This window comes from Emydura macquarii, unplaced genomic scaffold (assembly GCF_026122565.2).
Source record: "Emydura macquarii macquarii isolate MOO-44397 ecotype Brisbane River unplaced genomic scaffold, CSIRO-AGI_Emac_v2 contig_2676, whole genome shotgun sequence".
Classification (NCBI taxonomy): domain Eukaryota; kingdom Metazoa; phylum Chordata; order Testudines; family Chelidae; genus Emydura; species Emydura macquarii.
In genome coordinates, this window is record NW_027132813.1 from 8,470,671 (window position 1) to 8,614,849 (window position 144,179).

At 44.2% G+C, this 144,179-nt stretch overlaps 2 protein-coding genes and 2 long non-coding RNA genes across 4 annotated transcripts; 1 reads left to right on the forward strand and 3 right to left on the reverse strand.

Moving 5' to 3' along the window:
* Nucleotides 1-585: 585 nt before the first annotated feature.
* On the reverse strand, nucleotides 586-9,596 carry LOC137164183 (uncharacterized). Its single transcript, XR_010922962.1, has 4 exons — nucleotides 8,330-9,596; nucleotides 3,788-3,871; nucleotides 2,014-2,174; nucleotides 586-812 (listed from the first exon to the last, which is right to left on the reverse strand). It is a non-coding gene; the product is annotated as an uncharacterized lncRNA (long non-coding RNA).
* A 6,124-nt stretch (nucleotides 9,597-15,720) lies between these two features.
* Nucleotides 15,721-47,541, reverse strand: LOC137164185 (calpain-14-like). The gene is made up of 21 exons (XM_067564821.1): nucleotides 47,305-47,541; nucleotides 45,393-45,462; nucleotides 44,172-44,290; nucleotides 43,438-43,574; nucleotides 42,783-42,957; nucleotides 42,137-42,202; nucleotides 39,280-39,365; nucleotides 37,260-37,334; nucleotides 33,661-33,824; nucleotides 32,781-32,944; nucleotides 31,643-31,654; nucleotides 29,484-29,689; nucleotides 28,767-28,803; nucleotides 28,169-28,231; nucleotides 26,447-26,504; nucleotides 23,383-23,447; nucleotides 22,922-22,990; nucleotides 21,459-21,537; nucleotides 19,362-19,478; nucleotides 18,653-18,708; nucleotides 15,721-17,891 (listed from the first exon to the last, which is right to left on the reverse strand). Exons 1-21 carry the CDS (start codon nucleotides 47,539-47,541, stop codon nucleotides 17,865-17,867), a joined length of 2,082 nt encoding a protein of 693 aa, XP_067420922.1. The 3' UTR covers nucleotides 15,721-17,864.
* A 6,417-nt stretch (nucleotides 47,542-53,958) lies between these two features.
* Nucleotides 53,959-66,902, reverse strand: LOC137164487 (uncharacterized). Its single transcript, XR_010923050.1, has 4 exons — nucleotides 66,712-66,902; nucleotides 63,029-63,161; nucleotides 54,504-54,607; nucleotides 53,959-54,066 (listed from the first exon to the last, which is right to left on the reverse strand). It is a non-coding gene; the product is annotated as an uncharacterized lncRNA (long non-coding RNA).
* A 1,653-nt stretch (nucleotides 66,903-68,555) lies between these two features.
* On the forward strand, nucleotides 68,556-105,914 carry EHD3 (EH domain containing 3). Its single transcript, XM_067564822.1, has 6 exons — nucleotides 68,556-69,429; nucleotides 76,361-76,537; nucleotides 82,220-82,317; nucleotides 97,924-98,336; nucleotides 101,266-101,430; nucleotides 103,925-105,914. Exons 1-6 carry the CDS (start codon nucleotides 69,203-69,205, stop codon nucleotides 104,450-104,452), a joined length of 1,608 nt encoding a protein of 535 aa, XP_067420923.1. The 5' UTR covers nucleotides 68,556-69,202; the 3' UTR covers nucleotides 104,453-105,914.
* The last annotated feature ends 38,265 nt before the right edge of the window (nucleotides 105,915-144,179 follow it).

Genomic DNA, 144,179 nt, shown 5'->3' on the forward strand with positions numbered 1-144,179 from the left:
TAAGTCACCTTCCATTAAAAAAAAAAAAGATACAAATTCAGTATCTAAATCCCCTAGATTTAGACACTTTGAAAAAAGTCTCAAGCCTGCTTCTAACCACAGCCACATCGAAGCTTAAAAGACCTCTTCATCAAGGGCTGCAGATGAAGGCACTGAAATCTCCAGCACAGTTGACTGGCTCTGCTGCAGGTATTGCACAAAAGACTGCTTCATTTCAGGAAGCCTCAAAGTTGATGCCTAGATATTCTGCTGATTGGTATAAAATGACAAAAACATGTGCCAGAAAGTTAAGATTCACCCTTTGCAGTGTCTTTGTAATGCAATGCGAATACATTTCTCTTTGTTCCTAGCAGTCAGTTTGTTTTAGTCCTTCCAGAAGGTAGCGCCTATGTAGAGCGATGAATTCTTCAAGTATGTATCCCCAAGGAGAAATCACAAAAACAATTACTTCTACTTATGAGCTAGCAGACTGAGTTTATAGAAAGTTTTCAGTACCTTTTCTATTGTCAGGCTAACTAAACTCTAGCTTGCCTCACAGCTGCAGCCTCAATTGGAGAATCAAATTCGATGCATTAAAGTACTTTATTTTCCACCAGAACTGTCACATCATTACTGCACATCATATGTTAGCATTAAATGCATCAAAGATGGAAATGGAAGAATTCCTGTGGGCTTTTCTTCACTATTATTGGGATTGAACTGCAAATAGATTTTTTCCACTAACTATTGAGGATCTTCTTTAATTAAAATCACGAACATTCTTCTCTGGCAAGTTTTCCTTGATGACATCTCCAGTTAATTAAAGGTTTAAGCTGTGAGGAGATACTAGGCATTAAAAAATAAAATAAAGAGGAAAGCTTCTTTAGAGTGATAGTTAATTGAAGATCTCCTCAAGCAACATGAGCTGTTCCACACAAAAGGAATGAGGAGGATTAGGACTCACCTCAAGGGTTAATTAACTGAATTGGCTAATAGCCCTGGAAGCTGCATTCTTGATTTCATTCTAATTCACACAGAACTAATTAAGAACTTGATATAGGAATTCCTCCACTGTAGAGGATTGTGCATGGACTTCCACTCTGGAAGACCTTTATAAGGGGTATCAGTGGCTCTTAAGTTGTCTAAAAGAGCTATTATAAATCCTGTTTGCACCAAGGGAGAGGGGCCAAAAAAAAAAAAAAAAAAAGAGTCCTTGATGATATACTAATGTTTCCCATCTTTAGCATTTGCAGTCCAATTACTGATGTGTATGTAGTGCCTTTCACTCACATATCCCCCCTTGCTGTAACACTGCTTAGCCAGAAGTAGACCAGATACCGGCATTTTTACCAGTGTCATTTAACCCTTTTTCAGTTAGGTCTCAGTGTTATGGTGATAAAAATGCTAATTATCAGTCTACTCTAGCATTCCCACCTAGGCTGGCATTGCTGGAGCTGCACAAGTGCTAAAGCAATGGGAGGAAACTAAAGAAAAAACTCAGTTTAAAGATCACAATGCAACTGGGGATGTTTTAAGACGTGGAAGAAGTCATCCAGCAGAGTACATCCTCCACATCTAACTGCATTAAAGTCAGTCATATGTGGGGTTTAAATTAGTGGCGGTCTCTCTTTGCCTATTGCCTTACTGACCCAAGATGTGATTGGAACCAATAACCAGGTCCAGATGCCTAACCTCTTTTGACTGGATGATTTTTTCCACAGTAAGCAATAGTCAGGTGAAGCAAAACACACAGCCTCAGAGCAATTTCTTGCCTAGAAGGACGTCAAAAGCAGCTTGCAGAGCAGAGGTCAAGGTTGGCAAATGCTCAGGTGAGTGCTGGGTTGGGCTATGGCAAAACTTAACTCTGAGTCAGGGCAACCACCAGTGGAGTAAGGCCACTCAAGGCAGCCAGGAAGTTACCAGCACTTAAGCAGGGAAAAACGTGAATGGCATCTTTTTCCCCCCTTTAGGGGCCAAGATATAGCTATCGATTTACCTGCAGCAGAATTAGCTGCTTATATCAAAACTACTCACTCAGTGCCTGGTGCTGATCACGTCTCACTTTCACTGACTTCAGTGTGGGAGCTTAGCATCACACCGGAGCAGGCCTCTGAGAAGCCTTGTGTCTTAATTCCAGGTCAGACCAATGGAAGTAGCCAGCAGCACGGGTGGACAACAATGAGTGTGTAATATGCCTACAAGACAGCGCAAGTATATTCTGTTATGTTTACCATGGGGAATGCCCTGCTGACAGTTCCCAACCGATATTTCATGTGCAAGGCATAAATATGGTAGTGAATCGGTCACCACTAACACCACACCTGTCATTAGGCTGCACTCTATGGTCACTGTCAGTGGTGTCCAGTTCTCTGATCCTCATGCTCCAGAAGGCCACTTGAGCTAAAGGAGTATCTTTTTTTAACTATTAGCAATACAGAGTTTTGAGTTCCAGAGGGGTAGCCTTGTTAGTCTGTATACAGCAAGAACAACGAGAGTTCTGTAGCACTTTAAAGACTAACACATTTAATTTCTGCAGGCATAAGCTTTTGTGGGCTGCAACCCACTTCGTCAGATTTGTCAGCTTATGCCTACAGAAATTAAATTTGTTAGTTAGTCCTTAAAGTGCTGCAGAACTCTCCTTGTTTTTACAGTTTATGATGCAGTTGAGCAGTTCTGATTCTATCCAGTAGAGGGCAGTGATATGCATATAACCCAACAGTGCATGAACAACCTTCATTAGAGCGGATTCAGATTTCAGATCAAATGCTTTTCCTGATCTGAATGCATAAGTTTATCAGTCTGTTATCTGGCTGCATGATTGTGTCCCTTTGCCACATTCAGTAATAGAGTCACACTTCAGATAGGTGAAATTCAGATAGGAGAATACAACATTTTGCTTGTTTGTTTGTTTTTTTCCCCAAGATTTTATCTTGAACTGAGTGTTCTCTCTATCACTTTTAAAGCTTCTACTCCGCATGCAGATGCTGAGCAGTGTTTGGAGCCCAGTCTCCACAGGACTATATTTGGCCTGATGCCAATGAGCATTCAGGCTTCAATTAAGCTACACATTGCCAGCTATGTTTACACCTCTTTTTTGTGGCCAGGACAGTTTTCACAATTGGACACAAGGCTTTGGCCCATACCTTCCTCCTGGAAAAGCCTGCATCCATAACCTGACAAAAAAAAAGCTTAAGAGAGCGTATGACAAAGCACCTTAAAAGAGAACTAATGTTAGAAATTAAGTTAAGCAAACATAGGAAGAGATTCATCTCCCTACTCCTGAAAGAGAGATCAAATAGCAAGCTAGGCAGCTTTCAGACAACTGTCTGCTCAGAAAAAGCTCTTAGTCAATTTCATAGTGTAGCTAGGGCTGTGTAACTACAGTTGTTTAATAAGCTGGGGAGAGCGGGAAGGGGGCACACAGCAACAAACAGTGCGCTCTTGCTTGGGAGCAAATGATGTTTTCTAGGGCTAACTCATGGCTTTGTAAGTTACTGAGAAGGATTCAGTCCCATCCCCATAGTTTGGGCTTTGCCTGGGTTAGAACATGGATAGGTCCAATACACTAGGTGCAGAGCTGAAATGTATAAACTGTCATTATTTGCGCTCAAGAACTTCTAGTTATAGGAAACATACATGACCCCAGTTTAAACCAGCTCCATTGTTCAAAAATAATTACCCTTTGATGGACTGACACTACATAGCACATAAACTTCAACAAGGCATTTTGTTTCTTAGATGAAAAATTCATGAGAATAACCACTCATCTGATACAATCAAAGCTGTGGAAATGTAAAATGTGACCTACCGTCTGATCACACCACTTTTCTTTCTCAAAGCATCAGCTTCAAAATGCTAGCAACTGACATCGATAACCCAACTACTCAGCTCCCTGAAAGACATACACACAAGCAAGAGGTGATTGTGATCAAAAGAGAAGGTTAGTCAGGAGGTGTCAGTCTGTCCCCTGTGCCTCTCTGAGTCACACCCATTTTACTTTCGTGGCATAAACAAGTGTTTACTTCTGCAGAGCCATAATAGCTATGGTAGAACAAGTTGGATTATATTCTGGCTCATGCATGGTCATGAGAACTGACAGCTAAAATCTGATTGCAGGGTCATTACTACAGATTGTCTAAGAGGCAGAAACATAGCTTAATTTTCAAATCCCAGGCTAAGCTGTCAAGGCTACTAGTTAAGAGAAAGAGAATTCTCTTTCAACTTGTCAATTGTGCAAGTTTGATCTGGAGTCACTGAGCAAAAATAAAATTTAGAAACCCAACAGTGTCATTTTTAATTAAAACCCATAAAAACTTCAATAATCATAAAAGCACTTCAATAATATATACAGAACTGTTAGAACTTGTTAGTCCCAGAGGTTGCTTTTTTAACCAGAAAGATCAACAGATACAAATAAAGCAGGTAAAGACAGGCAATCAGCATTCTAGCAGGTCTGAAATAAAGCCCATCAGGACACTGTAATAATTTCCACTGAATAAGCAATTAAACAAACAATGATAAGAGACAAGGAGGATTTCCAGGTAGAATCAAGCAGAAGTGGATTGTACTTAATTGCACTGGGAGGATTTTGCTCTAGCTCACAAGATATGTTCCAGCCAAAGGGGATTGCCCCATTTAGGAGGGAATGTTTCATAAGAATATATATATGAGATATACAGAGGAAACCATTCCAAAATGTTGTTTTCTGATCTCCTTGCAGTAACGAGCACACAGGCAGATGATGCATATGCATGATAGCATAATTAAGAACGGTAAAACCTGGAAGGTTTTCAAACTCCATGGCAATTACCAAGTTGAAAAAAATATTAAAATAACCTTCCTTTGGTGTAGGGCTATTATTCAAAGTGTCTTCATTGGATCTTGTGCTAACTATAAACAGCAGGGTAGGAAACAGGAGAAGGTTGCCTTCAGTTAACAGCAAATACAGTCACTGGGAGGAGGAGAAAATGCTGCCAGCCTGCTGCTCTTGCACGGACATCACAAATCCCCCACAGATCCTTTATCAGAACAAAAACAAGAGGCGTAGGGAGCCCGTGAGTCTCAGCTTAGGCTCCCCTGATGTTCCTTGGGCCTCTTGAACTAAATGTTCATGGACACAGCTACCCTGGGTAAACAGATTCGGTAAATAGATGTGGTAATTAAACTGAATATTATTCTCAGAAGAACAGCAGTAGGGAAGATGATTTGCATAAGAAATGTGAATTATTCATGTAAATGAATGTGTTATTTGTTTATAGAAACAGATTAAGATTTGTCTAAAGACCTAGAACTAAGCTATAGGTAAGAGTTAGTAAGTAGACAATGCCTGATGCACGTCAAAGTGCTTGTGTGCATTTATCTAATTAATCCGTGTGTGTGTGTGTGTGTGTCTGTGTCTACACTGTGTTTCATTTGGATCTTGCTCATTATGGAGGGGGTAAAGATTCCCCATCTTTAATGGGACAGTCAGCTGTGTAGTAGAAGCTTAATTTTGGCTGCCACCAAAAATGCTTGTTTAAAATTAAAAAAAAAAAAATTAAAAAAAAAGTCTTTTCAGCTTCCAGGTTCAGCCAACATAGGTGAGTGCCAGGACAAGTCAGAAGAGTTGTTTCTGGGATACAGAAATTTGAAATCATGTATGGAAAAGTCTGGGTTTTTTAAAGCACACACACAAGAATGGTTTGGCTAACAGGCTAGCTTCACTTCTAAGCCAGAACTCTGCCCAAACACAGAGCTTTGGGGTGGGGAGGGAATGTAAAGGAGTTGCATATACTTGCTGATTTTCAGGGCTGACCTCAGCCCTGAGTCAACTAAGCAGCCCAGCAGCTGCTCTAAGCTGTGCCACTGATGTTGGGACCACCTGATGGAAGGTCTGACACCATACTCCCTCCCTGACCCTCATCTTCAGTATACCTTCTTCACAGATGCTTGATGTGACCTTGGACACTCATGTCAACAGGCACTTCTCCTCTGACAACTCTACTGGGCGTTTGCAGCCAGCTAACTGCTTTGTACCAGCTGAGCAGTGCAAAGGAGCTGTAGCGCAGTAGAGAATCTGGCCCCCCAAAATGTGTGGCAATGAAAGGTTTCAGGAAGGCTGCAGCTATCGCTTTGAACAGTTTTCGCACAATTCAAGCAGGAGGAGACCAGACTAGGTCCATTAACACAGTTACAACACGTTAGCCAATTTTTAAAGACAGACAACAAGTAGTTCCATAGGACCCGTCCTTTTTCATTGCTGACTGCTCAACACTAAAGCAATGAACTTCAGGCAAATAACTTTACTTGAGAGAAGTTATATATTTACAAATTTAACTCTGTCATTAAATCCAGCACCGACATACCCAGGACATGCTCCATTAAGGTAAGACTACAAAAAAACAAAAACAAACACAGAAGCTGGAAGTATGGAAATGCAGGTTTAGAGTGCCACCCAACCTTCATTCTGCTCCATAACCCAGTCACCTTATGAGACCTCCAGTTTTACCCTCTTATATAGGGTGACCAGATAGCAAGTGTGAAAAATCAGGATGCGGATTTGGGAGTAATAGGCAACTATATAAGACAAAGCCCTAAATACTGGGACTGTCCCTTTAAAAATCAGGACATCTGGTCATCCTATTCTTATACCAGAATTGGATTTGGCTCACTGAGTCTGGCCACCAGAGGGGGCTCTTCTTATTGACTAAATCATGCAGGGCCAGATCCTCAGATGGCATAGGTTGTCATACAGATCTGTCCCCACAGTCTGCCCATCAGGGCATGGAATATTTTAGGACAGAAGGTTCTTTGTATATTTTACATCATGAAAGTCTTAATCTACTAGCTTCCTACCTTCGGGTATGATCAACCAGTGAAAATCCTCCTTGTAATTCAGTATCCTGGAACTCTGATGGATGGAGTTACTATGAACTAAGACGGAACTTTAATTCTTCAACCTGCTTGTGCAGTTTCAGTTAAGGTCAGTGGAGTTACACTTTGTTTCATGTATCGTGTGCTGGATAATAAGGATAAACTAAACTAGTTCTAGCATTCCAGCCGGACTTCATAGTGCCTCCTCCCTCTTCCCAGACTCTTCCCTCCTGCAACCTGTGAGCCTCTCTCCAAGTTCCATGCAGATTGTTAGAGTCTTAACAGAAGTCCTTGGGTATTTTTCCAGTTCACCCTTATGCTCTTAAATACTTAAGCAGGAGTACTACAGATGCTCAGCCTCCCCTCTGAATTACTGCCGTGACTCAAAACTATGTTTTTTTCTCTCCAGGTTAGTTCAACTTTTTCAAAAAACTAATGGTCCCTACTGCTACACTCAGCAGTTTGTTCCCTGCAGCACATGAATTATTTTCTGTGTAAATTTAGCCTCTCAAATTCTTTACATGCTTAGCAGTTCCTGAGTTTGATATAAGGTCCCTTTCTTCATGTATTTGATGCAATTAGAGCTGTGCAAAACTCAGCAATTTCAATTGTCAGAGGGGTCATCCACGTTACAAAATGCTGACCCAGATTTCAGAGGCAATGCTGTTCAATGCTGCTCAGATCTGGGGGTTTTGGTTCAGTGGTGCACACAGATGGCGAGGTGGAAATGAAAGTGTTGCCAACCTCAAATATTAAAAACTCTGGGGTCAGGCCCCAAAATTCATGAGTTTTTAGAAAAAAAATCTCACTGTTTTTAAGCCCAAAAGCTCTAGGTTCTTTTTGTTTGCCTTTTGGTTTTAAGAGAAGACCCCAAATATCACAAAACTCTCGATAAAATTGGAAGAGTTGGCAACAGTGAGGCTGACCCACTCGGGGCCACCCCTGACCATCCAGATTAGCGTACCTGATTGGGGTTGACCCTTGTGGGGAGGCCATGCTGCTTTGCCATCCACACCAAGGAAAGTCCCCAGAGACAAAGGCAGGGGAGGGGAGGAGGGCTCATGTCTGTCTAGGTGCCCAGCGCTTCCAGCAGGGCAAAAAGCCAACAGTTAGGGGGCTGGTCTGTAGCCAGGCAGTTCCTTGAGGAGGCTATGAGCTCTTGGCCCTCAAGCAGGGAGGGGCAGGCAGGTAAGCAGTCTATGTCCCCAGGCAGGGCTCCAATACAGTCTTGGGCTTGTAGGCAAAAGGGGTCAAGCATCAGCAAGGCTTTATAGGCCGGGGTGAGGCGACCACCACAGGGTTGGGGTGGCAAGGGAGACACAGGCCCTCCCAACTCCACTGCACCCCAGCCCAGGGCCTCACAGTGGCAGAGCATTCTGCCACTGGGTCAGCCGGGCTCCAGCTGCAACGCGCCAACTGGTGCTCAGGCACAAGCACAGTCGCACTGTGAGTGGCTATCCCTGGGCTACTTCCTCCACCCCCGATACAATGTACCCACCTCTAAGGGTTCTCAGCAGCCTCATCAGGGTACGTCACCAGTGACGGTCCCAGTACCTCCTCGGCATCAGGGAAAGTGGGTCAGGTGAGTTTTCAGTTCAGCCAGCATCCTCATCAGGCTCCCACTGCAGCAGCAGGCCTGAGCTGGCTTTCTCCTCCAGCAGCTCTCTCCTGACTGAGATGCAGGGCCTTGCTTTTATACTTCCTCTTCCTAGCCCGTCTCGGTTCGTCCAGCGGATGGGTTGTGCCATACCTGGGCCTGCCCACCATGTGGCATGGGTTGGTCCCTTGGCATGGGCCTCAGAGGGAGGTGATGCTGCTTCGCTACAATAAGGTAATAGTCTATAGCTGTTCATTTAGAAGCAATGAGCAGCACACAGTGGGGTGGAGCTTAACACATGCTGAGAAAAGCAAGTAACCTCCCACTTTAAAGGTGACCTACTAACATGATTTGTGACTCTTTAATGGTGTCTACAGAAAGCCTGGAAGGTTAAGAAGAGTGGGAAACAGTGTGGTTTAATTTTAGAGTTCTTAAGTGACAAGCATCAGCTGCCCCTCTCCATGGTTTTTCCACAGGATTTCCTGTAGGATATCTGAGGAGACACAACATGAGGTCTCCCACTTGAAGGGAAGTGGGTGTTGTATCTTTGGAAAAATCATGTCTCCAGAGTGTTCATAAGACATTGATGTTTACTAGATGTTAACAAAAACAAACATTTTAAGTAGTCTGACTGAGGAGTCCTTTACCCCATTAATTTACTCTGCATAGGTCTAGATAAAATGGTGGTTAAAGAAATTAAAGCACCCATTGGGGTCTTTTCTATGCTGCCACTCCAACTGCCGGCACATCATCGGCAATTGCAACAATGGAAAAATGTAAGGGGAATAGGCTAGTGTGGACACAGCTTTAGAGCCTGCTAGACTAAGCAAGCAAGGCCTGAATTTCTACTGTTAAGAAAATTAAGACTTTTTTTCTGGCGTGAGGAGAGCGGAGGAGAAGTAGATAAAAAGGACACAAGCTCAATTGTCTCCCATTTCTTTTTGAGTCACCTTTAAACTCCCTTCAACCACAATCCAAAGGAAAAGCACCATCAGAGTTTTCTTCACACAAAGTCAATGCAAACTGATCAGAAATTTCTAATCTCCACTGTCTCACTCACTGGTTTCAACTCCTGAGCCATGGTCTCAGGGCCTTCTCAACTTCCTTACTTCTTCCATTCCCCAACAGCTACTTTATACCAATTGGTGTCCTACAAAAAGGAGAAAAATTCTGCATCTTCCCAAGAAAGGTTAGGGGAGGGAGAACCCCCCTCTTTATTTTGTGAAGCCTTAATGAGCATCACCTGGAAACATCTTCCTCCATAATTGGCAGCTCAGCTGGGATGGGGAGAAGCGTCTCCTTATTTCTTTCTGCATGTGATTAACCTCTTCATGCCTGTCTTGCTGGGGAGGTATGTATTCTCATTACAAGCCCATTATAAAGCTAGGGACCATTTGCAAAAAATAGATCTACATCTAGATTCAGCTTCAGGCCCTCCCTCTCCCCCTTCTCAAAGACTGGGGTTGCGTTTTTGGTTATGGTTTGGACTGATTTTTATTTTGGAAAACCTCATTGTGGGTGGAGGCATTAGTTCTTGTGGGTTTGTGTTAGACTGGGGTTGCAAATTTTGTGTTGGATTGGGGTTGCAATTTTGTTTTTGTTAGACTGGGGTTTGTGTTAGACTGAGGTTGCAAATTTTCAGTCAAAATGGCATTTTCATTAAGTGAATTTTCTCATTAAAAATGTCTCCCAGGGGAAAACCTCTTTTTTCCCCACAAACTCTGCTTTTTACCCCTGGAATGCTGCTTTCAAGGACCCCCCCCCCAATCCCATCTCAGGTAAGGCTGCCAAGTTTTACATAGTTTCAAGATCACATTGTTACCCCCTAAATCCCTTTGGGGATCTGAGCCTACATGACTTGGCTGCAGGTCACTAGTAACAGAGCCCAGGTCTCCTCAATCCCAAGGCAGCACACTATCCATTAGGCAAGACTGCCTGCCAGGTCAGTTTCAGCTTCAGAATGATGGCTCCAATCATTTTGTTACAGGGCTGTCATACAGCTCTGGCCCCTTGGTCTGTAAGCGGCTGACCATTCATGAGGGAACAGACCGACCTCAGAATCACTGCAGTGAAAAGTCACTTAAACCCACCCTCCCATCTGTTGCTGAGGACGGCTTGGCTTGATCAAAGGATCTGCCTCACTGTCTGTAAGTTATGTAATCAGGGGACTTTGGTCTTCAACACCATCCATCTGAGACATTTTACCATCAGTCAACAGAAATCTAAATTAAAATCCAAACAGGTAGCTTCTGCCCACCTCGGGGAGCTACAGCTACCCAAGTGCTCAGCCTGGGCAGTCCTAGGCCTTGTTTTGTATTCCAAGTGGCACTTATCTCTGGTGTTGCTTTGCTGGGCATAGTCAGGCTGTATTCTATAGGTTTTTTTCCTTCAGCTGTGGAATGTCAGCTTCTTTCATTACACAGCTGATCAGAGAAAAAACAAGATTTGCCCAGAATGGCGTGGAATGTGAAGGAGACATTCGTTTCCCTGAATAGGTGGTGTAACAAATCAATCCTGACTGCGCTGATAAATTGAACTTCCATCTTGGTGAGGCTCCTTTGCAGGTGAAATCCAGCGTAAGACACAGCAGGAAGCCGAGACAAAGAGAAACATCGTTTTTAGCATCTCATTTCGTGAAAAGCTGCTCACTGGGAAAAACCTTTCCCTTCCCCCCCCCCCTCCTTTTGTGTCACAACAGCTCAGAAATGTAATAAGCTCTGCCTACCAATCTGTGTGCGCAGCTGGGTGGAGGGGCAGTACCTGATACCCACCGAACAAGGGTTAATTTAAGATGAGCAAACTTTGCCTCACCCCATGTTTAGATGAGGGATCAGAAACTGGATGCCTGGGATAAATGGGACGTCTACATTGAACACTCCCTAGGGCAGCATGTAGAGTACATACCCACATAGCCCGCGCCCCCCCCAGCATGGGTATAATTAGCAATGTAGACAGTGAGGTACTGCTTAGATGAGTTAAGCCACATCTGAACCCTAGGGTATGTACCTTACACAGTTCTCTACACACCCAAGCTGTGCCTCCCACTGCTACAGTAATATTTTTAGCAGTGTAATATCCTGCTGCCTCCCCACTGCTGAAGCTTTTCCCTGCCACAGGGAAAGGCTCTGGCAGCATCCATGTAGGACCAGCATCCCTGCTGCCTGAGCCGTCCCCACTGCCAGAGCTTTTCATTGCCATGTGTAACTAGACACCACAGTGTGGACACAGCCTGCTTTTCACAACGCCCACATGCCCCTCACCAGAGATGAACCTAGAGAGAGGGGAGCATGCCTATAGGAAAGCAGGGTTCATAACAGTGTGATAAACTCAAAGGTGGGAAAGCTTTCTGTTACCGAAAGAAAGAATGAGCCTGTTGTTAATGCACTGAACTGGGACTCAAGAGAGTTGGGTTCAATTGCAGGCTCTCTACAGGCTTCCTGGGTGAGTTTGAGCAAGTTGCTTAATCTCCCCGAGTCTCAGTTACCCAGCGGTAAAATGAGACTAATAATAATTAATACTTCTTTTCTCCCACCCTTTGTCTATCTCGACTGTAAGCTCTCTGGGGCAGGGACTGTGTCCAGTGCCTAGCCCAATAGGGTCCTGATCTCAGTCAGGCTCTAGGAGATACTCTAGTATAAATAGAGTGGGTGACTCTAAAAGGGTGACTCCATTTTTTTGCTTCTCGTAACTTGTTTTGATTTCAGGTTCTAAACATTATCCCTTGTGGGAAACCTCCCTCCCCGACACACAGACACTACGGCCCACATCTCTGCTAATTGCATCTGTGTTTCATTCAGGGGCAGTCAGTGCAGCAGTATGAAGCTTAGGAAGAAAAGAGCCATCCTATAAGCAGCGAGATTCTCTCTGCTGAGTTCCTAATGGGCATGTGCCCATGCACACACCATTGGCAGATTTAGCAGGAAGGCCAAGGATAGAGGGGGTTGTGGCAGGGAGTAAGCATCCAACCACTTCCTTCAGCTCAGCCCTGGAGTGCTTTATGAGAGAAGTAGGGCTTGGCCTTTATCTACAGCGGTGACTGCCATTCAGGACCAACCTGAACAGAATTCAACCTGGTGACCCCCAGAAGTGAAATGAGGCCCAGCATTGCCATTGTGATTTTATTATAAATCTTGTGCTATTGGGTGTTTTTCCTACAGCCTCATCTTCTGAGGTCATTTTATGAGCGAATTTCAACTTTCAGTTTTAAAACAAAGGAAGTTTCATTGTGGAGGATATCTTGGACATGTGACCCAACCACAAAAGGACCCAACCTTTACTATTTATAAAATCTCATGATTTTAAGCCAGTCATGATTTTGAGGGACTTGACCCTTACTTTTAAATGCTTGGGTTTGGCAATATTGTATTCCGTATCCCATCACCAGTCTCGATGCACCTCACAGCTGACTTTTCCTAATCTGTAAAAGGATACCTTATACCTGTTCATTTTTCATGTCCCTCCATCCAGATGTATTTCCTAAGGGAAACACTTTCTTGGGCTCTCATAGGTCTTTGGTTGTGTTTGCAGACTGGCAGGCTTCCCTATAAGGATGGGGCACCATCTAGTGGTGCTTTGTGTAATTCATGGAGATACTGTTACTATTATTAGTTACGAATGAAAAATCTTCTAATGAAGAAAGCCTGTATTCTGCGCCTCAGTCTGTCACTGTGTTTGAATCTCATTGTCAATGCGCATGTACACTGTGCTGGTGTTGTACCTGATAACTGACTGCATGCATATGTCTTCCATGTAGGATCTTAAAGTGCTTTTAAGAAAGGTGGATGAGTTGTTATCCTCATTTTACAGATGGGGAAATTGACACCCAGAGAAGAGAAGTAACTAGCCCAAAGTTACACAGCGAGTCAACAGTAATCAGGAAAAGGACACAGGTCTGCAGCTCCCCAATCCCGTGCAGTAAGCATTAGCAATCAAACCGAGAACCGTCAATTCGTCTTATGTATCTGACTAAAAGTGTTCAGTGTCTGAAGGCTCTTTGGTGGTGTCATGGTATGTACAGACCCCATGTTGCCTCGGCACCTACAGGGTAAGAAAATTGCTTGCCCAGCTGAGGCTGATTGGGGACCTCAAACCATCTGTAAAGATAAAGGGCTTCAAGGAAGAAGGGCAGGTTGGCCACCAGAGAGAGGAGCTCCCTTCACCAGATTGACAAGGAGCTTCTAGGGAAGTTAGCCTTCCAGAGAGGGAGAACTAGAATGAGAATCTAGGGAAAACCTACAGAGGAGGTAAGCTAGGGAGCAGCAAGGCACTGGTTGTAGCTGCTCAAACAGCCTCCCTGAGTTGGAAATCAGTGGAGTGGGCAGCCATGGGGTTTCCCCATCACCACCAACAGAACGCATAGTAAGAGACTTAGGAAAAGTGTCTACCCTGCGCTAGAGCTATGGGACTTCTGACTATTATGGTGAAAGGGCGGTGACTGATTAGGACCCAGCTGGAGAGCTGCCATTATAACAAGAAATTGGTAGACACGGAACTCAATGACTGATGGGAGAAATGGACTCAGACTCACTGTAGCACCCCACATAACTCCCAGAGGGTGCTAGTGAGTGAAGGCTGCCTCAGACAGGTGGCTTAGCACTCTGACTTAATTTGAACTGATAGTAGGAATTGCCAGACTGGATCAGACGAGGGGTACATCTACTCCAGTAGCCAGTCTCCAACAAAGGACAATGATGATTGCAAGAAACTCTACAGTAACTTATAATGGGATAATTTAATTCTCTTGGGCCCTAAAGCAGAAGGCTTTATAGCCTGTCCACAGTTTGTTTAATTTTTTAAAAAATTCTTGCTATTGAATTCTGTGTTTTGTTGTCATACTTATAAATATCTAACCCTTTTTTGAATTCTACTGTGATACCTCAGTAATACCTTGTGGCAATGAGTTCCACCAGCTAAATATGTGTAGTGTAAAAATGTAAACTTATTTGTCAGTTTCATGTAATGTCTCCTTGCTCTTGTACTCAAAAAGGACACTGCTATTCACCTTCTCTACACCGTCCACTATCTTGTATACCTGTCCCTTGTTCATCTCCTCTGTAAAGTAAACCATTCCAATCTTTTCATCAAAGATTCCATATCCCCACTACTAATCCTCTGAGGCATCCAGTCTGATTTCCGCTCCTTCTTACCCATCTGCTATAGCAATGCCACCCATTGCAAAGCTCAGTGTCTCTGTAAACGCTGGTGGTTAGAAATGAATGCATCCTTCAGAATCCTTCTATATCATTTTCCATGATGCACATTGTAAATGAGGAGTAACAGATCTTCATAATTACCCAGGAAATGTTACTCTGTGAGAGACATAAAAGCTTTACAGTATCTGAGCATGCACCATTGCCAAAACATTTTATTGTGATCCAGATAATGTCCTTTGAATTGTACACATTTTGATATAATTCCAGTAAAACATTCTTTACAATTGTGTAAGAGCAAGTCACATAGCTCAGTGCAGTTTATTGTTGGAAATGCTAGTGATTTATGGCACAGATGAATACTGTTCTTTTTCTGGATCAAATAATCAATAGCAAAATAATCTCCCTGCAATTACACTGCTCAGCAGTAAATAGGGAGAAAATAAACATGTATAAAATTATATAACAATCATACCACTGTACAACATAACCTTGCTACCTCCATTTGGAAATAGGTCCCGCATCCCAATTTTAAGTATAACCCATGTGAGAGGCTATTCAAACCATGCCCAGCAGTTAATTCTATTTTTGGCAAACTCCCCCAGCTATAAATGATTCTTATTCTCCCTGATCACACTTTGTGTGACAAACCCTGCATGGGCTGACAGGTCTTCCTCATCTGTAATGTCAGGCCCCAATCTGCAATGAACTCCCTGCACTTTTGCGGAGTCCCACTGACATCAATGGGGAATCTGCATGTGGGCAGAGACCGTATGGGCAAAGTTTATGGCAAGATCAGGGCCCAGAATTCCTCAAATGTCCATCTGGTTCTTATGCCATTGGTATTACACATAGTAAATCAGTGAGCTTAATGGTAATTAAATCAGACTTGTTTTGTTTGCACTGTCCCAACATGTTCATCTGCAGGTCAGGAAAGAAGCTAGGGCCATTCCCTCCGTGTGGAAAGCCACATGCTTTATCACAGGATCTGCTAACAGAACCTTGGAGGGGGTTTCTGTGTCTGGAATCTGTGAACTGACAGCCATGCTTGGAAAGCCATGCCATTTTCTAGGCACTCCTAGCCCAGGGATGAGCACATGGCAGAGACCTGAACACTGGTATCTATCCATGTCGTAGCAGGCCACAGAGACAGATATGTTGTTTATTATAAATAGAATCAGATACAAAAAGTACAAAAATAAACATTTTAACAAAAATACTTAAAGTAACTGCACAAGAACAGACTAACTATAACGGTAGAAACAGAATGTAACTACCGGGGGACAAAGCATCATACTTTAACTAGTCCGGCTAATGAGCTCTGCCCAGTAAAGATTATCTGATGTATAAAGGATGGTATATTAAGGGCCAGTTCTACTCTCGTTACATATGTGGTGCTCCATGGACTTCACTGGGGTAATACACATGTAACCAAAATCCAAATTTGACTCAGTTTCTTCTATTATTACACACACAAAAACCTACATTAAAAAAAAGTTTGTGAGGCTGCCTGTGCAAATTTAATTTGGCCCCCTTGTGCATATGCATTATGATACAATCTTTACATGATCACATACCCAGTGCTTCACCACCACCACATTTCAGCTAGCAGAGCATCTGAGAGCAGGAGTATGTTCCAACTCTCTCTGTGGACCAGCATTAGAGGGGGATGGGACATTCTGCCAGTGAGTCTCTCAGCTATTTGCTTACAGCAGAGGAATACAAGACTCAGGAATCTCTGGCTCCATTCCAGGCTCTGGAGGGGAGTGTGCTTTAGTGGGCACAAACTCTTCTGTCCATTCCCCACAAGCATAACCCTTTTTGCCCATCTCTTCCAACCTGCTCCCATCCCAGTCCTGTGTCTTCTCTTACCCTGGTTCCTTGTCCCAATCACATTCTCTTCTCTTACCTTGTCCCTGTCTCTACTCCTCAGGCTTCTTATCCACCTCCCCGTCTCCTTGTTCAGACAGTCCTAGGCTCTCCTCTTCCAGTCCCCATCCCAGTTCTCCTTTCTTTGTTCCTCCCCAATCTGACTCTTTCCTTCTTCACCTGGCCTCCAGTCACCTCATGCCCATGTTCCCATCCCCGCTGGCTACCAGTCCCAAGATACCTCATCCAATAAGTTCCCATCCTGCCACTTTGCACAGCCAATCCAGGTCCTCCTCCCCAACTCCTAGTGCCAGTTTCCCTCTTCTTCCCTCGCCCCTGCCAGCCTTTAGTCCCCACTTTACAGTGGGCCAAATTCTGATCTCAAATACACACACAATTCCCACTATTTAGACAAGCAAGTGCAGAATTAGACCTCCCCTGTGCGTGTCCATGTCATCTATAACAAATGTTCAGGCTGCTCAATGCACGTGAATTCTTCTACTAAGTTGTAAAATACTGACAAACAATCCTTAGAATGCTATTACTGTACCAAACTGTCCTTCACTGTCCTTTCCAAGTCATCACCTGCCTTAATTTTACAAACACTGATGTCTCAGCCCTAAACAAACTACTAGGAGTGCTGATAATTGACTGGTATAATCAGCATAGATCCATTGACTTTAATTCCTACCAGCTGAGGATCTGGCCCTAAAGCTGAGACTTCAGCTTTCAAACTCATCGATCGTTTTCGGGGATTCTTTTTATACCTGGAGGGAGGAATAGGGAGGGAGGGACAAAAAACCAAGCTTGATCACATTTGCCTGGAGGGTTGTGGAATTTGAATGTGTTTGTGTCTTTAGATCATAAGCCGGGATGGTCTCTCTCCTATGTTTGTCCATTGCCCAGCACAGTGTGGCCTCAATCGTAACTGGACTCTACCATAATATACATATCTATTACTAATTATAATAGTGTCCAGCTACAATCAACCTTCAATGTATGGAAGAGCCTTATAGATTTAGAACACCTAATAAGGGACTTTTCAGCCTGGGAGCTTAGCTAGTTATAAGAACCACATGTCACAGCTTGCAGTCACCTGGTCCCTCAGTGAATCCATAACTATGTAGTCCCACTCTAACAGCTGATTCTCAGAGGTGTCTGAAATGATGTATTAAAAATAAAAACCAGTCTTTATTTCACCACGTATTGGATCTTTAGATCAAATCTGTCCATAGAAGTATTTCCTGAGACACATAAACCATCCTATTGGTTGATGTGGGATTGCTCACGTGAGTAAGGATTGCAGTATTGGCTCACAGTGTCCAGCAGGTACAACAAGTTAAAGGGAACAGCCCTCCATGTCCTGAGAGAGGCCAGTGTGTCTAGGTCCAACTCTGTCCTCCTCCACTACTTTGCTTTTAGGAATAGAGAGTCATCATCATCCACTGTAAAATAATGGGGAAAGTGGGTTGAACTGGCACATTCAATTGGACTTCAGTAACATTCCCATTGAGTAGGAGGGTTATGGGATCTCTCTCTGAGGCAACATAGTATGAGGACTTCACAGATGCTCCAATCCTGCTCACATTAGAGTCAATGGTGGCTTTACCATTGATTTCAGTGAGATCACAATTAGGCCCACAGAGCTGCAATTAAAATCTGTGCTCTTCAAATCCCAAAACACGTACCCTGTCCCAAGGGTGCAAGAGAAGCAGCTCCATTACTATCAGCAACCTATGAGCACTGGAGCATGTGTAGTATAGATTCCATCCAGTAGCAGATAGTGATGTGACTATACGCACACATCCAAGCCATTAACTACATTTTATATCCCCCATTAGCCCTCCAAAAAGTATGATCTCTTGCATTTTATTGCTGGGAAGATGATATTGTGGCAAATGCAAAGGTTTGGGACCCTTGGAGTTCTTGGCACTAATTTCTGTGTGACCATAGTTGCTCTGTGCCTGTTTCCCCCATATATAAAATGGGGATACCAACACTTCCCTAGCTCACAGGGGTGTTGTGAGGCTTGGTTAATGATGGTAGCATTTTAGAGTCACTATGCACGGGTGCAAATGACCATGCACAGCTGTATGGCAGTGGAGATTCAGGCCCTGTTGTTCTAATAAGCCTTTTACACAGCAGGCACAGAGGTCTGTAAGGCATGGAGCTATATTTCAGGGGATGGGCAAGTGCATGGCCTTACCTCAGATTCCTGGAGATATATCCCTTTGCCATCTTTAGTTAAGTTGCAAAAGGCCTCTGTGAAGAAAAAGAATGAGGAAAATTAATTTGATGGCCAACAGAGACAAGATCAATTCAAACTCACCAGCCCAGGAGTGAACTGAAATGTACAGCCTCTAGCAGATACAGGGGGACCCCACCACATCCAGTGTAGTTTAAAATGCCTGGGTGGTGCATATGGGACATTCTCCAGTGACATGTGGGGTGGAGGATGAGCTGTCTCATGCTGCTGTGATCATTTGAACCCCTGGGGTTTCAGGAGGTTTCCCTCTCCATTGCAGACCTGGCTGGGGCACATCACAGGTCTCCCTTTTTCCTATGTAACAGGGAACCTCTGTCGCTTATTCCCTTAACTCCTTGCATAAGCAAACATTACAGTTCCAGATACAAGACCTGCTCTCTCCACAGAACCAAACCTCTCCAGGTTGCCTGGTTTAGGAGTCTGGGAAAGGTGATGGGGAGAAGGTTAGAGGCTGAAGGCCTAGTTCCCCTCTATTCCACTCCATTGACTTCAGTGGAGTTACTCTTGCTTTACGCTAGTTTATATGAGAAGAGAACCAGGTCCCATATCTTGACCTTGCGGCCCAGGGGACTGAACCGAATGGCTTTGCAAGGGGCCCCAGACTTGCTCTGGAGTCCAGCATCAGTGACATGCTGAGTAACATCCATACCGCCCATGATCTCCACTCGCAGCATAAAGCAGACAAAGTTCTCAAAGCTGATTTTCAGGTCAGGGTTGCCGTATCTAATCGCCATCAAGTTACAGACTTCATTGTTGAGTGAAATTCCTATAAAACGGAAGAAAGAACAATAGGGCACCGAGCCACTGAGAGCATCACAGGATAACTACAAAACTAACGGGACTTTGCCCTTCCTCAGCACCTTGCATCTGAAGATCTCATAGTGCTTGATAGACATTAACTACGCCTCACAATGAGGGATCCACCTATACCGGGCCCCCAGATCCAAATGCCATCCCCAAAATTTGAGTGGTTCAAAATCTGGACCATCTCTGCTCACAACATCCATGGGAGGTAGGGCAAGTAATATAATGGGTTCCCTTTACCAACCACCACAATGCAGCCACCTCTGGGGTAAGTCACAGCAACTGTTTAACAGCAATATTACACAAGAAGGCTAACGGCATATTGGGCTGCATTAGTAGGAGCATTGCCAGCAGATCGAGGGAAGAGATTATTCAGCATTGGTGAGACTGCATTTGGAGTATTGTGTTCAGTTCTGGGGCCCCCACTACAAAAAGGATGTGGACAAGTTGGAAAGAGTCCAGCGGAGGGCAATGAAAATGATTAGGGGGCTGAAGCACAAGACTTATGAGGAGAGGCTGAGGGAACTGGGCTTGTTTAGTCTGCAGAAGAGAAGAATAAAGGGGGATTTGATAGCAGCCTTCAATTACTGGAAGGGGAGTTCCTGGGAGGCTGGAACTAGGCTGTTCTCAGTGGTGGCAGATGACAGAACAAGGAGCAACAGTCTCAAGTTGCAGTGGGGGAGATCTAGGTTGGATATTAGGAAAAACTTTGTCACTAGGAGGGTGGTGAAGCACTGGAATGAGTTACCTAGGGAGGTAGTGGAATCTCCATCCTTAGCGGTTTTTAAGGTATGGTTTGACAAAACCCTGGGTGGGATAATTTAATTGAGGTTGGTCCTGCTTTGAACAGGGGGTTGGAGTAGATGACCTCCTGAGGTCCCTTCCATCTCTAATATTCTATGATTCTAAGAGTTTAGGAAAAGAGGTGAAGAAGACTATCTGGCTGAAACTAGTGGGGTAAATTATCTCCACACCATTTTCAGGGTCTGGAAATCTCTCCAAGTCCATGTTCGTTTCTTTTTGTCTCACAAATAAATGTAGGTGAATTCACCTCAAATGTCTTTCAGTATTTGTGCCAGGAACACAAGCAAAGCAAAACGCTTATCATTTAATGGAAATAAGTGCAGTATCCGGATTTGGAGGTCCCCTTTCACGTCTTTATTATAGCTGCCATTTTGGATGTCACCAAGAAAAGTGACTTTAATGGAGCAGATAAAGGCAAACTGCCAATAAATCATCAGCATTTAAAAGCCCTGATCCTCTGAAGTCGATGTGGCACTGCCCTGATGTGGTGGTCCACCTGTGTGTTTCTCCTTGCGGGATCAGGGGCAAAGATCTTAAATTAATGAAATCTGAAACTGCTACTGCCTGTATGTGTGTCTAGCGGACTTACAGGGCCAGATCCTCAGCTGCTGTAAATCAGCGTGAGCTCCATTGACGTTGATGGAGCTGTACGGATTTGTACCAGCTCAGGATCTGGGCCACAAATATATAACCCGCCCCACACACATGCACAAAACCAACTGTTAAGGTGAAGTTAGTTATGACTCTGTGTGGAGATTGTATAGGTTCAACATAGGGCTTATATTGGAGAGTTAACTGTGTAGTGATTGCCTTCATACAACAGTAGAGACCTGTCAATGAGACGTGGATCTACAGTACTCGAAGCTGAAGTGAAACTTCACACTGCAAATCACTTTCAGAAGCCAAGCTCTGAGATTGTTGTGACACTGATAAAGTGTGCTTAACCTGGCTGCTGAAATAGTGGTTGGGAGAGCAGCTACAGAGAGTAATAGCTATGGTCAAGAAGCAATGTGTGTATGTGCATTGTCTGCCTCTCTTACTGGCATTTGGTACAGTCTTCTGGTTCTTTCCCAGTTCGGGGAATTTTCCAAGCTTTTATGAGGAAGTGGTTCCTTGCCAAAGTCGTCTGCCTGCTCACCTGTCTCCTGCACAGCTGCATGCAATTCCACTAAATCCAGGTTTCCTGATCTCTCAACATCTTTCTTCTGGAAAACTTCCTGTTTAAAAAAAATAATCAAATAAGTGAAAGAAACAAAAGTGATTCTGAGCATCTTAGAAAGGGAGATCTGATAGTAAGCAGCATTTACAAACAAACCCTACTTAGCTATGTGTGTGGATCATCAACGTGGAGGTGTCAAAACAATTTATTACTTATACTTAGTAGCAGTAGCTTAGGAAAACAGCTTTTTCCATCTGCTGGGGACACAGGAATCTCTATCAACTTCCTCTGCAAAGCAGCCACAGAGATGGAAGTTGTATCTGGAAACGTTAGAGGTCAAAACCCTCTCCTTATTTACAATCTGACTCCAGTGGGGTTTCACAGGGGGTACAGTCAGTGCAGAATGTGGTCCCAAGGAATCTGTTTGCAATGTATTGATGAAGCCCCTGCACAGGGTTCCCACATGCAAGAATACACCCTGACTGAAGTTTGCAAGGTCCAGAGTTCTGATCCCAGATGAACCAGTGACTCACTATGGGACCTTTCCCTATATCATTTGGGACTAGACCCACAAAGGGACTTGTGCATCACAATGCTTAACTTTTAGGAGCCTGGTTGCCTGGTGGAATTCACAGCCCTGAGTTAGACACCCTGGCTCCCTATATCAGTGCACAGGGAGAGTTACGGGATTCTCAGAAGCCAGTAAGCTGAGTGGAGAGTTGCCTAACCTAGCCAATAGAAAATGCTGGGAAGAGGAGTGAGGCTTACTCTGCCCCCAACAGTAGTCAGGTGCCTATATCTGCTCAAGATTCACAGCGATAAACCCTCTTCTGGAGCTGGATGCCTCAGTCCCTTTGTGGATCTAGCCCCTGACCTTCTTGTGCCTCAGTCACATAGACAGCAGGTAAATTGGGTTTTAAAAGACGAAATCTCAGTGAAAACAGATGCTCCACCAGAACTGACCTTTCCTGGTTATACACCATTTACAAAGGAGTGTCTCCACTCTCACTGGATCCTCTGTCACCTCTTAGAACTGCCCTGCTTAAGATTATGTATTTCACACAGTCATTGAATCATAGAAGAAGGTTGGAAGGGACCTCAGAAGGTCATCTAGTCTAACCCCCTGCTCAAAGCCCAACTAAATCATCCCAGCCAAAGTGGGCCTTAAAAATCTCTAAGGATGGAGATTCCACCACCTCCTTAGGTAACCCATTCCAGTGTTTCACCACCTTCCTAGTGAAAACATTTTTCCTAATATCCAACCTACACCTCCCCCACTGCAACTTGAGACTATTGCTCTTTGACCATTTCCCTGTGTATTTCCCATCCAGTTCACGTCTTCATAGCTACCCAGAGATTAGACTGGTTTCTTGGGATTTAACTGTTTCCCAGCCAAGACAGATTGAGAAGTATACAGGGAGGCAAGTAAAACATTTTTGTACCAGATAGAAAAGCAGCCTCTTCCACAGTATCCTGAATTCCTGAATACTCAGTGTGCCAGTGGCATTGAGCTTAGTGGAGGCGTTAAGGTTGACAGTATCTTGGTATAGTGGCAGAGATTCCAAAATTGAAAAGAAATCAGTCACTATAATTTTATACAGTGATGATGATGATGATGATTTTGGGATCTTCACCCCTTCACGATGGGCCTGCTCCTCCTGTTCCTGCTGAAATCAATGAGAGTTTTGCTACTGGTTTCAATAAGAGCAGAATCTGGCCATTTACAGAACAGCCCTGTTTCATCCTGACTGAACTGTTGTTACTGGGAGTTAGGAGATCAGTAAGCAGGGAAATGCCCCGGTGGTGTGGAAAATCACAGTGAGAGTCCCTCCCCCATGGAGAGTAAAGCTCAGGTCAGGTATTGGGTGAGTCAAATAAACATACAGCCTAAGCCAAAGGATACATCCAGCAGTGCCAGAATACCTCTGCAGGCATCCAGACTAAATCTCAGCCGAAAGTTCTGGAGATCTGAAAAAGAGGATTGTTCTGCTGAATCAATGAATATTACTTGGAAAAATAGACTTCAAAGACCTGAGGCTGTTGCCCTTAAAACTCAGTGGTTAAACTCCCACTTATTTCACTGGGGATAGGACTGGATCCCCCAAACCTTTTGTAACTCTAACCATCTGATTTACAAATTTCATCACTTATGATTCAACCTGGATAAGGTGAGGCTGTAAGACAGTGGGTCAGGTTCCACTTTCAGTTGCATGGGTGCAATTCCCATGGAAGCAAATGAGAGCTCCCTGCACCCATGTGATGAAGAGCAGAATATGACCCATTAACTCTAGCCATTACAGAAAATAGCAGTTAAAGAGCAACTCCAAATTGTAATCCCAGATAGGATTTACTGGGAGACCTTGAGCAGTCACATGACTCCTTGGGCCTAATTCAGCCATGGTGCAGCTTCACTAGCCACAGTGAAGCTACACCAAGGATGAACTGGAACTCTTGTGCTTAGTGTTTCTCTCTGTCTCTCTTACAGATAGAGAGCTGTCAAACGCACAAGCATAACTGAAAACCTAATTCTGAACCATACACGAATGTCATGAAAAGAAACAGAAAGAAACTAATCTTGTTGCAAACCATGATTATAATGGCCTGTAGACTTCCACAGAGCAGACACTATAATAACTCACAGATCCCTGCTCTACAGAAAGTGAAGATGTTGTAATCTCACTATAGCAGTGTTTATTGAATATGAATCATGCACTATAAAGTTTTGAAATGACTGTCTTCAAATTGATTGCCTATGAAGAGTAAAGACTTCACCTGGCTTGGTTAGTTTTCTTATAAATTTCACTACGCCCAGTGGGTCACTTTTGAAAAATACTGAAATAAAGATTGAAAATATAATTTTCATTTACCCTTGAGAAAATTAAAGAGACTTCCAAGCCTTCAGATGATATATCTACACAGAGAGAGGAGCAATGAAAGAGGCTGGTACTGGTAAAGCCCATTATTTAGAACAGATCAGGAATTTTTCAACAATGCATTCTATCATCTGCAAATGCCAATTTGTCAAACCAAACTTTTCATGGGAAAGGGTCAGTTTTGACAAATTTTTTTACTTAGAAAAATTTAGGAATTTTTTTTTAAATTGTCAAATCTTCTAATTTTGATATTTGTCTAAACAATAAATTCTGGTTTTCTGGTTTGAAGCAACTTTTGTCTTGAAATTTAAGCAATTATAATTAAAAGAAAGTCAAAATTGAAAAGAAATGTTTCAGCTAACCCAATCCAGTTTTTTTTTCCCCAAATTTTCAGTTCATGAAAATATTTGAGATTTCAACTTTTCATCCTCAATTTTGATGGAAAATTTTTTTGACGTCTCTAATATGTGTGGCACAGGAAAGCCATTTCGCACCCAGTTCCACTTATCCTCCCACATCTATCTCACTCTTTATCTGCATAAGTATAAAGGGACAATTGAAGGCTTTTACTCAGACAACTCATTGCCCAAAATTGTCAAACACTGTGTTTTTGTGTTGCAGACTGCTTGTTAATGGTGGCAGAACTGGGAGAAGGAAACTGGACCCATTATGGTCCCCACAAATTCAATGTCCCTTAAAATAGTTTGTCTTGAATGATATCCACCCCAGGTAAAATATATTCTGTGGCTGTGCAGTAAGGATATAGGACTATTAACAATGAAGGACCAAATTCTGGTCTTCAGTGGAGTTGCTCTGAATTACCACAGATGCTGAGTAGAATTGGGCCCTAACTGTTCTGAGGCCTAATCCAATGCTCACACAGCTCCTCTTAACGTTAACTACCGAGGCCTAAATGCTTCTCCAGTGCCATGTACCAAGTATGGGCAGATGCTTAGCCGATCAAGGAACTGCTGCATAGGGACTGTGGCAGGGAAAACATCAGTGAGGAGTAATAGAAGTTACTCAGGTACATCAAGGAAGAGAAAGGAACGCTTTGTGTGTATAACTGCCAATAGGTGAAGTTAACTCCATAACAATTCTAAAAGGGTTAGAATCCCAATTCATCATTGACACAGGCTGGCTGACCTTTAAAGGGCATCTGGGCTCAGATTAAGTATTCCCCTGCCCAACCCCACAGCCACAAGTTGATCCCGATCGGCTGGGGATCAGGTGGCTAACTTCAATTACCAGAGCCATCTGGGGAAGGGTTGAGTGAATTCCATAAAGATCTGGGAGAGCTGAGGTAGGGAGGAAGGTGGCAGGAGAGAGGGAGGTTACTGCCAGTGATTGACCCTGAAGGGAAAGGATAGTAGGGGAGTCACAGGCCTGGTAAAAGGCCACCCCCAGGCATATGGCCTAGAGGTAGTACTGGAATAAGGATCCACACTGTGGGGAAAAAGACTCCAGGGAAGAAGTCCTGAGAGTCAGCCACTCATGTAGGAGCTGGACCTCTAGGGAGAAAGTCTGGAGGGTCAGCACTCTATGAGTAAGTGGAGTGGAAGGGTAGGAGACTCCTTTCCTTTACATTTTCTTTGGATGACAGCTGTTGGCCAGGGCCACCCTGTGGGAAGGTGGGCCTATTGCAGGACTATTTTTTGGGACTAAGAGGGAAAAAGAGGCAGAGCAACTGCTGCAGTGGGCCACAAGGGGGCACTACCACAATAAGTAACAGAGATTTGGCCAAGGAGGTGGTATTCACATGTACGTTAGAATTCTAACGTACATGTGAATACCACCTCTTTGGCCAAATCTTTGTTACTAAATCATCCCAGCCTGGGCTTTGTCAAGCCGAGCCTTAAAAACCTGTAAGGATGGAGATTCCACCACCTCCTAGGTAACCCATTCCAGTATTTCACCATCCTCCTTGTGAAAAAGTTTTTCCTAATATCCAACCTTGACCTCCCCCACTGCAACTTGAGACCATTGCTCCTTGTTCTGTCATCTGCCACCATTGAGAACAGCCTGGCTCCATCCTCCCTGGAACCTCCCCTTTGGGTAGTTGAAGGCCACTATGAAATCCCCCCACTCACTTACTTGTCCAGACCACATTATTCAGGATCCTCTGGAGCTGGACAGCGTTTATTTCAGGATGCTAGGAGACAAATATTATTGTAATAAATTTCCCCTCCTCTGGATTTCCCAGCATTCCTGTCTTCACTATCTGCCTTTTCAACCCCAGTCCACCTCCCACAGAATACCATGGAAAGACACCCATTGGCTCTGGGGGTGTTAGATTAGGCCTTTTGATTGTAAAGGCACATTCTCATCTGGGTATAAATGGTCGAAGGTTTACAGAAGTTCATGCATTTACAGTTATTTATACCAGCTGAGAATATGGCCCATTATTTTCAAAAGACCCTCTTTATCTCTGTGTCAGTCAAGACGGTAAAAATTTTGGAAAATTTAAAAATGTTTCCACTTCAGAGTTTTCAAAACAGAAATAGTTTGTTTTACAAAATTTTTCATGGTTTCCAAAAACTGAATTTCTAGAAACTTTTAATTGCTGAAAAACTTCAGTTGCTGAAACCGACATCTTTCCAAACCACAAAGGGAAACCCCTTATGAGATACAGCTAGAATGAGTGTAGCAAGTATTTATGTGCACACTCATCCAGCTAAGGAGTCAGGGAAACCCCTCGTGACAACAATCAAAATTTTCACACTGGCAAACCAAAATAAAAACTAAAGACCTGAAAAAAAATCATGATTTTTTTCATGAAAAATAAAAACCCAAAAATTTTCAAACATGTTTCTAACCACAACTTTTGTTGGAACCAAAAAGTTTTTGTGGAAATTTTGCATTGTGAACATATGCTTGTTTTTTAATGTGCAAAAAAAAAATAAAAATAAAATAAAAAATGTGCAAAATTGTGCAAAAATTTTTTTGACCAGCCCTAATTCTCTCAGAGTTAAATAAGGTCTGATCTTCAGAAAAGCTGAACAGCTGAATCTCCAGCTGATATCAATGAGAACCGCCAGAACTCAGCACCTCTGAAAATCACATCTTTAATAACAATAATGAATAATAATCTGAAAGCATAAATATTGTTTCTCTATGAGCAAGACTATTGAACAGTTCATAGATTCTGAGACCCAAAGGGACCATTTTGGTCACCTAGTCTGACTTCCTGTATAACACAGGCCATAGAACTTCCCCAGACTAATTCCAAGAGCACAGCTTTTAGAAAAAAAATCCAATCTTGATTTTAAAATGGTCAGTGAGGGAGAATACAACACATTGCTAAACTGTTCCAATGGTTAGTTACTCTCATCGTTAAAACGTTACGCCTTAAATCCAGTCTGAATTTGTCTAGCTTCAACTTCCAGCCACTGACTGGATGGTGTTATAACTTTCTCTACTAGATTGAAGAGCCCATTATGAAATATTTGTTTCCTATGCAAATCAGATGCTGGGTATTTGCTAATACGTATGTTAACTTTCTGAGCACACCCAGTGTAAATTAGTGGCTTTCAGAAGCCGAAGCAGATTCACAGTGAGCTGAGTGCTTGTGAATTTAATGAAGAGTGCTTTTCTCTAACTGGCATGGTTCTTGACTGCTTACATTTTGCACAACTCCTCAAGGGGAGTTCATGCTGTACTCACACTGATCTTCTATGTTCCCCATCAGTTTTCAGCACGCTCCAGCTCCCAACTTCCCCAGTACGTTCAGCCTTTCTTTGCACATGTGCGCCTACTTTGGCAAAGCAAGTGGCTGACCTTGAGGAATTTCCTTTGGCAGTTCACATGTACACTTACTTGTTCAAAATGCTTATTGAAGAAATCCTCCCAAATCTTGCCTTCATGGTAATCTATTATTTCCTTTAGGGAACAAAAAAAGTCAACGTTACCTGAAGAAATGTATCCAACATACAATCACTTAGGACATTCTTCCTGAATTTCACTGCATTCCCTGTCCTGTCATCACAACTGCAATTACCTGCCCAGCTCCCATTGTAGTTTCAACTTGGACAGCACATAAGAAAAGAAGAGGGGGAGAAATACAAGAAAATAAAATGGAGACTCCCTAAGGCAGGGGGAAAAGAAGGAGTGAAGATCAATTGTGATGGGCTCACAAAAAAGAATGGTTTGCACAGCAGTTAAAGAACATAAGTGTTTGCGGGTTTGTCTGTCTTGCTCTGGACATTTATACCATGTTCACCTTCATGGTACAAGAGATTCTGTGTATAGAACAAGACATGGCGTCTCATTTTTAAAGTGCTGTAACATGAGGTCTCACATTCCAACACAATCCCCCCACATCACTGCCACAGAAGACCACTGCCACAGGAGAAAAGCCAAAGTCCTGATCTGAAAACACAGCCACCAACAGTCCACCTCCCTCATTCCAACTAACCTTGGAAAGGATGAAACTTGAATTTCCACCCATTTTGCTGAAAATGGAAAACAATGAGACTGTTAGGAGATGTCCTTGAAATGAGCTGTCTCCCTTATCACATGTGATTCCCCATCTGCCATCCAGAATGCCTTCCTCTACTTCCCATGCAGGGACTCCCATCTGCTCCCATACAGTTGCTGTGTCTACAGTAGGGTTTTTTCCTAGCATTGCGACTCCATTAGTGGAAGCAGAAGTGTCAATATGGCTCCAGGCAGCTGCTGGCATTTTAATCACTGTATCAGCAAACCCTGCTCAGAATAGGTCTCCAAGATGTGGTGGAAAGAAAGCCAGTGGATGCTAGCACTTTGTCTGCACTAGAGTGCTCACCATTGCTACCATCCAAGGAGCTGAACCAGTCATAGGAACAGGAAAAAATTTAAGGTGAAATATCCTAGTTTAGACAAGGCCAGTGTCCTGCCTCTCCCCATATAGCGTACACAGTGTTCTTAGTGCTCCTAGTTCAGTGCATTTGCCCTGTTGCACTTCTCTGGAAAGGGTAGGAAAAATACCATTATTTATGCTATGGAGCAGGTATTTATCCTAAGCTACAAGAGAGCTGCATCCAGCGCACTAGCAGACAGCACTGATGTATGACTCAGCCACCCCAATGAAAAGGCACAACTATTCCAGGAGCACCAAGAAACTGCTACAAACAAGGGAATGGCATCATCTCACCGAAGGACGTGTTTCCTGGAGAAGACCCTCAGGATGAACTCAGACTCCTGCTGAGGTTCCGCGGTGGAGGGGATGATGACATAGGTACCAGGCTGCAGCCGGAAATCCTGAGTCACTTCCCGCTCGTTCCGAAAGATGTGGCTTTGGTTGGCACAGGGGTTCCTGGCAAAGAATGCTGGAGGTAGCTTTTTGTTGCTGTCGTGGTACTGTCCAGGGAAGAAACAAAGGCAATTCCCATTGGTTTCAGATAAAAGTCATGTGGAGAACCCAGGGGGCAAGCTTAGAGAAAACCTGCTATAGCACCTCTAGTTTCAGTAAGCCAGAAGCAAAGGAGGCTTACTTTGGACAGGAGCAAAGGAGGCAGAAGCATTAGAGATCTAATTAGAGAGCTGAAAGATCAATCTCCTTCTCTGTCCTCCTCCCAGATTGTCCTTATGATATATTCTCATTGTCCAGTTTTAAAATGACCAAGCGATGGGGCTTCCACCCAAGTCCCTCTGGAGCCTATCAGATATCACCAGGAATAGTGGCACAGACCTTGCAGGGGCTTCTGCCACCTTTGCACCTTTCTTCTTAGGGGCTGCTGCAGAAGTCATTTTAGCCCCCAGCGAAAGTTATAACAGCCAGGAGCTGCTCTAAGATCCCGCTGCACTACCCAGAGCAGCACACAACTCCCTGTGTTGAGAGCTATGTCCACAGCTTGTCCCCTCATGCTCTCCAGCTCTGCCCCAGCATGCCCCATGCACCAGAGATACGGGGGGGGGGCCTCATACGGTCACCTATGGTGGTGGTCCTACACAGTGCCTGCACTAGGACCTTAGTGGGATGGGGGTGGGGAACCCCACCCTAAGGCTTTACTATAGCTTCCAGTCTTCCATGTTTATGTATCCCCGACATCCCACGTCCTACTCAAGGATGCAGAACTCTTTGCTCTTACAAATGATTTTTATTCTGCAGGCCAAAATACTGCAGCCTCCTTATATTGGCCATTCCTCACAGTGGCTCAGACATTTCACTCTCTTGCAGAATTACTGAGTTGCTATTCTTCTCCCTATGCCCATATTTCTCTCATGCTAATGCAGCAATCTCTCATCTAAGGGGGTGTGGGGCTGCCCCTTACCATGCATCATATATTAAATTCATAGCTTTTATGCCTCTGTCAATACCGTGATTCACTGTAGTTTCAATTCCAAAAACAGTCTCAGTTTTACATCTCTCAGTATTAATCTTGGTGTTCGATACAAACCTGAAATTGAGTCCCAGCCACCACCAGCCCTGATCTTCCAATTAGCATGGATGCAACGCAGACAGTGTTGCTGTGTTCAACTAATCCGTGTGCTAAGCCCATGTGTGCTAGCAAGTTTCATCACACTTGTATTCCTGATAGTGCCCTAAAATATCTAGTTTGGAAAGAGCCCATATCTGAGGCTACACAAGGTAATTAACATTGCAAACATGCGGTAGTGACTGTTCACTAAAGTTAGTTCTTTGCCAATCCAAATTCATGGGCACATGGATTTTGGAAGTGTGTTAAGTGGTTAGCAGGGTGGTAGGTGCAGACTTCCTAGAGAAAAGATCAGAGCTAGATCCTGCCCTGGCTTATATCCACTACAGCCCCTTTCAGATCAAGGAGTGTAAGTCAGGGCAAACTCAGTGCTCAGTTTTTAACTCTTAGCGCCCCAGCTCAGGTCCCAAAGTTCCACGAGAGGGGAAAAGGTAAGAACATCCAGTAAATGTTGGCAAAGCCCAGATGGTAGAAGACACCTGAACACTTTTCTGCAGGAGATTCCCAACAATGAGCTAGTAGGAGGGTGAGCTACCCTGAGACTCCTCAAACTAATGCTGGGGACCATCCCAGTCCTTCCTGATCCCGAGACTGAGAGGGTGGCATGCCACCTTTCCCTCTCCCTTGCCCAATTATTGCTCAGAGCACAGCTCAGATGCAGCCCAGGAGCAGAGCCATAATGCTGAATTGAGCTATGACCCTCCCGACGCGTCCTCTGTCATAGCTCTGTATTAACAGTCATTTCTTGTCATGCTTTGTATTAAGGCATTTAGAACTGTAGGTCGAGAAACAAAGGCACATGCAGCTCTAGAGACAGTGACATAGCATCTGCATTCCCCCATGTGATGCCAATGGAAGACAGTGAGGGACTTACCTCTGGGCCCATCTAAAGGGGAAGAAAGAGAGAGCATATGTCAGACAGAGTTCAGAGCCCTTTGGGTCACAGCTAACAGCAAATGTATTTTAACAACTGGAAGCCGCTCAGGAGATTCAGTGCGGCTCTTTAACTTAAAAAGCCTTGATTCCTCCATTTGAAAACCATTCCCAGGCCATTCACCGATACGTGGTGGCAACAAGACCCTCAGCACTTTCAACAGTCAGGAGGGAGTCTCCACAGAGAAGGGGGTGTCCTGCTAATATGGTCCACAGGTCTTTGGTGCTGCAGCTGGAGGTGCACGATGCCCCCGCAGGAGCTCTGAGAGGCTTTGTACCTGAATGAGGCACAGTGGCCCCAGTTTTCAGAACAGCTGAGCACCCATAAATCCAGCTGAAGTCAATGGGAGCTGGGGCTGTGCAGAATCTCTGATAATTAGGCTTCATGGCCCCCACAACCCCTGCAAACACAGAGGAATTGGAGCTGCAGGCCACCCCTTCCCAATGTGACGGTTGCCACATCAGGGATTGAACCCGGGACCTCCAGAACTAAAAAAAAAAAAAATCTGCACCAGCTTGAGCTAAACCTCACCAACAGTAGCTGTAATTGACTAAAATCTCCATGACTGGGGCATAGAGGGGGACCCTGTACCACTCATTCACCAGTGGATTACACAAGGCTGCAACATCACACCCAGAGTTAGCTCCCTGCCCCTTCCCATCTCTTTGGTGTGATTTTGCCATCATGGATGGTAGCCTGAGAAAGACTCTGTACCCAGTCCCTGCTCAGGAGGCTCCTCACTCTTCCCCCAGCCCTGGCACACGTATGCGCACAGGAGCTTCTCTACAGTCCTGCAGTCTGTCAAAGAATATGCAAACACAGATCATGTCCAGTGCTTGCTGAAAAGTTCAAGGGAAGCCATGTCTGAAGGGGCCCAAGCCCGCTGATTCAAGGAGAGATTCTTGGAGGAATAGGAGCCACATGCAGACAGAGAAGTGGGAACACAGAGCCCACTGGACTTTGTAGGATATGCAGCTTCAAGGATCTGCAGAGCTCTCACTTGGTTTGGAAGATTAGGAAGTTTCTCATGCTGGGCAGGGCAACCTAGTTATTCCACCGCAGATCAGATTCTACCCACCTTAAAGATGTAAAACCCTATTGAGAGGTGAGGTCTCCGGTTTCGGTGTTTGCTGCGGGGTTTCTGGATCAGGGACACCACCACACTGCAGGAACGCAGGGACCTTTTGCTGCCGTCACCCTGCAAAACTTCCAGCCAATACTGGGGATTCATCCAAAATGTGTCTAAGAAGCAAAACATTAAAACCTTTTTGCCACCTTTTCCATCATGCATTTTGTTGTTGCGCTTCCACGTGATATATGGCTTCAGGTTAAGTGGGGGAAGCAGCTTATTTGTAATCCCCAGAGCCTTAACCAAGATCAGAGCCCCATTGTCCTAGATGCTGCATGAACACACAGTAAGAGACAGGCCCTGCCATGGAAGACTTTGCAATCCCAAGAGGACAAAACAAAGGGTGAGGGGAAGGAAGAATTATTCCCCTTCTCCCCATTTTAGTGGGAACTGAAGCACAGAGGTACCCATTGCCAGTGGTGCGGCGGATCTACAGTTCTCATTGACACGAACTGGACTAATGGATGCTCAGCATCTCTGAAAAATCAAATCTAAAGCAGCTTGCCCAAAGTCACAGAGGAACGCTAAGTCAGGAATTGAACCTGCATCTTCCGAGTGCTATGGTGGGCTCATAATCACAAGATCATCCTCTCCTTCCTTAGGAAACAAGAAGATTTCTGTGGTAAAGGAGAACAAGCTGGCTCCCTTACCGTCATTTGCAGGCTTTCTAAGATTTTTAAAAGGTGTAGAATTTTGGTTAAGATAGTGTAAAATTGGGCTTTAGGTCTTGAACCAAACTTTAGTTTGCTTGAACAAATTCCTTTGGTTACTAATTATACAGAAAAGTCAAAATCCCGATCCCCTAAAGTGCCACCCAAGTACTGTTCACCTTTGTAGGGCCTCATCCTTCCACCTGCCGTGCTTCCTTTGACCCATCTCCCAATCTGCAGAGAATACATCCACTTCTTCCCATTTTCCTGGCTCATCAGGTCTGGAGTTAATTTACAGATCATCAGATCTACAAAGTGGGCCTTAAAATCTTGCAGAGACATCCTGTGAAAAGAGAGCCACAAGATGCTTAGTCAGCAGCCTAGTCTAGTCCATGTGGTTAAAAGGCACTGCCCCCATTCTGTGTTACATAAGGTAATCATTTTACTAGGTAGCAAATAAGTTAATATTTGCTCCAGTTGCAGCATGCAGCAATGGTGAATGCATGACTAAAGGACCAACAAAGGATAGCAGCAAGAAGAAATTACTATGAGAATGCAAGCAAAAGAATAGGTGTAATGAAACAGGTTGCAGCATTGCCACCTAATGGCAAAAAATATGTGGGAATGGGAAGCAGTTGAACTAAAGTGGGTAAGTGGGGAAGGGGGATACCAGGAAGGAGCAGAAGGAGGAGGGTGCAACATGGGAGGCCTCCGGAATTGCACTGAGAAAGGTATAAACTGTTCAGGAAGGACAGGCAGGGGCGAAAGGGTGGAGGAGTTGCACTGTATGTAAGAGAGCACTATGATTGCTCTGAGCTCCAGTATGAAACTGGAGATAAGTCAGTTGAGAGTCTCTGGGTTAAGTTTAGAAGCAAGAACAATAAGGGTGATGTCGTGGTGGGTGTCTGTTATAGACACCAGACCAGGAGAATGAGATGAGGCTTTCTTTAGTTAACTAGTGAAAGTTTCCAGTTCACAGGACCTGGTTCTCATGGGGGACTTCAATCATCCTGACATCTGCTGGGAGAGCAATACAGCAGAGCGCAGACAATCCAGGAAGTTTATGGAGAGTGTTGCAGACAACTTCCTGGTGCAAGTGCTGGAGCAACCAACTAGGGGCCATGTTCCTCTTGACCTGCTGCTCACAAACAGGGAAGATTTGGTAGGGGAAATAGAAGTGGGTGGCAATCTAGGCAGCAGTGAGCATGAGATGGTCGAGTTCAGGATCCTGACAAAAGGAAGAAAGGAGAACAGCAGGATACAGACCATGGACTTCAGAAAAGCAGACTTTGACTCCCTCAGGGAGCTGATGGGCAGGATCCCCTAGGAGGTTAATATGAGGGGGAAAGGAATCCAAGAGAGCTGGCTGTATTTTAAAGAAACCGTATTGAGGGCGCAGGAAGAAACCATCCTGATGTGCAGAAAGAATAACAAATATGACAGGCGATCAGCTTGACTTAACAAAGAAGTCTTTGGTGAGCTTAAACACAAAAAAGAAGCTTACAAGAAGTGGAAGCTTGGTCAGACGACTAGGGAGGATTATAAAAACACTGCTCAACCATACAGAAATGAAATCAGGAAGGCCAAAGCGCAACTGGAGTTGCAGCTAGCAAGGGACGTGAAAGGGAACAAGAAGGGTTTCTACAGGTATGTTACCAACAAGAGGAAGATTAGGAAAAGTGTGGGCCCTTTACAGAATGGGGGAGGCAACCTACAGACAGAGGATGTGAAGAAAGCTGAGGTACTCAATGCTTTTTTTGCTTCTGTCTTCACAGACAAGGTCAGCTCCCAGACTACTGCACTGGCAGCACAGAATGGGGAGGAGGTGAACATCCCTCAGTGCTGAAGGAACCGGTTCAGGACTATTTAGAACGATTGGATATACAAAATTCCATGGGGCCAGACACAATGCATGCAAGGGTGCTGAGGGAGTTGTCTGATGTGAGTCCAGAGTCAGTGGTTATTATCTTTGAAAGCTCGTGGCAATTGGGGGAGATCCCTGATGATTGGAAAAAGGCAAACATAGTGCCCATCTTCAAGAAATGGAAGAAAGAGGATCCAGGGAACTACAGACCGGTCAGCCTCACCTCAATCTCTGGAAAAATCATGGACCAGATCCTCAAGGAATCCATTTTAAGGTACTTGGAAGAGAGGAGGGTGATCAGGAACAGTCAACATGGATTCACCAAGGTAGTCATGCCTGAACAACTTGATTGCCTTCTATGAAGAGGTGACTGGCTCTGTGGATGTGGGGAAAGCGGTGGACGTGATATACCTTGACTTTAGCAAAACTTTTGATACAGTCTCCCACAGTATTCTTATCAGCAAGTTAAAGAAGTATGGGTTGGATGAATGAACTATAAAATGGATAGAGAGCTGGCTAGATCATCGGGCTCAACGGGTAGTGATCAATGACTCCATGTCTAGTTGGCAGCCAGTCACAAGCGGAGTGCCCCAGGGGTCAATCTTGGGGCTGGTTTTGTTCAACATCTTCATTAATGATCTGGAGGATGGGGTGGATTGCACCCTCAGCAAATTTGCAGATGATACTAAGCTAGAGGCAGTGGTAGATACCCTGGAAGTTGGGATAGGATACAGAGTGATCTAGACAAATTGGAGGATTGGGCCAAAAGAAATCTGATGAGGTTCAACAAGGACAAGTGCAGAATCCTCCACTTTGGATGAAAGAATCCCATGTACATCTACAGACTAGGGATCGACGGGCTAGGCAGCAGATCTGCAGAAAAGGACCTGGAGGTTACAGTGGATAAGAAGCTGGATATGAGTCAGCAGTGTGCCCTGGTTGCCAAGAAGGCTAATAGCATATTGGGCTGCATTAGTAGGAACAGTGCCAGCAGATCGAGGGAAGTGATTATCCCCCTCTATTTGGCGTTGGTGAGGCCACATTTGGAGTATTGTGTCCAGTTTTGGGCCCCCCACTACAAAAGGATGTGGACAAGTTGGAGAGAGTCCAGCGGAGGGCAATGAAAATGATTAGGGGCTGGAGCATAAGACTTATGAGGAGAGGCTGAGGAACTAGGTTTGTTTAGTCTGCAAATGAGAAGACTGAGGGGGGATTTGATGGCAGCCTTTAATTATCTGAAAGGGGGTTCCAGGGAGGATGGAGCTAGGCTGTTCTCAGTAGCAGTAGATGACAGAACAAGGAGCAATGGTCTCAAGTTGCAGTGGGGGAGGTCTAGGTTGGATATTAGGGAAAAGTTTTTCACTAGGAGGGTGGTGAAGCACTGGAATGGGTTACCTAGCGAGGTGGTGGAATCTCCATCCTTAGAGGTTTTTAAGCTATGGTTTGACAAAGCCCTGGCTGGGATGATTTAGCTGAGGTTAGTCGTGCTTTGAGCAGGGGGTTGGACTAGATGACCTCCTGAGGTCCTTTCCAGCCCTAATCTTCTATGATTCTATGATTGAAAAAGCTGTCTGCCTGACCAAAGCTTTGCCTGGGTTTGTCTTGAAAATAGGATGACAGACAAAGATTCTTCCTCTGCTCTTAAAAACACTCTTGACTTCACATAGAACAGGTGATGTAGGGTATCATATAGGCTGTTTCTCATATAGCTTTATCACTAGGTGGCAAGGTAGCAGCCACATCTAATTACACCCTTTGTTTTGTTAAAAAACAAAAGTTTCAGTTGTTATAAAGCATCATGCACACCTCATCTTAGCGAGCAGCAGAGAGACAGCAGGTTTAGCTTCAGCATTAGCTCTAGCTTTAGCGCTGGTTAAGGGAGAAGAGGAGGTCAGATGTTCACAGTTGCATTACCAGAATTCTCCATCATCCTGGTTTTTCCGCAGCAAAATCTTCTCCTTTGGACTGAGCAGCTCCCACTTCCCAGAGCTAGGGACAGGAACAAGGCAGTTGATTTTGAAGTCATGACTAACCAAATGCTCCAAATCTATCTTCAAATTCAAGAAGCTCTATACAGACCTTTGCTATAAGATCAGTTATTGCTGTAACAAATCTCTTCCCAAGCACGTCACGGTTAGCACTAGACTCTGTAGTGTGGACACTCAGAATAGCATGGCAAGAGTAGGGAGGGAACCTAAATCGCCCTAGTCCTAAAGCACAGGTTTGAGCTAAAGGAGAATCTCCATTAGCTGCTAGCCACAGAGGTCCTATGAAACACAGCTAAGCAGTTCTGATTTTCTCCTGTAGAGGGCAGTAATATTGGGCAGTACGAGGAAAGGCTAAGGGTTTTCCCATTCCATGAGAATTTTTGAGATTTTGAAATTTTTTCCTGTCTTGAAAGAATGAAATTTCAAAATCTCAAAAATTTTCACGAACTAAAAATGTAAAAAAAAAGATCAGATTAATCAAAATATTTGAATTCTATACTTTTGAAATGTTTTGTTTCAACTTTGGCTTTTACATTTTTAGTATATATATATTTTACTATAAATTCACTTAAATTTCTAAAGAAAAAGTCATTTTGATCTGAAAAATGGAACTTTTTCATTCTGAAAATCAAAAAATGGAACATTTCAACAATTTAAAAACTTTTTTTCATTTTTTTAAAATGTAAATTTCATCAAAACAGACCCTTTCCTGAAAACAGTTTTAGTTTCAATTAATCAGCATTTTCCAGAGAAAAAAACATGTTGGAAAATTCCCAACCAGTTCTATTGGCCAGTTCACATTCAGTTACACATGCTGCTTCCAAGTATTTAAAATACAGTCTTTTTGGGGTTCTATTTTGTTTATCAGTTTGTGTGAAAAAAGATCATGTAATAGGAAGAATATTCTGCATAATGAATAGGACAGTACAAGAGGCAGCTGGATGTGATTTACAAGTCAGGCCTATAGTATGCTCTTCATTCTATTCTTCAACGTGGCTAGCTTTTATGTTGTCATATGACAGACACAGATCAGAGGAAAGTTACTCTCTTCATACAAAATGAAATCCACACATGTTCTCAACACACAACCCAACCCCTCTCATAAAACCCGAGCAAACAGAATTTGTGCAGGGAACTGGGAGCTGCCAAGAAAGGAATCCAGCCCAACTTAAAATGAGGGTAGGTTATAGGGCTACTGCACAGTCCTTTTACAGCTGTCACTCCAGCCTCTGAGCTGAAATAACAGCCAGGGTCCATCTGTGACAGTGGCTACTATTCTTACTATGCCTCTATAGGGGCAAAGGATGTTCCCAGCCATTGCATCCATGTAAACACAGATTCAGTGGCCCTTCCACCACTTCCCTCACCATCCCTAATTGTGCCTTCCACTTTGTCATGTTCGGAGCCAGCCTGATGCCTATTACCCTGAAGAGCGGGTAGCTGCTCCTCTCTAATCTCAGAATCCCACAATTTATGCAATATATGGAGGGCTTGCGTGAGCCGCTGACAAAGGGGTGAATGTTCTGATACAAGATAGCAGAAGATCATCTTCAAATTCTAACTGTTTTGGGAGCAGACTCACTAGTAATCAGAAAACACCTGTGTCAGATGCTAGATCACACCATGGTCATCGTTTTGCATTATGCAGAATGCATTTCACATTATGTTGCTTTTGTCAAAAAAAAAGCAGAACCAACATTCTGTGTTTAAGCGCTTGGAAGCGGCACATGTGAAATAACTAAATTAGCTGACCTATGTTAGCACTGGCTGATCTAGCAAAGAATCTCCATGAACTCATTGCCTTGAAAGCAGAGGGTCTGTGAAAGCAGCTCCACCTGTCCCATTAATGCAGATGTCATCAGCACTAATTTATGCCTGCAGGTGGCAGCATCATTTCATCCATCCAACCTCTCAGCAGCACTAGCCCTTCCCTGTTTTAAACTCACCTGTCACTCCAGTCTCCTTTCCATTCAATTTTCCCCCATGGATTTCTCAGTCTCACTAAATTTTCCGGTCCATATTTGCAAGTCACCTGAACAAAACAAAGGACATTGAATTTACCAGGGTCTCTGCAGCCTTTGTCTGGGTTACATTTGCATAACATGCCAGAGAATAACCTGGTGACTCATCTCCTTTACTGATGTCAACAAGTGTGATGATAATGGTGCTCATGCTATTCTTTTCAGTTACACTGCTCAATGTGTAACTCTGAACTGAGGCGGGGAGTGATTAAGTGTCTTGCCCAAAGTCATGCAGAAAGCCTATAGCTGAGCCAGGAATAAAGTCCAAAGCTCAAGAGTCCTTCTTCTTAGGGTATGCACAGGTGGTATGTGACCAGGATTCATCACTGAATTTGGTCTGCTGGTTGGATCGTTAGCATCCCTGGCCCAGGCCAGGTACTGATGGGGAGAGCAATATGAATGCTGATAGTTCAGAGTCTTAACAACAAGACCATCTTCACACTCCAACATCTGTTTTAACTCCCTAGCAATCAACCTGGAATTTTGCCTGCATATCTGAGGTTAGGACTGGGCCATCAAGACTAATTCTCACTAATAATCCAAGGCAGCCTAGAATGTTACTACAACAACCTTCATTTTAGCACTTCCTTAATTTGAATGTAACTGGAGCGGGGTGGAAGGGATGGGGGACATTGCGCCTGGCCCAGGAAATGCAGACAGAGTGCAAGAAGGTTTCCTCTCTCCTCACTCACCTTCTTGTGTCTTTGCCCAGGTACTAACCCTAGCAGCAACCCTTGTGCTCCCCCAGCCCCTGCATGCAAAGACTGTTTTAGGGCGAGTGCTGCTGCTGGTAGCCTCCCCAGAAGCAATTAGGCTATAGTCCCTGTGCACTAGGCATGCTGGAGTCAGGCACCCGGCATCTCGTTAATGGGATACTAACTAGGCCTTCCACCTCTCATTCTGAAGGTGCCTCATGTCAGCAATGACCTAATGCTGTTGTAACAGATGGCTGTTTGGTGGTCTGTGTGAACTGACTTGGTGAGTCCTCAGTCCGTTTCCTAACAGTTATCGCACAAACTCCCATCAGAACTGGCTCCCATCTCAGCAAAGACACCAAGGAATAAATGGGGGCCCTGGAAGTTAACAACTCTTTACCAGTAGAGGTTGAACCTCTGGGTCAGGGATGAGCCAAATGAGCAGGATGGGGTGAGGAGTGAGGGTGCTTGCCCCACTGTTTGTGCACCTGTTAATGAATAAATAGGATGTTGATCATTGAGATCACCTTTCAATTAGAGTGTGCCAACAATGTGCTCAGCATTTCCCAGTACCTGGGAGACCAGAGGTGGGCGGAGGCTTGCCAAGCCATCTATTGGTGGCCTTGTCTGTCTGGGTCAACAGCCTCAAGAGGTCTGACATGGTGGTTTGGGCTAGGTGGGCTCCTTCCCATCCATGCTCCATATCATCCAGTGGGCTCTAGGTCCAATGCTGTATCTACTGCCTCCCTCTTCCACTAATCCCTCCCCCATGGTTAACTGAACTGATCTGGAGGCCAGGGTTTCTGACCAGCTGTGGGCTTGGATGGGACTTCTCCAGTGCCTGACCCTTAGCCTTTGTATCCTGCTGTGAAATTAAATGGTGAGACATTCTACCACCCAGTGAAGGTGAGGAACGCTGGTGGGCCAGCCTTTGATCCCAAAGTCAACCAGGGTGTAAACTGGAAGCTCCTTCATAGAGCTGTGACCATGAGCCCAAGGCTGGTGCAGTTCACAGACATACTCAGTGCCTGCCCCGTTCCCTGGCACATATTTACCCACAATGCATCAGGCTGCAACACTTCTTCCTGAGGTTCTGGCTGCACTTTTCCCACATCTGTCCCTTTATGCACTCCATGCCTGTGGCCTACAAAGTCACAGAGCCTCCTTGGCAATCTTCTCCTGGTGCTGGCCAGGAAGCCATCAATCCAGAAGGATGTCAGGTGCTGTGGGTCTCAAGCCCCAGTCCACAGGTCCCTCAGGAGCCAGAGCCAGTGACCTGTTCAGTCACCACCTACCACCCAGTGACCTGTTAACAGTCACCAGCACTGATATCCTGGCATCCTGACTTGGCCTGCCACCTGGCTTCTGACTCCTATTCCAATGCCTGACCGCCCCTGTCCCAATCAGGAAAGAGGAGGAAGCTTGATGGGAAAATGCTCAGCAATTGTGGAACCCATTCCTGTACCTGGCTCATGTGTATCTGGGCAGAGTTCCTCTGGGTATTGTCCACTGCCTCTTCAGACTCTTTAATGAAGCAGTGGGCACTGACTGGGGTTCTGTGCTCTGTGTCCCCATCCCGTTTTTTCATTTTAAATCTCTGCCCGCACACTCCTGTTCCTGGTTTTCATTTTCTATCCCATGCATTCAGGTGGTTTCTGGGCTCTGTGGCCCCTCCCTCAGTTGAGTGGATGGGCCTTTTGTCCTAGGTGGGCTTAGGTCTTTTGTCCAGAATTCAAATAGGCCAGCCCCTTTCCCTTTAAAGCAAAAGGAATTTAGATAACTCTGCTCAGCGTGCTCTTGTAGGTTATACCGTCAGCACAGCCTACCAGTCAATTACAGCCTTAGATTTACTTTGTGGGCGAGGCAGTATCTTTTATTCATGCTGTTAGAATGCAGTCTTGAAAGGAAACCTGTCTGAAGCACTCGTCATTTTCAAGCCACTCTGACATCACTTAAAAGGGAGTGGACGGTGGCATGTGAGGCTCCCCAACACAGCACACAGCCTACTCATGGTCTGACCAAAGGCTGCAACACAGACTGCTGGCATTAGAGACCTGTTTGGAGCTAGAAACCAATGTTGTCCTTACCTTTCTAATACCAGTGACTGTGTAGGCATGGCCAGCCACCAACCCATTCTCTAGGACCCTTGCTGTCTGCATACAGGAAATAAAAAAAGAGAAAAAAGCAGCAATAAATATATTAACAAAGCAACAACTGAGCCCAGTTCTGTGAATGCTGCTCCCAGTGGAGTCAATGAGAGCTATGCTTGTGTACATGGAGATGGAATTTGGCCCACTGTAACTACAGACTGGCTTCTGCTGCAAAATTCTGATCTGGGCTCCCAATGCCTTGTAGTCTGCAGGGCATCTAGAATTGGGGTTTTAGTTTAGCCCGGTACAAGGATAAGGGCCATTTACAATTTTCAGATGTAGGTTTGCAGTTCAACTCCTCTACCCACCCCAAAACCCAGACCTATCTCTGATTGAGAAAAATGTGGAACACCAAGGGCAGTTTAGAAAACACGCAAAACTTCAAAAGAAATCTGTGATTTTTAAATAAAGAATTTGAAACACATAATATATATCATCTCAGATACCACAGGGATGGCAACTATAAAAAATGAGAGAGATCTGTAAAAAAAACTACTGCTCAGCTTTGTGGAGGGAAATATTCTGAGGGAAGATGTTGCTGGTGATGGTCTATCCATCCATTTGCCATCAGACTGAGCCTCACCCCTAAATGCGTCTGGCAACCCATGAGAGATCTGCTATAGGTTGCTCTTGTCAGTATATTCCACAGATCAGGAGGAGCCTCTGCCAGCTTTATGGTTGTATTAACTCCGCCTGTAAAATCCACCAATGCTTCCGACACTTGTCCAATCTGCAGATCTTCATAGGAGCCATAGAGCCTAGCAAGAAATATATCAATTTAGCTGTTGTTTATTTGTTGTACAAACATAGATAATAGGGATGAAGTGATATTAGAGAAGGACAAATCCCAGGATGGGCTTGCAAAACCAAATCACCAGTCATTTTTACAAATTGTGGACTATAGTCCTACATTGAGTCACAGAATAAGTACAGTGTTTGCAGTGGCAATGCAAACTTCCCCTCCCCACCAATGATTTTAGCCCTGCTCTAGAAGAACCTTCTCCAAGATGAGAGGGCATTTCTGTCCCCATGACCATTCATTCTTTGACTCCTCTACAAGGGTGCTAATTATCATGGTGGTAGCTTTTAGTTGTTAAAGTAGGGAGATCCGAGCCACACACAATGTTCCAGATATGACAAATTCTACAAGACCTATTTGTTAGAGAGAAAGAACTGCACCTGAAGTAGGCAACAATGTAGACAGAGATTATCTGTATAAAGCATGACGATCCACTTACTTGGCATATGCCTTCTCCAAAAGGGCTCCCCAGAAGAGATTCTTACAAACGGAAGAGAGAAAAACCAGCTGACCAGCCTCGTTGACTGGCAGTCGGTCGTCTACTACCACATCAACCCATTCGCCAAAGTGCCAAAACTGTAAGAGGATAGGAATGAGTAAATATTTCACTGGGAAGTAACCTTCCCTTCCGCAATAGAAAAGGACCCATATATTAGCTATGGGCTGTACCAGGGTGTCAAAATAACATGTAACCTGTTAGTGGGTGATGACTCTATTGTGTTCAGTGGGTTCTGCTGACTCATGAATGCAGCTAGCTCTTTACCCCACCCAGGAATAATAGAGGAGGGAGTAGCTCTCAGGCTAAAGGAGAGACCAAGTATGTAAAGGTCTGGAACAGACGGATCCTGAGGGCAGCCAAGATGGGAGGCACGTTGGACTGGGGAAGATTTAGGCCAGAGTAAAGTAACCATAAGGGCAGCCAAGGCTTGAGGATAAGCTTTTTATATTCACCAAGAGGGGTGACTTTATTTTGATTCTCTGAGTGTGTCACTTCATTTAAAGAGGGGTTGAGAGAACATCCCACTTACTGACTTGAGATACCTATTCACAGCTCTCCTTGAGGGCAATAGGAATTGCATGTGGCATATCCAAGAGCATGATCTTTGTCACAGCACTATCAAGTGCAATGCACGATTTTTGAGGTCCTCCAGTGCTATAGAGAAGAACACTCACCCGGAAATGGAAAATACCAGCATACTTCCTGTCAAAGTTTTGGTTTTGCGGCACGACAACAGCCAAGATGTCTCGGTGCAATGTCAGCGCTTCCAAGGCAGCCAGGAACCAGCAGTTTTCTATGTCAAAAGAATGAGTAAATACACTTGGTTGGAATCAAGACAGAATTATTGCTGTCACTGAAAAATATTTTTGGAGAAGGCAGCGGATTAGATGCTTTTAAGTTATAACTACACCAAAAAATGGGGATGAGCTACATTTGTGTTTTATTATGTCAATACAGGTTTATTGTTTTAATTGTCCTCTCACAGGCTTTTAATTTGGAATAGAGTACAAATTCATTTGGAATTTCACACAAGAAGTTTTCAGTGAAAATATTCAGGTTTTCAACAACCAGACTTGCCAAAACACCAAAACCTTTGGGATTTTTCTCTGAGAACTTGATAATTTGCACAGGGAAAAAATCATTTCCTGAGCAGCTCTAACAATAATGCTCTGCGCTTATTATACCTTGTGTCTGAGGACCTTAAAGCACCTCACAAATGTAATTAAGCCTAAGAACATCTGTTACCCTTTTAACCTAGGTAAATTGATGTACAAATATTACTTGTCCAACCAGTAAGTCAGTGGTGGAGCTGAGAATAGAACTTGGCAGTTCTGCTCTAACCACTAGACGACACTACTATTAAGAAGAGGACAGTTCTTCACACACCTTCACTAATTTACCCACCCTTCTTTCTCCGACTTTATAACAGATTCAAGGCAAGGCTGACACACTGCCTGCTTTGTGACTTCATGCACACATTGCATTAGTCACAGGCCTTTCTGTTGCCTATGTGATATAAAATACATTACGTGCTCTAGTGACTGGGCACAGTGATGAAGTTTTTGTTGTTATCATTTATGTAGTATATTTATTTATAAGTACTTTATACTTTATAGACAAGTATGAAGACAAGATCAGTTCATATTCCAGCACCATCATTCATAAAAGTCATGTTAATGCAATACAGTGGAACTTTCAATTTAGTTGGGACACTTCTCACCTCTGGAGATCTTAGCCTGCAACACTAGCTTGTTTGTTGAGCAAATTAAACAATTACCTAATCCATATTATGCAGAGCTGGAATTATATTGAAATCAACACCCTTTATATGCAGTCTTACACAGTTCAAATTGCTCTTTGTACGTGTGTATATACAAAGGAGAAAGTAGCCTTACCTACTAATCCTTGACAGAGATCAAGCCATTTTGTGTTTGCAGTATAAAATATTGGAGTTTTATGCAGCTCCTGGAAGGTAAAAGACCAAGAAAGAGACAGAAATAATGTCAAATCACTGTAGTGGTCCTACAAAACCAGAGCTAATGAAGTGAGTTTGTTAGGAGTCAAAGGTCTATCTGACATTCAACCTCTTTGCTTCTGGAGGTCTCTATGTGTCTAGCAGATGGTATAGGGAAGTCACCTCACTCCTTCCTGACTAGACCTGAGCAAATCATGGATTTTTTGCTTTGGTGGCAATTTCAAAAAGTCAGAAAAAAAATCCTTCTGGGTTAATCAAACATTTTGTCTCACTTTGAATGATTTGTAAATGTTTCTGAACTTTTTTAAAAATAAAATGAATGGAAACTGCTAAACCAGAAGTCATTTCAAACTGAAAAAAACAAAATTTCAGTATTGCCAAATATGCATTTGTCATGAAAAAAATGTTTCTTGCTAAAAAATTTTACCCAACTCTGTTCCTGAGAGGAATGCTCCTGTTGCTGAGTAAGTCACATATCAGGCCCGGTTCTGATGCCATGAAATGGCTATACAATTATCACTGAGGCATTGTTTGTGGTTCCAGAGTAAACTGATTTTTAAAGATGCATTAGGGATTTTTTTCTCCCTTTGTTCCCCTTATAGTATAAATACAGCAGAGTTGAGATTGGTTCAATAACTATGCATTTATTACCTTTACATGTTTGGATTTCTTTTAGGTGTAGCTTTAACTTTGAATTTCCTGAGTTTGAAAAGCCTGATTTGGGGACAATTAAAACAATCCCTATAAGGGTTTTCACTCTTGGGTTATTGACACGTATATTCATCCTTAACTTTAACATAGTTTCTTGTCTTGGAATTCTAGAAAACTGCTCATTCTTTTACTCTTAGTACTGAGTCTTAATGTATTAACTCAAGGATTCCAATGATGTAATTCACAACAGAGGCTGTCAGGTCTTCAACTGCTATGAGAAAAAACTAACTGATGGCTGCGGAAGAACTTTCAGTGGCCGGAACAGCTCTGTGAGTAATAGTTCAGAAAGAAGACATATTTTTACTCTCAAATGCCTCTGGGATCAATTTAATCAAGTAAATGTCAAACTTCTTTTTCACTATTATGATCCACAAATTGCTCAATTTAATTTTCACGCTGTCGCTTTCCCTGTCAGGGGTGGCAGAGAAATGCCAAGCACCCAAAAGACAGTTACAGTAATTAGATACTAACCCTTATCCCCAGAAGAAATTGGTTGGCCTGTACTTAGGCTAGCAGTCACAGGGATTGTCTATGCTGCAATTAAAAACCCTTAGCTGGCCTGTGCCAGCTGACATGGACTCCAGGGCTTGGGCTATGAGCTGTTCAACTGCAGTGTAGACATTTGGCCTTGGGCTGGTGCCTGGCCACTAGGACCCTGCAAAGTGGGAGGGTCTCAGAGCTCATAGGGTTTTCCCAGTAAAATCACACCAGCCCCCCTGATTTATTACTTGAAATTCAAAACTAAACACAGCGGTCTTCCCTTCAGGTTTCAGCTGGGTACAGCCCAAACTCCTCTGGTCTGGTCAAAGTCCTTCCCGCCTTAGCTCTCCCTAGCTGAAGCAATTCACCTTATCCCAGGTTCTTCCCTGCAGGAGACTCTCAGCAGTCTCACTACAACCTCCCGAGTTTTCCCCTTACTGTAGCCACTTTCTCCTCTTTATAGGAAGTTGCCTGATTCCCCTCGGGTGGGACTCATTCAGTAACCAGGCTCTCCAGCCCAAGGGCAAGCCACCCTCTTACAAAAGCCTATTAGTAGGTTGTTCCATGCTAACATGGACCATTAATGGCTATACATCTTAAACAATCCCTCACATAAGAACCATTCACTGAACATCACTTACATGTGGCCTCTTCCACTGTAGCTTTGGGGGCAGTTTCTGTAGCAATGATCCCATTCCAATAGAACTAAGGTCAGCTGGGAAGTTCTCATCCTTGAACAGGCATTTATTCTTCAAGCACGTCTGCAACAAGGTCTCGTAGTTCTGATGAAGAAGTTCGTTGGGCTTTTTAAAGGTCCCTCTACACAAAGGCACCTGTGGCTTTGATTTCCTTGGTCTCAGGAATGAGAGCAGAGGCATAGTGGTGGTAGGAAAAAATCCCAATTAATGATACTGTAGGGATCTTGTCCCTGTACAATGCTGGAGGACTCTCTTGATCTTCCTTGTGTGGAAAAGTGTCTCCTTCAGTAGTGTTCCTGGCTGTTAAAGTAATTGTAACAAGTAAGTTTAGTATTGACTGGTTTTTTCATTTTTGAAGAATAACTAGCAGGAAGGGATGAATCTCAAAAGCAGAGTGGGTGTCTTACCATCTGTCTAGCATAGGTTTGAACATAGCACCCATCACTGTGGTATCTGAGGCTTCAGCTCTGTAGACCTGATCCAACACACAGTGAAGTCAGAGGAAGGATTCTCATGGACTTCAATGGACATTGAATTGGGTCTTATATGCAAGACCTTGATAACTAGTTTTAAACAACACAAGGATATTCTGAGTCTCTCCCCATATTACTCCCCGGCACAGTAGACTATTCTAAATCTCTTCTAAGACCTTTTCCTATCACACTGCAATCTTAGTGACATCTTCATTCTAAAGTCACCTGAAGTCACACAGACATTACTAACAAAATGCCCATCACTGGTGGCATAACTAAATGAAGACCTAGGAGTACGTTGTTCCATGCTAACATTTAAGATTGATAGCCAGCAATGTTATATGTCCGCTTACACAAGAACCATTAACTGTACGACAACAAACCAAATAGTACCAACAGATGGAGAAACCAGAAAGCCATTACTCATAATCTGCTTTTGGATTTCACCTGCTGTGTTCTTTCCCTGTTCCAACTGTGTTTTGTTGGATGGTAAATTCTCTTATTCTAACATGCATTCCACCCTGCTGAATGCCACACATCCACTATTGAGATCACACTGAGGTTTCTCTTCAGTGTACATTCAAGTCAAGACAGGAATTTCTCCTCTTCTCTTAGGTGCTGTGACCCACATCACAAATGTTAAAAATGATCTTGTATGTATTTTTTGTGCCACACGCTTATTTGATTTCCTTTAGCAAGCACGGTAAAAGCTAACAGACATCATCTTTTAGCTCAAGAGACAGAGACCCCTGTGCATGGAGTAAAAGGATGAGTTCTATCCCTGCTGACTGTGAATTTCCACACAGCCCAGGTGCCCATTTTAGTGATAACCAGGAAGTTCCCAAGAGGCCCTGGTTATGTTATTACAGTATAGACTGAAAAATGAATTAGTCTTGAAAAAACAAAAGTGGCTTACAGGTATTAATGAGAGGGTGAATATTTGCGAGGCTTTTCTGCAGCACATACTCTGCAAAACTAAATTTCATTGTGTCACAGAAACTGTACTCACTTGGAATCAAAGGTTCCAGGCTGAAATGTTGCTCTCATCAAAGAACTCTAGTTCAGCTGCTTTCCCCATTGATAGTGCCTCAAAATTCAAAAGCTAACCAAAGTGCTGTATTCAACCTTCATTCCACATACAGAGCTCCCACTGGCATAGCCTGGAGTTTTAACACAAAGGCTAGGGCGGAGAATGTGACCCAAAGGCTGAAGTTTGTGTGACTGGTGCAAATGGGGCTGAGGTAAAATAAGAGAGTCCTCTCTGTTCAACTATTATGGATTTTTTTTACTGTGTCATGATTACCAGCCATTGACTTCAGTGGAGCGATGCTAATTTACCCCAGTTGAGGAGCTGGCACGTGGAGATCTGATTTTCAGATGTTCAGAGCACCCACAATGCCAGATTAAGTCATTTTAGCCCTTCACTTCTCTGTGCCTCAGTTTACCAATTAATCAAATTTGTAAAATACTCACACGTTACAGGCATGTTTTTAAGTTTATTAATTACAAAAGCTAAGACATCCAAAAAAGGGGTGCCTAAAATTAGACTCCTAGATCCATATTTAGGTGCCTAAATAAATGGCCTAATTTTCAAACATGCTGAGCTAGCAGCTCCTAGTGACTCCAGTGGGACTCACTGAAAGTCAGTGACATTTTGTTCCTAAATACTTGAGGTGTCTTTGAAAATTTTCCCCTAGGAGTCTAATTGTAGGTATCAAATTCTGAAAATCTTTGTCAAATTGCTTTGAGATCTTTGGATGAAAGATGTCATGCAAGTTCAAAGTAATGCAACACATCATTACTTATGTCATGGGCAATTATTACTCAGATGGCTACATTTTAATCTTCTTCTTTCCCAACAGGTTCAAAGCCTCGGAAAAGGGTCTAGCTGTGCAAAGTACAGTATATATGGAAGCTTGAGTGTATGCCTGTCAGTAATGTTACTGAACTTGTGTCTAGGCATACAGTACTTATGCCACCTGCTGTACTGGGGGCAGAGTGTGGTATGTGTCTTCCTTTTCATTAAGTGCAATTTCTAAGGAAAAGCAGCCGTGTATAATTGCTTTAACGGGAAGCTGTGAATAGGGTAAGTGCTTTAACTGGAAGCTGTGAATGAGAAGTGTGGGGAGATCCTTTCGTATCTCCCTGTGATATGTTTATTACTGGAAGCAGTTTGTCATCTGACTTAAACCACTGCACGATAGATTAGCAGTATGTGACCTTGTCTGATCTTTCTCACACTGTTAGATGCTCAAACTGCCATGGTGCCAGGGACTGGATATAAGAGTCTCCACAACCCACGGGAAAATCTTTTGCATGTAGTAAAAGCAGTTAGAGTCTACAGTAAGTCTCTGAAAGCCTCTCTTTTCGTCTTTGACCTGTGAGTGCACTTATCCCAGCAAAGCCTGGAGCAGGTTTTTTTCAGGGGCCAGATCCTCAGCTGATGTAAATCAGCCTGCCTCCACTGAAGTCAATGGAGCTACACTGATTTACACTGGCTGACGATCTGCACCTAAGGCTATGTCTACGCTACAAAGTGAATTCAACTTAAGTTATACTGACATACAGCCACCGCTGTAATTAAACTGCTGTTGCATGACCACACTACACTCCTTGTGTCGGTGGAGCGCATCCACAATAGCAGCTCTTGCATCGACACAGAGAGCAGTGCACCATAGGTAGCTATCCCGTAGGGTGCTTTAGGAAGGCTTTGCAATGCGGTATGTGGGTAGATACAGTGTCACGTGATGCAGGTTTCACAATCCCATCATTCCATGGGCATCCTATTAGATTGCCAGCTACTTTTCAACTGCCCTGGTAATCTGTGACCTAGCCATCTGTGTCAGAAAGCATGGATCCTACACTGCGCTTCAGGACTGTGCTGTGCATTATGAACACAAGGCTATAAGAGGAATTCAACAAGGGGCTATTTTGAAGGGCAATGTGTGTTGCTAGTGTGCGCTGAGCCTGGCACTGTTTGCACTGTGTTATGAACCTTGTAATGATAGCTGTGTGTGCCCCAAAAGTAACACATTTTAAATCACTTTTTAAAGTAGCACTCAGTAATATGCCCAAAGTGACATTGCTGAACACTAACGCAAGAAGCCCACAGAAGTGTGTGTGTGTTGGGAAGTGTGTGGGGGGAGGGAGTGTGTAGGTTGGGTGAGAGTGAGTGTGTCTGCGTGCTGTCTCTTTAAGCATAGCATGCCCCAGCCTGAACACTTCTTCAGAGAGCAGCCAGAAGCAACCAAGCCTAAGGCAGAATCTGGTGCCCAGACAGCTGGTGTCCCCTTGTCCCCCCACCCCAACTCAGTGGAGACCTATGGTGATCATACATCCCATCTTGGCCCGGACAGTCCCTTTATTAAGCCCTGTGCTGGCCGGCCCAACTTTTTTTTGGCGAAAGTGGGCATTTGTCCCATTTGCGCTTGCCACCAGAGCAAACAGAACAAATGCCCACGTTTGTAAAAAAAAAAAAGTGGGGTGCAGAGAAACATGGGGGGACAAGTGAAAATGTCAGCTCTGTGCAGCGGGGGAGGCAGGGCTCAGGTGGGGGGCATGCAGGCTTTGAGCGAGCAATGACACCAGCCCCGCGCATGGAGAGGGAGGTAGTGATTGGGTGACCACACACCAGCCCCGCATGTGAGAGGAGGAAGGGCTTGGGCTAGCTCTCACCTGCTGTCCCATTTTCCCTATTGTCACCATATGGCAACCAGCGCCATGGTAGGGGGAAGGAGAGAGGGACACCCTCCACATCAGCCCTGACCTGCCTCCCGGGCTCTGCACAGCACAGCAGGAGTCTCTTTCCCAGTCCATCCCCCACTCTCCCTCAGCAGCTGCCTGCCTGCCACTACGTCCTAGTGCCAGGGAGAGCAGGATTCTGTGTTAGTGTTTTCATTCTATGATTCCCTGCGAGTTCTCCCACAGCCTCTTCTCCTGCAGACCAAGGAGATCCACCTCCTCTCCTGTAGTCCAGACAGGAATGAGTTTGCTGCGGAAGCCCACGTGCTCAGCTGGTTCACTAGGTCAGCTCTCCAGGCTGAGCAATTTCAAAACTTCCTGGGGCTTTGAAAGGAAAGGGGCTCATGCTTGTGTGGCTGGATGCAGGGCAGTGAAGTTCAAAACAGCCTATCATGCCCATCGTGACTATCTCCTGGAGGCCAGGAGATACTTGACCAGTTATGGTGACCTAAGGAACACATTGTCACTTTGTTGAGCTAACTTAGCTTTTTGTGGCGATGCGCCTCTTGTCAAGATGGTTATATTTTGTCAGCAAAGCAGGAGAGTTCTGTCAGCGGGAGAAGCATTGGAGTGTGTACACCTCCAGTGCTTTGTCAACAGAAAAAGCTGCCTTTTGTTGACAAAACTGTGTAGGGTAGATAAGATGGCTATAGTGATTAGGGGTGTAACAAATGTCTCTGTGGTAAGAGGTGAATTTAGTGGACAGAACAGTAGATGCCCTATCTTTTATAACTGGTCATTCATCATAGCAGAATGTTAGCTGTTGAAACTAACACCAGTTAGTCAATCTAGAAACCTCACAATGCTGCTCGGTTATATATAAACATTTCCTAGGCATTGTTAAAACTTGCTAGTGCATAATAATGCATTATGACGACAGCTCTACAGGCACAACATCCAATTTTTGATTAAACACATGGATGGGTATTTTGGTACCAAAACTCCAATGCTGGTTCCCATTATTTTTAAATAATTCTAGCAAAACATTATTTGGGAAAGAACCACTGAATTTTGTTTGGTTGAGTGAGCTATAGCACCTCAAGGTTAAAGACTTAACCAAATTCTCTGTGCTTAAACCATTGCCCTAAAGGCTTAAGAGCTCCATCTGTCGATGTCAAGATTTTCAAAGCAGTGGCAGGCATTTGGCCAGACAGCTTCCATTGATCTTAAGGAAAGATGCATGGCTGAACTGCCTGCACAGTTGTGAAAAATCTCAGCCTTTCAGACAGCAACTTTTAAGCATCTTCGCTGAAATTTTCAAATCATCATTCAGATCCTCAGATGCCACCAGAGTCCCATTGAAATTCATGAAAATAAGCAGTTTACACTTGCAGAAGATCTGGTCTTTAGTGCTCAAAGTTAAGCACCTAAATCCAGTTAGGCACTTTAACAGGTGTCCTGATTATCAGAGGTGCTGATCACATACAATTCCAATTTAGTCAATAGCACCTTCCAATCTCTGCAGTATAGATTATGGCCAAATGTAGCCTAAATTGTCCCAAAAATGCATAGCTCTCTATCTTGGAATGGTAGTCTGCACCAATCTAGATTAGTCAACCCACCCCCATGCCCAGGAATTTGGTGGACAAGAGCCTTTGATGTGTGGAACCCACATCATTTGATCCAGTCGATCTGGTTGTTAATCTACCATTGACTGCACCAGTTCTCCTGTTTGAAACGACTGGATATGAAAATACCCTGACATCTTCCTTTCCCATCAGCTGTTAAAGAGCAAAGAACAGGAGCAGCGTCTGTGTTCAGTACAGCTAGTTGCAACATGTTGCAAATACAGCCCTTTGAGCTGATAGAAGAACTTCATCCAAGCACGATAAATGAAAAGTAACTGCAGCAGCACAGCTGCACTCCTCTCCTCCATTTAGAAAATCCTAATCCTCAAACACATGCATTCACCAGACAGCCTATGCACTTCAGCAACAAACCACTATCACTTACAATTTAAATGTCCTACCTTCTTCCAAGGGCTTTGCTTCCTCACAAGAAACAATAATATTCCACTGGTCATAATGCTCTAACGGCCCCTGTTTTTATATATATGCATGTGGTGTATCCTGTATGCAAATCTGACACTTAGTTCCCACCTATCAAGCATAAGAGAGAGGGGAAAGAAAACAGGTTTCATGGTATTGAGCAATGCTAGGCATTTTCTGGAGAAGTACCCAGGAAGCAACGCCCTGGTTCCACTGGTGGATGTGAAAGAACACGTCAGTCCATCACTTTTACAAGGAATGGACACATCATTGTTTAAAATGGAAGGCAGCTTCCTTGTTTGCTTAGTTGTTTTTCTACTCAAATCACAAAGACGAAACTGTTCACACACCACTGATAATGCATAATGAATGGATTTATTTGACTCCATGCAAATATATATGTTAGATTTCTGTTTTCAGGAGGGCAATCCAGCTCAGAGTGGATTGCGCCTGTACAGGTGTTTTGAATTGTGTCACATCAATGACAAAGACAAGTGCAATTTCTGAAAAAAAGGAAAATTCCAGGGATATGATTTTCTGCTACCACCATACAAATGATCAAAATTATTCAATAGCTATGGTCAAATCCTGTTAGCTTCATAGACAGAAAGGATGGTCTTGTGGCTAAAAAAGGGATGGTTTTGTGGACTGGAGCTCAGGAGATTTGACTCTCCTACAAACTCCCTGTATGATCTTTGGCAAGTAACTTATGTCAGTATGCCTCAGTCATCCACATGTAAAAAGAGGTTAATACCTTACTTCCTCTATTCAGATTGTAAGCTCTCTGAGGCAGGGACTGCCTCATACTTGTGTATGTAGAGTGGCTAGCACAATGGGGCCTCAGTCCCAGATGGGGTTTCGCCACCATAATACAAGTGATATTAAGAAGCAGGAAGAGGCCATCTAGCTTTGTTTGCCAACTACACAACCTTGACTTTACCAGTTAACAGTTACCCATCCACATGCTGCAGTACATGTATCCAGCGTATCATGGTAGCCAAGGTTCATATTGGTAGCCTAGATAGCTACTCCAGTAGAAATCTCCTGCAAACCAATCCAGTAGAAGCTGGCTGAGATTATCACAGTTACAAGATGTCTCTTTACAAATATTAAACCATCTCATCTGACCAGTCTTTTTATTGCTCGATTTTAAAAAAACATTTATAATTGAATTATTCATAATATGACTATACAATCATTTGAATATACAATTTGATTGTATAAAATGCACTATTAATTCCAAGCCAGAGAGGACAATCTTTGCAAGAGAAAATAGGTTGTTCAGCATTTCCTTGGTGCTTTACAAAGGTCTTGGCTTGAGAGATGTGAAGAAAAAGCAGACAGCACAAGCAGCAAGCTTCCTCCACATTGCCCCACCTGCTAATGTACTGCAACCGGGGCCACCTCCAAGACCAATGGTTCATTCAGACCTTGACCTTCCTGCCTATTAGTGCTCCTCTGACTCTTCCACACCTGGACCAGGCCTACCTACTTATACATCCTGCCACCAGCAGAGAGAGGGGCCCATACTCTGGGGAAGGGGCTGCTGGAACTGTCTAGAAACCTCTTCCACCTGAAGCAAGGAGGATGCAGGAACACATGAAACAATGGAGTGAGATAGCGGAAGGGTGGAGCGGTGAACAGAGAAAGGGTAAAGGGGCATTTGGGAATAATGAAGGCAGAAAGTATCTGGAGGTGGAATGAAAGTGAAGAGGAGATGAGGGCAATAGAGAAAGGGAGAGTGGGAGGGAGATTTTTTAGCTGTAATAGAGAGAGAGAGGAAGTGAGGGGGCTTAGTGGATAATTTCTTTTTGGGTTGTCTATATCCGACATAGCAACACTGGGATATTGAGAGGTTTGGTTCAGTAGTAAAAATGCAAAAAGGGAAACTCTCCTTCCCATATCTATTACATTAATCACTGGTTTAACATTGGGGAACCCTATTATCCTCACCTCCCATTTAGCCCCTGCTCATTTTGAACCCATGCTACCTGAACTCTGACACTTTTCATTAAGCACTAATGCTTAGTAATGAATAGGCCTCAATGCCTCAGTGACTATCCTGATAGGAACTGGGTTTTGTCAGAATATATTCCTCCCTCATGCCTCCTGGAAAAGAAACAAATTGCCATGAACTTACGGGACTGACTGAGTCACCATTTGTTTTCAAGGAAGATGCCAGGCTAACCTTACCATGACCCCAGATGATATCAGCAGAAGACACACCTTCCAATACAATAAGGAAGTGGGCAAAACACAAAACCCTAAAACAGTGTGTCATCAACACTGTATCGACATGACCTTAAGGGAAATAAGTCAAATCTCTACAATGTTGTTGCACCTAAAAACTCACCTCCTATTTTACAGAATGTGGGTGTTATAGGATTAAGAAAACTAAGGCCCTGCTTCCACCACCCTTCTTCACACCAACTCATCATCGGCAGTCCCTCGGAAACGAGGATGATGCCTATCAGGCTTGGTGGGTCTTCAGATGACTGAGGACCCCGATTCTGGATGCACATGTTCCTAGGCAGTGGGGGCATATTTTTGCACGGGGGAGTGGGATTCACAGCCCTGTGTTGGTTTCCTACTCCTTCCTCTGCTGCTGCTGTTCCACCATGGTATCAAGTCATTGGGCCTCGAAGTGGCATGCACCTTGATGAACAAGGTGGCGCTACACTGAGTGGTCAGCAGCTTGCTCCTCCCAGTTGTTGATGTCAATACCTCCGCACCTGAGGGCAACCTTAAGCATGTCTTTGTATCATTTCCTTTGGCCACCCTTTGAGTGTAGGCAAACAGATCTGGGAAAAGAGAACCTGGTGAAGGAGGCGGTTCTCAGGCATCCAGACACAGTGGCCCATCCATCGGAGTTGATTTCTCAAGAGCAAGGCTTCAATGTTGGTGGACACAGCTTCAGGGAGGACACTCGCGCTGGTCCAGCGGTCCCACGATTCAATGCAAGCACTGCATATGGAAGATCTCAAGGGTCTTAACCTGGACTGTCTTCTGATGCCACATTTCACTGCAGTGCGGGGGGCGGGTAGTCAACACGACAGCCTTATAAACCAGGACTTTTGTTGACTTCTGAAGATCTGTTTTCAAAGACACGTTGTCGCAGCTTGGTGGTGGTGGCACTGGCGCAGTTGACCCAGTGCTGGACTTCTCTCCCAACAGGCTGTCATCGATGGTGACTACCGAGATACAGAAAATGTTCCACATACTCCAGAGCCTCCCCGTCTATGTGGAAGGCACGAGGGATGTTCAGCTGGCCTGGAGGAGGTTGATGGAGGACCTTTGTCTTGGCGACATTCAAGGACAGGCCAAGTCTCTTATATGAAGTGTTAGAGATCTAGCATTGCTTGCATGTCTGGTGCAGAATGAGCCACCATGCAGCAATCTTCCACCAACTGAAGGTTGTGGCTGTCCTTGGTGGTGAGTTTCATTTTTTCCCCGGAAGCAACCAAGATTGAAGAGCTTCCTGTCCAGTCAATACTGGATACGACACTGGGTGGTAGATCGTCTTGAATGAGGTGAATGATGGTCAGATAGATGGTGAACAAGGTGGGGGCGATCACGCAACCTTGTTTGACCCCACTTTGGATGCAAAAGGCGTCTGTTTCAGATCATCTACTCAGGACAGTGGTGATCATATCATCATGCAGAAGTCTCAGCATGGTGACAAACTTCAGCAGGTAACCAAAGTGTTGGAGGATGATCCACAGAGCTTCACGATTTAAGGAATCGAACGCCTTGATCAGGTCAATGAAGGTGAGGAACAGTTCTTGATTTTGCTCCCAACATTTTTCCTGGATCTGCCTGGCAACGAAAACTATGTCCATAGTATCCTGGGGTGGTCGGAAGCCGCACTAGGTTCCCAGAAGGATCTCCTCAGTGACAGGATGAAGGCGGTTAAGGAAGATGCAGGCTAGGGTATTACCTGTGATGAACAGGAGAGAAATCCCCCTGTAGTTCCAACAGGGAGATTTTTCCCCCTTGTAGATGGTTATGATGGTCACTTTCTTGAGATCTTCAGGGATGTCCTCTTCTTCACAGTGATGGAGGATGAGCTGATGAAATCTTAACATGAGCCGGAAGCTGCCAGCATTGTAGACCTCTGTGGGTATACTATCTGGCCTGCAGGCTTTGTTGGTTTTCATCTGTTGGATGGCCCACTTCAGCTCTCCAATAGTTGGTGGATCGCAAAGGGAATCCTCCACAGGGTGCTGCAGGATAGCTTGGAGTGTCTCTTCCAACATGGTGGACTCCCAGTTGAGGAGGAGTTCAAAATGCTCTTTCTAACGCTGACGGATGGTGGCAGTGTCCTAGAGAATCTGGGAGCCATCCTGTGATTGGAAGAGGTTTGTCCGATGGAGCAGGGTCCGTAGATTGTCGTGGTAACCTGGAAGAAGTTACGCATGTCGTGTTGGTCAGCATAGCCCTGGATCTCGTGCGCCTTCTCCACCCACCAATTGTTCGTCATGTGGCGGATGCATCGCTGGACCTCAGCCTTCAGCTGGTGGTATACTGCTGTCTTTCGCTGGGTTTGTGGATGACTTTGCCAGGCAATAAATGCTGCTCGCTTCCACTCAAGGAGATCATGGATCGGAGTGTCATTGGTTTAGAACCAGTCCTGGTTCTGTCACGATGCAAACCCAATAGCCCAGGCGCAGGCGTCTTGGACAGTGGACTTGAGTTGCTCCCAGTATGCCTGGATAGAGGCATCATCAGCGGTAGGGACTTGCTCCAATGCACTGTGCAACTGGGCCTGGAACTCCTCCCACTGTCCCAGGTCTTCAGGGCTGCGACATTCAGATGTCTCTGGGCAGCCTTCTGGGTCTTTTGGTGCCAGGCGGATGTTCATCACTGAATGCACAAGTCGGTGGTCTGTCCAACAATCTTCAGATCCCTTCATGGCCCTCGTGACAAGCACGTCTCTCAGGTCTCTGCCTTGCACAACGATGTAGTCCAGGAGGTGCCAGTGCTCTGACCTTGGATGCCTCCATGTGGTCTTGAGCCAGTCTTTCTGGAGGAAGACGGTGTTCGTCACAATCAGGCCGAGTAGTATCTTACTAGCAAACCTAGATGGTTGCTCCATTTATGTAATGGCCCCCATCTAGACTGACAGAAAAGATGGAACTGGGGACCTCCAGAGCTAAAAGCACAAGCTGCTAAAGCTTGAACTGAAAAGCCAGCCTCAGTAGCTGGCCGCTGTGATAGACGGATATCCTCTCTGTATCAGAGACACGTGTCTTGACTAGCAGGTTACGTTGGCTTCTGGCAAGACACAGTGGAAAAAAAGGGGAATATATAAATGGTAACCTTTCCATTAGCGCTGGTCAAACCATTTTATTGAAAATTGCCCTGTTCTCAACATTGACTTTTCCATGAAAAATTGTCATTTTGTTTTCGAAACTTCAGTTTTTTAAAGTGGTTTTCCTTTTTCAAAATAAGACTTTTAAAAATATTTTTAAATGTTTGATATAATTTCTCACCATGACTAATCTAACCAACAGTCACATCTGAAAAGGTCTTATTTAAAAAGAGATTAACAATAAATAAAAACTGGATTAAATTCTTCAGTTAATAGGTGGGAAAATGAAACAAAAATTATTCTGACATTTATCATTTTTCCCCTGCTTTAATTTTTCAGCCAGTTCCACTTTCCACAAGGTGGAGAGACTTTGAGTGACCATGAAAACAGATAGACAGTCTCTTTCTTGGATGGAGTTAGCAAGTCAGTCAATTTTATTTTTAACCTTTTGTCAAGACTCGGGGGCAGACACACTGAAAAATGTCTGAAAGAAAAAAAAATGTGAGGCTGTGGGCTCATTTTGCTGAAATAAAGACCCTGAACTGGGGAACTTTTTGTTCATAAAAGTGGAGGATGTGCCTTTTATTTTTTATTGTTTGGCCTGTGACATCTTTGATTAGCACAGTTTAGTGGTTAATATAAAGCTCCTTTCATAAGTGTATGACTACTTCTCAGCTATAGTTGAAAGTTTGCTTAACTTTCACAACAAAAGTTTTAGCCCCCATCCTGCAATTCATGGCATACAGACAGTTGCAGGATTGGAAACAGTTCAGTAAGCATAACTGATAAGCATAACTCAACCAAATCTTCTACATTGTAAACATGTCATATGCTGCTATTAGAAAAGTCATTCTCCCCATTTGGAAGATTGTAAAAGGTCTGACAGACACAAACTGCAAAAGGCATATTTCATGTCTTGACTACAGTTCAAGATACTAGTGAAGTAGATCAAACTGAGCTGCACTAGGCAGGTAATGTTATCTTAAGGTTCTATAAATATGTACATAATGTTATATTTGGAAGACTAGTCATTTTAATTTGTTTTTCCGTGCATTTTTAACTAGACTCTCTCTTGTGGTTAGTTAAGACTGGGCAGAAAATGAACATACATAACTTAATGAAGTTGTTTTCTGGTTTTCCATTTTTAAAATATATAGAAGCTCCCTTAATAGCATCGCTTTCATCAGCATCACAGATATTGGGGACAATGTACATTTGAAGAGAGCATATGGCTCATTAGAGGCAGACTGTTTCATAGTGCAGAACAAAGCTTGGAGGTAGAGCTGGTTGAAAACTTTTGAACAGGTTGTCTTTCCACTGGAAAATACTGTTTTGTTGAAACTGAATGTTTCCATGGGAAGTGTGTCTGTCAATGAAATTTTGTTTTGAAAAAAAATTGAAAAAAGCATTTTCATAACATCTTAATGTTTCCATTTAACATTTTTGGAATGGAACATTTTGATATTGTGTGTCAATAATTTGTTTTTAAGGGTGTATTTTGTATTATAAAAATGTCTTTAAAAAGACAAAAATCAAAATCAAAGTAAAACATTTTGATTTGATTGAAAAGAAATATTTCAAATGACAAAACAATTTTTTAAATGTGGTGGGAAATTTCCAAATTCTTTCTTTGTTCCAATTCAGAACAAAACTAAACACTGCAAATCACTGAATATCCTGAAAAATGGAAATTCCAGTTCCTGTCCAGCTCTACATTGGATCCACTTAGCCATAATAACCTTGTTAATAAAAATTTTGGCATTTTTTGCCATTCTATACCTTAACTTTAGTTCCAGACATTTCTTAGCCACTTCTTAACGTGATAAACTGTCATAGAAGCCCGATAGGGTTCTCCTTAAAAATGCTGCACTATTAAAATAACATGACTGCACAATGTGAAATGCACTAGATATTTAAAGAGAGGCATCAATAAGAGTTACAGATATTTCACAAAGGCTCATGTTGTTTTATAAAGCAGCTGTATTTACCTGGTCAGTTTTAGAGCAGGCTAAACCAAATTGCTTGGACAAGCAGTATTTCTTCAAGCCCCTCCACTGCTCAGAAAGAGGGAAAGAAAACAGGCTTTTTTTTTTTTTTACTGATACCACTTCCAGGAAGGTGAGGAAGTGTTTGGGTAGAGCTTTTTGAATAAAATATTACTATTTGTATTATGTAAAGCACCTACGGGCCCATTAGAAATCAGAGACACATTGTGCTAGGTGCTGTACAGACACAGCGAGAGTCAGTCCCTGCCCTGATGAATTTATGATCTAAACACACAAATGCTGGGAGGGGAAACTGAGGCATAGAGCTGTGAAGTGAATTGCCCAAGGTCACACAAGCAGGTCAGTGACAGAGCCAAGAATAGAACATGTCTCCTAATTCCCAGTCTCAAATTCTATCCACTAGACCATGCTGCCTCCCCAGTATCATCAACTTAGTTCTTGGAACTACACATATTATACTTAGCATTTGTTGCCCTTAATTCAGCAAACAGTTGTAGCTGCCTTCACTAAAAGCAGCATAATACACTGATATCGCCCGTGAAGTGTTGTCCCTGTTTTATGGAGAAACTTAGATACATGTTAAATGACTTGCATGAGGTCTCAATAAATTTCATGGCAGATTCAGGGATAAAATGCCAAACGCTTGAGTCCTAGTGTGCTTTATCTCCCAAGGAATGATATGTCCACCTATCTGAAAAAAATGTAACTGGACTGATAACAGTCACCGAAACATTGTAGCCATTATTGAACATCTGTACTATTAAGATAGCACTATTGGCTGTTATATCAAATAATTGGTACTTTTCTAGCATTTTTTAATCCAACAAACTCATAGATATTAGAAATTAAGCTTCATTGTGTCCCTGTGGGACAGACAAAGGATATATACAAATAACGGTCACTTCACTCAGCACTAAAAATATCCACTTCTGGAGTAGAGTCTTGTAGTTATTTAACATCAATACTAAGTAACAGGTGTAGGCCAGAAACAAAGAAAACAATATCCATTTGAAACTACAAGGGGAATTTAAATTGGTAAGATGTAATACCAGAATTTAATAAAAAGACATGAAGACCTCTTTTTTATAAGCAGTTCAATGGGTTCTATAATGTTACCGGTGGGGAGGACCTAGTGCTGGGGCCGGTTTTGTTCAACAACTTCATTAATGATCTGGAGGATGGGGTGGATTGCACCCTCAGCAAGTTTGCAGACGACACTAAGCCGGGGGGAAGGGGGGGGGAGGGAGGGCGGCGGAAGGGAGGAAGTGGTAGATACACTAGAGGGCAGGGATAGAATACAGAGTAACCTAGACAAATTGGAGGATTGGGCCGAAAAAACCTGATGAGTTCAGCAAGGACAAGTGTAAAGTCCTGCACTTAGGATGGAAGACTCCCATGCACAGCTACAGACTGGGGACTGATGAGCTGGGGAGCAGTTCTGCAGAAAAGGACCTGGGGGTTACAGTGAACAAGAAACTAGATACAAGTCAACAGCATGCCCTTATTGCCAAAGCGGCTAATGGCATATTGGGCTGCATTAGTAAGAGCATTGCCAGCAGATCGAGGGAAGTGATTATTCCCTTCTATTCGGCATTGGTGAGGCCACATCTGGAGTATTGTGTCCAGTTTTGGGCCCTCCATTACAGAAAGGATGTGGACAAATTGGAGAGAGTCCAGCGGAGGGCAACAAAAATGATTAAGGGAGCTGGAGCACATGACTTATGAGGAAAGGCTGAGGGAACTAGGCTTGTTTAGTCTGCAGAAGAGAAGATTGAGGAGGGATCTTAACTACCTTAAGGGGCAGTTCCAGGGAGGATGGAGCTAGGCTGTTCTCAATGGTAGTAGATGACAGAACAAGGAGGAACGGTCTCAAGTTGCAGTGGGGGAGTCTAGGTTGGATATTAGGAAAATCTTTTTCCATTAGGAGGGTGGTGAAGCACTGGAATGGGTTACCTACTGAGGTGGTGGAATCTCCATCCTTAGAGGTTTTTTAGGTGCAGCTTGACAAATCCCCTGGCTGGGATGATTTAGTTGGGGTTGGTTCTGCTTTGAGCAGGAGACTGGACTAGATGATCTCCTGAGGTCCCTTCCAACCCTAATCTTCTGATTCTGTGACCTTAGTTTTATATCTCATTAGAAAGACAGTACCTCCGGAAGCAGTGTGTCACCTAGTACAATCATCATGGAGCATAGATTCGGTACTTCTGATCATCAACACCACGTTCTACATCATCTAGCTTAATGAAGAGATTGAGGGGTGTTTTGATCACCATTTATAGGTCTGTAAATAGGAAACAAAAAATTGAAAATAGAGTCTTCATTCTAGCAAAGGTGTAACGAGATTCAAGGGCTGGAAGATGAAACTAGACAAATTCAGACTGGAAATAAGATAAAACAAAGTGATTTAATGGTTAATTATTCTCACTGTTAACAGTCATTCTCCATCACTGGAAATTTTTAAATAACGATTGGATATTTTTCTGAAATATACATTTGAGTTCAAATAAGAATTAATTCAGGGAAATCCTATGGCCTGTGCTATAAAAGGAGGTCAGACTAGATGATCACAGTGGTCCCTTTCTGCTTTACAATCTCTGAATTTAGGTTTCCATTGGTTGTCTCCAATCCAAGGACCAATCCGGTTGACTTTGGCTTAGCTTGTGAAAAGCAAGGAAATCACGAAGCTAGACTGTAAAGCAGAAGGATCCAGCCACTCAAAACTAGTTGGGGAGATACTAGAATGGCCTTGCAAGTATACTAGTCAAGAACTGTAGAGACACAACTAGGAAATGAAATTGGGCCTTTCTAACAGAACAGAAAATGTTTGCAAAGCCATGTTGATTTCTTCAGAATTATCCATTTTCAAAAAAATTTTTAGAGAAAAAAAAAAGTACAAACATTTTTGAAAATGGAAAATTCCGATCAACATGGCTTTGCAAAAGTTTTCAGTTGAGAAGAAGGTGCTTTAAAGTTGTTTGTTTTAATTTTACTTTTGAACCATCTCTAATAACTAGTGAAAAAGCTGGAGTAAGAACCTTGACTTTCTGCAGGAAATACAAGATAACACTTGCAGAACAGATAAATCACCCCTTGGATTCTGAACTATCCAACTTCCAGGCTAGTCTGGGAAATCAACTGAAAGAAATACAAATAAGTCAGATCAGAGAATGGAAGCTACCAGACATGACAAAATGCTTAATCAACAGGGGGAAAAATCCCCTATCTATTATCAAATATTTAGTAGCCAAGATATAATGGAACTAGCCCTCAGGGAGATTTAGATCTTTTATATTCTTCACAAAAGATAGATATAACAAAAGCAAGTGAATAATGTCAATGAACCAAGATTACACTGATTTCAGTGGGGCAGAATTTCACCCCCGATCTTTAAAATGACCCCACATTCACAAGAAGTTGCCTCTGAAATCTCTTTTACTTTGTGAGCTAGAAGTAAACACTAGCACTGTGGCTCAGACACTGCATTTGGCATCCAAGAGTGCCTCTTCACTGGAGATTGCTAGGAAAGGAAAACCATATTTCAGAGGCAGAAGATCCTATTATCCCTAACTTGTTAATTCTTATTCAATGCAAGGAGTGTTTGTTGTTTTATCATATGACAGACACAGAGGGGCAAATGCAGCCCTGGCATCAGCAGATAAGTCAATTGCCTTTCATGCAGAGTTGGATCTGTTTTTGCTAAACAAATCTGGTGAAGGGATTCTTGAATTTAGCTTTACTTTGGCTGAGGGATTCTCTTCACCACAGAGTGTTATATGGACCATCCAGCATCTGCTGGGATGGTGCCAGAGCCTCTGACTTGCTGGAAGCTTTTCCAAAAATACCTCCTTGCAGCTTTCTTGGCAAAGGACTCAGCAGAGGAACTCACTGAAGTACGAACCTGTCAGAAGCCATTTGGGGAAAGAGTTCCTAGGAATCACTGTGCTTTGTCCCAAAAGCACAACCATAATCAAGATGGGCTGATGGTGTTACAGCAGAAAAGTTTTGGCTAGAATGACTATGGACACTGAAATACCCTCTTCTCCCTACAGAGAAGTCTCTCCAGCTCAGCATTCAGCCACACTGCTGAGGCAATGTGGGAAAGCTTGTGCAATAGGGGCAGGTTTGGGCAGGAATTGCCAACATCTTTCCTCAGTTATCATGACATCCTAATTCTCACAGAAACAAATGGAGACGACTGCTAATTTGCTTGTCTTGTCTACTTAGCTTGTGAACGTGTCAGGGCAGCAATTGTCTCTTTTCATATGTTTGGATGATTTTAGCACAACCATTATAGAAATAAACAATAATCCAGGTTCTCTAGAAAGGTTCAATGTTTAAAAAGACATTGCAAAATTAGCTCTCTGACTTCTAGTGGATTAGTACTAAATATTATTGAAACTTGGAGTTTTGCAGGGGTAGAGAAATTTTGTTCCTCTGATAAACTGCATAATCACTGGAGCAATAGCAGAATCTCTTGACATTTCTAATCCTTGTCCCCTGCCAGCCTGATTCTACTCTGATTTACACTGGATTTCACACAAATTGAACTCCAACACTTCCATGGAGCAACTTCATATTTATACTGGCTTACATGAAAGGAGAATCAGGCTGCTCAAAATCTAGTTGGATTTGTCTTTTCTAATCAAATTTCCAGGTTACAACTGGTGGAGACACGAATGTGATTTTGTGCAGTAAATAATTAAATCCCTCATTTATCAAGGTGCACATTTTCTTCCCCTTTTGAAACAATTTACAATCAAAGAAAAACTAGCTCCTCTGAACAAATTATTTCCATTTTCAGGACTGCATCCTGCAAAGTACACTCAAGTCCCATGAAAAAAAATTGGAGCTGAACATGCTTAATATGTTGCACTGCTTAAGATCTTCAGCAATATAGCAGGCTGTTAAACAGCATGGAACAGATTCTGCCATTATAGGATATACAACAATTGAGTTACTGTTGATTAAAATTGAATGGGAAGGTTGATAAAAACTACTTGTCACAGGAGTATTTAAAGAGAGACCATGGCAAATACAAGGGTAGAATTTGAGCTTACATAATCTCTGAACCTGTGCACAGATGTAATGACATCAGAGCGTGGCTAAAGAAGAAATACCACAAATTGTTGGCCAAAATTCAAACGGAATCTTTTCTGTGGTTCAAACAAGCTTGAAAATGCTCCTTCACTTTCCCTGTTATTTCTCATTTTTGCTGAATATGCACTTTATCCACCCCTCTGCTGTTGAGGTCAATGGGATCACCACCATTAATCAGGACCAAGTTGTGCCCAGTTCTAGCCAGGAACAAAACTGGAGATTCTGAAATACTGTGAATGAAACCCTGCCTCTACTGAAGTAATGGCAGATCTCCCATTGACTTCAATTGGGCAGGAATTTCCCTCTGTGAGAACAAAATGTTTTGTGACTGTAACAGGGCACTGGACTCACTGCTGGACTGGTGCCTCCTGCTGGTCATCTGGGGATTAGCTCCAGGCCAATGCCCACACCTGCAGTTTGCACCCCATCACTCTCTTGCCACAGTTGGCCTGTAGCATTTCCCACAGCTGTCCAGAACCACAGCATCCCATACCTCACTCAGACGTCTGGCTGAGTCACAATCTGTGTTCCCCCATTCCAGAGGAGGTTTGGCTCCTCAGTAGTCTGCCACTTTCCCAGTAGCAGACAGAAGTCTCTCATCCTGCCACTCCCTCAGTGGCACCTGCAGTGACTTATCCTACCACTTCCCAGTGGCAAGTGGGGGGGAACCCAAGCCCACTTAGTACTCCAGGCCCCAGCCCAGGGATTCTGTGGATCACAGCCTTTTGATGCACCTCAAGTTTCTCTTTCCTGCAGCTGTCGCCCTGGGCCACTTTCCCCAAGCCCTACCACCTTCTTCACTCATCCATAGGGCCAGCCACTACCCACTCTCAGCAGCCTGCCAGGTGCTTCTCTGGTCCCTACCAACAGTAGCTCTGCTTCAGATGCTACAGACCCCTCAGGCTGTAGGAGACACAGCCTTCTCTCTTAGGGCTTCAGGCTATGTCTGTCTGCTCTGTGCAAAAGCTCTTCTTATATGGGCCTGCTGAGCCCTGATTGGCGGTCGCTTTGCAGTCCCTCTCCTATTGGCTGCTTTCCGTGCAGCCTCCTCAGGGCTCTGTTAACCCCTTCTCTGCTGGTGTGGAGCAGTTACCCCACCACAGTGACCAAATGCTTTTCTTCCCTTTATCAGAGGTGCACACTGGTTTGGTATTGTAGTGTTGTTTATTGTATGGGCACACACCGATGTTTTTGCTGTCCTGGGCTGCTAGTACTGAGGTTTTATTGAGGTTTTGCATTAAAAACATTTAAAGAGGAAAAGTTACTCAGATTATGGGCCAACTAAAATTAAGTGTCCTGCTAAATAGTATTTAGTTATTTCTGTAAGACTATAGATTTAAATATTCAAAGTTGGACACCTCACTCTAAATTTAGGCATCTAAATAAAAAGGCCTGCTTTTCAGGAGGTGCTTGAGGATCTGTAATGCTTCAAAGTGACTTCAGTGGGAGAAGGGTTGCTTGGCACCTCTGGAAATCAGACCCCTTTTTTAAATGTGCCCAATGTGGTACTAGGTACCTACCTCTAGGCACGCTAGTTTGAAAATAATTTCCCTGGTTTTCTTGTACCATGCCAGCCTCGTGTATAGTATATGCTAGACAGGCTGGATTAATATAGTTCATAATTTAATTGCTTGGTTATATACTTACTGTAATGCTACACATAATTAAAGAAAAATAATAGGTTTGCTAACAGAAGTGCTAAAATGCTAGTGGACTATACCACTCAGTTGGCAGGTGTGGTGCCAATGCAAACATAAAGCAGATCAGGGAGCGCTGCCGTAGCGATTGCTGACACAAATAAAAATGGAATTCACAATACAAGCTCCCTTTGCTGGCACGCTCTGTGGAGTCACCAGAGCCCGAACAGGCCTTGGAGACTGAACTACCCTCTCGACCCCAGAGGTCATTCCTACATGAGAATTGAAATACATTTTGGGGGCAGTATCAGAGATCACAATGATTCACAGGGCTGCTGTTCGGATGATGCAGTTTACATTATAAACCCTATTTTCTAACTGTCTCTCACACATAGATAGATAGATAGATGGTGGAGCTATCATTCTAGATTATTTGGGATGAAAAGCACTATAATACACGTACGTTATGGTCCAGGTCCTAACCTGGCATACCTCAGCATAGCACCATTGCAGACAATGAGCTATGCCAATGTACGCCAGCTGAAAACCTGCCCCTTCTCTTTTAAACCCCGAGTGTAATATTGGTTTCCAATGAGGACACTGAAAATTAAAAATGAAAACCAGGTATTTTTCAATCAATAGGCTGTGTGTGTGTGTGTGTGTGATCTGTTCATGGAGATCCCCGCGTCCCCCTCTAGAGGGCGCTGTGCGCTGCTCCTCTCCCGCCCCAGGGATGCCTTTGTCCTTCATTCCGGCTTGCAACCTCTCCATTCCCAGCCCCTGCAGCAAATCCTGAGCAGGGGCAGAGCCAGCTCCTCCTCCAAACATGGTGCTTCCCTGCTCAGCCTCAGCCTGCCCGTGAGCACGGCCCGCTCTTGCCAGTCGCTGATGACTTCCGTTCGCCCTCAATTTCCTGAAAGGCTGGCGTTGAAGCAGCTGCGGCAGCCGGGGAGGATGCTGGTGTGATTCACCCACCTCTTCTCCAGAGCAGAATGCACCCTCCGGGAGCAAATCGGCTCGTCAGTTCCTCCTCCTCTGTGATCTGCAAGGAGCCAGTGCATGAAGTTTAGCATTTGTTTGCATCGCAAACCGGGCGGGAGGGGGAGGCATTTGCATTTTAATTGCAATGAAAGATGATTTTTGTATGCGAATGCTTAAAAAAGCCTCTCTAGTGCAGATTTTGGGGTTTTTTCTTTAAAAAAAAAACCAACCCCAATCAAAGCTCCAGTGGTGGATAACAAGAGCTCCTGGAGGAAATCAAGGCGAGAGAGTCAGCTCATCTCCCACTGATGCAAGATAAAGGACGTTTCATTCCCCCTTCCCCTACATCCTGCCCAAGCTTCTTGCTCTGCATTACAGAGATTGCTCTTTCCTAGAGGATCACCAGTAACGTCCAGAGATAAAGCAGTAACTTTCTAGTTAACATAAACAAATAGAGAGTGACTAAATTTAGGAATTGCTGCCTGGAACCCTCCCCAGAAAACGCTCCAGCTGACCCATATATCTCTTCTGCTCTGCATCGTGAAGACCAAGCTTCACTGAAAAGGCGAGAGCATTGAAAGGCAATTACCTCTACACCCATTCCAGCATGTTCAGCTGGCTGGGTACCGATGACAGGAGGAGGAAGGACCCTGAAGTGTTTCAGACTGTGAGCGAGGGTCTTAAAAAGCTCTACAAAACCAAGCTGCTCCCTTTGGAAGAATACTACAAATTCCATGAGTTTCATTCACCAGCCCTGGAAGATGCTGACTTTGATAACAAGCCAATGGTGCTGCTGGTGGGGCAGTATTCCACTGGGAAGACCACCTTTATCAGGTAATAACTTGGCCTATCTGCTTTCGGGGGAAAAGTTTTTGTGTGTTGGAAGAAGCCAGTTTTGCTCTCTGTTACACATACAATTCCCATCACGGTCCATAGGGGTTGCATGGATTTTGACCTATTGTATTCTTTTGCTCACATGTTTAATTGAGGGTGGGGACAGACCTGGTTCTCTTCCCTCCATCTCCTGCGGTGGCAGCCATCAATTACTTACAAAAAGACTGCTTAATAGGAAATTCTCAGAACTATTTCTTAAAAATGATAGGTAAGTAAAATGCTAACGTGGCAGAAATTAACTCAGACCTGGACCAAATGGCCCACAGTGAGAGTGCTGGAGAGTTGGAACTACCAGAACCACCAAGAAATAAGTCACACTGGCCCCTTTTTAGTAGATATGCCAAAAATATTCACTTTGACCGTGCAACCACAGAGGCACCAGGGTGACCCCTAAGGTGGCCTTTACTGAGCAATATCCCCATGGCTTTTGAAGGCAGTGGAACTGTTACCTTGGCCATATTTCTCTCAAGCAATTTGTTGGTTTCCCAAATGACAAGTCTTGGGTAAAACTTACTGTGGGTTCTTGGATTTATATTTTTAAAGTTATTTTTAGGTTTGTGTTTTTTCTTTCTTTGTACAGTGCCCTGAGGTGTTCCTATGAAGGGTGGGGGGTGGATATGAAAAAGAACTTTAAGGATCTAAAACCAGCCTCATTGTTTCAGATCCATCTAGCTCCTATGTATCTCCTGTGCTGCTGCAGGTGTCATCCTAAAGATCAACTAATTTCAGTGGAAGATTAATGGCCAATAGCAGATCTGATGGAAGACCAGCAGAGAGAGGGTTAAACTTATTCACAATCTCAGGATGAGCTGGTCTCAATTGCAGTTCAGTTCAGATGCACCACTTAAAACCTCAACAGTGATACTAAACGCAGGTCAGCTCCCAGTACCCTCTCTTCTCCGATTGTACTTGGGCTTCACCTTCTCCGTTTCCTCTTTGGATTCACAAAATGAATATCTTGGGCCGGATTCACCACTGAGTTTCTCTAATTTGACGCTGGGGTAATGGCACTGAAATCAAAGGCGTTACACCAGCATAAAACTGCAATAAGGCAGAGGTGAGGCCAGCCCCTTATCTACCTACGAGGAAACTTTACTTTGTACCAGCGTTTCATGGTTTCACAGGGAAAGAATGGGTGTGTGGTGAGAATAGGAGAGGACCAATAAAAGTGTCTGTGCCTGAATGACCTTGTGGAACGCAGACGATTTTGCCTGCTCTAATATTTCTGCAACCTAATATTGTAACCAAGACACTGAATGACTTTGCAGTGCCTATCCAGCCCCCTGGCTGGCAAATGAAGTGTAAACCCCTATGTGCTAGAAAGCAGACAGTGCGAGGGTATAGATGGGTCTCAGGAAGTTATTTTTAAAGAAGGGTTGGGTGAGGGGAGGAAGATGCCATGCACAAAGTGAAGCAGGGCTGGCTGAGCTGGTTGGAATAACCCTGCCCTCCTCTCCCCCACACACCCAAATCCTTGTTCTAAAGCTCTGCTTCAAACTTCTTGGAAGACATTTTGGATCCCTCCTCATTTTCATTCTCAGCTGCACGTCAGAGCAGAGCTGACTCCAGATTGGGGAGGTCATTAATTCTTCACCTCTAAGCTCGCTGCCTGCACAATACATCCACACTCTTTGCCTCTCAGCCGCCCATATATACCCATTGCTTCCTTCCCGATCTCTACAGCACAACTGGCCTTCCCTCTGTGCTCTCCCCTGCTTCCATCGCTATCCCCAGCAGCATGAGACTCACCACCACCTACCTTCCTTTCCTCCTAGATCCGCTCTCCCACTCAATCCCTCCCCTTCTCTCCAGGCCTGAGAGCTGGGCTGCCCACCAGGGAAGCATGTCCAGGTGACATGTGACTCCACAGCCACTGTGGGGTAATTAGTGGCATGGGGAGGCAGCATCCCCTCATCTCTTGGATCAATGCACTTGTTTGGTGACTGAGCTGTCTCTCCTGAAGCAGCTAGTTCTTATTTACCCCATGCCTGGCTGCTCTGCTTTCCGCTCCTGCTGTGGACACAAATGCAATGAACTGACCATGGGAGTCCTGGGCAGAGCAGAAGAGGCCAGCCTGTTTCTTCCCAGGAGCAGCCCCACCATGATGGATGAGTGGGCCTTTCAAAGTGTGTCTGACTCTCTGACCATGTGCCAGTGGGTGATGGGTGTAATTTACGGGATGTAGGAGTGCTGTAGTGCACTGCTGGGCCTGGAAATGGGAGCATTAAAATAGAGTGAGAGGCTGGTCTCCTGGTATTTCCAGCCTGCCGGAAGCAGGAATTACCAGGACGCTTGTAAGAGTCAATTGTGGTGAGGTGTCCAGCCCACGTTTGCAGGCCCTGTGGGTTCGGATAGTCTGGATAAAAGCATCAGATTAGCACCCACGTTTGTAAAGGGAATGTAAGTGGAAGCTAAACACAACAGCAGAGAGGTAAAAAGCTCCTCATCTGTTTCAGCATTAGGTGAAGCTAGCAATGGCTCTGACACATCTGGGGACATTCCCTCCAGATTCTTGACCGGGGTTCTGGAATAATGAAAGGACAGGCTGCTCCCAGAGAATCCATCCTGTCTTTACATCAAGCTCTAGGACAGGACTTGGAGAGATTACCCAGTCCTGTTATGTAGTGCAGATATGATCAATAAAACTCAGTCGTGTGCCTCAATAGTGAGTCTCCGGCACTGATTTAAGGAGCTGCTGTCTCTTCCACCTTCGGAGACACAAAGGACCAAGCCTTATTTTGCTAGGTCAAAGATGTACTGTCCTGAATTTCAGCTTGTACATCCCCTCACTCACTTCTCCCATTTTCTCCCAGAGTTCCCAGATCTGCAGAAAGGGCATACGTGCCCAGAGAGATGCACTGAGCTGACATCTTTACCTGGGAAGTTCAAAGAGCTTCCTTTAACCACTAGCAGCCCAATCTGACGTTAGCTGTTGTGGCAGGATCCCATTGGAGTCTGGCTCTGCAACATTATCACCTTTTATCTTTCCTGCTTGCGGAAGGGAGGGCAGGACAGGATGTTACTAATTCATTTGTGGTCTATAGTCTCTGCTAAAAATAGCTCTGGCCTGGGTCCTGCCACCATGCACCAAAAGCAAACTGTGTGGACAGACAGCAGGGCTTTAGCCACATTTTAATTTTGGTGCATGCATCTCATCATTCCAAACGTTCTTGTGCTCTGCTCCCCTGGTCAGTTCCACACTGCTACTCCAGGCACTGCTCTCCCTCTCCCAGCACCACCTCTACAACCACTGCATTATCTCTGCCTCTACACAGCATTCTGCCTGACTCCTGCATGACTCATTGCTAAAATAACCCCCCCCCCACACACACACACACACATCCTGCAGCATCCTTGCATGAAGATCATCACTTCTGTCCTTTTTAGCAGAAGGCAGCAGTGTCTTGGGGTTAGAACTGAGGATCCTGCGTGCTGGCTCTTCTGACTGTGCCCTGGAGAGGCTGCCATAAGTTGGCACCAGTCCCCAAGCAGCCTACAAGCCAGGAGGTGTTAAAGTGATATAAAGCCACTAGCTCTGAACCAGGGTAAATGGTCTGATGTTCCCACCTGATGGCTGTTCAGGGGCCTGGATTAAATGTAGTACTGAATCTAGTTCCTGGTGGACAAACGTCCACTTCCCAACTGGCACGGACTTGCCCCCTTCAAGACAGTCTTGACCTGATAGACCAGGTGGGCCGTGGCGATTTGTCTTCCCTTTTATCCCTAGCAGTGGTTCAGACAGCTGAGGGTTAAAGCAGGCTGGCTGGGGGAAGCTTGCACTGCAGCTGCCCAGGCTCAAGGGGTAGAGAACTCTGGTGCTGTCACCCAGCCCCTTTTACAAGCCATTACATTCACTGTGTGAGTGTATTTGATGTCTTTTCACAAGTGTGCTTTAGTTTTCTTCTTTCAGCACAATCACTGTGCCTTCAGCCCATCAGACTAGTGTACACAGTACTTTGCCTTGTGTTTGCCCAGAGCATAGCAGAGGCCTTGTTCCATAGCTGCCCTGCTGTACAGCGCACCAAATCTCCTGGAAAGTTCTCACTTGAGATTTACACGGCCCAGTATCTTAAAGTAAATTCTATCTGTTTTAATTTCATACCACTTGTTGTACATCAGTCAATTCGCTTTAACTTGTAACTTCTTTTGTATCTGTTTGAGTGCTTGGGGTTTTAAGTGTTTTATATAACAAACAAATGTTGGGTGCGGAAAAAGTTACTAGATGAGTGGGGATATGATAAAATTCATCCATTCAGGCTGGCTAGAAGAGGAGCATAAGGTATTACATTTCAGGCTTTTGCTTCTGCTTTCTTAGAGGTCTTGTCTATAACTGAAAGGTGAAAGCCACAGGCTTTTTATAGTGTATATTCACAGAATATTTGTGTGATACCATGTTGCTTGTGTATCTCAGAAATGAGTGTAAAACCGACTATTTTTTATTACAAAGTTAAAGGTCAGGGTGGAGATCTGCAAAGGCAACTAACTCCCCTTTGTGCCTTTATCTTCTAAGAATAATGTCTGTTTTCTTATAGTATTTAAAGTGGGAATTCTAAAATATTTAGCTTTGTGGAGTCAGTCTATGTATGTAGTGTACATTTTGTGTACATTGTCTCAGACAAAAAAATCAGAGAAAAGCCAATAGAAATGAAAATATATTGGGGCTATGCTATTGGTCTAGGGGCTAAAGTCCTGCATTGCCATGCAGGAAGTCTGTGCTCAGTTTCTAGAATCCATCAATGCAGCTTCTGAACCGGCTAATGTGGTTGCTAAAATGAGCTTCCCAGGAAGTGAGCTAGCCCTTCCCAAGGCAGAAAGATAGGCCCAGAGAATTGAATCTGGCTCACTTGCACGTGGTCCATGGAACACTTGATGGTGGAAAGTTGTCTGATCGTGTGCTGCTGCTAAATTCCATTAAAGATACATCCATGTTTTCCTAATAGTCTTGCACACAAGGAATTGCTGCAGCTGCCACAGAGAACCCATGACCAGGAGGGGAGGTGGCTCCTTCAACCATTAATGAGATGGGACTGGGAGGTGAGCCCTTGAGCCAATCTGGCTCTGTTAAGATGTGGCCCATGTACTGAAGAAGTCTGAGGACCCCTGCAATAACCAACCACTTGTGAATTTTAGGTAGACAGAATGTAGGTAGCCTAGTCTAGGAGCCATTGGGCTGTTGTATTTCCTTCTCTTCCTGTTCTAAATTATTTAGTGTTGCTGTAAACTGTTAAGCAGTGTCCATGTTTGACCCCACAACTCTTTGGATTTCAGTGGTAGGTGAAGTCATTCTAGTCTGGACAGAACTTCGAAAGCACCAGGATGAAAGACAATAGAAGTGCACAAGAAAGTGATTGTGACAGGAGGCACAGGGCAAGACCAGCTCCTGCTGGAATCCTGAGACTTACCAATGGAGTAAATGCTGCACTCTGTGTTAATTAATCCCTCACGAGATCGATAGCCATCGATCTTGTGTGCTTCCTTGGCATACAGCCTTTTGGATGGCTTTCAGATCTTATTCTTGTCTGTAGTGTAGTTCCTCCTTGCCCAGCGAGAGTTGAAAATGCACCTCTAGCCATGATCCTGGGAATACAATATAGCTGGCTGAGCATGGGGGTTGTTGTTCCTAAAAGGCCTGCATAGTTTTGCTGTGGATGAAGGTGATGAGAAGATGGGAATTCACCAAAATGATTAACCCTATAGACCCTCATGTGGAGGATGGATTATGGGTGGCATGCCCAGTCTCATCTTCCTTCACAAAACTCATCCCGTATAAAAATAACACTAGCTGTTTAAAGGTATTACATCATCCCCCTTGTCTCTCCACTAGCTGTTAAAGACAGTAATCTCAAAATGCAGTCTGGTTTTTCCTGTATTGACTTGCAGAGTCCATACAATTCTATGTGTTTCTCCCATCTCATGACAAGGTTCCAGGGTGTGCTTTAAGCAATGGAAAAAACTAAATGCCAGCTACCCAGCTTTGATGATCAGTACATATTACACTAATGTGCACAGTCCAGCACTCGGACAATCCACCTGTGGCAATCCAATGCTCACAAAATTGACAATGCCAACCCAGTATGTGCAGCCCTGTGTTCATCTTTAGGCCTCATAGTCCGTGCCCCATATACTGTGACAACTAATTTTTACAGCATTTCAGCTTTTTGGTTATGTTTAAAAAAACCCAAAGGTTGTATTAGATGAGGAATGTTCTGTAGCACAGCATTGGTGAGTCAATTGACTTACCTCCCCTCTACATAGGTTACACAGCACTGCCCCTATCCTTTTAATGTTCAGTGTGTTACAGAATTTTGTATTGTAAAAAGAACTGCGTTGCAAAAGCTGTCATGGAGGAAGGGAAGCTGGAGATCTTGCAGCTGAGTATGGAATAGTTGTGACTTTCAGCATCTGGGAAGCAGTTATGGATTATGGGCTAAGTACAACAGTTGAATGCTTCTGCTAAAATGATTAGCAGAGAAGTAATGTTAATATTAAATGTTGTTAGGTTTCAGAGTTAACAACCCTACTTGCAATGCATGGGGGAGTTTGCACTTTTCTTGGATAAAGAAACAGATTGGTTCCAAATTTTGAAGGGATTGTGACACGCAGACTCACAAAATAACTAATAATAATGAGAATCTCTTCACAGCACCTGACATTCTGTCAGTTTCTTCCTCTGATTAAGCTGAGACAGCTTTTCACTTGGTATCTCAAAGTTATAGCTACCATTGCATTTGCAGACTTCCAATGCTAAAGATAGCCTCAAGGGGCTGCAGGATGCACCTCGTTATTATAACTGGTAATTAGCAGCAGCAGCTCTGATAGGAGTTCAGCCTCTGAGATCTCCCGCATAATCATACCCTGTTTTCTCTCCAAGGTACCTGTTGGAACAGGATTTCCCGGGGATGAGAATTGGCCCAGAGCCTACGACTGACTCCTTCATTGCAGTGATGCAGGGGGATGTGGAGGGGATCATTCCTGGAAATGCACTGGTGGTGGATCCGAAAAAACCCTTTAGGAAGCTCAATGCTTTTGGCAATGCCTTTTTGAACAGGTTAGTATATTGCTCTTGTACACTAAGGTAGAGCTGCTCTAGAGTGTCCTAACTAGTCGCTGTTGAACAGTAGAGTGAGTGTCATGGGGGTTAGGCATCGAGCAAGCTTCTCCCCACACTGCATTGGTGCGAAGCCAACCTGATCAGATGGGGCAGCACTCCTGCCCTCTGATTCCTTGTCACGGGCCAGACTGCAAATTAGAATCACTTGGGCCAAGTTATTTAGTAACGTGGACCAGCATTCACTAGAGATGGAGCTGAGAACACCAAACTTGTCTTCTGTATTATACTACCTTGAAACTAGTAGGCATCTAGGGTTGAAAGATCACTGCATTAAATTATGCTCTCCCCTGCATTTATATTCCTAGATTCCTCTACTATGCAATCAGTTCTGTTCCCTAGCCAAATTCATCTCTGGTGTAACTCCACTGAAGCCAGGGCAGAAATACCAGAAGTAAAACTGGCCCAGTATGTTCATGTTTCATCTCTGGATTTCAGCATTGTTTGAGCATTCCTAGAAGTAGTATATGGATCTCTCCGTTCTGTTGCACTAGTTTCAGGTACAGACTGACTAGCATTCCAGCTTGCCTCCTTGCAGAGATTGTCCTGTGAGACATGCCCTGTGTCACAGCTAGACGTGGGCCCTGTGCTGTGATGTTCAGATCTTAACTTCTGCAAAGTGCAAGACCCTTGGTTTGGGCTCATCTCTGCAAGCACAGGAGAGCCAGTGTGAGCATTAGGTCTAGGCAGTCACACAGACCTTCCCAGCTCGAGGGACCCAACAACACACAAACCCTAATCCAGACAGAGGACCAGTCCCAGTTCCTTTCCTGTGGCCCTGTCTGACTTCAGTGCTAGCATTGGCAGCAGAAACTGAGTTCTCTAACTGCCCTTCCCCGCTTTCCCTGCTGATGCCTGGTAGGCAGCAAAGGCAGGCCTGCCAGAAACTCTGCCAAACATTCTGCAGAGTTGCACTTTGGCTCCACTCTTGACTTCCAGGCCATGAAGGTGGTAATCAGAAAGCAGCAGAGCTGCCAATAGGAGAGGAGCGTGGGGGCTGCAGCCGGGCAGGAGATGGCATGGGCATACAGGATGGGGAGAGATTTCCTGTGATACAGAGAGCTAATGGATTCCTATAGGTGTTGGTTCGGAAAGAGCCTCACTGTACCTTTGGTAGACCCTGAAAGTGACATTTGTTCACAGCACGCTATCACAATGCAAATGGGATGTGGCACTAGTTCTAGCGAGATTTCCGGGTGTTTTCAGTGTCCTGCAGGGCCAGAACATCTGCATCTAGCTAATGACCAGGACTTGTGCCAACCCCCTCTCCTTCAGGATGGGGGTGATTTGCACTGTGGAAATAACAGGCCCCCTGCTTAGGGCGCAGAGGCGTTAGATCAAAAAAGCACCATTAAGAGCAGCTTGGAAAAGAGTTGCAGAAGCTTCCTCACCACCCAAAGACAATGCAGGACAGCTGTAGCTGCCAGAAACATTGGGGGCAGAGGACAGCTGCAATGTGTGATAGATGAAGCCCTCAGTAATAACAAGGCTAGACAGAGTTTGAAATGCAAATGAACCTTATTTTGGCTGCTTGACTTATGCTGAAGATTTGTTTCTAGTACAAGCCATGAATCTTCATACTGTTGTTAAGCTTCCGGTGGACTAGCTCATCTCATTACACCATGCTCTGTTATCCTGTCAGCCCAGTGGGATGAAGGAGGTGGATGTGTGCTTGTGAGGAGCGTGGGGGCATTTATGTGCAACAGTGATTCAGCGGCAGGAGGAGAAGCACAGGTCCTGCTGTTAATTTAGGGAGTAGCCAAGAAATCTGATTAACCCCTTCTGTGCCAACATCGATACAGTAAATAGAAAGAGGCAGTGTTTTCTAAATACCAGGTGCCAGGTGTAGAGATTTCAACGGGGAAGAGTCTGGAACAGTGCACCTGGCGGTGTTGGAGGTGCACTTTGCCTAGCGCATACAACTACATAAAGCAAAATCCAACTGCTTCAGAAAATAAACACCCAAAAGAATTGTTCTGCTGCTTTGTCTACAAGAAGCCATGGGCCAGATGCTCAGCTGATGAAAGTCACCATATAGCCAGTGAAGTGAACAAAGTTGTATCCGTATACACCAGCTGAGGATCTGGCCCACTGGCAAAGGTGAAGCAGTAGGAAGCTTATTTCCAAGTGTGGCAAGTGCTACAGCAGGGGAATCTTCTGCTCTTGATATGTCTCCCCCCCAGTGAACATCTATCTGCAGGAGCTGAGTATGCAGGGGAGACGGGGCTGTCATCACCCAGGGAAGTGTTGGCTGCTCCATTCCTTTGCATTGTATTCTGTGGGTCATTCCAGAGACTGAAAGTGCTGCTCAGTTCATTAACCTTTCTGAATTTCAGTAAACACGCTTCTGGAAAGAACATATCTTAAATTCTGATAGTCAGGCCATGAATAGTTAAAGCCAGGGAACAGAGAGACAAATACCACCCTGGTGTAATTCTGCCAACCTACTAACACCAAGGTGAATTTGGCTCAGTATGTCAAATCTAAGGCGAATGGAATGGGAATATGAATCCTCTTGCCTCTAGGAGTTCAAATCCAAACCATGGTAATAGTGACTGACAGTGGCTACAACCTGACTGTTATTATTTAGCTGTTATATTGCAAAAGCCCCAATCAAGATCAGGAAAGATTATATTCTGTTCTATACATATTTATATTTTGAACCAAATTCTATATTGCATCCCTGGCAGTTCCCTGTATTTGTATTTAACTGTGGCTGATTATTTTAAGCCATCACTGTGGCACATGTGATCAGCTGCATATACTCAGTGATACCATCAAAAAAATTGCAACATTCCCCAAGCAAATTAAAATAATGAAACCACGTCTGCGGTAGGTGGCATTTTTAACTGAGACGAGAATCTCACCACCCTGTTAAAGGAGGTAGCAAATATAACTTAGCATGTCTAGTGAATGAGTCATGGGGGTAGTCAATCATAAGTTGTCAGCCAATCACCGTGAAGACCAGAGTACCTGTCCTTCCCCCTGACATTTCAGCGCTGTAGCTGTATAACGTGTTTGGAATTTTTCCTGGGATGAAGATCCTGGTACCATTTCACTTTTATAGTGCAGTTCTACTCTGAAAAGCGATATCAGCCTGACATCATAGGGATTCATTTTTGTTGTTGTTGGGCCAGGTTTTCTGCTGCATTCAGCTTCCGTTAAGTGCAACAGAGATGGGCTAAGCAGGCAGCAGCTGATGCTCTCCGTTTCTGCACAGCACCAGGTGCAGGACCCTACACCAGCTGGGGATCCCTGGGGCCACATCATTCTCAGGCCACTCCATTGACCTCCCATCCTTGACCGTGACATGCCAGCGGGGCTGAAGTGAAGGAGTCTCTGTGTTGACTGGGGCTCCCAGACTCTTGGAAGTATCCCCAGCAGGGAGGGTACAGGCAGTACATGGAATGACACACAGTGCATGGGGCAAGACCAAAAATCTGGCCTCTCACTTTGACATCAAGTTTGCTCAGTTGACTGGTATAAAGTGTTTTTTCAGATCCACAAGCCAAACTGGGTCTGCCTGTTTGTGTGTTATCAGCAGTCACGGAGATTCTGGAAGCCAGTCTGCCCCCCATTTATGTACCACTGTGCAACGCCCACTGTCTTCTTGGGTCCTAGCAGTAACCTAGGACTATGACAACCATTGCCTGAGGAGAAACTCCTCTCTCTCCCTCTCAAGCCCCACTGCTTCCCTTTTATGGGCTGCTTCACACCCACCCTGGCACAACTGTCAGTTCCTCCTCTCAAGGATGAACGAGCCATAACTGCCAGCTCTTCCCTCCAGACCTAGCAGCCCTGCCATCTTTAAAGGCTAACCTCTTTCTTGCCCAGAGGAAGTGTTTAGCCCCGTCCTGGTTTCCACAGCGACTGATACTAGATTGTACGCTCTGTGAGCCTGGGGTGTCTCTTACTAAGTACGTGAAGTGCCTCACACAACTAATCAAGCATTATCTGTGGCATAAGAAGCTCTCACTTGTATGTGGTTCCTTTTCCTGGTACAACCACATTTTAAACTCTGTTTCATTGATCGCTTTAGTAGAGGAATCTTTGCAACTACACTGTGGGAAATGTATTGTGGTTGCCTCCATGGGATTCACAAAACCCTTAATATTTAATAGATAGGCCTGCTTTGCCTGCCTTTTTTTTTTTTTTTTTAGAAACCAGTACCTGATGTGAATGTGCTAGTCAATAAAATGCATTCGGCTCAACCCCTCCCTCCCAGCTACTACTGAGATGCAACCATCTCTGGGGTGGAACATGTCAGCTATTCTGTGCCAGCAATACCACACAATGTTCTAGAGTGGAAGAACTTATCCCACTTGAAACGACAGCAGGATTGCAAGTGTGGCCAGGATGCAATTACTTGTACTGGCATTCTATTAAATCTCCTTATTCTGGCCTCAGGTCTGATCTACTTCCCAAGGAAAGTCACATTGCATGGGTCATTTAAAACTAGCCCAGACAAAGCCCTTAGGTATATACTGCAGGGAACAATCCGGCCTTGGCAGAATATGGGCTACAAGCGCTAAAGGGTCTGTCTAGTTGTGACTGCTCTATTCATGTGTAAGGTACACCATGAGAAAGCCATGCCAGAAATGCTGCCAAACTAGTTTTGTAAGCTAGGAATCACGCAGTGAGAAACGCCCACTTGCCACGCTGGGTAGTAGAGGGGAGCGGTGATAGTGTTTGAACTGAAATTCCTAACAGTTTGGGGCAGAAACTTGAGAAACTCACAGTGCCGGATGATTAGGTTCATTCCTCTTAAAACCAGCTGTGTCATACTTTAGAGTGAAAAGGTTTTGAAGAAACAACCCCTAGCAGTGACCCTGTTTTGTCCTAATGCCACGGTGACTTCAGCAGCCGCACTGTTAGGCTGTGTTCCCCCACCCTGACTGCACCCAGCTATCCTGTGTGCCGAATTTACTTCTGGGTGGTGGAAAATGTTCTTCTGGTGCTGCTGCTTCCTCCCATGACCATGCATGGGTGTGGTTTTTCATGCCAACTTCCACTGCCTTCCGCCCTGCTCCACACACAACTGTCCTCCCTCATGACATGATTGCAGAAGGGACACCCATAAAATGCTACTATGGGCCAACAAGATAAATAACCACTTATGCTTTTGGTGCTCTCATCAGTGAGTTTGGAGTAGTCAATTTTGCTTTCTGTTTATTGCTTTGGGGTTTTCTAACATTAGCATAATGCTGTTGCTTTTTCAGCTGCGTTGTTGTTTCAGCTCAGTTGGGTTCAGAACCCTGCAGGGGAACATTCATAGGAAGAAAAACAAAAACACTTTCTCACTGAAATCTAAACAACAAATGAAAATATTTCTCTCCACTTTGAGATTTGCACATTGTTTTTCTCTAGCAACCTAAATTTGGGGCCTGCATGGAAAAAGTGCTGCATGCCAAGAGAGTGAACATAAAAATGTTTTCCAAAAGAGAAAAATCAGCCTATAAGAGACTAGATTCTGGCTTCGTTTACAATTGTGTAAATCCAGAGTAACTCCATTGATATTGACAGAGTTCTGGATTTATAGCAGTGTAAACAAGACCAGGATCTGAACCAGACAGCCTGAGGTATCAGCTTATCACAAGACTTTTCCCCCTTCTTTTTACACAGATTTGTATGTGCCCAGCTGCCCAACCCAGTACTAGAGAGCATCAGTGTTATCGATACTCCGGGGATCCTTTCGGGAGAGAAGCAAAGAATTAGCCGAGGTAAGGGCAAGGACATCTTCTGGCTTGGGAACAAAGATAGAGACTGGGATTTAGAGTTTCTTTTGAAACGATAAAACTCAAGAGGTAGGTAACCATAATGGGAGTCTTCAGAGTTACCTCACGATCACTTCGATTTAATATTGGACTTGGTTTGCAATTTTCTATAAAGTTCTGGAAATGGTCCCAGGGAGAGCTGCTTATAGATACTGCATTAATTGCATCTCGCCCAAGCAGAGTTGGGGAGAACCAATGCAAATAGAATAAGTATTGACCTGGAACCTAAGCTGAACTTTTGAGATTTGACAAAGTTTGGTCATCTGATATTTTCCCCACCATTATTTTTTTTTATTTATTTTCTGCACTGCAGGTTCCGGATGGGTGTTCAGCAGGAGTGTAGATTGTAACTCAAAACAGAGAGTGGCAAGAGAGCAATGGGGTTAGTGGTCTGTGGGGGGGACTGGGAGTAGGACTCTGTTGTGCTAACCCCAGCTCTGTCCCTCTACTCGTGCTATATGATCTTGGGGGAATCATTTAGGACAGAAATATCAAAAGCGTCCACTCATTTTGGGTGTTTCCATTTTTGGGAGCCCAGCTTGAGACATGTAGGTGTCCCATCCTAGGCACCCAAAATGAAAGGATAGTCTTCAGAATTTTGGCCATAACATCTCTGAATCTGTTTCTTCATCTGTAAAGTGGGATTGGTGACACTTGCCTTTCCTGAGATTGTGGTGACACAGCAGTTCATGTCTGTACAGTAGCTTGATGGGAGGAGGCAGTATTGCAGGCGCTAGGATGAATAACCTAGTAAGTGATAATGACAACCCCAAATACAGGTTTGAAAAAATAAATGTTCATGTAAGTCATGTTTAATGCTTGCTCAATTAAATCTCAACACAAGCCTTGCTAATTCCTTTCCCTCACCTTAAGGCACATCTTTCCCCTAACGATTCTGATGCCCTGAATGCCTATTCTAGTATTACACTCCTCTCCATCCCATAAAGTGCTCTTCTTGTACATTTCACTTTCTCTCATCATTGATTAACCACTTCTGCATGGAACAAGGTTTAATGCATTTTGCTGACATCCCATAGTGAGTTCTCAGTTAAAAAACCAATAGAGGTATAAAAGACACAGACAATATCTGGTAGCAAAATGGACCTGTGTTTTCTGCAATCTCTGCTGTAAATTTCCCCACTCCTTTTCTATGTGCATCTACACGGCAATTAGAGGTCTGACTGCTGTATTTGTAGACATTCCCAAGCTAGCTTAAATAATGACAAGAGTGAAACCATGGCAGCTGTACAACCCCAGCTAGGACCCTGTATATGTACTCGAGCAGCTGGCCCAGGCTGCCCTTGGATATCTGAGTTAGCTAGATCAAAGCTAGCATGGGTATGTCTACACATGCTGCGGTCACACCTCTGATTGCCGTATAGACATACCCTGTGTCCTGCTCCCCCATCTTAGCTCTGGCAGTCAGCATAACAGGAGCTTGCTTGCTTGGAGCATTGTCTGAATTGTTCACACAGTACCAGTTTGCATTACGGGCTGGAGGACTGCCTCAGCAGAGGGGACCAAATTCTTCCTTCTGTAACTCCATTGACTCTAATGCAGTCAGATGGAGATGAATTGGGCCTGTGACCTGAAATAAAAAAATCAAGGGTTCTGCACCAGTTGCATCTTGGATCACCGACCTCTGCCTGCCACACAGTTTGTGTAAGGAAGAAATGTTGATGAGCATAGCCATCTGCTGCTGTTTGAGCAGCTAATTGTCCCACACACCAAAGCCCTTCTGCACTAAAATTGTAACCAAGTCAAGGGAAGCAGTGATTGTCCCCTGCTCTGTTCACCACACAATTAAAGGATATAGTGGAGATGAGACCTACTGTCCCCATAACTGAATTAAAATCCAGGACAGTCTGTGGCTTTAATCAAGTTATGGGTACATGGCTGGGTTGTGTTTACATTCTTCTTGTAGCAGGTTGTACAATGACTTGACTAGGTTTGTAGGGCCAGATCCTCCGCTAGTGTAAATAAGTGTGGCGCTGTTTAAGTCAATGCAACTATGGTGATTTGTACCACCCGAGGATCTGCTTTACAGTGCAGAAAGGTCTAAAGGGTGGGGATGTGATCCATGAGGGGAGAGAAAAGCTGTCTTTGAAAAGGGGAGTTTTAACACCCAGCTATCATGGAGAAGAAGCCCAAAGAGGTGGGGAGGCTGATCCCACCAGCCTGGTTAGCCAGCTGCTCTCCTTAGCGAGCTGGTGTCCGAAGCAGGTGGAGCCGCAATGTGGTTTCTGGGAAGAGAGAGAATGGGAAAATGCTAAGAATTGCTGACACGACAAAATGCTTTCCCTCCCACACACCTTGCCAGCTCACTGAGATTTCACTTGGGCACCTAATTGAGACAAATGTTTGGAAGATGTTTTTTAATGGAGACCTTGAAGTTTCTTAGCTGAGACCTTGAAATAGCGAGGAGTGGAGAAGGAATGGTTTTCTTCCAGGGATCTTGCTTATAATGACTATGAAGACTTGCTTTCCTTACCCCAGCATACCTGCAGTGTAGTATCCTGAAGGGGCAGCTGCCATGGATCCCAATATTTGAAAACTATTTGAAGAGGAAAATAAGGCTGAGAACAGGGATGATGCACCTGAAATATGTAGGATGCAGCCAATTTATTTTCCTCTTTGAATAAAATAAAAACAGCATTTTTTTTTTTTATTTTAATCCTTAAAACTAGGGTCTCTCCTTCCAGCTAGGGGCATCTAAAGATCTCCTTTTCCCACTGAGCACTATTGGAAAACAGGGAGTAAAGAGCTAGGCTTGGACACTTCTGCGTGCTGTGTTGAAGTGGTTTAACCCTCAGGGTCCTGTCGTTTTTCCACGGGTCCTCAGAAAAAAAGCATAGTAATAATCCCTGTCCCAGCATTTCAGGGAGTCTGTGTGCAGCAGGCACAGACTGGTTCTGGGCAGAATCATTACACTTCGGGGACTGCATGGCTCCGGGACTGAGAGTGAGGGATGGAGTCTTTCACTAATTTGAACCCAGCGAAGGGTCACGTTGCCCAGAACTGACGGCTGTCTGCTAGGCGGCTGAACAGCCACTGTCAAATAGGGGGGTCGGGGGGGTCACAGTGCATTTCCCAATAGGCAGATGACCCCTCAGAACACCAGCACCCAAGTTGGCACTAACTGCTCCCTTGCTGGAGACCGGACACCTCACTCGCTCCTAGAGGCAGTCCCTCTCAAGCCGGGATGAGGCATGCTGGTGGAGCGGGGTCAGTAGTGCAATATCACAGCCCACGCTGCAGCTGTGCTGTGTGTAAACAGAAAGCTCCAAGCCAATGCTCTTCTTAGGCACTACATTTACCAGCAGTCACCCTCCCAAAAGAAAGCCCCGAGGGACCTTGAGTTTCTGGGTGTCTGAACAGTCACGTCACAGGACGCTGAGGAGCTGAAGGCCATGCTGTCTGTCTGTCTGTCAGTGCGAAGGCCCAAGGCATCCAAGTTTGCAGTCAGAATTCCGTCACTCATGCTGCTGAGCAGAACAGGGAAGAGTCACAAGGCCGAGCGCCAGAGGGAAGGTCCACAGCTGGAGGTAGATGGCTGTGAAATCAGTAAAGGCACAAAACCTTGGTAAGCTGCCCACAGTGATCTGTCCTGTTCCACTCCTGGAGTATAGCATCTTCCTTGCCTGAGGATCACTAGGGTCAATGCCGCTGTGCTTCAGAACTACCCCCCGGGGAGGTAAAAGGAGGCTTTATTTCTAGTACCTGAGAGAAGTGTTGCCTGGAAGCCACAGCGCAGAGCATCCCGTCACTGCTCTGGACTCTCCTGAGTGTGAGAACAGTGGCCATTTGTTCTCTTCTTTCACTTGCTGAGATGGGTGTCGGTGTCCATGTTTAAAGCATTTGTCATTATCTAGCTCTGTCTCTCACTCCATTTCCCTCCCCTTTCTTTTATTTCCTCCAGCTGAAGAGGCGGGCTATAGCAGTCTCCGTAGATGCCCATATGGAGGTATTCGTACCAAAGCAGCGGTCACTTTGTGGAGCCTTGGCCGCTTTGATCATTTGTTGATAATACTGAATGCTTTGCACCTTCAAAGCATTATTCAGATATTGCATAACTAATCCTCACCACTCTCCTGGGAGGGAGGAGGGGAAGTTTGTATCCACCTGTAAATGGGAATAACTGGGACACAAGAGGGGGTGTAACTTGTGCCATGTCACATAGCGACTCGGTAGCAGAGCAGGGACCAGGAGCCAGAGGCTTCTGCCTCCTTGCCCCTATGTGCAAACCAGTAGGCCATGCTGCCTCTGTTTATTTTGCAGCAGTGCCCTGCATGGAGCAGTAGACTGCACCACACTCCTAAATAAACCAATAATTCTTTGATAACAATAACTCATCCTCTGCTATAGCAGTGCAGCACTGGCGGGCTAAGCATTGCACACTTTCCTAACCCTTGATTGACTGCTTCACACTAGCCTAGGTCTAAAGTCAGCCCTCAGCTAAGCAAATGGAATTCCACTGAATGCAGTGATGTTATGGCTGGCCTGTATTTGGCTCCTGGTTGAGGTAAGGTTTGAATAGACATCCAGAAATCTGAGTGCTTGTTTGAATTAAATCTTCCCAGTTTCACCCTAGTGAAAATCCTTCAAGCCAGCCTGCTTTTCTTCTCCCACTAGTGGTTGAGTGTTAGGTCCTAGCCTGGAGATAAAGGATGAAGGCTGGTAAACTGGCTTTAGGTTTCATTTCCAACACAAGCGCTATTACAGCCTTCTCCATTTATCTACTTCCATTTTTGCTGGCTCATGTACAGGCCAGGGATTTTCACAGCCACGGAAATGTGTATTCTAGCCGAGCTGTGTCTCGGATGAAGAATGAGCATCAGTGATGATAAATGCAGGGCAAAGTCACTCTTTTGTGAAGCAAGCCTGTCAGTGAGAGTCATGTATTTTAATGGTATGGTGTAAAGTTGAAATCAATAGCAATCTTATGTGGCTATAGAACCCATTGTAGCACGGGGTCCGGTCTGGCCCCGCGGTTGTGGCCCTTCTTTGAGCCCCAGCTCGGAGGAAGGCCACTGCACCTTCCTACACCATGGATAGGTTCTTCCTGTAATGGTCATGCTTGGAGCAGAAAGGAAAGCTTTTCACCTTCTACACTGCATGAAAAATTAAGTTAAATGGACATTGTCAACATGAAACTAATTTTACAAAAGTTTCTTTACCAATGTCGAGAACAGTGTGATACAGAGCTACCCAAAACTATTTAAAAAGGAAGAATTTTAAACCTCTCCCTTAGTCTTCACTGCAAATGCTCTTTGCTTACATTTTGCAGTTCACTCAACTGGCAGGATGAAACTACATTGATCAGTTTCAACTTCCTCATTCTCCTCCATTAACAGGATGCTATTACAGTATTGCCATCTCTTGAGCTATTATCACATTTGATGTTTTACCTAGGGATGTAAAAATTAGTTTAATAAAAAATCTGTTTAAACGTTCTAAAAATAGAATGTTTAAATGGTTAAACACTGGACAGGGTAGCCTGCAGCTGGGCAGCTCTTGCTGGTGGGGAAGAGCGGAGCCCAGCGCGGGGGTTGTCGCAGTGGGAGTTGGCCTCCCCCCGCCCTGGGCTTTGCTCCTCCTCACGGGGAGCCAGCCCAGCTACAGCTACCCCCCTCCTCCGGTGCTGGGCTCCACAAGCCAGCCCAGCTGTGGCTACCCCAGTGCTGAGGGCTCCTCGCTTCCCTGCCAGCAAGAGCTGCCCAGCTCCTCTTGCTGGTGGGGAGCCAGCCCAGCTGCCGTTCCCCTCCGCTCCCCAGTTTAAACAGTAATGAGCTGTTTAAAACATTTAAACAGCTGATTACTGTTTAAATGGTTAACCTTTTACATCCCTAGTTTTCCCTATTGCCTCTGCTCTGGAAGTCATATTATTAAATGAGACTCAACTTTTTTTTCTTTTCTTTTTTTTTTTTTTAAAAAGCAAATTTGTAGCCCTCCTGATTGCAGAGAAAAGCTTGAAAAAGTGAACCAAGTGTAACACTAAAGGCTCAGAAATCAGAACAAATAAAAAGTACCCAAGATTTATTTTTAATGTCTCATTATTTTTAAGCCAGTTTCATGATTTTTTTTTTTTTTGCGGCCAAACTCATGATTTTTGAATGTTCAGTAGTGGAAATGCTGCGGTTGTGTTGTGTTTCCACCAACAGTGGAGCAGCAAACATTTCATTTTTAAAATAAAACATATTTGCACTGAAATAATACTCAATATTTTCAATCCTAATAGGCTTCTGTAAGATATTTTATTTTTATAACTATAGTGCCTTATGTTTTCAAAGTGTCTCATTTATTAATGAGGGAATTTTCTACCCTATTTATGAATCAAATTTTAAATCAATTCACATTATTTATGCAGATCACTTATTCTTTCAGTGCACTGAATAATGAGTGAAGGCATTTCCAAGGTGGCAGTAGCTGGGTTTGATGACTGAAACTTCTTACTGCCGATGATCATTAAGGGCTAGGTTTTCCAAGGCTCAGCACTAACCGTGGGGGCCAGATTTCTAGAAGTCAGCATTCATAAATGGAATCAGATTTTCAAAAAAGATTACCATCCACATTTCAGACCAGATTTTCAGAAAAGCTCTGCTCATATATAGACTCCAAAATAGGGGAGCTCTCTTGAAAACCTGGCCATAAGCGTCACAATAGGAGCTGCTGGATGCTGAGCACTTTTGCAAATCTGGACCTTATTTAGGTGCCTAAATAGGAAATTGGCTCTTCTGAAAATGTGGCCCCAGTTGTGGGTCCTGAACATTTAAAAATCTGACTTTGAGCTCTTTTCAGAATGTAGCTTCAAGTACCAAGAAATGCTCAAGCTGGCTGTTACAAACTATGAGCTATAACAGTTAAAGAGAGAAGCAGTTATATTTTGTGTAGAAATATGCAGCCTGTTGCCAGGAATATGGGTTCTGTTTAGAAACATGGGAACTGGCTCATCTCCTCCAAGTTTTACACCCAGCTGACTCAAATACCATTACTGAAATTAGTCTTGATTTACCCTGCTATAAGCGAGAACAGAATCAGGCCCATGTCTCTTCTTAGCCCTGAAATGACTACAATAAATACCCTGAAAGCAGGAACTTGCTCTGTTCCATTCCAAATACTCGTTAACGTAAATGTTAGTGTTATAAAGTTGACATTAACACATCAGTACTGCCTGACAAAGCAGTGAAACTTGCACTGCTGTGTAGTTGCTTGTACCTTTGCTTTGGAAACATTTACATATCCAAGATGTATGAGAGGTTTCCACTTGCCAGTCTTTCTCTCTCTCTCTCTTTCACACACCCACTATTTGTCATGCACTCTTAGCACTTTAAATCATTAGCTCTATGCTGGATTATTTCTTTAAGCACAGACAAAGGCAGAAATATCATGATATGACCTGCTCTGAGAATGATTACATGTTACAAAGATGCCTTTTCATCTTGAAGAGTTCCTATGCACTTTACAAGTACATATGTGTCTATAGATAGAGAGAAATCTCGTTACCTATCAGTGAAATGCAGCCACCTCTGTGGAGGAATACAGCAGCTGTTTAAAACAATAGGTTAGAACAAGATGTGAAGAAGACTATAGTATCCATCATGCCTCCTTCTATTTTTATCTTCCCTTCCCTTTTACCTTCCTTCAGCTGCTGCATCCCCCAGCTCTAACTACTCTTCACCCATCTTCTCCACATAAATCCAGTCATCCTCCCTTCAAGAGGCATCTGCCCAAACCTTGACTCTCCTTCCATCCTTCTCACCTCCCATGCCCTTTCCCTTCACCCCTTTGTCTGCTCCCTTTCAAACGTCACCCCCATGCCTCCACTCTTTGTTCCATCTGCAACAGCCACTCCACCTCAAAGAAGATCACCACCATCCAGGACATCTTCAGCTCTCCCTCCCTCCCTCTCTTGGCTCTGACTGAAAGCTAGGCGCCCATCTCCCTGCAGCCACTGTTTCTGAAGCCTTTTTTTGCTCATTCCTTACCTTGACTCATCCATAAAGGGACGTGGCAAGGGCACAGGGCACTTCCTCTTCCCACATCTAGGCCAATTCTCTTCCCCCTTCTCACTCATTCTTCTCTAAAGAACACTCCATCCAACTCTTCTCTGTTTTCCCCTCCACGTAACCATCACTTATACCTGCCTGACTCCCCGCCCACTTCTCCATCACAATCTCTTGCCTCTCCTACTCCGCACAGTTTCCTGCCATCAACCTTGGTGATGTCAGCTCCCAGGTTGATGTTCTGTCTGATCCAATAGATCCTGCATCCCCATCACCTCATTTGATTTCAAACCCTAGATCAGTTCTCTGACAAAGTGGCTGCTCATTCAGTCTTCTCACTAAACACGACTCCCGCTCTGATCCCTCTGTCTCTGCTCTCTCTCCTGAGCATCACATCTCCTGTCCTTCAACATTGCTCCTGTGCCCTTTTCTGACTCTGCAACTGATTAACTGTGCAGCCTTGGGCAAGTCACTTATCCTTTCTGTGCCTCAGTATCCACATCTGTAAACTGGGCACAATAAAACATCTCTTTCTCCCTCCCTAGGGTGTTGTGAGGCTCAATTCATTAATGTTTAGAAATACATGGAGATCCTTGTTTTAAAGGTGTAAAATATTTTTATTATTTAGTATTGATCCCTCCTACCTTGTGACACTTAATAAGATCATAGGCTGAGGGGGATGCAATGAAGGGATTACACCAAAGTGGGGTGATGGAAAAAAGCTTATGTTGCTCGATGGAAACTTATTTGGATTTAGCATGGGCAGTGCCAGTACAGAATGCAAAAGGGCCTAGGGTAGTGCTTAGGACTGGCCTACAGAGCAATTCCAGGTGCTCCTCAGAGCTGATACTGTTATAGCAATGGAGCCTATTAATATTCAAGTAATGATACGTCCCACTGGTTTGTAGCCTAGTGTAGGATGTCCTGAGTATCCAGGACCTTTTCTGACTCAGAACCAATCTCTCCATCTGTGGAAGATGCAATCTCACTTCCTGAGGGTTTTCTTTGGTATAGAGTCAGTGATCAGGTTCAAATTTTTGGGCAACTCTAAAATCTGAGGTGGGGGTGGAAGTCACCAAAACACCGAACAATGGAGCCAAACTTCACAGGAAGCTGCGCCATTTAGCAGGGTAAGAAAGGCAACTTGGGTGTGAATAAATGGCATGTCTCTTTTATCCTCTCTTCATCTTATTTCCCCATGTAACTAAGCTCTAAGTGCCACAGAGAGTGTGTGGAGCTGGGGCTGGGTAGGGAGGTGTTCACAAGAGGACCTGTATCTCTTTAAACTTAGTATGCTCTATGAAAAACCCCCATCAGATTTGTTGACTTGGAATGCTTGTCAGCTCTGTAGCTGTGTTAAATCTGTTGACTGCCTCTCAAGCTAACAGAAGGAAACCTGTCCCATGAAGAAACATCTGACGGAAGGAAATAGTTATTTTGTTTATCTTGTCTGCTTCCCCTAACACTGCACTGTTGGGACTCATTTTCCATTAAGGCCTGAGTCTTACCTAGTGGTTGTTGAAGAAGCCACATCAGTTATAATACCTTGCTCTTATGTAGCACTTTTCATCAGCAGATCTCATTATATATGGGGGTACATTTAAATATCTGATGAATTATTGGGTAGAGAAACCACGACCTATAACCGAATCGTGGAGTCTCCACTTTATCAAAGAAAAGGTCAGACAGGAAAAAGTAATGTTACTATTATGCAGTCTTTCCAGATGGCTTCCCAAATGCTTTATAACATTTTACTGAGGTATCATATCTGTATTCACCCACCACTGAAATGCAGCCAAATCTGGGATGGTGCCTGGCTCTTCGGCAGCACTCAGCAACACTCCACAACACTTTAGGACAACAGGTGAAGAGAAATACTATATCCAATTGACACAGCAAGGGGAATTTTGGAGTAGGTAGAATAAAATTACTTGACTTGAAGTTTGGCCAGGACACAGGGTTCAGTAGGCCTGATTCTGAGCTCACACCAGAGTAATTCATGAGTAACTATGAAGTAGCTGGAGTTAGACTGGTGTAAAATTGATAAGTGACAGCGGAATTAGACCGTATACATCCATCTAAGCCCATGTTATTTATAAAAATATAAGTGCTTAAAATTAGAATAAGTCAGTATTTAGGCACCAAAGTAATTGGCCTGATTTTTGAGTGCTGAGTGCCCACAGTTCTAGCTGAAGTCAGTGAGAGTTGCTGGACACTCAGTTCTTTTGAAAAGTCCTTTGAAAATAAGGCTTTTTATTTAGACATCTAAATAAAGATTTAGGATCCTATCTTCAGGCATTGCATTTGTTAAAATCTTGGCCCTAGATTTCACACCAAGCCCATCACTCTGGTATCGGAGTGTCTAAGTGTTTGAGAGTTAATAACCCATACTCTTTTATATGTTTTAAAAAAATCAAAGTGGTCATTTTCACCCTTCTAGTCAGTGATTTCCCCAGGCACTTGGTTAGATGAAATAGCACCTCAGTAGGGCTCACCTTCCATAGAATTCACGTGACCTTGTCAGGACACAAATGAAGGGAATAGCTGTAGCATAGTCAATCATTTCCACAGCCGGTCTTGGTTCCATACCCATTTCCCCTTTTCCTTTTCACATATCATCCTACACTTTAGAGTGCAGTATTCCCCCTCCAAGCCCCATTTCCCCTCTCTTTCCCTCCTCTCTAAACTCTTTTGTCAGATTTTAAAGATCACCCCCATATGCGCCTCTGTTTTCTTTCTGGCTACAGGGAGGGCTGGGGTGCAGCAATATTGTATGCTAGAGGGATATTTCTTTCTCTGCTTGGCACAGGTAGGAGCTGTGCTCAGAAATTCTTTTGAGTGTCAAATACAATGCAACATTTATGAGTAGAATATAATTCCTTTGGGCATTCCTTGGCCTGACATGGGTTGTGTGAGTGATATCCATGGTGATGGTTGCTGGAACTTCACTGGCAAAACTCAGCAAGGAATATAAGCAGATCCTCTGCCCCATGCATTTACTGTCTCTCTGAAATCACTTTGTCTGATATCACTAACTGATACTCACTAGGGCTCTGGGGCTCTCTTTTACAAAGAGGTGCGTAATTAACATCAGTAAACTCACTCATTTTGACTGGAGTGGAAGGAGGGCAGGCCACAGATTGATCTAGAGGTACATATTTAATCGAGCACACCGGGATTTATTTGTGACTCTATCTAAGGTACCTCTCTGAGTACCTCACAATCTTTAATGCATTTACCTTCCCACCAGCCCTGTGAGGTGGTGTAATAGGATGGACTCACTGCCATAGCACCCCCTGTTGTCAGAGTATGGCATTGCAGGGGTCGTCTTCAAAGCCCATGTTGACCACTTCTTTGGCCCTATATGGCCTGTCTCTGGCTATGTCTTCTGTAGCCTAGCTCTCCAGCCAGGTCTCCTCTTTCCACTTCTGTCCCGTTCTGGGATAGCTAAATCACAATGAAAGAATCCACACCAACATCCGAACAGAAGATCCTTCTGCATCTCTCAGAACACACTGACGTTCCCTGCTTTTCATCCCTACACTCCCTGGGACGGCAGAGTTCCTTCTTCATGCCTTTGGCTGAGCACTGCCTTCCAGGGCTTTTTCCCCAGAGGCCCTTCTTCTCACCAGGTTTCCCGACTGCCTCCCCTCCTTGGCAGCTTCTCCCAGGGGCTTCCTTGCTTTTTACAGGCCCTATCTCAGGGCCTCCCATAGGATCCTAGCCTGCTCCCTGTGGTTCCCTCCAGCCTGCCTTCACCGGGCCCTTCTCATAGAGAGAGGGCACTCCCCTTACTTCTCTCTCCCGGGTCTCCTCCTTTCACTGAGTGCTCTTCCCTCCCAGTCTAGTCCACCCTGACCCTCTCACCCCTGGGATCACTGTTATAATTAAGTCCCCAAATCAGGATCAACTGGGGATTAACGTCTACATTAATGGGACAACTGAGCCTGACTCCCTTTAAAGTCCAGCCAGCCTCTGACAGCTGGGACAGTATTGTTATGCCCCTATTACGGACAGAAGACTGAAGGACAGAAAGATAAGTGACTTGCCCAAGGTCATATAGGTGGAGAAGGGACTTGGATCCAGGTCTCCCAAGGCCTCGTCTAGTGTCCTAATCGCTAGGCCATTCTCTCTCCAACTCCCACTCCTGCATACAGCACTGAGAGTTGGGCTGGGAATTGTGCTGGAAGTTTCTTCTCCTCCTGGTCCTGCTGCCAGGGTGATGGGGCTGTACCACTGAGTTTGGCTCTGGGAGAGAAAGGAGAGTAGAGGGGGAACATCAGGGTGGCCCAGGAGATATGTCATTATAGGACCAGCAGGGTGTCCTAAGTGTATGGCCTCAATATCGTCCTTGCTGTTAAACCAACCTGAGGGGGGAGTCAGGGAGTCATGGGGGCTGGAACAATGTGAATAGTGGGGGTGTTGAGAGCCATTGAACCAAACTGTAAATCTTGTATATGATGGAAAGCCAGGGGGTGCAGGAGCATCCCCTGCATCCCTAGTTCCAGCACCTGTCCAGGGAGTGGGAGGTTGTGTTGAAATTCAAACACATGCCAATTTGACTTGAATGCATCCCAGTCACTGAAACTTGTGGCCCCTCAACTTGTTTGGATTAAATGCAGAGTGTTATCCAGGCCCAGTCATCTTGACTCACTGCTTCCACATTCAGTAAATTGATTGCTGCATGGCTCTCAGTGTAAGAAAATAAAATATACTGCCTTGTTCTCCAATTCCCAGTCCTGCAAGGAGAGATGGTCTGGAGTGGGCGTATTTGCAGTATGTTTGGTTGTCCTTTGCAGAAAAGGGAATTCCTCCTTCTCTCTCAGTCTCAGATCCCATTGAGGAAGGGGATCAAGCTGATCACATCCAAAATGCAGTACCTTATGTAGACAAGATTTGTTGCTAAAGAGAACCATGCATTGTAACAGTGGGGCACTGCTGTGTCCCTAAGGAGCACAATACAAAGCTAAAGGGGGCAAAAATCTTTTGAGACTAATAATATTTTGCACTTCTGTAGGGAATTTCAGTGGCAAACTGAACGTGCCTTCGAGGTAAATAAGTAATATCATACCCATTTATTGGTTGGAAAATTAAAGCACACAAAGAGATTAGGGCTGAAATACTGACCCTGTTAAAGTCCATGGGAGTTTTGCCATGGACTTCAGTAGGCCCAGGATTTCATCCTAGATGACTTGCTTAAGTCACACAACAAATCTGTGGCAGAGCCAGGAACAGAGCCCTAGACTCCTGCCTTCCATAGCCCTGATCTAGGCACAAGGGTGCACTGCCTCCCTCAAGGTGTTGCAAAAGAAAAGTTCATAAATTCTCATACATTTATTCAAGGAAGCAAGAAGAACAGGATTTTCTTAACGATTTGGCTGAAAATAGCAGCTGCTGAGCCCTCGCCTCTTTGAACAAGGCAGAAGGGAAGCTGCATGCTATGATAGTGCTGGGAAGAGCATCTTTGTTTGCTAGAGGAGTGTAGAACTCGGAGTTCCTCAGATAGCCGGTATGCTGAGCATCGCAAAAGGTGATGTCCAGGCAGTGTGGATGGGACACCAGCTTGTGATGTTGTGGGCTGGCTTTAAAAGAAAACAAAAATCACATATGGCCAGAGGGGAAAATAAAAATCTACATTTCCCGTATCCAACAGTATGATTTAAAGACAGACCCAAACCTAACCCCTGGGTCTGACTGTCCTGAACTCTAGTGCATCCTGAATAGCAGGTCCAAAGTGTACAGCTCAAGTCCATCTCTGGGATTATTGACAATGCTGCCTTTCGGAGTAGGGTTGCCAGGTGTCCAGTTTTTGACCGGAAAGTCCAGTCAAAAGAAGGACCTGGCTGTGTCCAGTCACACTGAAAGTCTGGTTACCTGCAGTAACTGGACTCTGCCACTGGGGGCAGAACAGCGGCTTCTGCTGGAGCCTGGAGGAGCGCTCAGGAATGCGCTCCCCCTTTCCCAGTCACCTCTCCACCCCCAGAGCACGGCTCTCCCTCGAATGTCCTTCCCCAGTCACTCACCCACATTAGAGTTTGATTTAAGGATATTTACTTTGTATATTTTGACATGTGATTTTGACAGTTTTGTTTTACTGGTCATAAAGCTTTAACTTGTTAATCTCAATATCTACTGCCATTAAATAATTATTGTTTGATACCCCACGCCCACCCCATAATTTCCTGGAACTGTGAAAATGAATAAAAAAAATTTTTTTTAAATGCTTAAAAGTAAATGTCCATACTATCCCTCAAAATTTTTTTTTTTTTTAAATTAAATTCTGTCAAGGCCAAGTATCATTAATTAGGAGAATGAAATGCACCTCAGAACAGCATGGATACAGGTTATAATATCCAGAACCCTCCAATCTTTGTGGGTTACCTCAATGAAAAGTAATTAAGAGGATAGACTTTCCTATCATGTGGCTGCATGCAGGGATGTACCAACCAGCTTGCGTTTTGAACATGGCAATTCTTGTGTAGGGGGCTTTTAAGACTTAGAATCATAGAATATTAGGGTTGGTAGAGACCCAGGAGGTCATCTAGTCCAACTCCCTACTCAAAGCAGGACCAACCCCAAGTAAATCATCCCAGCCAGGGTTTTGTCAAGCCAGGTCTTAAAAACCTCTGAGGATGGAGATTCCACCACCTCCTTAGGTAACCCATTCCAGTGCTTCATCACCCTCCTATTGAAAATGTTTGTCCTAATATCCAACCTAGATCTCCCGCACTGCAACTTGAGACCATTGCTCCTTATTCTGTCATCTGCCGCCACTGAGAATAGCCTAGCTCCATCCAACTTGGAACCCCCCTTCAGGTAGTTGAAGGCTGCTACCAAATCCCCTATCACTCTTCTCTTCTGCAGACAAGCCGAGTTCCCTCAGCCTCTCCTCTTAAGTCATGTGCTCCAGCCCCCTAATCATTTTCGTTGCCCTCCACTGGACTCTCTCCAATTTGTCCACATTCTTCCTGTCGTGGGGGGGCCCAAAACTGGACACAACACTCCAAATGTGGCCTCATCAGTGCTGAATAGAGGGGAATAATGATCTGCTGGCAATGCTCCTATTAATGCAGTCCAATATGCCATTAGCCTTGGCAATAAGGGCACACTGTTGACTCATATCCAGCTTTTTGTCCACTGTAACCCCCAGTTTTCTGTTGAACTGCTGCCTAGCCAGTTGGTCCCCAGTCTGTAGCAATGCATGGGATTCTTCCATTCTAAGTGCAAGACTCTGCACTTGAACCTCATCAGATTTTTTTTGGCCCAATCTTCTGATTTGTCTAGATGACTGCTGTCTGTAAAAGAAACCGTACATGACTTAGGCAAAATGGTGTTGGTAGGAATGACGTATGGGAAGCACACATGTTGGGGTCAGGGATATGTTGGAGGAGAGAGTGATGTCTTCAATGACTTTCTTATCTGAATCACACAGAGCTCTGCACAACCTGCGGCATGTTGTCTACTCTTTTTCAGCTTGTAAATGAATACAGCCCAGCATTGCCTCTCTCGTCTCCCATGTGCATCTCTGTTCTTCCTCCTCCCCCCTCAGGTTATGACTTTGCAGCCGTATTGGAGTGGTTTGCAGAGCGGGTTGACCGTATCATTCTGCTCTTCGATGCCCACAAGCTGGACATTTCAGACGAGTTCTCTGATGTCATCAAGGCGCTGAAGAACCATGAGGACAAAATGAGGGTGGTGCTTAACAAGGCTGACCAAATTGAGACGCAGCAGCTGATGCGGGTGTACGGCGCCCTCATGTGGTCTCTAGGGAAGATCGTCAACACACCCGAGGTGATCAGGGTCTACATTGGCTCCTTCTGGTCCCACCCGCTGCTGATCCCTGACAACCGTAAGCTGTTTGAGGCAGAGGAACAGGACCTGTTCAGGGATATTCAGAGTCTGCCCCGCAATGCAGCCTTGCGGAAGCTGAACGATCTCATCAAGCGGGCACGGCTGGCCAAGGTGGGTCTTGCCAGAGAAACTCAACCTTGATTTTGTAGAGTTTAAGGTGGGGAAGATGGAGGAGGGGTCTTGGCTATTTCAGCTAACTGGGTCATATTCATCGTCCATCATGTTGTGCTCAGGAGTGGGGGTCGGTGGGGAGCACTGTGTATACACATAGTATGTACAAAAAAACAAATGTCCCAGCAGGGCCTTGCTGTACAAAGAGGTGCTGTTATAATAATGGGTATGGGATTAGGGTGAAGCAAAAACAGTCCTATCGGGGATGCCGTCAGCACAAGAAATGGCAACCATGGACACCATCTCTTACAGTCTCTTTGCTTTAAAATAGCAACTTTAAAATAAACCCCAGATCACCAGACCTAATAATGCACACGTCAGGGCTTGGGCAGCTCTGGGCCTTTTGCTTCCAACCTGGAATACTATTAACAGAGAAATGTGGATCAGAGGAGACCCACATGAATAATAAACACTGGAGAAGGAGATACAGTGCAATTCACTGACACTGCTAGATCGCACTGAGGGCTTATTAGCAACCTGTGGAACTGTCTCTTAAAGAAAGTGTTGGAAGCCCCATCACTGGAACTATTTGAACTGGGCTGAATGAAGCTCTTGAGAGTACACTGTACACAGTCCTGCATTGGCTGAAAAGAGGTTCAGTCATGCTTCACGCTTTGCTATCCGGATCAGCATAACATGCCATACTATTATGTGAAGAAACAGAAGGATGGCCTCACCTAATATTACAGACCAGTCATCTTAACTTCAGTATCTGGAAAGATAATGGAGCAAATAATTAAGCAATTAATTTGCAGATACATAGAAGATAATAAGGTGATAAGTAACAGTCAGCATGGATTTGTCAAGAACAAATCATGTCAAATCAACCTAATAGCTTTATTTGACAGGGTAGCAAGCCTTGTGGATGGAGGGAAGAAGTAGACATGGTATATCTTGACTTTAGTAAGACTTTTGATACTGTCTTGCAGAATTTTCTCATAAACTAACTAGGGAAATACAACCTAGATGGAGCTACTATGAAGTGGGTGCATAATTGGTTGGAAACTGTTCCCAGAGAGTCATTACCAGTGATTCACAGACAAGCTGGAAGGGCATATCAAGTGGGGTCCTGCAGGGATCAGTTCTGGGGCTGGTTCTTTTCAATATCTTCAACAGTGATTTAGATAATTGCATAGAGAGTACACTTATAAAGTTTGTAGATGATACCAAGCCCCCCGCCCAACTCTGCCACTCCTCTACCACATTTGCTGCACTCCATTGGATGGGTTGCAAGTGCTTTGGAGGGTAGGATTAAAATTCAAATTACAATTCAAAATGATCTGGACAAACTGGAGAAATGGTTTGAAGTAAACAGAATGAAACTCAATAAAAACAAATGCAAAGCACTCCACATAGGAAGGAACAATCAGTTACACACATATAAAATGCATCCAAGGGTGCTGAGGGAGTTGACTGATGTGATTTCAGAGCCATTGGCTATTATCTTTGAAAGCTTGTGGCAATTGGGGGAGGTCCCTGATGATTGGAAAAAGGCAAATATAGTACCCATCTTCAAGAAAGGGAAGAAAGAGGATCCAGGGAACTACAGACCGGTCAGCCTCACCTCAATCCCTGGAAAAATCATGGAGCAGGTCCTCAAGGAATCCATTTTAAGGCACTTGGAAGAGAGGAAGGTGATCAGGAACAGTCAGCATGGATTCACCAAGGGAAAGTCATTCCTGACCAACCTGATTGCCTTCTGTGAAGAGGTGACTGGCTATGTCAGATATGGGGAAAGTAGTGGACGTGATATACCTTGACTTTAGCAAAGCTTTTGATACAGTCTCCCACAGTATTCTTATCAACAAGTTAAAGAAGTATAAGTTGGATGAATGGACTATAAAATGGATAGAGAGCTGGCTAGATCATCGGGCTCACAGGTAGCGATCAATGGCTCCATGTCTAGCTGGCAGCCGGTCACAAGTGGAGTGCCCCAGGGGTCAGTCCTGGGGCCAGTTTTGTTTAGTCTGGAGAAAAGAAGACTGAAGGGGGACATGATAACAATTTTCAGGTACATAAAAGGTTGTTACAAGGAGGAGGGATAAAAATTGTTCTTGTTAACCTCTAAAGACAGGACAAGAGGCAATGAGCTTAAATTGCAGCAACGGCAGTTTAGGCTGGACATTAGGAAAAACTTCCTAACAGACAGGTAGTTAAGCACTTGAATAAATTGCCTAGGGAGGTTGTGGAATCTCCATCATTGGAGATTTTTAAGAGCAGGTCAGACAGTCACCTGTCAGGGATGGTTTGTAATGCTTCGTCCTGCCTTGAGTGCATGGGACTGGACTAAAAGACCTCTCGAGGTTCCTTCCAGTCTACAGTTCTCCAGTTCTAAGATTCTATAATACTGTAGGTCAGTTCAGCAATCGAGAGAGTAGGACAGAGTCTGCCTTTAGTCACATTAATGTAAGTTGACATCAGCGGAGTTACTTACCCTGGGTCTGCAGAATCCTTGTACGTAAGATATTCATTTTATGTATTCATATTAAAATACGCCAAACAGAAAGGATTAATCTTAAGACTAAACTATAGCTAGATGGATGGTGTCTGCTAACTAAATTGGCATTGCTAGTTGGAAGGATGTTTTGTCCTGAAGGGAAGTGTAAAAGGAAACAAAACAATTCCCTGTGACAGGTGACTTGAAAACATATCCCTCAATGTACACAACATTCTTCATCATTTATGTCAGACTAATCAGGAAGCACAATTGGGAATGGTTTGTGTTGTGCAGTAGTGATAACTAGCAAGAGTGGGAAGGGAGAAAGAATGGGGTTTACTCCCAAGTTTGGATGCATGGGTACCATCTGCTGGAAATAACGTTCAGATGTATCCATTAATGTTCTTTCCCCTCTCTTTGTATGTCCTTCAGGTCCATGCCTACATCATTAGCTCCCTGAAGAAGGAAATGCCATCAGTGTTTGGCAAAGACAATAAGAAGAAGGAGCTTGTGAATAATTTGGGGGAGATTTATAGCCGGATCGAACGAGAGCATCAGATCTCACCAGGAGACTTTCCAAATCTGAGAAAGATGCAGGTAAGTACTGGAATGACCAGGCTGGAGCATTGACCAATGAAGGCAAGAGCATTATAGCAGCTGGGGGGAATGGGTCAGAAACAATGCTGGACTGATGCTGCTATAAGTGTGTGAGGACTTTTGTAATACAGAAATGAACCCTGCATTATGTCCAGGATATATTTGGACATGGATATTTCAACAATGGCAGGTTAAAGCACTTGTGAGAGTGAAGACTCCTTCACTTCTTGAGTCTATGGCACAAACAACTCTTACAGCAAATTATTTAGCTCCTTTCCTTACAGCTCTCAGGACCAGTGTGGCCTCACAGATACTAGTAATGTAATATTTACAACAACCTGTATTAAAAGGAGGGCTATTTTTTTGCTCCCTGCTCCATTGCTTGTTTGTTTCTGGCAAAGAAAGACTTGTGTAGAGAAAGATGATGTGAAAATTAAAGTATCCTTCTCTGGTTTTAAAGGAACAAGCAGGTTTCCTGTGCTACACGTTTGGGGCCTGAGCCAACGGCCATGTAAGTCAATGGGCTCCTTTCCACTGACTTGAACGAGTGTTGGATCAGGACCTTCTATAGTGCACCTCGTAGCACATGCTAACAATGCTGCATGTGTTCAAACCATTGCCTGGCTGCACTCCAGGCAGCCGCCTGTTTCCAGCGGTTGCATTGTGAAGATTATTATGGAACAGATGGGAGCTGCTGTTCATTTAAAGAGAAGGAAAATACTCTTAAGTCCTTGAGAGCACATCCCTGAATGGGCCAGCTGGAGGATTTAGTTCATTAGCTGTTAAGATGTGAATTGTATACCACTGATAGGAGTAAATGGATGCCGTTAATAAAGAAGTAGAGGTTGAAGATAAAGATCAGGCTCACTGATGGAGTTGGGGGGGGAAGCATCAAAGCAGCAATATCCCAGAGGCCCAGCAATTTAAAAGGGCCTGGACCTCTTCCACCCATGGCCCTGCCTACACTCCACCTCAGCCCTGCCACTGTGTTGCTCCTCCCCCACTCCTGCTCAGCCTCCCAATCATCGCTCACTGCTTGTGTCCCTCCTCTTCTCCCCCACTCAGCCCCCCGCTGCAGCTCATTGTGTCCCTTCCCTTCCCTGCTCAGTCCCCTCCCCCAGCTGAGGGAAGGAAGAGTGTGGAAGAGAGGAGGGGGACCGAGCGGGAGAGGGGGAGGGACGTTGTAGTGAATGGGCGGGGCCTGGGGCGGAGTGGGGGATGGACTGTGGACAGGGCCATGGGTGGAAAAGGCAGGACGGCACTGTTCTGCCCTGGAGCCCAGAATTACTGTCAGTGGCCCTGATAAAGATTTAGGTCATTTGGCTTCTCTCAGTAGAGGATGAACCTGTAGCACTTTTACGTAGCTGTGAAAAGTAGGGACAGCAGAGTTTGTCACATCAGATAAGTTCCAGGCCAATATGTAGGTGTGGAGAATGACTGGTATCTGATGTTTCAGTGGAAGACAACAGCCCCTTCGCAAGTATGCACTCAGCCAGTTGTGCACTTAAGAGGAAAAACTTCCTTCCTTATTTTCATGGGCAATGAGTTTATGTCCTGAAGGAGAAGGGGTAGAATGAAATCATAGCTCACAGCAGGCTCTCCTGAGTTTGCTTCAGAAGATAATGGAGAGGGACGCTTGTGCATTTTTAAAGGAAGGTTTACTCCTGAAATGTCACAATTGCTTCTAAAACTATTTGATGTAGCTTGACTTGTGCCTCTGTTTATTGTAATCTGGGATAATACATTTCCATGTAATACTAGGACTGTATGTTTCCACCCAATAATACGGAGCAGTACTCCATAGCGTATGCCATAACGTACAGGCATCTTTTTGATGTCTTGAAATTGTGATTTATGATGGCAAAAATCAAAGCCATGTAAATAGAAAATTCTTATGCCTCATCTGTGTGGGAGGTCTGCCATGCAGAGCATCAGAGAGACCACCTGGGTGTAGCAGGCCATGCTGAAGTGCCATGAAGCACGGAAGCAGATGTGGGCTGAATGGTTCAGGGAGTCGTGGCGTGTGGAGGGAGCCTTGAATAGTTCTCCTAGTGCCTGCTTTTGGAAAGACGGTTCTATTCCTGGTCCTTGGCTAAGTCTCTGATCCTCTCTGCACCCTGTCTGTCCCCATTTATAAAGCGGGGATAATAATCTTTACCAAGGGTTAAAGTTGATTGAAGCAGGAGTGGGAGCTCCTGTCACATCAGCTGGGAAGGAAGGGGTCCTTCTCCCTACTACACTTTCAGCAACACCAGCCAAGGGGACAAGAGAGCTCCCCCTTTGCTTCTGGCGGAGGAGGGGGAGCTGTGCTCTCCCCTTGTCCCCCTTACTCGAGTCCCTGATATTTCCCCACCCCCCTCTGTGAAAGTGGTTTGAGACCTGTGACAGAAAAGATGCATACTGAGTGCTGTCGTGTTACCTCCTCCCCGGGGCAACACGGCTAAGTCACACTAATGCTTGCAGTTTACCCTGTTTGTTGTTGTCCTGCTTTAAGGATCAGCTGCAGGCTCAAGATTTCAGCAGGTTCCAGCCACTGAAGAGTAAACTGCTGGAGACCGTGGAAGACATGCTGGCCAATGACATTGCACAGCTCATGGTGCTGGTGCGCCAGGAAGAGTCCCAAAGGCCCATCCAGATGGTGAAGGGAGGTGCCTTTGAGGGCACCCTGCATGGCCCATTTGGACACGGCTATGGTGAAGGAGCAGGAGAAGGAATCGACGATGCAGAGTGGGTGGTGGCCAGAGACAAGCCCATGTACGATGAGATCTTTTACACGCTGTCGCCCGTCGATGGCAAAATAACCGGGGCTAACGCCAAGAGGGAGATGGTGAGATCCAAGCTGCCCAACACTGTGCTGGGCAAGATATGGAAACTGGCTGACATCGACAAGGACGGGATGCTGGACGATGAGGAATTTGCCTTGGCTAATCATCTCATTAAGGTCAAGTTGGAAGGTCACGAGCTCCCAAATGAACTTCCTTCCCATCTCCTCCCTCCATCCAAGAGGAAACTGACCGAATGAAAGAAAGGTCACCAGAGAGGGATAGGGCGGGAGAGGGAGAGAGAGAAGATCCAGAGACGTGCTGACTTAAATTATACATTTAGATGTGAGGTCACCTTTGGATTTATAACAATTTTAATGTACAAAGGAAAACCTAAAGCAAAACAAAAAAGCTCAACCCTTTCTCATAATGACAGGCAATTAACTCTTCCTATGTAATGTTCTTGCTTCCTAGTGCGTAGTCTGTAAAGATGAAGGGCAAGGAAAGGTTTAGAGGCAGCGGCAGAAGCTGACAGATGGGGGTGGAGGGAAGAATCAAGTGGGCTGTGTCTTCTGGGGTTGGCTCAGGCGCAAGTTATCTGAGGATAATAGCCAACGTCATTCCTGAACTTCATCCATGCTATTTAATTGGGCTCAGACACAGCCTGACATTTGTGAAATTCCTATTGGGAAAGGAGAAGCGACACAAAAGTCCCTAACCTGCAGATCAAAGTAAAGAGCACATCACAGTTAGTGATGAGCCCACAACGAAACCGCAGATAAAAGCAATTATGGACATGATCTATGGAGGTGTCTGCAATCTGGATCGAGATCTAGTTATGAATTTTCCAAGTGGCCCTTGTTGTTAGCGGGGGCTCAGCCAAAACAGCAGATATGAACACACCTAAACTTCAGTGCTTTTGAAATTTGGATCTGAATTAGGCAGCTTGAATTCCTCTAACCACAGTGGGTCAGATCCAAAGAGCTACTGAGCACCTGCATCTCCCATTGACTCCAGTGGGAGATTCCTGCTCAGGGCATGGCCAAGCAAATGATAATACAACCCACAGGAAAACAGAGAGAAGGAGGGGATGAAGGCATTCCCTGCATGGAAATGGTTGAATGTTTAGAGATAGAGATCAGATGGTTGAGAGAGGAGGATTTTCCCTCCCTTCATCACCCCCAAGTAATCCACTGAATATGTCACATGGAACTGCTCAGTGTTTTCTCTTTCTGAAAGCTTGATGGACAATGGATGGTCTTTATCATTCCTAGAAAGTGATATGTTTACCTGTTATCACAGAAGTGTGTACAATGAAAACTACAAGTTCATCTTAAAAAAAAAAAAATCCAACACTGTCAGATAAATCGTCCATTATCAGGAGCACAGAGGTTCTATGTAGCAGTAGGAAGGGCTTACAGTGTTTTCTGTCCTTGTGAGCAATAGCGTGGATACCGGCAATGAGCCCTTGCGTAGCCCTCAGACAATTGCTATTTATTCCATCCAGAACTTCCATCCTGAGCCAAGAAATGTTCAACTCTTCCTTTCATTCTCTGTGAAATTTCTGTTTTCCTGGGATTTTACATTGGTAAAAATCCCTCCATTTCAAATTGGTCTTTTCCCCCCAGCCCTTTCATTTGTCATTTGGGAGAGGGCATGGTTCTGTTTCTTGTTGTCACTTTATATATGCTGAGCTCCTACTGTGATGAAAAATCAAGACAAGTATAACTTATTTTATATCTATGTTGATATTATATAGAGAAATATATTCTATGTATGTAGGATGTGCTTATTGCAGTGCATTTACCTTTCAAAAATTATTGCATTAACCTTTTTGTACCCTGGTCCTAAAACATTATTTAAAAAGTAAAAAAAAAAATTAAAAATGCCAGGACTGTTTCTTTCTCTTCTCCCTTATATAGTGGAATAAAATATAGGCGGTTTCCTAAAGAGACCTCTGTTCTTGCATGGGGCTACAATATAAGAAAACCATCCTGTCCTGCCTGTGTACAGACCAACTTAGTGGGCTTATATTGGCTCATGATTGGTTAATATCTGCATTAAAATTTCCTGCTACTTTCTAGGAACCTAATTGTGACTACTGGTCACAAGCTATTCACTGGAGCCAGTGAAATTATGCCCCAGATTAACGTAGCTCCATATGTGGGAAGGGTAAAACCCAAATAAGAAGCTCATTTCTGCTCCTGCTCAGATCAGTGAAAGTTTTGCCACTAACTTCAGTAGGAGCAGCCAGGTTCCCAAGTAATTTTTTCTGGAAGAGAAGTTGCCAAAGCTCCACAGATTCATTGGGACCTGAAATGAGTCAAATCTTGTTGTCCCAACCCCCCCTCACATACACTTTTGAGCTTGTGTTAACTGATCACTGCAAGATGGGATACTTCATTTTGGTGACCCTTATACCAGGTGATGACACAGTGAAGACCAAACTGAGTGCTGACGTAATGCTAGTAAGAGGTATAGAAAGTGGGTGTAAGCAGTAACACAGCCCATATTTAGCATTCAGGGAGTGTGCAGGATGAGTGTATCTAAGGCCAGGCCTACACTGTGCGCTAGGGTAATTCCAAGTTGCATTCATATAGTTGCACTAGCTCGATGAGAGCTAGTACAAGTATAAATAGCAGCGTAGCCACGGTAGCACAGGCAGCAGCGGCATTGCTTAGCCACGCCACATCCAAACCCGCCTGAACCCCATGGGTACATACACAACACAGCAAGGCCTGCTGCCGTCACGGCTATTTATGCACCAACTTGCTCTCATTGAGCCAGTGCAGTGCAAATATATGGGAATTGCACCCTTAGCTCATAGTGTAGGTACAGCCTTTGTGGGGTGTAGACTGAACAGCAACTAACAAGGTTGCGTCTGCTTTCCCACTCCATTGTTAGGATCCACTATTTTGCCAGTAACACCTGTTTTCTGACTAACTTGCATTGCAATTCCCATTTTTGCTGCATTTAGCCTAGATTTTTCCAAGGAAGATGCATTCACTTAACTCCAAACCCCATGTTTCTGTTAGATTTAAACAGGGTTGGGACTGTGTGGGAAAGTGAGGGGAGCACCTTTTGTCACTCCTTAATGACATTCCTACCTCCATAGAGTTCTGGGGACTGGCTTTAGAAGGCATCTCTAATCCTGAAGGCTTGTGGTGAAGTTGTGACACATTTGCTTTTAGCAGCAAAAATCCCAGTTCCCAACATCAAAAGGTGTAATGTCTATCAACCTTTCTTCCAGTATAAAGTTCCACTGGCTGGAATATTGAGGTTAGCCATAAAATTCACTCTAGTAGGGGCTGGAGGTCTCCCGAGATACAAAGCCTTCCATTCTGGATCAATTCAGTCCAGCCTTCTCATGACTGAAACATCATTAGCAGCTTCCATTGTTGAGCTGTCCATAGGAAAGTCAGTGGTTTCAGTCCACATTGCAAAAATTAACACACCACGTTTGGTACCTTGAGTTTAGCAATTTCAGAAAAAAAGTCCAAGGATTGAACAGGCAGCACAGATAGATTTTGTCCATCACTCCTGGAGATGGTCCTGCCCAAGTGAGGACAGAGGCACATCAGCAAAGCTACATGTGGTATTGCTGCTGCCCGTGTTATATCCACTGTATGGATACACAGAGGACTTCAGTCTCCATGATAACTAATCTACTAGCTTTCATCGGCACTCACTTAAAATGCTAACAGGACGAGTCCACAGAACAACTCTATCACCTGTTACAAGTGCCCAAACCATAGAAGATTTGTAGTTGTAACTCAAAAGCCATTTTGCTTTGTTCAAATGGAAATTTTCAGGCCATTTGGAGAGGAAAAATTAAATAAACTTGAATGTTTTATTGCTTTCAGATCTGATTTATTGTGCATTATGGTTTAACAGCAATACAGAAAAAGCAATACTCAGCACGCAGTGAAAATGAGATGTTGTGAAAGGTCAGGGTATCAGACAGGAAAGTTACAAATAAAAGAAATCCATGTAGAAATACTAGTAAATTATATTTACATGTTTCATTTCATCCTCATAGGGTCCAAAGTGCTTTAAAAATTATGAGACAACAAAACCTTTGGAGGGTAAAAAGATACTGAAACCTCACAAGTCTGCATACATAAAGTATACACAAACTTCTCTGGTAAATAGAGCCAGTCAAAAATAAATACATAAATAAATGAATATTGAAAACTTTTTTTCCCCAAAGTGTTGAAATTCTGACTATTTGAAAAAAGTTGGCCAATCTATAAATTGGATGAAAAACAGGAAAAAGACACACAGAAATATTTCAAAAGTAATTTTTGCAAATGTTTTTGTCAAAATTTCAAAATGTTTTTGACTAGCTCTACTGCTGAGTTGGCAGCATGGCCCCTCCAAACCCATGACTGTCTCAAAATCCACTAGGCAGTCCCATGGATCTCAAGATACTCACGCTACTCCCCGAGCCCCAGGTCGCCTTGGCAATTCTTCTCCAGCCTGAGCCATGCTGCCATTGCCTCCATTCTGTACCTGTCCCCACTCCCTTTTTCCAAGAGACGTTTGCCAGTATGGAGCAAGAAGTCCTCAGGGCTTTGTGCAAAGGGGTCACCATTCATTCATTCATGTTTGTTTTTTAGAAGATGATGCCATGCAGAGGAGAGCTTCTACAAATATACCCAGCCACTCGCTCCTTCAGCCATGCCCTCCTAAAGCTGAGGAGCCCCAAACAAATAGAGGAACTTCCAGAGTCACAAGGACTAAACTAAATGCCATTTGACTCAACTCCTATCACTCTGATCTTTCAGCCATTATAATGGGGTTGCCTCTCTTCCATTCCTCCTTGGAAAAATCTCAGGGGCGACTATAGGGCCCAAGTACTGTACATGCAACAACTATAAAATGCAGCTAACTCTAGGGTGAGACAGCCACTCCATACCCACAACGCTATACAAAAAAGTCATTTTGGGGAAAGAAATTGTAAATAAATGGAAGTGTTCCATTAAACCTTAAGGGGGAATTTAGGTTGGCAGAATGCAGTTAATTATCCAACCTGAAGCTTAGCCAGGAAAGTGAGGTCAAGAATCCTACACTGTAGTGGGACTTTTAATCAAACAAACAGTCAGAACCTGTTTTACATCACATTAAATAACTGGTTTAAACCGGCTACAGCCAGGAAATTCAGAGTTAAGACTAAGAACTGCCCTCTTGTCTGAGAGCAGACCCTCAGACCCTGAGAGCTAGGGTGACCAGATGTCCCGATTTTATAGGAACCTTCCCGATATTTGGGGCTTTGTCTGATATAGGTGCCTATTACCCTTCACCCCATCCTGATTTTTCATACTAGCTATCTGGTCACCCTACTTATAACGCCCCTTCTTATGCCTAAATATTTTGCCTTTGCTCAGAGCCAAAACACCATGCAACTGTTGATAGTGCCGGGGGCACAATTTAAAGTTTCTGGTGGTATGCAGCAGGGTTCATGGCAGGGCATATAAACCCTGGCAGAAATCTGGGGGGCATGTGACCCTGCATGACTCCCACTGACCCCTATGCATATCTCTGGCTCAGAGGATAATCAGAGCTGTGGATGATCTGACCTTACATAGACTGTGATCTGTCACACCCATAACACAGCACTGAGGATACCTGATGGAGTGCCTGCAGAACTCATTTAGGAGAGTGCAACATGATCTGCATTTTTTTCCAGTTTCCTCCTCCGCTATTATTTCATGGTTTCCCCTATTATGGGGCTACCTGTGGAAAGAGGGAAGGTGTGGCTATTTCTCTGGGCTTTGACAGGTCAAGAGGACATTGCAGATCCAGTGAAATCTTTCTCTAGCCTTGCTTGAGTTCACTAAGGTGGGGTGCCTGTGTTTGGAAAGAATCGTGGGAATCCCTCAATCCCTGGAAAAATCATGGAGCAGGTCCTCAAGGAATCCATTTTAAGGCACTTGGAAGAGAGGAAGGTGATCAGGAACAGTCAACATGGATTCACCAAGGGAAAGTCATACCAGACCAACCTGATTGCTTTCTATGAAGAGGTGACTGGCTCTGTGGATGCAGGGAAAGCGGTGGACGTGATATACCTTGACTTTAGCAAAGCTTTTGATACGGTCTCTCACAGTATTCTTATCAGGAAGTTAAAGAAGTATGGGTTGGATGAATGAACTATAAAATGGATAGAGAACTGGCTAGAGCATAGGGCTCAACGAGTAGTGATAAATGGCTCCATGTCTAGCTGGCAGCCGGTCACAAGCAGAGTGCCCCAGGGGTCGGTCCTGGTGCCGGTTTTGTTCAACATCTTCATTAATGATCTGGAGGATGGGGTAGATTGCACCCTCAGCAAGTTTGCAGATGACACTAAGCTAGGGGGAGTGGTAGATACCCTGGATGGTAGGGATAGGATACAGAAGGACCTAAACAAACTGGAGGATTGGGCCAAAAGAAATCTGATGAGGTTCAACAAGGACAAGTGCAGAGTCCTGCATTTAGGGCAGAAGAATCCCATGCACTGCTATAGACTGGGGACCGATGAGCTAGGCAGCAGTTCTACTGAAAAGGACCTGGGGCTAACAGTGGATAAGAAGCTGGATATGAGTCAGCAGTGTGCCCTGGTTGCCAAGAAGGCTAATAGCATATTGGGCTGCATTAGTACGAGCATTGCCAGCAGATCGCGGGAAGTGATTATTCCCCTCTATTCGGCGTTGGTGAGGCCGCATTTGGAGTATTGTGTCCAATTTTGGGCCCCTCACTACAAAAAGGATGTGGACAAGTTGGAGAGAGTCCAGCGGAGGGCAACAAAAATGATTAGGGGGCTGGAGCACAAGACTTATGAGGAGAGTCTGAAGGAACTAGGCTTGTTTAGTCTGCAGAAGAGAAGAATGAGGGGGATTTGATAGCAGCCTTTAACTACCTGAAAAGGGGTTCCAGGGAGGATGGAGCTAGGCTGTTCTCAGTGGTGGCAGATGACAGAACAAGGAGCAACGGTCTCAAGCTGCAGTGGGGGAGGTCTAGGTTGGACATTAGGAAAAAGTTTTTCACTAGGAGGGTGGTGAAGCACTGGAATGGGTTACCTAGGGAGATGGTGGAATCTCCATCTTTAGAGGTTTTTAAGCTGCGGTTTGACAAAACCCTGGCTGGGATGATTTAGCTGAGGTTAGTCCTGCTTTGAGCAGGGGGTTGGACTAGATGACCTCCTGAGGTCCCTTCCAACTCTATGATTCTATGATTTTTCTATGAGAAGGATACTGAAGTGTTAGACAGGAATAGCTGTACAGTAACCTCTCCGGTTATTTTTTTATGAAGCTTTGATAATACAGCATGCATCTGTTATTTTTGGTCTTTCCCTTTCCTTCCTTATGCTTCCAAACTCCTGCCTCCCTTCCCAAGGCTGGACTGGGGATGTTCAGCCCAGAGTTTAGTTTGATCACTCTACACACAGAGAAAGTTCAAGGCTAGTTTCGGCAATTCACTCAGCATGTCATTTTCCTATTCCTGCAGGCAGGTCAAATGAACAATGAATCTGATATTTAAAGTGAGACACAATGTACCTAAAACATCTAATCTCTGCCTAGGGGGAAGGAAATCCTATGAGTGTGACCTGCCTGCTCTGGGCTTTGTTATACTGTACGGGTCCCTTGGATGGCATGGGCTTTAGAACACTACGAAAAGTTTCCATGAGTTTAGATCAGGCCCATTTCCAGCTAATGATATAACGATATGCCATGTGAATAAAGGCTCCAGTAGTGTATTTTAAGTGGTCTTATTGGCACAAACCACAGTGGGTATTTTTAGGAATAGTCCTGGGTAGTTGTGGGGTTTGGGTTTTTTTGTCAGTCTCTTTTCCCCATTGTAGTGAAGGCTGCATTCAATCAGCTGTACGGTGAGAGTCTGGAATTCCTCTCCTCAAACTTAGCACTAAATTGATTGCAGCTCTAATGCTAAGTGGAAATTTTCTATATATAGCTTTGTATGCACTACTTGGCCTACGGAATTATGTTTTTACCGGTAAGATGAGAATGAATAGGCACTTGAAAATATAGCACACATAGGAAAAGAAATTGCAGTCACTTGGGATAGGATGAAGCTCTCTCACTAGCTTTCCACTGACATGGACACTTTATTATTTCTGAAGTCAGACTTTTAAGCTCTTTAGAAATAACGATACTAAACAGGAATAAAGCAAGATCCACCTGCATCTCTGTTATTTAAAAAAATAAAAAAATAAAAAAAAAGATTCACAAATACAGTGGAGGGAATTATTCAGATACAAACACCCTCAAAGTTTACATCTCAGTCTTACAGCTTGGGCCCATCTCTAATCTATACCCTAGCTACATCAGTGGACTCCCAAATCACATATAAAAGATATGTAAGACTCTCAAAAGCCAGAATGTAACTGACCTATAATTTTATAGTTAGGTATAGATTTTCTCAGTATGCAAAACAATTTTTCTCTTCCTGGTCAGACATTCTCTCTTTACACTCTGAGATGCTCTAATAATGTTATAGCCAACACGCATTTTATGCATCCATCTAAATATAACTGTGACACTGAGCCAGGAAGCATTGAACCGAGCAGGCTGAAATAACCCAAAATCAATAAAAGCACGTTTAAAGGTATTAAGACAGTAATTAGAGCCAATCATTGTAAATAGCTAAGACTTTAAGGTTATATCGTGCATTGTTAAGAGTTTGGAAGTAGATATATGTCGGTAATTACCTATAATCTTGCTAGTGATTATCAATGTAACCAAACAGTTCCTGTCTGTCACAAAAATCAAAGGAAGATATTAACATTTAAATGGAACTTGAATGTAACAATACTACAGTTTTTATTTCTCTTTGAAGTTTAAGTAGTAAATACCTGTAAATGGTTGTAAAGCGCTGATTGCCTTATGCTAATGTAGCTAGTTACCAGTGTTCATAGAAAATAGGAGATGTTACTTCAAAGCCACAAGTAATTATCTATTATGCACTCAAGGATTACCTCCTGTGATGTCTGCTGTCAAGTAACTGTCATAGCCTGCTAAAAGAAGCCTGGGAGCTGATCCTTTTTATCTCAAAACTGTCCAAGCTTTGTCAGGAAAAGTTTGGATCGCAAGATTGGGATCCCAGCGACCAGCCTGGAATTGCCCTGCTAATTCTCATGGGAGAATTTGAACAAATTCTGCACATGGAATCACAGACGTTTAGGGTTGGGAGCGATCTCAGGAGGTCATCTAGCCCATCTAGCCTCTGCTCAAAGCAGGACCAACCCCAACTAAATCATCCCAGACAGGGATTTGTCAAGCCGCAACTTAAAAACCTCTAAAGATGGAGATTCCACCGCCTCCCTAGGTAACCCATTCCAGTGCTTCACCACCCTCCTAGTGAAAAAGCTTTTCTTAATATCCAACCTAGACCTCCCCCACTGCAACTTGAGACCATTGCTCCTTGTTCTGTCATCTGCCACCACTGAGAACAGCCTAGCTCCATCCTCCCTGGAACCCCTTTTCAGGTAGTTAAAGGCTGCTATCAAATCCCCCCTCATTCTTCTCTTCTGCAGACTAAACAAGCCTAGTTCCCTCAGCCTCTCCTCATAAATCATGTGCTCCAGCCCCTAATCATTTTTGTTGCCCTCCTCTGGACTCTTTCCAATTTGTCCACATCCTTTCTGTAGTGCGGGGCCCAAAACTGGACACAGTACTCCAAATGTGGCCTCACCAGTGCTGAATAGAGGGGAATAATCACTTTCTTTGCTCTGCTAGCAATGCTCGTACTAATGCAGCCCAATATGCTATTAGTCTTCTTGGCAATAAGGGCACATTGTTGACTCATATCCAGCTTCTTGTCACTGTAATCCCCAGGTCCTTTTCTGCAGAACTGCTGCCTCGCCAGTCAGTCCTTGGTCTGTAGCAGTGCATGGGATTCTTCCGTCCTAAGTGTACTTGTCCTTGTTGAATCTCATCAGATTTTTTTTGGCCCAATCCTCCAATTTGTCTGGGACACTCTGTATCCTATTCCTACTCTCCAGCGTATCTACCACTCCCCCCATCTTAGTGTCATCTGTAAACTTGCTGAGGGTGCAAATCCACCCCATCCTCCAAATCATTAATGAAGATGCTGAACAAAACCAGCCCGTGAGGCACTCCGCTTTGTTACCGGCTGCCAACTAGACATCAAGCCATTTATCACTACCCATTGAGCCAACGATCTAACCAGCTTTCTATCTATCTTAGAGTCCATTCATCCAACCCATATTTTTTTAACTTGCTGATAAGAATACTGTGGGAGACTGTATCAAAAATACAGCAGCAAGGTATATCATGTCCACCGCTTTCCCCACATCCACAAAGCCAGTCATCTCATCATAGAAGGTAATGAGGTTGGTCAGGCATGACTTGTCCTTGGTGAATCCACGCTGACTGTTCGTGATCACCTTCCTCTCTTCCACGTACCTCAGAATGGATTTCTTGAGAACCTGCTCCATGATTTTTCCAGGGACTGAGGTGAGGCTGATCAGTCTGTAATTCCCCTGTTCCTCCTTCTTCCCTTTTTTGAAGATGAACACTATATTTGCCTGGTTCCAGTCATCCAGGACCTGACCCAATCCCCACAAGTTTTCAAAGATAATGGCCAATGGGTCTGCAATCGTATCAGCCAGCTCCCTCAGCACCCTCGGATGCACTGCATCCGGCCTCATGGATTTGTGTATGTCTAGCCTTTCTAAATAGTCCTGAACCTGTTCTTTCAGCACGAAGGGCTACTCACCTCCTCCCCATTCTGTGCTGCCCAGTGCAGTAGTCTGGGAGCTGGCCTTGTCTGTGAAGACAGGCATAAAAAGCATGGACTATTTGGTATTCATTTCCTGCTTCACTTCTCTAGACTGGATTTCTAACAAGGAAACTTTAAACAAGAACTGATGACCCCCAAGCTGTTTGCGTAATTTCCAGAGACTTTGCAAATTAAGAACTTTTCAACTCAGTTTTCATCTCTACTTGAGATGAAACTGACCTATGAATAGTTCCAGAGGGGTAGCCGTGTTAGTCTGTACACAGCAAAAAAAATGAGAGTTCTGTAGCACTTTAAAGACTAACAAATTTTAAACTGCTACAGGACTCTTATTGTTTTGACCTATGAATTTTATTCTCATCTGTATACACAATGATCTTTTAACCAATATTTTCTCTTTTTTCCCCTTTTTTAATGAATGTTAGTTTAGTTAATAAGCATTTGCTTTAAGTGTGTATTTGGGTAAGATTTGAACAATTCATTGACCTGTTTGGTAATGTGTCCAGTCCTTTGAGATTGGTAGAACTTTTTTTACATATGAGGAATAAAGATTTTCAGTAATCTTCATCATATTTGAGTTGACTGTCTGGGTGCTAGCTAAAGGGCTGAATGACTTTAAGGGAACTGTATTTTTCTGAATAACCACTGGGGTGATCAGAAGCGGTTTGTTTCTGGCTTTGTGTATCTTATGGAAGAAAATCCACCAGTATTTTGGGGTCTGCCTGACCCATTCTTTGTAGTTTTGCCCTGTTTAAGGCATCTCAGTATGGCTCCCCTAAAGGCCAACAGGCCAATGTCACAATAGCACAGCAAAAGTATCTGAAAAGTCAGAAATGATGACAATTCTCTTGTCTGGCAATCACAGCTTGTAAATTCAGCTATAAAAATTGTCTAACTTGCCCAAGCTCTCTCATTAGCAGATGCTAGGATCTGCTGGGCATTAATCATACCCTTGCTTTTCTTTAAAATCATTTACATTATGTTTTGTTTCTGACACACATGGGACCTGGAGCTCACTTCTGGAAACACAATGTGTAATTCTTTAAGGACAATCTGCTGGACACCATGGAATGTTAATTTTGATCATTGAGTCTGGGACTGGCTTTTGAGCTGTGTTTGCTCCTGGGTTGGAGTAAAGTGTCTTGATTCTGATGCTAATGGAGCAGCTGCTACTGAGGATAGATAAAATCTCAGAGATACACTCATACACGTCAATGGAGAGGGATATCTGTAGCACTAGACTTGTTGAAACTGATGATGGACTATTACTGCCAGATGTCACAGTGAGCCCTAAATAAAATGACATAATGAGCCAAATCCTCTGAGCCTTATGCCTTCTACAGTAGCAAAATTAACAATAATCCTTAAGTCTATGATTTGAGTGGGCACTCTTTGTGCTGTGTGATTGGACATCTCAGTCACACGATGTTTCTGCTCCTGGACTGGATTACTCCCAAATCCACAAAACACTTTCAAGATAGCTGCCAAATATTTATGGTGCAAATACAACATTTGCAGGAACTCTCAGGATGGTTGTCCGCTGCTGCTTTTTGTTTCTGTGAATATTCTTGTGAATAATAGCAAACATTTGCTAATATGACCGTTTTTAGAAAGGGACTAATGGGGTTGCAGAGACATTTGTCACACACATCCCTGATAGAACTCCTCTTGGCTGGATACTCATTTGGCTGCTGTGTTTAGGCCTCATACACTGGGCCTGTGTGTTCTTAAGCGTATCTTGGCCTGAGTAGGCCACAGTGCTGTCTCTCCCCTTGGTCTCTGTGGTACACTTCCCAAGCACAGGCTCTCTGTTTATCCCTTCACAGAAACCAGACCCTACAAGCCAACTACCTTAGGTCTCCAGGACCAATGCTGCCCCCCTCCAAAAAAAGACCCCCAAGTAGATTGGGAGCACACCCTTTCCCAGAACTCTAAGGCTGTGGGTACTCTGGGTTTACAGTTCACCTCTCCAGGGACATGTGATCATTGAAGCAAACAGACCCAAAGGCTTTGCAAAGGTTTCTAAACACAACCACTTTTTACCTTTTATAGCACAAAATACATACAGATCCAGAGAAAAATAATAAACACGCCTACATGCATTTCCCTGCCTCAAGTTTCCTCACCACTCTGGAGCATTATTTGGCCTTAGTCCTTCTTCTGCAGCTCATTGCTTCTCCTCTGAATCATGGAGTCTCTATCTCGCTCCTCCAGCTTAGCTTCCTTTGATCTTGGCTAGTTCCTTAGTCGGAAACAGTCCCCCATGATACAAAAGCATGCCCTCCTTTGTTCCTTCTTCTTATAGGCTTCCTCATTCTCTCCCTTGCCCTGTGAGTCCCTTAAGTTGGTAAGTCCTTTCACTCTTACCTGGTTCCTGTGTTACACTGCTGGGAAATTCCGCTGTTTCATCCAAACCCTAGCCCTCTTCAGAGAAATTGGAGAAAACTGGCTTCCCCCAGACTTCATCCTTCCTGTTGCTCTCTTTGGGTCAGGTCAGTTCACTAGTTGATAGCCGTTAACCACTGTCTCTTTCAAAGACAGATTTGTAGGCAACCTTCCCCTGCTCTTTAGCACAAGGAACAGGACAGTAAAAGATTGTTGTATGATATATGAATACAGATAGTTCATAAATCAAACTGAAATTCATGAGCTGAACATAGATTCTCCAAATCACCACACCATTGAAATGACTGAGGTTTTTATTTGAACAAATGTTTGATTTTTTTTTTTTTTGTATTTCTTATCAAGATCAAAACTGAAATGCACCCACCTCTAGGGAGAGGACTCAGTAGATGTTTTACAGCATACAGCAACATTGCATGACCATAAAGGGCAGAAAGTAAAGAACAGCACATACAGTTGAAACTGCAGAGGGAATTTCAATATGCAGAATTACCTGAGATGGAATTTGGCCAAGACACCAGAGTTAATACTCTTGAAGAAAATACCAAGGGATCTTAGAGATCCACATATAATCACGACCTTGGTTTAAGGTCTTGTCCAATAGATCTCTCCTTATAAAAAACACTATCACTTCCTCAAGCTTCTCAGAAACAAAGGAGATCAGCAGCTGGCTCTGAACAGCAGCAAGAAGTCAAATATGACAAGCCCTGAAAAATCAATGTATATCTTAGTAAAAACAAACTTCTAGCCCATCCCAAGATTCTTTCTTATTGTCCATCTTTTTGTTTGAATGTATTTGCCCTTCTCCCATTGTTGGTCCATTGCTTTTAGTGAAAGCAATTCAAAGGGAAACACCTGCAGCCATATCAGTGTGGACCATGAGCTTGTCAAGTACCATGAACTAAGCAGGGCCTACTCAGTACTTGAATGAGTGACCTCTCCAAGGAAAAAGTGATAGTGTACTGCAGTGCTAATGATTCAGTAGGAGGCACCCTTCCCTCTGGGTCAGTTCTGAGTCAGTGCCCCAGCATGGTGGCTGTGGCTCTAGTAGTTTCTATTGTTTTACACAGTTACTTGTGTCTTTTGTCCTGCCAGGTGTAGTCATTTAATATAAGAATGCTATACTATGGCACTGTCCATGTAATGCTCTAGTCCTTTATCTGCAGCAGATTCCCTGGCCTTGCCATTGGTGTCAGCCTCCAGCACATCTGTACAAAGAAATTTCTGCTGCAGAGAGGAAAGCTTGTTGGAGCTGATGCAGAGCACCCTGATGGGATGAGGCACCTCAAATGTAACCATGTACAATCCAGGTGGGTGCCCTTTTTTATCTTCCCTGTGTAGCCCCAGGATGAACTCCTTTCTGGTCTCTTTTTACTTCTTTCCCTCTCTGATAGAAATGTGGTGAGACACACATATCCCTCCACCAGATGTGGTGGGGAGAGTGGGGTGCTCATCTTGTCCATCAGAAGTCCCATTAGGATTGGCAGAAGCAATAGTCCTCACCAAGTAGCCCCTCAAAGTGCCCAGCTGGGGGAAAGCAGCCACCTGGCATCCCCAGAAGGTCCTGGGATGTAGTGGAGGTGGCTGCTTAGTCCAAAGCTCAGAGAAGTCCAGTGAAGATGTCAAAGGCAGCTAGTGGAGTATGGAGGGGAGACTAGTGAACCTGTGAAAGTTCGCTGAGGCACAGTTCATCAGTTCATGCAGACTCAGGCATTTCACACAGACCTGAAGAGGCTCTGGCAGGACTAGGCCTTACTGAGTGGCTGCATCCTGTCAAGAGAAAAAGATCAGCCCTCCTTTGAGGAGAGGAAGTAGTTGGTTTTGGAGTGTGGGAAGGGAAGCACCCAACATGGCAGTTAGGATTCTTTGCCCGGGTTCCTATTCCACGAAAGCTTATGCCTGCAGAAATTTGTTACTCTTTAAAGTACTACAGGACTCTCGTTGTTTTTGCCATAACCCTGTAGCTCCTTTAATAGTATGTATATTTCTAGGTATGTTTCCACAGTTCTTACTGTTAGAATAAAAAGGGGCAGTATTTTTTCACTGCCTCCTTTTAATGCATTGTTAGGAATAAAACTCAGGATATTATTCCCTCCATAGTGTTGGATTCTATCCAGGGGAGGGAAGCAAGCACTCTGCACACAGTTTGCAAAACACAGTCAGATCTCATGCAGCAGAAATGTAGTTTATTTATTAGATTATCACTAGAGACAGCATGAACCTCAGAGTTCAGATCTGTATCCAAATGCATCCATTTGATGCCATTCATTATAGCATTGGGGATGAAGGAAGAGACAGGGACGTTCAGATCTGGACATCCCTCAAGTATGGGGCTGTTCAGACTGATCTCTCATGTTCACAGTCAATTCTTACTTATGTAATTATTTATGTGGATTGTTACGACTCTGTAATGACAGCGTGCCTTCCAGTGATCAGAGCACCCTGGATAGTCATCTAAAATGGTAAAGCATCTGGTCTTGATAATATTTAATAGGAACTGCTGAAAAGTGGAGGCCCATACTTAGTTTGGTAGCTTCACAATGTTATCTTAAAAGTTTGGGAAACTGCTCATACTCCAAAAGACTGGAAAAGGGGCTGCATCATGCCTTTTTTCAAAAAAGGAGAGCAATCAGCTTGCTCAAGTTATAGGGGAATTACACTGCTGTCAGTCCCAACGAAAGTGTTCATGATCATACTACTGAACCAACTGAAATACTGTCTCAACCCTAAAATGAGAAACAACCAATGTGGTTTCTGTACAGGTTGATCTGCAACCCATGCTATATATGATCTGCGGAATGTTATTGAAAAACGACCAGAGCAACAAAAGAAAGTTAACATTCCGATCATAGTCTCCGTGGCCACTTTTGACTCAGCACATTGATCAGCACATGTGGATACTGCTATTCCAGCATGGGGCGCCTAGTGGAGGAATTGTTTGGTGGTACATTTGGCTGTGTGAAGGACAATGGTTGTCTTACAGACTGGTGTGCAGTAGAATCAGCAGTACACCTGAAATGCATCCTCTCATCTATGTTACTTAATATTCTGCTAGACTATCTGATGAGAAAGGTGAATGAGGCCAAAAGAGGGGATGTGAAATTTAAGATTCATTTTTTGAGGATCTTGAGTATGCGGATGACATTGCCTTACTTAAAGAGACCACTGAGTAACTACAGCTAATGCTGGAAGAGCTGTGAAAAACTGCAGAATCTGTGGGACTTATGATCATAGAATCTTAGAAGATTAGGATTGGAAGGGACCTCAGGAGGTCATCTAGTCCAACCCCCTGCTCAAAGCAGGACCAACCCAACAATCAAAGTTTATCAATGGTGATAAAAGCAAAGCTATGCATGCCTCCTAGAAATGAATGACCTGCCAGTGCTGCATGTAGATGGCAATGGCATTGTTTTGTCTGTCTGGGTAGTCAGTTGACAGCAAGAGGTTCTATAATTGCAGAACTCTCACGTCAGTTCAATCTTGCTTTAATGGCATTTCAGAGTCTGCAAAGACCTCTGTTTGTATGGTGGGATGTCTGTGTGACAACTAAGGTACAAGTGTTCAACGCAATAGTGATGACAACCCTATTACATGGAGCAGAACCACATCTGTTAAAAACAGCTGAGGACAGGAAACTAAAACAGTTTTCAGTGTCAAAAGTTATGGCATATTCTTATCATCTGATGGTTTGATTTGGTCACAGACGAGATATGTAGAAGATCCTGGTAAGTTGCAGTCTTGCACCAATTGAGAATAACACGACTGCAATGGTGAAGGTAAGCCTTTACAAAAGGTGTGTAGAGCCAAGATTGAAGGAAACGAAGCATTAGGCCAACCATGAACAAGGTTAGAAGTTGCAATTCTGAGGGATTTAAGATGCCTAAATCCTCCCTTGCTGACTCTTGTCAAAAGAAGTAGTCTTGCAAGGGACTGTTCAAGATGAAAGTCCATTCTACACACTGCCACGGTTACATCAGAGCCATCTGAATCTGCTGCCACACCCAACCTCCACCTAGCCCAACCCAACTTCCTTACATTCATGGGCAATGAAGAAGAGCTGGCTCCGGCTGTGCTCCCTGAGGACTAACATACTCAAGCTACTATGGATCAGGGGAAGTGAGTTCTGGAAGTCTGGAGCCCTACTAGCCACCTCTCTCTCATATTAATATGATACCAGCTCAGGCACCAATGCTGGCCACAACCGTGGCAGTATGTCATTGGGAGAGAGGCCATTTTTCACATAGATAGGTCATCACAACCTGTTTTTTGCACATTCATATCTGGAGAGCTGCCATCTGACAGGTTACACCCTTTGAATAATTCCTATTCAATTGTTTACCCAGAAATGCAGCACTTGACACTTGACAGAGGAAAAAGCCCTGAGGCACAGGGAGAGGAAGAGAAATTTTACAGCCCTAGCAAAAAGCTATTTACTTCCTAGATAAGTACAACTGGAAACATTTTATCTTATCCAAGGACAAAAAAAGCCATTAGCTGTGTTTACTAAGCCTGAGATACGTTTCTTCGAACAGCCTAATTTAGAGGTAAGTAGATAAAAACCAGAGATGCACGTACAAAAATGACAATTCTGATGCTACACATCTTTCTGTATTAACAACCTGTTTTACTACACAGGCCAAGATTCTATACAACCTAAAGTTTAGACTAAAGTTAGGCTCCTAAATCCATATTTAGGCACCTATCTAGGAAGCCTGCATTCAGAAGTGTTGAATCCCCAGGGATGATATTCAATCATCAATAAGAGGAGTGGTGGTCTGCACAATTGTGAATGAGAGATGAGGGGTTGACAACTCTCCCTATTAAAATGTGTTCCTCACGATGACAAAGTTTGAGAACTCCTGTATGAAATAATTTCTGCTCTGTACATTTTCTCCAAGTAAATTGTACTATTGGGGCTGGAGGAAGTACATTTTACTGCTCATCTAGGAAACTCAGCTAGGAAGGTCCCCAGTTAAGATGATGACAGAGACTAAGGGCACGGCTACACTAGAGCGTTTACAGCAGCACAGCTCCACTGATGCAGCTGTGGTGCTGTATACTCCCTAATGTAGCTGCTCTAAGCTGATGGGAGTGAGCTCCCCTGTTGGCTTAACTCCTCCAGCTCTTGCAAGCGGCGGTAGCTATGTCAACGGGAGAAGCTCTCCTACCAACATAGGGCTGTCCACACAGGCACTTATGTTGGTGTAATTTATGTTGCTCAGGGGAGTGGTTTATTCACATCCCTGAGTGACATAAATTATGCTGACATAAGCTGCAGTGTAGACATAACCTTATTCCAAAAGATTCATGTGAGAAGCAACAGAACTTTATATATGAGACATGCTGTGGAAAAGTAGTATTATCCCTTGGGGGGATAACTGTATTTGAAGGGACATGATTGGAATTGAATGGGATAGAGCCCATGAGCCACTTGAAGTGAATGGGATAGAGCCTCAGCTGCACTGAGTTCACGTGGAACTGGGGAGGGGAAGGTGGCTCTGAATATTCACTTTCTGAAAGTGCGGAAGTGTAGGGAATTGGATCAGGAATGCTACTTTGGGCCCATATGAATAAAAAACCCTAAAAAATCCAAACAACTTAACCAAATCTTTAAAATCTCAACAAAGGTTCAGCTCTTATTTTTAACATAAACAGATTTCCCAGGCTTAATGAAAATATGAGATGAATGAACAATACTTTGATCTCCGCTCAGAGCTTTGAAAGTGATAACTGAGAAACTGGATGCTATTAATAGGTTTTCTTCTTTGTGTTATGCATGCAAAATACAGTTTGCAGATGATAAATGATTCCATTGTAAAAATATCCATAACAGGCTTGACCATGGTGATGAGAACAATCCAAAATAATCAAACTATAACGAAAGGTATCAAATATTGGGTAGTGAGCCAGTGCTGCCTGTTCAGTCAGAATTATTATGTTCACTCCAAACCCAAAGAATATAAAGCACTCAACCTCGAAAAATCAGGCCCCTTTTAATGGTTTCACGTTGGAATTTGCAAAATTGAGGTCCCCAAAGCACTAGACAGTCCTTTATGAAAATCTTATCCATTATATATTTTGATACATACATATATATTTATACACACACACACACAAGGTATATATACATACACACATTCTTTGTGTTTGGAGCACGCGCACACACATTATTTTATATGGTAAGAGTTTAGCAGCTGCCCTTCTAGATAATTTTATATCTTCCCGAATCCCTCCACATCTCACATTCCATACATACAGATTTCTACTGAATAACAAAGTCCAAAAAGGTTAAGACTGAGTATTTTTTAAAAGACACAGGTCCACTGCTTCCTGGATCTGAATATGGAACAAAAACAGGATCATAAATACCATAGAGAACAATGAAAATATTATCAATGTAAATGTACATTTTAAGATAATACAAGCTATTTCCCCCTTCCTCCACCCCTCTGCCGCTACCCAGCCCAGCCTAATGGTATCTCCTCCTCTTCATGGAAGATCTGACGCCTATCTCAGACCATAAATTACTCACAAACAGCTCCTTAAAGTAGCAATGACCCTAAAATAACATTTCCACAAAGCAATAGAACTTCCTGCTGAGCTGATAAGAGTTTCCTGTTTTGAGGTTTTTTTAAATAATTGACTCCCTCATGTTGCCCTTCTGCCAGTCGGAGTCAGGAGCAACAAGGGCCTGGTGCAATATCTAGGGGTTCCTTTTCGATAGTACAACACAAAACCAGCTCAAGCCCCCACCCAGTAACTTGGGACAATTACACACCACCCCTTAGGTGCCTCTCGAGGCAATACTTCCCCTCTTGCAAACACAGAGACTGAGCATAGAAAAGAAACTTTTAATAAGAGGGGAAAAGTAACCTGGTATTAACTTGGGAAAAATCCACAAGCAAATTCACAAGCATAAAACCATGAGCAAAACACCCACCCTAGAGTACGTTGGGCAGTTTCCATTTGCCTCAATTTCTTAAGTCCAGCAACCAGAAGTTCCTTTAATGTGCCCTCCACGCACAGCACCACACTCACAGTTGTCGTCCTTAGTCAGTGCAGACCCGGGGTTCAGAGGTGCAGCTGCAGAGTGCACCTCGTACCCTGGTGGGGAGGGTGAGGGGAAGAAGGCCCTTTGCTTGCTCCGCTGCCAGCCATTCCCTGCATCTGCTTGCCATCCTGCCACTTGCTTCTCTCGTGTGACCTCTGCTGGTTGGTCCCTTGAGGTTCCATGCAGCTCATAGTGAGTGTCAGCTCTGAGTGGGGGAACTTCAATGCTGAAGCAGGCTGGGCAGAAAACGCTGTCCCACAACAAATGATTTCAGCTCTAGTGATCACTTAACAAAATGAAAGACTCCTAGTGGCGCTTTAATGAGCTCTATCTTTGAACTGTGTGGAGCGGCAAGTTAAACCATGCCTAGGACTCTTAGGAAAAGCCCACACCTCCTGGCAGGGACACCTGTCCCCACCCCATCTACGTTTCACCAGGGTCTGAATCTGAGCTCCCTGCTTACCGAGTTCAGTTCAGATGAGGGTGATCCCTCCATCAGGACAGGCTAAGCACAGTTATGCTGCCCTTTACTCATACAATGAGAAGAACAACATTTCATTACACCTGCAGCTGAAGTAGTGATTTGTAACCCAACACCAACCACAAGGATCATTTGGGCAAAGCAGTCCCCTCATGCTGAGCACCTATGCAGGGTGGGTGTGCTCATGCAAATACAGTCTGGTCAGGAAATCTTTTGCCTCCTTCACCCTCACCTCCTCCCACACTAACTAGCTCATTCAGCAGGGGAGAGCTCATTCAGACCCTGCTTACGCTCAGATTTCTGAGAGAGGACAGCAAAAGAGTCACCACTAGATATTTTTCTCCCCTACATTCCTTTCACTGCCACATGTATGAATTCTGGTTTGTTGAGTCTCAAGCAAGAATTGACACTAAATACACAGACATCAGGCCAATTCAGGGAAGAGATAAGAAGTTCTGGATGCAGGTTCATTACACATTCCAGAGGATGGATTTAGAATGGGGTTCCTACCTTTATCTCCTACTGATCTCTATCGCCTTAAGAGCCCCATTTTTTATTTCATAGAGTCGTAGAAATGTAGGACTGGAAGGGACCTGGAAAGGTCATCTAGTCCATCTCCTGCACTGAGGCAGGGATTCCTAGGGTGAGATTAAGTCTGCCCACTACTGTAACTGAAGATGTGACTGGTACCATAATAGGATTAGTTGTCCGTACCATACAGGGCACAGTGATTGAGTGTTCACACCACATCAGCCCTGATGGGGTAAAGGTGGCCCAGAAGAGGCCAATTAATCTTCATAGTTGCACTTGAAGGGAGGTCCAAGGAGTTACAAATACTAATTGCTGATGAAGCCCAGCTGTGGGAGAAGCTGGGTAAGGAATATAAAGAGAGGAAGTTTGTAGAAACAGGGGGAGCTGCAGGAAGAGAGTCTGTGGTCACTCTCTGAGAGCATAGATGTGGGGAGAGGGAAACCCAGGGGAAGAATAAGCATTGGGATCCTAGCCCTAGAGGAAGGGTCAATCCCAGAGGAGCTGTGGAGAATGAAAGCCTGAGAAGGCAGGATAGGAAGAAGCCAGAGAAACAGCAGCAAGGAAGAAAACTGTGTCGCCTTTGGTTGCTGACTATAGGATCCCGGGCTGGAACCCAGTGTAGAGAGAGGGCCTGGGTTCCCCTCCCAGTCACTCAGAAGTGGCACAGGACTGTTGGAGGCACTATCCAGACATCTGGTCCAGCACGACTTTGATACCCCAGAAGTGGGACCATATAGTGACTTAGCCGGGGGGTTGAGTCATGAAGAGGGAGCACTATAAATTAGGGGAAAAGAGGCCACCACAGTGATGGAGTGACCATCAGCCAGGGGTGCCATATGGGAATTATCTACGACGCCACACCTGGCCAAGAAAAAACTCTCTTGCAGTGACTGGACCCTGCTATAGGCACTTTCACAACTAAGGATAGTAATGGTGGTTTGGGCTGCATGGTCACAAGATCACTTGGTACCAAAAATAACTGGTGTCAAGAAAGTCAGTGCGGAGACCGGCTGTATCGTAGGAGTCAACACTGGCGTCATGGTTGCCAAGGGCATTGGGACCATGTGCACAAATGTTGGTAACAAGAAGTCAGTGCTGAGTGAAGTATGACAGTACCATATGTATTCAGAGACCAGGTTTTGACAGTGTGTCAGAGGGACCCGATTTGGGTCACAATCCACCTTTTGATTGAGTAGCCTGAATACATCTATGCCTCCTTTCATTAAGTCCTGAGGAGGGTGACCTAGGCCTATGCTTAATGTGTTCCTTCCCACTCCTTTCAGATGACTGGGTAGAGGAAGACTTGATGATGGTGTCTTTGGGGAACGGGCTGAGAGATAGGAGCTGAAGTGTAGCTCACAGGAACACTGACAGAGGAAGCCTGTTCAGGCCTGGTAGGCCCCTTCCTTTGATTCTGAGGGGGCTCTCATTGACTGCTGCAGGAGGAAAAAGTTTAGGATTGGCCTCTCTTGCCTTCTGCATCCTCTTGGAGAAAGAGTGACAGATTGAGCATCTATCCGGGCTGGGCCCTTCTCCAAGAGAAAAAGGCACCTCACATGCCTTTCATTCAACAGAATAGCTACTTCACAGGAGGGGCATGTTCCAAATCCTGGGGAATTAATTTCAGGCTTAGCTTTTTACATTTGACAGTGGATTCTAGTGTGGGTGGAAGTCTGATAGCCATAGAGACGGACATTCTGCTTTCATCCATATCTACTGGCAGAGGGACAGTGCAAGCTTTTCCTTGTCCCACCCGGCACTGCTGTGCCTTACTATTGGGAGTGAGGCCTTGCTACGGTGGAAGAGAGGAGGTCAATCTCCATTGCTCGTGGATTCCTTGCTTTCCTCGCTGAGGCTGAAAATAGGGTGTCACTTTGTGCACATGCAGGTGGTGACTTTTGTAACATGGACACTTCAGCACTTGAGTGGATGGGAGCATTCATTCATTTCACACCTCCTAGAGGAGAGACATCAGCTGGTTAGCTATTTCTGGTCACTGCTGACCTGGCCCATATTCAGACTGGTGACCTAAGATGCAAGTTTCTGTTTGATGTTACTATTCCCGGACTCACATAGTCTGCTCAGTTTGTAAGATTGTCTAATATTTCTCTAAAGAGCAAAAGGAGCCTGAAGCTGCTATAGGAAGCCCTTCCCATTCTGATACCCAGTTGAACCACCTGAATCAAAAGTTCCTCATTTGCCAGAGGACAGGCAATAGATACTGTAACTCTGCCAGTCCAACTAAGGATATATCTACACTGCAGTAAAACACCCACAGCTGACCTGGGTCAGCTGGCTCGGGCTTTGGGGCTATGAAATTGAAGTATAGACGTTCAGGCTCAGGCTGGAGCTCAGGCTCTGGCACCTTCCTGGGCCAGTCACAGGTGTTTTATTGCAATGAGTCATACTTTAAGATTCCAGATTTAGGTTGTGGATTATGCCTCAAACTCCACCTTTCTAATTCTGGTTGATTTAAACATCTCCATGTCAGTAGGGAGCATTAAGTGTAGCCCTGCTTAAAAAATAACCTTATTTGCATCTATCTATCTATCTATCTATCTATATATCTAAGGTTAGGTCTACACATAAACTGCTACAGCTGTGCCACGGTAGCACTAAAGTGTAGACTTTCTCCTGTCCCTGTAATTAATCCACCTTCCCAAGGGGAGGTAGCGAGGTTGATTGAAAAATTCTTCCATCACCCCAGTCCCTCAGTCCTGGAGCCTGTCTTGCACTTGCTCTTCTGTGTGAATCCCCACTCCTGGTTCAGCCCACACACAACCTCCTGCAAGCAAGCGGCCCTCAACTCAGTAAGTGAGTGCTTCTGGCCATCCACTAATGGGATTATGCAATAGAATGACCCCAGCAAACACTCTCTGTCCCAGATGCTATTTCTACATCCCACCTGAAATCTCACCACAAAGCTTAGGGTTTCCAGCCCAATTTAAGTTAAAGGAACAACCTAAGCAGCAGCCTGTGCAGGATTATTTTTAACCAATATGTCAAACAGGTGGAATGAACTATCATCCAGATGTGAAAGTGGAGTCAAGAAGTAGTAATGCATTAAAGAACAAAACGGAGTGAGCACATGCAGTTTAATACGTTTAAAAAATTGTACACTATCACTTTCACTCTAACTATGTTCTTCTGCCTTTCAGTACAAAAAAACCCCCAGTTAACTATTTGTTGGTTTAAACTTACATTAAGGAGTTTTTAAGATCGTATGGGATAGAGGTAGTAAAGATGTCATTAAGCCATTCCAGACAGAAAAGGCCTATCATCTGCTTTGGGTTCAGTGTAACTATGTAATTACATGGACAACACATTCAACTGAGCATCCAAACTGTCAGGTGCTTGTTGTTTACCAGATCTGAACCTTTTGTGATTCCTTCTCCTCCTTGTTTTTCTGAGTTATTTCTCTGACTCATTACTTTCCTGGCTCTTTTGATGTAACTTAATATCTACTTTACTCTTACACTCACTTACCTAAAATACTCCACCCCATCTATTCTCCAGCTCCTTCTTTTAAATTGAACTGTACTCATCAGTGTCATCTGTGGGGGATACCCTTCCCCCCATCTCTGACTCAGCCAACTATTCACACTGTCAAGAGGTTTAAGCCATCTCTCATTCATGACTGAAAAATCCTGTTTTACCACAAACAACTCCCACAGGTGCCTTTAAAAACTCTTCTGTATTCAAAAGTCATTTAAAAGTGATTTTTTTTCAGGGATCTGTAAAAAGAAGTTATGTACAAATGGCATCTTGTAAATCATTCAACAGATTTGCCCCTTTGGTGTAATCAGTCACATCTCCTGACTTTAGTGAATAAGTTTTAACTGCTTTTTACTCCTAATAGCCCTGCAGAGCCAGCACGAATTAGTTGCGTTCTTGTTATTCTTCTGTTTGATCAACAGAATTGTCTACTAAGTACCACTAGTTACACCAGTGCAAGCCCACAGGTGCTAATGAAATTGCACAAATGTCACTGAGAGCTTAATATAGTCTGCAGTACTTTTGCTACTAGTGATGGCACACAAGATGAAAGGCCCAGATCCATAAATGGACTTACGTGTTGCAATGCTGAGTTTCACGGAGCCTAACTTTTACGGGCCTAGAAAATCATCACAGGAACAACAGTGCACTCCAGAAAGGCAGCTTAGGTGCCTAAGCTCCCTACACAATTAATGGATATACCTTTCTTAGAATGTGGTCCACAAAAGCCAGCAAGCTTTGGAAAACCTGTCTTATAAGAAGAGACTCAAAGAGCTTGGCTTGTTTAGCCTAACCAAAAGAAGGTTGCGGGGAGATATGATTGTTCTCTATAAATACATCAGAGTGATAAATACCAGGGAGGGAAAGGAATTATTTAAGTTCAGCACCAATGTGGACACAAGAACTAATGGATATGAAGTGGCCATCAGGAAGTTTAGATTTGAAATTAGATGAAGGTTTCTAACAATCAGAGGAGTCAAGTTCTGGAACAGCCTTCCAAGGGGAGCAGTGGGGGCAAGAAACCTAGCTGTCTTCAAGACTGAGCTTGATAAGTTTATGGAGGGGATGGTATGATGGGACGGCCTAATTTGGCAACTAACTGATCTTTGACTACTGGCGGTAAATATGCCCCATGACCTGTGGTGGAATGTTAGATGTGGTGAGTTCTGAGTTACTACAGAGAATGCTTTCTGGGTGGCTGGTTGGTGAGCCTTGCCCACATCCTGAGGGTTTAGCTGATCCCATATTTGGGGTTGGGAAGGAATTTTCCCCCAGGGCAGATTGGCAGAGGCCCTGAGGGGTTTTCGCCTTCCTCTGCAACATGGGGCATGGGTCACTTGCTGGTGGATTCTCTTGTGGATTCTCTGTACCTTGAAGTCTTTAAACCATTATTTGAGAATTTCAATAACTCAGTCATAGGTTAGGGGTCTATTACAGGAGTAGGTGGGTGAGATTCTGTGGCCAGTGTTGTGCAGGAGGTTGGACTAGATGATCATAATGGTCCCTTCTGACAAAGTTTATGAGTCAATTAGTAAAAATAAACACAGTAGGAGAAAAATGGAGACAATAACCAAAAAATATCCTGAAGAAAAACAAATAATGGCTGTAACTTGGAACAAATAAGAAACGTCTGAAAAGTAGTCTCCTCCATGTCACAAAAAGGACACAACATGGACACCTCTGGAGTCAGATGATGTACAAACACATCCTCTTTGCAATCGGAGTTCACCAGGCTGGCTGGCTGGAGTCTGTCCAGAAGTTGTCTTCTCCATATCATATTGGGGTAACCAACAAGCATTTGAAAATGATGACTCTTTTACAACAAGCATATACAATGACTTATGGCCTAAGCTATTAAAAGTAAATTAAGACGACCTACTGAAGGCAAGCAAGCTGCCAGCTTTGTCAACATCCCAATCCATAGCAGGAGCAACAGGCAAGAAAACAGAAACATTAGTGTATTCAGGAATGGCTTGTTCAAGGAGGCAACTGTCTAGCCTGGCAATACTGCCCCTAGGAAGGGCTGATTCCACCTCTGATAAAAACCAAGAAACCCAGCAAATGGAATGAAAACCAAGCCAGCTGATACCCATGTAAAATTAGTAAAATCGGTTAAATGAATCAGTTTTGTTACACCTCCTGAAATAAGGAAAGATTCAAGGCTCCTAGAACAAGATTACGAATCCTCACAGCAGGGTTATAAGCAAGGGGTTCAACAAGCACCCCTGAGGACTTCAGCTGCCTATCCTGAAGCCTCAGCTTTTAAAATCTTCAAGTGTTAAAGAGTTTGATAAAAATGGGATAGCACCTCAAAATTGAGGAACCCAGAGTCCAACAAAAAAAGATCCCAATTAAAACCCAAATCCCCAATCTGCCAAAGAAAAGCAAAGGCCAGTGGCTTCCAAGAAATAGACACATCCACAAACAACAGCTGCTGCAGGAACTGCAACCGAAAAGTAGCAATTCTGCTCAAAAGATCAATGAGACCTTGACCGCCTTCCACAATGGGCAGATACACGATACTCTGTCTCAGCCAACGATGGCGACCCCGGCAAAAGTCCACAAGAAACGTCTGAACTTTTTCTAAGAGGAGTGGAGAGGAACCAAAACAACACACACACGTCGGAACACAGAGGCAATTAAATTCTTAATGACTAACACCCGCTCTTGGAAGGAGAGCCAAGGCAAGCACTACTTCCAGCTTTGCAACCTCCCTTCCAATTTTTCCATAACTCCCTCCCAATTCTGACCCAAAATACCAACGTGTCCCAGCATAATTCCCAGTGCCCAAAAGCTAGTTCAGCTCCACAATAGCCCCCCATTCTCCATCAAAGTCTCTCTTGTTCTCAGTAAGTTGGCACAGGGGTACACTCAATCATACAGGCAGAATTGGGGTCATCTAGCACAGTGAAATGCTGATCTTTACTGTGTGAATGATTTTGGGGTTTGGGAAGGGAAAACATCTTCCAGCTTGCCTGGAGCACCCTAGAGTCTTTGCACACAACTCATAGCCTGCCGCTGTAGACAAGGTGTTAGTCTCCCTTTAAAAGCATAGCCTGGCCTCACTAGAATAGTGCAGTATGTCTCTCTTAGAATATCTCCAAGAAGAACCAGTAGCCCCCAGCCGCCAATTGACAGATAAGGTAGGGTGGTCTAGACCAGGGTTTCTCGACCACCAGTCCATGGACTGGCACCGGTCCCTGAGATCTCCCTGACACAGCATAGGAAGCAGGTCCCTGATATCAAAAAGGTTGAGAAACACTGGTCTAGGTCAGCATAGAACATGGGCCTACCTTCTGTTCCCAGCTTTGCCACCAGTTGTTTGTCTGGGCGGCCTTAGAAAGTCATCATTATCTCCATCTGTATTGGTGGGATATTGATGATGCTTCCCTGCCCCACAGGGGCATGGAGGAGTTTATGATCATAAAGCACTTTGAGAATAGATACTCAAAGGAAAGGCACTACAGAAAAGCAAAATAGCATAGCAGTGTTAATTATAGTATGATTCTCCTTCTAGTGCATCACTGGTTGCTTATGGAAGACAGTACCAGGAACAAGCAGCTGTGGGAGATCTAATGGTTTAATTTTAGTATACAACTTATGTGAGCACGTGCTTGTGTCTCTCTCCTGTATTTGTAACTCAAACATCAAGTAAAAATAGAATTTCCTGTTGCACCGATAAGAAAATCCTGTTTTTGCTCTGTCTCATTGGGGAGCCGGCAGTTGCAGGGTTATTGATGGACTCTCTGAAGGGTGACAGTATTGAGGAGATGGAATGGTATTCGTAACTTGCATTGTTCATGATCCCCTTATATATAAAAAGCAATTCCATCCCTCAAGTAACTATAATGGAATTATGAATTTCCGGAGCAATCTGTACTTTGAAAAATCACTCCCCTTAACTGGAGTATTTTTAGTAGCAGGGCTTGGTTTTGCATTCTTCCCAGGTAAGTATTTGCGTGGGAAAAGAGAGCATCTTGGGCTCCAAGTGGGTGCATCCTGCTTTTCAATGTCAGTAATTAATATGGGGGGAAATGTAAGCACTGAGGAACATTGTCTTTCTTTCCCATCCTTTTCACTCCCCCGCACCACTGTTGCCAAACTCCTCAGTGGATGTGGGAGTCTGTGACATTCCCACACTGCTATTCCATGTATCCACTGGAGAGCAATAAGTGGTTCCTATTTGTCTCCCACCGTCAAATCTGAGTGTATCCCTTTGTGCAGCACTGCCAGGTTTGTCATTGGGAGGAGCAGATGATTGAACTCAATGGGAGTGCTAGTGGGGAAAAAGTTACTCCAGTGTGTCTGCAGAACCAGGGTTCTGCTCAATTTAGATTCAAATCTTGAATCTCAGATTTAGCCCCTGAACTCAGATACCAAACGTGGATCCAAAATGTGGATACTATAATGGGATCCAAAGTTTGGATGCAGAACTTGGATCTTAAATCTGTAGGCAAAAATCGGATACCAAATTTAGATCCTGAACTTGGACCCTCCACATGGATATGAACTGTTGCCTGACCTTTGGCCTGGGTTTCAAAAGGAGCTATCATTAGGGAAAATCTATTGCATATTGCATTTTAGAATAGGGCACAGATTAAACACCAGTAACTCCCTTCCCTTAGCGTCTAGTTATTTATGCAGCTAAACTCACAACTACTGCCTGCACTTATGATTTCATCATTTATTATAAGGGTCTTTTTCTGTCTCCTGCATTCTTTCCTGGCACAGATTATTCAGCCCTATACTCTTACAGTTTCATTGGTCTCCTATGCAGCCCTACTGGCTGGAAGCCCCATCCAACACAGCTCTGACATCTGTTTATTCTAACCTGCTGTTTTAGTGTTTCTGGGTTATAGCGCCATACACAAACCTGAAGGATTTATAAACCAGTGTGATGTATAAATGGGAAAGGGGCACATGTTCTTCAGCCAATTCTGCAGCAGTCTTCACAGGACAACGTTCAGCTGGCTTGAGAAAATCATCATTTTTAACACTGATCCAGCCCATGGTGAGGTGCCAGGATTAGATGTTTTCAAAAAGGATCAGAGACAATGGAGCTTTCGCCTCTAAATCAAATCACCAGTGACTTATTAGGTAAATAACACAGAGAGAAGTTTCAGGTGTGGCTTGCACTCCATTCAAAGATCCTTGGGGAAAAAAAACCAGACTCTGCTAGGTATGCAAGTACCTGAGTCTGCCATTTGACATGATGTCCAATGACTGCCATGTTCTAGGACCTCCTCAGAGTACCTGGTGTGGTGTTCAGTTTCCTTAAAGGAACAGTCTCCATTACCTCATATGGAAAACAAGGACGTAGTAGCTGTGGAATTGTGATGCCTTTGTTTTCTATGTACTCCACCTTTAAACGCTAAGCATTCTGCCTATGCACAGAGAAAGCAGCCATTTTGTCCTCCATGTTGCTGTAGCCACTTGCAGAGGAAATCCTCACACTATGATCCCTCATATGAAGATGTTTTTTAATGCTGTTGTTTTCCTTAATCTAAAGGGAAGCTATTTGGAGGGAAAGTATATGGCTGCCCTTGCCTAAGGAAACACATAAGAATTCTGGTGACAAGGTTGAGATGTAAAACAAGAAAGTGGCTGTTGTCTCTGAAAACAGAATTTTTTTAAATGCAGGACACAGGAAACAAAGATCTCACAATTTCGAAGCTCCAGGTACCACACAATCCAGGGACTCTAGACACAGAAATCTATCATCTCCCTCGGCAGCTTGGGTGAAACAAGTTAGCTGTTCTCAATTCAGATCCTTGCTGAACAGGTAACTACATAGAAAAGCCACCAATACCATTAACATTAACTATATAAGAAAGAAGTGTTTGCAACTGATTGTTGCTATCTAGGATCTTTCAGTCACTAGCCTCTACTCACTATCAGGCAGTTCTTCTTCTTCAATTTCCCTGCAGTCCCTGTTACCGGTGAAGTAATTATCACAGCCTATCAAAGAGCTAAGGAAAGAAGTCAGAAGAGCACAGGAATAGGTCATACATTTCTTAGCCTCTGTGACGGGGACACTGGAGACAAAGGGGTTAAGCCAATACTCCTGGCAGCAGAAGCCACACTTCCTCACCCCTGTTGGGCATGCTCCAACTGCTGCTTCAGTATAAAGGGAAGCAGCCCACAGCTCACGCTGGGCAGGACATTGAGGAGGAAGGACCTGACTGCCACCCATCCCCAGGTGGCGTTCCCTTCCACTCTGACCATTAGACCATGCTAGCCGAAGGACTGGGGTCATGCTATTGACTCTGGCCATTAGGCCAAACTGCCCCAAAGGCAGGGGTGGCTCCATTGACTTCGGTCACTAGGTCACCAAGCCCTGAACCTAAGGGCCGCTATTGATTCTGTCCATTTGGCTGTGCTGTCCCGAAGGTCAGGGCAGCTCCAATGGCTCCGGCTGTTAGGCCACACTCCCCCAAATGAGAGGAAAGCTCTATTGACTCGGGCCAGTAGGCCACCCAGCTCTGGACATAAGGGCAATATCGGTTCTGGCTCCTAGCCCATGCTGCCCCAAAGGAGGGGGCAGCTCCATTGAATTCTGCCACTAGACAACCCAGCCTTGAACATAAAGGCAGCTATTGACTCTGACCCTTAGACCCTGAAGGGAGGGGCTGCTCCAGTGACTCTGGCTGTGAGGCCATGCCCCCCGAAGGCAGGGGAGGCTCCAGTGACTTGGGCCCCTAGGCCACCTAGCCCTGAACATAAGGGCAGTTATTATCCCTGGCCCCTAGCCCATGCAGCCTCAAAGGCAGGGGCAGGGACTCTGGCCAATAAGCCACCTGCTCCTGATCAGGGGGGCAGCTGTTGACTCTGGCCACTAGACCTCTCTGCCCTGAGGCTGAGGACAGACAGACTTAACCATGGGGCCCATACCCCGCCCTCTGCAGGAGATGGGGTGTACATGCTCTGTGGCAGCCTCTAACAAGGACACTTCTCTCAAGCCCTAGTAATCTCACCAGCTCCTTGAAATGAATGGGAAAGGGCTGGTATTTTTGCCTGGAGAAAAGAAAAGTGTGTGTCTATTTTTAAACAGAAAAAAATTCTTGATTCTTGCATTTCAGCATTCACAGTTTAGCTGCAGCATGTATAATAGGCAGTGATGGCTCAAACCTGCTCCTTCTGAAGTCAATGACAGGGCCTAATGCTGCTCTTACTGCTCATGTTAGCTGTCACCCCTACACACAAAAATTGATTCAGCTCCAGCTTGCATTGGTTTAAATCAGGCACCTGTCCACTGAAGTCAATGGCTCTACACTAGGATATGTGAGAAGAAAACTGTAAACTTTGGGAAAAGAGGAGAGGAGACAGAGATAAGAATTGCCTCTCATTAGTCCATTACCTCTAGGAGAAAATTCTGGTCTTCACAATAGACCATGGCAGGGCAGAAAGATCTTTTGTAAAGTTTCATGATGATCCAAACTTGCCAATTTTCTGTTAACTGGTCAAACCAGAACAGAGTCTAAAGACCCTAAAAGTTTGAGAACATTTACAGTTAGGGGGAAATTCAGCCCTGGAACTGGATCTGAGAGGCCCATCTCCACTAAATCTGTAGCATCTGTGTGTGTGTGTGTGTAATTTTCCAGATCCCCTTTAAACTGTGATCCAATGTGCCTAGGATAGCCCACCTGAAAATGCCAAGGTCAGGGCACACTGCAAAAAGGACGGAAGATTCTCCCAGAACTGGTGGCTAACACTGAAGTTAGATTCACCAACCAGTCACAAACAGTGCTCCTGATTCCCCACACTTGTTATCAAGAGCCCCCCACACCCCACCAAAAAAAAAAAAAAAAAAAAGAAATCACACAGACCCCTTTATTGCATTTCAGTCTCTGGCTCCCAATCAGCCAGTATGTCCAGTAAAGAGATAGAGTTTTAAATAACTTATTTCCTTTGCAAAATCTTCTGATCCCTAAAGAACCAGCCACATTACCAGATCAATATTGGTTTGGATCTCATCCAAAATACCACACTGCCAGCCAATCCTTTAGCATCTAAACTAAAGGTTTATTATAAAAGAAAAGAAGCAAACAAGAAGAGATGTTAAATGATCAACGCAATCAGATACATACCTATGACTTCAAAGTCCATATATATCAGATTCTTAGCAGTGTTGGTGAGTTTGCTGGCTTGTAAAGTTTCTCTGGAACACATCCAATACTTGCATGGGTCTGTCAGTCCTTTTTTCAAAGCTTCAGCTTGTAGAGAAGTTAATACAGAGGCAAGAAGCAGGAGTGAAGACCAGATGAAGATGATGTAGCTGCCTTTTATATCTGTTGCCATGTGGCTTTCCCCAAACACAGCTCACAGCACATGGGCATGGAAAAGCTCTTGGAGTCCCCTAAATGTCCTGCTGACTCATAGGTGTTGGCCCTGGCTTCTCTCCCTGGGCGCATTGTATAGCTGATTGCCCTTGATAGGCCATGAAGCAGGCTGGATAGTGCAGATTCTAATCTGTCTGGGGGGTGTCACCCAATAGCACAGCACAAGTTTTAGATACAGATACATCACACATTCATAACTTACAATACAAAGATGATAGATACATATAGATAAGCTTCTAATATTTAGCAAATCATAACTCTTACAAGATATGCCATGTAAGGTATCATTGGAAGATTCATTGCAATTTGTAACAGTGGTATCAATAATATTATAAATTGTCATTCATACTTCATACAATGTCACATCTGCTACCAAAATTAAAAGATTTTATTCTAGTAATCTAAGTAAATGGAAACTCTGAAGCACCAACAGTGATGTGCGTGTTGTCAAATCTGGTATTTTAACAGCAAGACTTTAATCCTCCAAACATGTAATCACTGCATTGTAATGTCTGTTCTTGTTATGTCAGTAACAGAAACTAGGTTGGTTTCCATGATGAGTTTTCTAGGCAGATTCCACTGGAATCCCGTAATGCAGTAACAGATCATGCACTTGTATTGATAGAGTGACTCACCTACTTCGACACCAAAATGGCATTCAATAAAGGTAGCCTGCTAGGGACAAGGAAAAGGGGAGTTCTTCCTTTTTATTTTCAAACCTAAAAATAGATTCAGCTTTCAGGATTTGGAGTAAAAGTTTCAAAAGCACCTAAATGACAACACAGGACTTGGGCTCCTAACTCACTTTTGAAAATGAAACTTAAGCGCCTCAGTCATTTGTGTGCTTTTGAAAACGTTATCCTTGGTCTGTACAGATCTAGAGTTCGGGTTCAGGCTCATCTCTACTAAAACTGGGATTTTCAAAGGACCCAGTGGTAGTTAGGCACCCTTCTCCCATTGGAATTCAGTAGGCATGTCTACACTACAAAGACAAAGTTAAATGGAGTTAATTTAAGTCGACAACCAACCACCACAGTAATGAAGTTGGTTGGGCGTATCCACACCTCACTCATTGTGTCGGTGGAGTGCGTCGTCACTAGCTGCACTTGCCTCGATGCACAGAGCAGTGCAACGTGGGTAGCTATCCCACAGTGCAACTAGCTGCAGGGGGAAGGGCTTGCAAAGCCTCATGGGACCAAAACCTTGTTGCAAGGGGGAATGGGAACATGGCTTCGACTTCCCATTATGCAGTTTCCTCCCTCCCTCCCCTGATAACAGCAAACCACCCATTATTTTTCACACCTTCATTGAAAAGCCTGGCTTAATAGGGTGTATGCCATAGCCCGCTCAGCTGTGCACTCCTGTTATGAGAATTACAAACACCTCGTAACTTATTCTGAAGTATTTCCAGAGCTGAGACAGGAGCTGCTGTGCAGAACACTGCAATGTCATTCAAGCAGCCCTGCTGCGAGCCATAGAATGAAACAATTCCCAGGTGCTGCTGGCAATTGCACAGCAGCTGAACACAGCGGAGCACCATTTCTGGTCCCAGGATAGAAGCACTGACTGGTGAGAACGCATCATTATGCGGAACTTTCGAATGAGGAAGGCCACTTTCCAGGAACTTTGTGCAGAGCTTTCCCCAGCCCTGAAGCACAGCAATACTAACATGAGACCTGCTCTGACAGTGGAGAAGCGAGTGGTGATCATTCTGTGGAAGCTGGCAACTCCAGACTGCTGCCTGGCAGAAGGGAATCAATTTGGAGTTGGTAAATCCTCAGAGAGCTGTTATGATCCAAGTATGCAGGGCCATTAATCAACTTCTGCTAAGAAGGGTAGTGACTCTGGGCAATACACATCTTTATGAACACATGCCTGTTCAGAAAGCTACACTCAGAACTTATTGTAGAAGCAGCATGTCTGTGGTGCAGAACCAGAATAACTATTCACCTCTTGTCTTCTGGTTTACCTGCTGAAGTTCTTTGATTTTCATGCAGTACTACTGTATGTCCCTGGTATAGCCCTTCCCCACCATTCCCTGTGCAATCTCTTCGTAGAGTCTACGTTTCTAAGGCTGGATCAGAACTGTGCCTGCACAGACTCTTCTCCCCACAGACTGATAAGATCCATCAGCTCCTGTGTACTCCAGGCTGGAATGCATTTGGAGCATTGAGTCATCCTGGTCAGCTGGGCTGGCAAGCTCTCCATGCTGATCATACAGGAAATGGGAATTCAAAATTTCCTGGGGCTTTAACAGGGGAGGGGCTGTTTTCTGTGTACCTGGCTGCTGTGCAGCAGAGTTGAAAACAATCTCCAGTCACAGTGGAGCATTGTGGGACACCTCCTGGAGGTCAATTCAGTCCACTTACACAACACTGAGTCTACACTGCCTCTCTGTCAACCCATCAATATCAATTTAATATTGATATTAAATAACCACTCATGGAGGTGGAGTAACTAAGTCAATGTAACAGGCCAGTTAGGTTGGTGGAAAGGACCTGGAGGTGTAGACCTACGTTATTAGGTTGACAGAAGACATCTTCCGTCGACCTAAGTTTGTAGTGTAGACCAGGCTGGTATGATCTAGGTACCTAGCTCCCTTAGACTCTTCTAAAATCCCAGTATAAATATAGAATGAAATTATCCCCATCATAAGGTCTGTTGGCATATGTTGTATACGTAGGCCCACCCTGAGAAGGGCTGCAGCAATTCTGTCTCTGAATAGATAATGTGATGTATTACTATTATTGTTTAGCATCATAAATACATACATCGCTTTCCAAGGTACACACAGACACAAGGCCCCTGCCACAAAGATCAGTCTCTATTGAGGCAAACCCAATACCGTGAGATTTCAGTGACAACATGGCAAAGTACAGGGACATTATGAGTGAGATGACTGACCTAGACAAAGCCTTCATAGAACATGTGGGATTTGAGGGGGGAAGTGGAAGTAATAGAGGGTGAACACTTGGCACATGCAAGTGACAGGCTGTTTTAAGTGTAGCAAACAGCATGGGAAGAAGAGCAATATCATGAATGAGAGAGGACAAAGGGTGCAGGTATATATTCCTCCTACCGTAGTTCAGCTGATTCCTATGATAGCATCACCCTTCTACATGGCAAAGACCTGGAGGCAGATTTGTAATGCAAAAATTTGTGATGAGCTGATTCTCTGTCTGTCAACTAAACTACACAAATAAATGATAATGACTGACATTTATATCATTCCTTACATCCAAAGCTCCCAAAATAGTCCTCACTGTGATTAATCAGACTTCGCACCCACAAAGCATATGCACATCATTTCACCCCCCTCTGAAATGAGCCGTCTCAGAGACTGACTGCACTAGCAGCAGCTTTTAAATGGCACAGTAGAGAGAGTAGGTTGAGATTTTTCATTCAAAACTTTTTTTTTTTGTGTGGACAAAAATGGCTTTTTTGGTCAATTTCCACAGGAAATGTCTGATTTAAAGAAATGGGTGTGGAGGGATGGGTTGGGGGTGGGGTTCGTTAACAGAACTAAACCAGTTTTTGTTTTCAAGTGAACTGTAGTGACCTTGTGGCTAAGATGGAGTGGGGCATCTGGCCAAGAAGAGGCATGCACAGGAACGCAGCAGGGAAACTCCCTTCCAGCCCAGGGGTACCTGTTCCAAACCCCCAGGAGTAAAAAAAAAAAAAAAACCCCCACACACAATAGTAGAATGAATATAGGAAAGGGAAATATTTATTTACAGAGGGATGAATGCAGAAAAACAGAGGTAAAAAGATAGGGGGAGCAATAAAAGAGGGTTACCGCCAACACAAGGATCCATAGGCCCAGTGGTAGCACAGTATAAAAAGGATAATAGATGCACCTACTACTGTGCAAAGAAAAAGAAAATTAATTGAACCAAATTGGGGGACACATAGAATAAGCAACAACCTGACTTTTCAGACAATATTGTTGGCAGTTAATTAACACAATTTGCAATATTTATCTAACTGATCCACGTTAATTCATTTACTTATCACTCTGATCTGATACTTTAATGTTGTTATATTAACAACTCAGAACTTTGGAACTCAGTCTGGATCCAGATCTGAAATTCACTCTGAGCCCATCTCTCTCATGGATCAGACCAAAACACCTTTGAGCGTTGGGGGGACTCTGTTCTGGATCTAGAACTGAACTTTGCAGTTTAAGTCCATGTCTCTTGCTGATGTTTAGATGCTTCAGTGATTCAAGTAAAGTTGATCTTAAGATCCTAAGAGCAGAAGATCAGGCATTGCAACCTCCTGGTATCAGAGGCATGTGATACAAACTCATGTGGGTCACACTGTCTCTCCGCACGCCTGCTCCATTCTTGTTGCTGATGTTTCCTGCAATAACATGGGAAACTAGTATTGGTTTACTGTCAGTGTGTTCGCAAACAATGTCATTTAGTGGGAGGAAAGGAAGGGCAGGGGGTGACTTCTTGGCACCACTGAGATTGATGATGGCATCCCTTCTATGGCAGGTTGGGTTACATTGTTTTACCACTAGACTCGGGGCCTCCAGATTTCCTTAGATGTGTTCAGAAAACTTTCATCCCACCACAACATGTGCTCAGAAGGGGGAAGGCAGGGGAAAGTGGGTAATGTCAAAGATCAGCTAACCCTATGCAGGCTTGTGGTCGAACTCTACCCTTCCTGCATGTTTGCCCCCAACAATCTATCACTGCTAAAGGGAAAAAACAAGGTTACATGGCTCTCTGCTTCTTCATTGTCATCTCAGGCTTGATACTGAATGGGGCTCAGTCCCGAAATATACGTTCAATCCAATTAATCCCTGGTGTCACTCCACTGAGATAAATGGAGTTACATCAGGGCTGCTTTTGACTAACTATTTTTCTTAAACTTCTCATCCAAACAGAGGTAGATGTGTCATTTTCCTTTCACAGGACACTGTACAGCCTTATCCAAATATAAACAACCTGGCCTATTTACCAGGTTATTGTCTGGAAAAAAAGAAAAACAAACAGCCATTAAATCCTCTTCCCCCTTCCATTTCTGATATAGTAAGTGGCAGGGTTCAGAAACTCTAGTTTTCCTGAAAATATTTATTCAAATTACTCATAACCTGGCTGGAAGTTAGGTATAGAGAAGGTGCAAAGGCTGGTCACTGACTATTAACTGTTTGATTTGTAAAATATGCAGCCATCAACCATCTCTGCACATTTGGACAGTCACACAACGGTATCACCAAAAATTGACAAATATCCGCTTAAAAAAAAAAGCCTTTGGCTCATTCACACCACTCCCCCAAGACCAACCGGGAGCTTGTTGTATGCCCTGATGGGGACACCTTCATGGATGGAAGAATTCCATGGCTGAGAGTTGCATGCTGAAAAAGCCCCCCACTATGTTAAACAGTGTACAGATTTAGAGCTAGCGTACATAAAAATGCTTTTACAAGTTTTACGTGTAGATGAGCTCTCACACCGACATCATAAAACCACCACTAAACAAGCAGCAGTAGCTATGCAGCTATGCAGCTAGTAGCCATACCTGGGAATTGTATGAAGATATTCCATGTCCTAGTCCAGAATCTAAACCACAACATTACCTCTCCTCTCAGGGTTTTCAGGGGCAAAACAATGCCAATTTGCAACTGCAGAGAGATTGTGCCATATTTATTGTAGGCAAACTGCACTTTTGTCTTTTAAAAGATGTAGTCATAATTTCAAACACCTAGGAAAATCCCTTGTCTTCTTTCCATCTACAAATGGAGCGACCATGCAAAATAATTCTTGTAGATGAAATTATCAGCACCAAATTTTTCACCAGACTCAGCTGCAGCCTCTGTGTGCCCACAAAAATGCCCCTGCCCTGGGAAGCTAGGCACACATCACTGATTTCCAACAGGAAAACGCAAGTGTGGGTGCACATGTGCTTGTGCACATTAGTGGTCCTGGGCAAAGGTGGCCACATCCACTGCAGCTGACAGAGTGAGAATGAAAAAACTGATCAAGTGTAGAGCTGGAAGCATTAGTGTCAGTTCAGATCAATACCATGCGTCTCCGATTTATGGTTAATGCTGTCTGCCTGTTATCTTATGGGGATTAGCTGCTTTAGGGTCTGATTCACAGCCCACTGAAGGCAATGGGAGTCTTTCCACTGACTTCACTGAGCTTTGGATCAGGCCCATAGAGAGACTATGTGCTTTGTGATGTTACATGGTAATTTTGGCAGAATTATCCTAGCCTTTTTTCTCTTTGTGGTGCATTCATTCAGTGAGAGCAGGAGCTCAGCCAGGGTGTTCTGATATCAATATTTCTGAATCCCTATTCCTTTCATGTTGAAAATGTAATAAATAAAACAAAACTGCTGCTGTAGCTGACACTGAAGTATTTGAGGCTCTTTATTCCTGATTCCCTTGTGTCAATCTTGGTGGCAGCTACATCTGCCACCAGCTAAATCTGGAATAACCACACGAGAGTCCAGATTTAACTCAATGTAACAGAAAGGAAGTCAGCCCCTTGTGTACACTGATCTGCATTCCAATGTGTGGAAGGCATCCTGGAAATAAGGCCCATCTTTCATGCAATATTACAGTTGCATGCATCAGATCATTTCTTATGGTTACAAATAGTGTCAAACTAAAGAGACATTGGGCCTGATTCAGCACTCACCCTAGTTTTATACCAGTGTAAGTGGGAACAGAATTGGACTCAGGCTGCTTTTCCACAAGCTATTTTCACCCATTCATTTCTGGGAACAGTGGGCCAAATTCTACTCTCAGTTTACCATGGTGTAAATGTAGAGTACCTCTATAAAGTCAGTCAAGTTGCACTAGATTTGTGCCATTATAAATGAGAGCAGAACTTGACCCAGCGGTTTAATTACCACCTTGTATTTTGAGCCAAAGGGTAGGGCATGCTGTGACAAAGTCCCACAGGAACAGAGTTCTG

Excerpts from the sequence above, each read along its gene's own strand:
- LOC137164185 (XM_067564821.1), bottom strand. The coding sequence starts at position 47,541 with ATGCCTCTGCTCTCATTCCTGAGACCAAGGAAATCAAAGCCACAGGTG. Across the intron at positions 37,335-39,279 it reads AAAGGAGACTGGAGTGACAG|CTCTGGGAAGTGGGAGCTGC; the intron begins GTGAGTTTAAAA and ends TCCTGTCCCTAG. Across the intron at positions 18,709-19,361 it reads GCGAGTGGAGATCATGGGCG|AGGCCTTTTGCAACTTAACT; the intron begins GTATGGATGTTA and ends TTTTCTTCACAG.
- EHD3 (XM_067564822.1), top strand. The coding sequence starts at position 69,203 with ATGTTCAGCTGGCTGGGTACCGATGACAGGAGGAGGAAGGACCCTGAA. Across the intron at positions 76,538-82,219 it reads GGCAATGCCTTTTTGAACAG|ATTTGTATGTGCCCAGCTGC; the intron begins GTTAGTATATTG and ends CTTTTTACACAG. Across the intron at positions 101,431-103,924 it reads CAAATCTGAGAAAGATGCAG|GATCAGCTGCAGGCTCAAGA; the intron begins GTAAGTACTGGA and ends TCCTGCTTTAAG.